This window comes from Coloeus monedula, assembly GCF_965178545.1.
Source record: "Coloeus monedula genome assembly, chromosome: 17".
Taxonomy (NCBI): domain Eukaryota; kingdom Metazoa; phylum Chordata; class Aves; order Passeriformes; family Corvidae; genus Coloeus; species Coloeus monedula.
Genome location: NC_138797.1, coordinates 1,500,629 through 1,614,785, shown reverse-complemented (window position 1 = coordinate 1,614,785; position 114,157 = coordinate 1,500,629). Strand labels below are relative to the sequence as shown.

The 114,157-nt window shown below is 44.5% G+C and overlaps 3 protein-coding genes across 5 annotated transcripts; all 3 read left to right on the top strand.

Moving 5' to 3' along the window:
• The first annotated feature begins 10,861 nt into the window (after positions 1-10,861).
• ITCH (itchy E3 ubiquitin protein ligase) lies at positions 10,862-70,566 on the top strand. 3 transcript variants are annotated; one of them, XM_082292785.1, is made up of 25 exons: positions 10,862-10,924; positions 37,516-37,606; positions 40,019-40,157; positions 42,058-42,182; positions 43,414-43,542; positions 45,651-45,693; positions 48,068-48,237; positions 49,362-49,596; positions 50,822-50,917; positions 52,173-52,347; positions 53,214-53,280; positions 54,787-54,871; positions 56,363-56,491; positions 57,134-57,206; positions 58,599-58,670; positions 59,344-59,432; positions 60,083-60,242; positions 60,527-60,660; positions 62,781-62,921; positions 64,625-64,745; positions 65,686-65,790; positions 66,022-66,118; positions 66,480-66,552; positions 67,214-67,352; positions 68,194-70,566. In XM_082292785.1, the coding sequence occupies exons 2-24, from the start codon at positions 37,537-37,539 to the stop codon at positions 67,311-67,313; spliced, it is 2,628 nt and encodes an 875-aa protein (XP_082148911.1). In that variant the 5' UTR covers positions 10,862-10,924; positions 37,516-37,536; the 3' UTR covers positions 67,314-67,352; positions 68,194-70,566. The 3 variants fall into 3 exon arrangements, with proteins under 3 accessions (XP_082148911.1, XP_082148910.1, XP_082148909.1); XM_082292784.1 differs by having other exon boundaries at positions 43,414-43,551; positions 68,198-70,566; XM_082292783.1 differs by having other exon boundaries at positions 43,414-43,551.
• A 2,539-nt stretch (positions 70,567-73,105) lies between these two features.
• Positions 73,106-78,817, top strand: DYNLRB1 (dynein light chain roadblock-type 1). The gene is made up of 4 exons (XM_082292955.1): positions 73,106-73,159; positions 75,700-75,775; positions 77,096-77,263; positions 78,327-78,817. Exons 1-4 carry the CDS (start codon positions 73,157-73,159, stop codon positions 78,368-78,370), a joined length of 291 nt encoding a protein of 96 aa, XP_082149081.1. The 5' UTR covers positions 73,106-73,156; the 3' UTR covers positions 78,371-78,817.
• A 4,702-nt stretch (positions 78,818-83,519) lies between these two features.
• Positions 83,520-101,603, top strand: MAP1LC3A (microtubule associated protein 1 light chain 3 alpha). Its single transcript, XM_082292790.1, has 4 exons — positions 83,520-83,627; positions 93,592-93,647; positions 99,756-99,862; positions 100,393-101,603. Exons 1-4 carry the CDS (start codon positions 83,588-83,590, stop codon positions 100,553-100,555), a joined length of 366 nt encoding a protein of 121 aa, XP_082148916.1. The 5' UTR covers positions 83,520-83,587; the 3' UTR covers positions 100,556-101,603.
• The last annotated feature ends 12,554 nt before the right edge of the window (positions 101,604-114,157 follow it).

Here is a 114,157-nt window from a genome sequence, read left to right as displayed (position 1 = left end):
AGAGCTTACCATCCTGCACTGGACTATTTTCTTTGAGGACATGGTGAAACCCCAGCTGAAGAATAATCACAGTTGCATGGCTTCTTCTCTTGCACACACCTGGATTCCTGAGTAATTTCTTTGTTACATGTAAATCCCTTTTCTAAGTTCATAAAGGTCAAAAATATTTGGGGGGAGAGGGAGTGTTGTCAAGTTAGCAGGACAAAAGGGATTTAGAGCAACTCTTCTGCTTTAAAGCTTTCCCCAAGGTACCTGTGAGCAGCTCTGTGGGTAGAAGTCAGTAATTCCAGAGTATTAAAGTTTGTTGTAGAGCCAACAGCACAGCAGGAGTTATTTCTCCTGGCTCTTGCTCATCAGCACAGTCTCCTCTTGTCTCCTTTGTGGCTCAGAGCACTGTTAGTTTTGCAGCTTCAGTACAAGCATGGAAGTATCTGGAACAGAGAAATGTTTGCAAGTATTTTCTGGGTATGTTAGAAAAACACAACAATAGTATTGGGCAGTCCAAGGTAGTCTGTGTTTTAAGGATGCTGCTGGAGCTCTGTGCCTGCCTGGCTGCACAGGTACCTGTGACTAGTGGGGTATGTGCTCTACAGTGTGAGCAGGGGATCTGGGGCCCTGCCAGCTCCACAGATCCCACTGGATGCATTACAGGCAGTGGAAAAACTTCTACAGCAAAGGATCGTTTTGCCAACAGTGGTGTTGGGTCCTGCTCTCCTTTGGCATTCACATATTCTTTCTCTTACCTTCACAATCACTTGTTTTATTAAATGAGGACAGATCAGCTCCACTTGGTGTGAAGGTGCTCCAGTGAAAAAACATTCTCAGTGGTTTCTGGGTGCATAAGGAGTGCTTAAGGAGAAGCCACTCTAGCTGCATGGTTCATCTTGACCCTCTGATTTAAAAGATTAATACGTCGCAGCACACAGTGTTTTACTACATTTTCATGTAAGTATTTCATGCCTTGACTGCTCCTATACACCCTGGTCCATTCATTGTTGCTGTCACTGGTGAATTTGGGACACCAGGTGGCACAAGACAGTCATGAAAGGGAGAGAATAGGATGTAGTGAAAAAGAAGAAGGAACAGGAAAAAGAGGAGTAGTATACCCTATTACCCAAAAGAGTCCATGACACAGTAACAGGATGTTTTTTATGTTATATATCACGTGACTGTTTCATTTACTGTAGGAGTTCAAGTAGGGAAGTTCTGGGATGTAAATTTACGTATTTCACAGTCACTGAAAAGCTGTGGAACTCAGGGCGAAAAGCCCCACTGCTTAAAAATTAAGAATATGACATTTCTTCAGAATTGTATTTTAAAAACCAACTGGGTTTACTGGCGTGGCTAGGAAGTGCTGTAGATGCCAAGACCAGGAGGAAAACATCAGTCTGAGCCTCTGTAATGCAGATGATATTGACACAAGTGCCCCATACAAAGCCAGTTAGTGGCTTGATTGGGATGATTTATATGTTATAAACATTATGAGAAGGATTTCCTGCAATCTGATTTTTTTATTATAAAAAGAATGATTTGTTCAACAAGATTTTCACTTGACAGGACACTGGGAGGATCTGTATGAGTTAGAATTAGAAACACACAGAAAATGAGGCTGTTGCTCACAGGACTTCATTTGTCACAGCCGGTGGAAGATGGGCACCAAAGAGTGGCAAGGATGGTCTGACAAATAATGCAGTGCTCTGTGAGCACGGAGAACAGAGTTCTATCCACCCACAGCACATCATCCCCTTTGGTGCTGCCTCAGCCCTTAGGACAGGCTTTGCAGTGATCCTTAATTTCATACCCATTTTCTAGATGTCCATGACAAGCGTTCTCTGCTCTTTCCTATTTTTTGATTGGTGTTCTGCCAGGCTGCAGGGACCAAAGTCCAGAGTACATCACTGACCTTTGTAAATGCAGCACGATGCCAAATACTCTGACAAAGCACTCCCTACATGTCTCAAAGTGGTACCCACTGAGGAAAAAAACCCCACTGCTGTCATATTCTGTACCTCAGGTTGCCCTTGCCATGCAAACTGCAATTATATCACCCTTCCACAAACTCAGATGCACATTTGCAAACACAAATTCAGTTCTGCCTTTTAGGCACTACAATATTGTGGTGGTGGCCTTCAGGAGACCCTGGTTAGGAAACCAGTGTTGTTCTACTCTGCATAGTGGTTTAGTGAGGTGTGAAGAAGAATCCCCATGGTGAATGATGCAGATGGAAGAGGTGTGTTGTAATGCTAGGTTTAGTTTAGCAAGCTGCAGCTTTCCCTGGGAGCTCAGCGGGGCTTCTTAGGGCAGGGCAGCCATTCTGTCCTCCTGTAGTCCTTTTCGGACGGCTCCTCAGTTTTGCTCAGGCCTGCTATCAGCTCTACAACACAGTGACGGCGAAGGAGGCAAGAAGGGTCCTCCACGAGGGCTTTAGAGGATCTTTAATCTTACATCCTGTCCCAGAAATCCCCAGAGGCAGAGAGACCTCATGAGGCGGGCGCAGGGGGGTTTTGTCAGATCGCAGGGGCGATGCATGGGCGGAGTTGGGATACAGGAACCGATAGGGAGAACCTGAGGGAGTGTCCAGGGCTAGGGCAAGGGAAAGTGTGGGGGGGAAGACACGGGATAGGAAAAGCAATGGGTAAAGAGATCACCACAGAGGTGTATAACTGCTGTTCCAGCCAGCACAGCCTTTCTGTGCAGAGGGACACATGGAGTGTTTGATGGTCCAGTTTGATCAGACCATGGTAAATGTCACAGAGTGCCTAATGAAGACACCAGTGATGCCATCATGGGTGTCTTCTAAGCAAAGTGCTTTGTTCTGTAGTCTCACACTTGTGAGGGCCCCAGCCAGCAGTACAGAATGGCTGGGATCCAGTTCAGTTAATACTGTCTCCATCCACAGAAATGTTTATATTACTGTAGCAAGCATTTCCATTATGAGGATTATACCATTTGCCCCAGTGACATTAATTTTAACACATTCCAGTTTTACTGCAGCTGATTTTCTCCTACTCTGTCCTCAGTAAAGGCTTCTACACTGTGCCAGGTGCTGATGCTCTAATGGTACCATCCCTTCCCACCACGAACTGCCCAACAGGGGGCAGAGAGAGCCTTTGTTTGGCTTCTCTGGGAACAAGGACCAACAACATTCAAGAGCTGGGTATGATCGAGCTGGTGCCTTTTGGGAGGAGCGCAGTCAGTTCAAGGGTTAAAAGATGGCTGTGTTTTTGTTTCAAGAACACTAGAAATTATTTACTCATGAAAATGCTGTTTGTACACCCAGTGCAGGCAGAAGCTGAAACAAGACCCAGAAGATAACAAATGAACTCGTGTGAAGGGAAGCTTGGACTAATTTTATTACCTCTTGCCTCTTATTTTTCTTATATCCTCAATGAGAGGAAAACTAGAACATTTTGTTCCTTATGGGAACATTTGTCCATGAGGCCAGCCTGTTACACAAGAGGCTGGTTCAGTCCCTGAGAGCCCCAGGCTCTGGGTTGGTGGTAAGTCAAGTGCATCATCTTCTCCTCCCTCTCCAGTCATAGCAAGCATGTGCAGAACATCAACTGAGGACCAAACCCTGGGCCTCGCAGAGCAAGTTTAACCGAGTAGATTCTCCCTTAATCCAGCCTGGGAAATCATGAGCACTGCACCTGGTATGTTAATGGCACATGATGGGACTGGTACAGCAACCTTCCTGCCCCTGCTGTTACTCACCCTCAGGTTGCAATTCAGTGCCCAGTTACCCACTGCACAGTGAGCCTAAGAAAGGCTGGATAAAAGAAATCGAGTGAATGAGCAAGATTTCTGCTCAGCCAGGGATCTTCTAAACCTGGATTGTCAGTCCAAGACAAGAGGCTTTGTTCAGAGTTCACAAGTGTAATGCTGCAGCTCCAAGGGACAGAGGGACATAGTGAAATACACAACTCCACCTCTCACTCTTCAGAATCGATAGCTTGTGTGCGGTTTTAATTTTTAGTGAAGGACATTCAGGTATCCTGTTACGAGGTGCTACATAAGGTAAGGAAGGTACAGACCCCTAAAGCTGATAAAGACTATTAAAGAGTTATTAATGGAAACCAGTTCATTAGCTTTATTTGGCTTTGGATCAAGCTCCAAGTATTTAAATCATACCTCCTCCCTCCATATTAGTTTTGACATTACATGGCTTTTTATCAGCACCTGTTTTGCTCTGAAACACAAGCTGATTTATACCAGAGCAATTTGCAAGGAGGCAAACCACTCAGGGGATCAGTCAACCTTTCAGATGTAGGTAATTCACAACTGTATAAATGAGGGAGGTGATCAGGGTGGAATGGGAATAAACCTGGGTCTAAACAAAAAGTTCTGTCTCTATTAACATCTGCATGTCAAAACCTCTTCTCAAAGAGCCTGGCAGAAGCAGGCATCCAACTCACACTGACACTGAGCATCTGCTCCCATCCTGAGTCCTCAATGTATCATCCAGAGGGCAAAGCTCTAACTGGGATCCAAGTGGTGCCTGTGGACACCCTGCAGACCTGCTGTGGTGCCTCACCACGGGCCCAGCTGATCCTGCTTGCATGGCCTGTGTGGACACAAGAGCTGGACAGAGCCATCAGTTAAGCACTGCCTGGTGTGTTTTACCTTTTCCACTGCCAATATCTCATGTCTGCTTCTGAAAACCCCCCAGCACATTTACATGTGCTGTTCACGACAATGTTCTTCACTCCCAGGGAAAAATAATCTTCAGCCTTTTGCGTCGGGAAGAGAGACACAATTTTCCCAGTAGCTTCTCCATCCTTTAAAACATCTACATATCTTGGTTGTGTCATTTCCGCTCTCAAGACACCTAATCACTCCCTCCCACTTCTCTGATTATGCACTGCAGAGCAGTTGAGTAATAAAACACCTAATTAAATAGCCGCATGCCTTTGTTATATCCTTTAATTAGATTACTTGGGAATAATAATAGTTTCTTGCCAACCTGAAGGGTTCATTAATTCTCTCTGCAGATAACAGGAAGTAATCTATTTTTTCCTACTGGTATTTTTCTAAATCCTAAATCAAATGAATCAATTCTGATTTTAAAGTCAATTAGAAATAGATGCACTCTGACACTACACCATTATCTTCATGAGTGAAATGATTTCAGACTCTCCTTACAAGGCAGCTCAACAAAATTTCTCCTTCTAGGGATGACAATTTCAAGACAAGTAGTCAGATTTTAAAATATAAAGCACTACCTGGAATAATTACCCAATGAACAAAATGCTCCAGAAGAATAAGAAGATTGATTTTATAGTACTTACAAAGTGCTTTAACACCACTAAAGAGAAATTATGTGAAAACAAAGTACTCGTGCATTTATAAATCAACTTTACACAGCCTTAAGTCAGACAGCAGCATTAAGCCACAGTTAAAGATAGACAATTGCTTAGGTGCTAATGGGTGCTGATTACACCCGATGACTATTCCATAGTCATTGTGTGATATTTGCTCGGGGCTGTGTCTATCCCAAACCAGATAAACATCCACACTACCAAAACTGCCTCCATGGAGAGATGGTCACTGTGGTCTCCCCGGTACCAGGACCAGCTTCACATTGTCGAGTTATATTGTGATAGGGACCGAGGTCCTGCAGGAAGGTGAACAAAACCCTCGGGAAACTCAGCAAAGACAAATGTGGGTGATCAAAGATAGTTCTGGGTCTGGGAGGGATGTCAGAGACTGAAATATTTTAGTCTGTGACTTAAACATTTTCATGAAGGACTTTTAAAACTGTGTTACAAAAGCTGCAGACGAGACTACCGCACCCGGAATGGGGCCCTGAGTGAGGCCTTACACCGCTCACTGATGAAGTAACAGCTCAGGGCTGGGGACATTCACAAAGCACAGGCTTAACACCTCCAAGGTGGAGACCACAGCCCCAGGGCTATCAGCTGCCAGGCTCGCCCAGACCCTCGCACCGAAGGGCGGGGGAGGAGAGGCTTTGGGTATCTCGGAAAAGCCTCTGGTCAGAGGCGCAGTGAGCGCCCGTCCTCCACTGTGCAGAGGGGCCCAGCCGAGGGGCCCTCACCGAGGGGGGGAAGCTCAGACACAGCAGAAGGGGTGGCACGGCCCGTCACAGCGGCCCCTCAAAGGGGTCCCCAGACCCTGCACAGAGCACCAGAGACGATGCAGCAGCCCCTCAGTGCTGCCAGGGACAGCGCCGAGCTGGCCCCTGCAAGGCAGACACGCGGGCGCTCCCGGCCGGCCCCGGCGGGCATTGACCCGCGGCCTTGTGGGCTCTGCGGCCACGGCGGCCACGGGGGACCCTCAGCACCAGCAGGGCAGATGGAGGGGAGCAACGAGACATCCCTGGGGCCCTCGGATGGGTGATGTGCTTCCACCCAACCCCTGTCACCGCTCCCTGTCCCCCCCCCCCCCCCACACACACCTTTCTTTCTTTTCTCTTTCCTTCTCTTTGCCTCTTTTACTATTAAATAAAATACATCAATTTTTTGGCAACAACATCTAATCTCGTTTTGGTTTTAATCTCGTTTCTGGGAATATTTTGAACCTTCTAAGTTCTTTCCGGTTTATGCACAGAGACTTAGCTTGCTTTGCTTTTCTGGGTTTAAACTGGATTGTAACAAGGGAGTAACCCAAATCCAGCAGGACGTGGGGTGCTGCCTCGAAAGCAATTTGGTGGAAGAGGTGCTGCCATCCTGATACGTTGAGTTGGACCCCAACCGAGTGTTCTGTGACTAAAAAGAACATTCAGGGCTGTGTCACTAAGAGTGCAGCCAGCGGGGTGAGGAACCTCACCCTTTACTCTGCAGTGATAAAAACCCACCTGTGAGTGCTGGGACCACTCTGAGCTCCCTGGTGCCTGTCCTATACAGGTACTGATGTACCAGGGTCCAGAGGAGGCCACCAAGTTATCAGGGATGGAGCACAGGACACAGGAGGAACTGCTGAGAGAGCTGGATCTGTTCAGCCTGGAGAACGTGAAGGGGCACCTTACTGCTGCCTGCAACTGCCTGATGGGAAGGTGCGAAGAGGATGAGCTGTACTCTTTGCAGAGCTGCACAGCCACAGGATGAGGGGTAAAAAGGAAAAGCTTCTGTAAGTGAAATTCCAAATATATATAAGGAAATAAAATGGACTATGTAGGTCATCAAACACTTGATCAGGGCACAGAGGGGCTGTGGGATCGCCGACCTTGAAGGTATTTACCTCTTACCTATCCAGCATTATCTAAGTTGGTTCTGGTTCAAGCATGGGGTGGACCTAGAGGCCTCCAGAGGTTCCTTCCTACCTGAATTATTTTGTATTTAAGTGATTCTGTCAGGATTTTTGTGTGCTTCACTAAAAAAAAAATACTAAAAAATCATTAAACACTTGTCAAGGAGCTAAGAAACCCAGCCTTGCTTCCAAGTCTGATAAGAGACTTGCTGTGCAACCTTTAGGAAATTATGTAGTATTAGAAAGAGGTGTGTCATGTATGAGGTCAATGGAGTTGGTTGAGAGTGGATAAAGGGAGGGAATGAAGGCAGGGTCTGTTTCAAGAGAGGGGATCCCATACTCTAGGGATAGCAGAATAATAAGTGTTCAGTGCTTCTGTTACACAGTCTTGTCCCAGCCCTTTAGCTGAGGGAGCCCAGGGCCCAGAGCTATCAGACAGCAATCTCCACTTGCAGACTTCTGCTCAAAAATCAAACAGAATCCCAGTATTTTAATGATCTTGCAGGATTTTTTTATTACCACACTAAAGATTCAACATGAAAATCATTTGCACCACTCTGCCACACGGACCCTAATCCTCAGTGGCTTCCCAGTCAGCTCCCAGCACCAACAGCACTCACTGTCTGACAGTTCTGGCTGTTACAACAGGATAAGATTTCATTAGGGATGTGAATATTATTACTTATCGTAGCCCAATCAAGAATAAATGCTACATATATTTTGCCACAAGCACCAATCTCTGTCCCACAGACCAGTCTGGATCGGACTGAGAAATAAAGGAAAAATATTACAAAAATTTTTAAATATTATCTGTCAGAAATTATCTCCAGAAGCACAGCTTCACCATATCAAACCCAGCAAATCCGGAAAGCTACAAAGCATTTGGTTTTCCTGAAAAATCTTTGCACAAGATCATCCTGCACTATAGTGGGAAACTTTCCTATCTGTTGGGGTTTGTACTCGTCAAAAGAAAGTTATGACAGGGAATAGCAAGAAAATTCCATCCTGCCTGAGTATCTTGTAGTTAGAAAAAGCACAGGGAAAAAAGACAATAATCAAGCATTCTCCTCCTTTCCCCAAAGGTAAAATCTTGGACACACAGTTTTTCTGCCACTCGATTACATTAATCTTTGCTTGCCATGTATTCTGTGTTAATTATTTATTTGCTTTTCCAGTTCACTGACAGGCCATGATTTTTACCAGGGAAAATGACATCTGAAAGAGCGTGAATGTGGGGATTGCTCTGCATTCCTCTTGTCCTGGCAAGCACAAACTAATCAGTACTCTGTGCACTTGGAATACATTCTTTTTCTCATGAATTTTACAGAGCATATGGAACCAGTCGAACTTGACTGGAGGCATCAGAAGCTGAAAAACAAAGAGATTAGGGCTGCTGAGGTTGAAAAACAAGCACTTTGTCTGAAATGCCAGTTGGAAAAAGGAGGGAAAAAACAGTAACACAGAGGACAAGTGATGTGATGTTCTTAGAAAGAGACATTGAGTGTTATTCACATCTGCTTTAGCAACCTTTACCTACCAAAAACCAGTAAGACAAAAAGAGACTGCAAATGGCCACACTGACCTAGGGATGGGTATATGCACATCTGCTGGATTCCAAGGAGCTACAGGGATGTGTCCTTGGGTAGCATCCGGCTTCTTCCTGCAAACACTCAGGTCTGCTAAAGGTAAAATTAATCCAGGCAGCTGGGGAGAAGGGTACAGTGCAATGTTCCTACCGTTGGGAATCAAACCACAGGTGATCTGCAAAACCAAACAGTGTTCTGTGCCAGCTGGGAGACAACAAATCCACTGCAAAGTCCTTTTCCTTCCACATCCAGCTGTGCAGATGTGGAACTCCAGCTGCAGGCCACCAGAGGTTCACTGGCCAGGACAGGAACTGGACAAGAGACAACTGTTTATGAAGGTGATGCATGAGACAGAAACCTCCGATAAGCAAGGCTTGTAGAACTCATTTTTATCATTATTACTTTGAATATACCATTAATTATGGAACTGTAAATGTATGTGTATGTGGTCAAATATCACTAAAGGAACATAAAGATTTAAAGGTGCATAGAAAAGGTTTAGAGAAAACAAAAAACCCTCCAGACCTTATTTCAGCTGATCAATTTGTTTGTCCTTATACTGGGCTGTAAACTTGGCTCCAAACTTGCTTCCCAGGGATTCCCACCTCTCTGACAAAGCTGCACACTCCTGACTTTTCCATACTCAGCCTCTGGCTGAGCAGCATGCATTGTTCTGTGCTGGGATTAAAGTGATTTCTGTGCCTGAAGTGATGTGCACGTGTACCTTGGTCAGTCGGAACCACAGATGGCTGATTGGCATCAAAACATGCATGTTGGTCTGTCGGGGAAACAGTTGGAGCAAACAGTTGGAGCTCTTCTCTTGCTTAGGCATTATCAATAGATATCACTTAATTGTGGCTGTGAGATCTTGTTGGAGTTTATGCGTGGAAGGCAAGATGGATTTTCACATCCCTACCAGCTGTAAGAAAATGCTAAACTTTGCACTTGCAACGTATGTAATTTTCCTGAAGAATTATTGAGGATATTCTCCTACTCTCTGAAAATTGGGGAGTCTTTCCTCTGATTTCAGAGTGTGGACTCTCTTGTTCCTCACTGTCAAAAGAGAAGGTATATTGTAATTTCTATGCATTTACTTATACAGTAGTACATTCAGGTTAAGAAAAAATACGCTTAAAACAAGAAAGGTTTTATTAAGGCTAAATAATATCAGTGGCCTAAGTACCTGCAGCAGATACTTCAAAATCACAAAACCTTTATTGTGCATCCCAAAGCCCACAGTGACAGCAGTGATGTCCCAGCTGCTTGACTGTTACAGACTCATCTTACCCAGGACGTCCTTTCGTGCTCCCAGAGATTTCCTGTTACTGATGTCACTGCAGTAGCCCAGGGATGGCCGTGGGCTCCTCAAGGTGTTCTTGTACCAGCCGAGCCCTCAGGGGTGCTTCGATGATCGAAGATTTTTACTGTAGTGTGTGTATACATACACACACACACATACATATATACTGTTTACAGAATCACAGATTCATGGAATGATTTGGGCTGGAAGGGACCTTAAAGATCATTCAGTTCCACCCCTGCCACGGGCAGGGACACCTTCCACTATCTCGGGTTGCTCCAAGCCCCATCCAAACTGGCATTGGACACTTCAGGGATGGGGCGGCCACAGCTTCTCTGGGCACCCTGTGCCAGGGCCTCCCCACCCTCCCAGGGAAGAATTCCATATTATCCCATCTAGCCCTGCCATCTGGCAGTGGGAAGCCATTGCCCCTTGTCCTGTCACTACAGGCCATTGTTCAAAGTCCTTCTCCAGCTCTCCTGGAGCCCCTTCAAGCACTGGAAATGGCTCTGAGGTGTCCCTGGAGCCTTCTCTTCTCCAGGTGAACAGCCCCAGCTCTCCCAGCCCGGCTCCGTAGGCTGTGCACAAGTAGGACTTCACGCGGACCGCACGGCCCCTCACGGCCCCTCACGGCCCCGCCCGGGCGCCCCCGTGACGCGCCCACGGGATGCGCAGTGCCTGGCGCGGGGCACGCCGGCAGCTGTAGTCCTTGCGCCGCAGCCGGGGGCACTCGGCGCCTGCGCACGTCGCACCCGACTTTGCCAAGTCGCTGCCGGAGGCCGGGCGGGCCGCGCTGCCATTTTGGACCTGAGGGACGGGGGAGTCGCGGCCGGTGAGCGGAGCGGGGCTGGGGGGCGAAGCGGGGGCACGGGGGTAGCGCTGGGGACCGGACCCTGCGGGCGGCAGGGAGACACGGGGGGCGTGGGAATCCCGCGGTCGGGCCCGGATCCGGAGGGGCCGCTCGCTCCGGGAGGGGCACGCTGAGGGCGGACCCGCCGCTGTGCCCCCTGGGGCCCCGCGGGGCAGCTCCGGGAGCGGGGCAGCGCCGCTCCTTCCCCGGGGCGCGGGCGGCGGTCCCGGGACCCCCGCGCTGCCCGGCCCCGCTGCCCCTCCGCGGCTGCCCGGGGGCACCTGCTCGCTCCCCGGTGCCTCCAGTTCCGAGTCCCTTCCCCTGCCGTCCCCAGCAGTGTCGCGTCCGTCCCCGGCCGGATCCCGCCAGCCTCTCTCGGCTCCTGGTCGCCAGGATCTGCCCCTAAACCTTCGCCCTCTCGGGGGCTCGCTCCCGTCAGGGCTGTGCTTTCCGCAGCCCTTCCAGCACAGCCTTCCTCCCCCATGTGTGTCCCCCCTGTCCCGGGGTTCATTCCAGGTGTAGAGGGTTCGGTGCCTTTGTCTCGGCCGGGTGCAGCCGGACCTTGTAGGAATGTTTCCTAGCGATAGAGTGACTACAGCTAGGTTTATCCCGAACTGTGTTCCCTCGTCTGTAAACACAGAAGAATGGCAACGCTGGTGCCACCGCTCTATTTTGGAAACACGGACAAGTTCTGGCTGTTAACTCTTCCGCTCCCATGCAGGTTGTCTTTGACCTTGTGTGCCAGTACTGTCGAGATAAAAGCAGACAAAGGCGTTCGAGGATAGGTTTCTCTAATTTGCTCTGATACTCGAGAATTCAGCTTGTTTTAATAGCTGTAATTGCTGATGTTAAATTGGCAGAAGACCTTCTGATCTGTGCGTGATGCAGAGAAAGGGGCAGGTGTAGTATTTGGGGTATCTGTGTTGTGGCATCCTTTACCCTTGATGCTTCAGGAAATATCCCCAGCGTAGTTAGAATTGAAGAAGTCAGGAACCAGGGTATTTTAGACTGTCTTTTCCCAGTGTATTGCTGCTTATTTTTGTGAATTTGTCATTGGTTTGCTTGGTCTCTGCTACCCTGCCAGTCAACCTTTTCAAAGAGAAATGGAGAGACATCTGGGCTGGTATTTGAAAGAAGGCATTCTGTGCTGAGAGAGTGACAGTAGATCCAGCAATTGCTTGTATTTACCTGAGAAAAGGCACAGGCATTTCAGAATGAAACATGAATCACAGGCTGTCTTTGGTTCTGAGGATTTTAATGCTTAAAAACGTATTGTTTGGAAAAACAATAAATTCTTTTCTGTATTCTTGAAGTGAAAGCCCAGAGCAGTTCTAATTGAATCACAGTTACATTGCTGTTCACTACAGCTGTTTAAATCTGAACTGTGTCTAGTGTGCGATCTTAGTTGTGATTTAGCTGACATTTAATCACCGCACTGAATGCATTCACCTCTAAGTGATCTTTGGAATAACATTAGCATTCAGACCCAAAGTGAGTTTTCTTGTTTTTAAAACAAGAACTTATACAGTAGATGTGAAAGATAATTTTGGAGTGGAAAATAACTGAGACTTCTGAGTGCTAACTTTGAAAGCTTCTTACAGATTAAAGTTATTTTGGGGCTTAAGAGAGATTGAGAGAAGATTATTTATATGAATTTATTAGTTAAGCAGCATCACCTCTTTTTCTTCCCTCAATTTTCTCTCCCTTCTTAAAGTTCTGCTTCTTCTGTTGTGAAGCAGACCTGAAACATGAGTTATCTTATTTCTTTGTTTCTAAGTTGCACAATGGTTCAGGGAAAACTACAGAATAAATAAGGTAATAAGAAGAAAGGCAGTAAAGTAGCATGGTGTGTGTCTTGAGGAGTTTAAATTAATCATTTTTTCTAAGAGAGCTTGTCATAGACTGCTTGAAAAATGTTTCATAAGAGATTTACAAAGTCATTTTCTATTTTACAACATGTGCAAGAGATAAGACGCTTCTCAGCAGCATTATCAATATCAGTCAATGATAGCATCTAAATAAACATCTTTTGTGAGTTTAAGCTGTTTAAACAAAGTGGTAAATGTATTCAGCCATAGTGAAGTACTTTTCATGCAGCAAAACCAATTTAATTTCTTCTTAAAAAGCAAGGAAAAGAGTCTGCAGGGTGAGAGCAGAAGAAAATCCCCTTGCACATGGTAATGGTGAAGCTTCTGGGAGTTTATTTTTAAGCTTTTCTTTTTGGGCGTCCAGTTATGTTCATGTAATGTTCTAGTTTTTGTCATTCTGCTGTACTTGCATGTAATTGCAGGAACTACTTTGTGCCCTCACAACTGAGGAAAGTGAAGGTGTGTGCCTAACCCAGAGGACTGCTGGCCACAGTTCCTTGCTGTAACTGTACTTTGCCCAGCTGCAGAAGCATTTTGAAGTGAGTGCTCGCCTCAGAAGAGGAAGTAGACAAGCTATGATTATAGTTTAGTTTGGGAGTATTCTAGATATTTACTTTTACTGTCTCATAACTTGAGTGTTTTTAAAGAGTTTAGGCATTCCTTCTTGGACTTGGTTGGACTGTTAGCTGAGCTAATTGTGTGCACATTTTGGTGAGAGAAAGGTAGTTGTTCTTCATCTTTCCCCTCTGAAGAATAAAGCAATAGAGACTTGGTCATTTTCTGTAAGTGACTGACACTCAGGTTTTACTGTGGTGCAGAGTTGCTGGAGCTGAAGGATTGATATTTTTCTTCATAAGAATTGCAAATTACACTTAATAGAAATGAAAGTATTGCAGCAAACTGGGAAAGAGTGTTTTGAAGAAGCCAAGGCCCTGTTTCATATGACCAGCTCTCAAGTTATGCTTGGAATTTCTGCTTTTACTATACCAAAGCACAGCAGGTTTTTTTCTCCCCTCTGAGGAAACGCGATACCAGATCTTGTTGTGCTGGTTATTCAAATAATTTTTCAAACTTGGCAGCAAGTTCTTTTTTGCTGTTCTTTTTTTTTTTTTTTTTTTTTTTTTTAAAGTTTTATTACACTCCTCCTGTTTAGGAACTGATAATTTCTTCCTTCCACCCACCTGCCCGAACTTTTCTCAGCTCTGCTGCTGGGAGAGGCCTATTGTTTCAGTCAGGCACAGAACTCCTGTCATGTTTGCGTTTACATCATTGATTCTGAAGCTCACACTCAAATGGTGGTGTTGCTCAGCAAGAAAAGGCCTATTCTCTTCAGGGGGATTGTTCAAATTTGATTGTGTGGAACCTTGTTTCTAATCAGGAAGTGAAAGTTAGGTGACTTACCTTTACCTGAAGTGTGCAGATCTCAGGTTCTGGATTTGTTAGCCCATGATACGGAAGCTGGAGCTTTCAAGAGGAGTGTGTTACTGTCAGCCGCTATAAAATCTTCGTGCTCTTAGTTTTCTATTCTTTATAGGTCTATTTTTCTTTCAAGGGTAGCCTTCACACATATTTTTTTCTTTCCAAGTATTAGCTGGGTACCTAGTAATCTTTTTGAAGTTTATTACTAAAGAAAAGAAAGATCGGGTAAAAGGTTAAGGTGATCTTGAAATAGAAAAAGACATGGTAAGACAGGTCTGTAATCTGCTTCTGATTTATTCATTAATTCATCAAATGAATAGCCATTTGCAGTGAAATATCCATCAGAAGTATAAAATTTGTGACTGGAAGCATATTCATTTACTGAAAAATAAAATAGGCTCTTTGATCCCTTCAGTTTCACGTGATTGGGGTGGAACTTTTGCCCGGGCAAGTCATTCATAACTTACTACCCTTTTTAGCTTTGCCTCATTCAGTGGAAAAATTGAAGGAAAGCTCAGTGCTGAGCAAGCTGAAGAGGTGGACTGAGACATGGAAGAGTGGGTTGTGTTAATTTTTAACGTGCTTTTGGTTAGTATCCATCCTTAGTGCCTCCCCAGTCCCCAGTGCTAGCTGACTTTTAATTACGTATTAATAATCACTACTCTTGCTTAACAGTTAGAATGCTCAGATACCCAGATTTTTATTTTATTTTATTCACTGCTGGCTTCATAAACACTTGAATCGATTAAGACTTGTTGCTCTGAATACTCCTTTTCTATTTTTCTGACTCCTTGAGGTTTTTGCTCTGTCAGTGCTGCCCTTTTCATGTATGTGCAGAGCAGCTAGATGGAGTGAGTTTGTTCTGTATAAGGATTCCTCATCTTTAAAGTTTTTTTTTTTACTTTGGCTAGTCAGAGTCTGAATTAACTTATCTGTGGATCACTCTGATTAATTTCTCTTAATAAGGCTTGTCTCTAAAAGTGTGTGTTCCTTGTATATGTACATGTGTATTTCCTACTGTTGTAAGTATATAATTTCAGAGACTAGATAAGAAGTGGGGTGACTAATACATAAAAATGTTCATAACGTATTTAGCCTAATCTTTAACCAGGCTTGCTAAGTTCTGTGAAAGTTGCGAGCTGCATATTTTCACCAGATTTTACCTCAACACCCTTTCCTATCTATTCGGTTAAGACTTCCTGGGCATGTGAAGAGCACTTTATAAAGGAAATGAGAGAAGAAAATTCGTGAGCTTAGAAGATAAAAAGTGAGGCTTGTGGCAGTGATTTGCTTTTTGTATCAGGATCATAGCATGGTTTGAGTTGGAAGGAACATTAAAGACACCAGTTCAAAGATCACAAAGCTGCTTTGGTTCTTAAATGTCTGTGATTGACCCAGTGCATGTGTTGTCTTCAGTGATGAAGTCTTCAGAGCGGTTTTATTCCAGCTTTTTGAAGGGGAATAATGTGTATAATGCGAACAGGAAAGAGGAGGGAAATGCTGGAGGAGGACACTTTTATTGCCTCACTCCACGTGAAAGAAGTTTCCCTAGCTGTCCAAACTTAGCAGTTGTCACCTGTGTTTTCAGGTGGGATACTCACCATGTGTAACATTTCTAATTCCATTTAAGTGCTCATCACCTAAAGATACAGAATAGAACCTAGGATCCACAGGCAGTAATCCCGCAGGTAATTGGCGTGTTCCACTTTGTGCATGTTAAATTGAGCGTACCAGTAAGATTTTAGAATATCTTTTTTTGCCTTATACCAGTGAGGCATTTGGTGAATATTAAAAAGACCAATTTCCAGAGCAACGCTGCATTTATTAAACATTTGCCTGAACCAAATCTAGTTCAGGTCAATGAATAAGCTATCATGAGGCAGCGGTGTTCTCACTGTTCTTCTGTGCACCCATTGAATCAGTGTATTTAATTCCTGTTCTGAAATCTAGTTTGGGCAGGTAGATTTGCTCTGTGTGGAGACCTGTTGACATTGCTGGTGGTTTATTTGATATTCTCCATGTTTTAAACATAGCCCTGTGAGGTGTGGCATGGCATATAATGACTTTTTTCTCCTTTCCCTTCTTTTCCACTCATCATCAGGCTCTCAGAACTACAAGACTTAAGGCACTAGTGGGAGCTTGAGTCACTAAAGCAAAAAATAACATTTAAGCAATATCTTGCTTTCACATCTGCAATGTGAACAAAATAATACTGTCCTGAGGGGGATATTAGAGGTGAAAATATTTTCAGACTAATGCCTGTTCATTTTGAGGCTGGGAGCTGCTCAATAAACTCTGTGTTTGAGTGGAGAAGACACCAAGAAAATGAAATTCATAGTTAAGCGTGGCTGATGTGGGAGGCGAGAGAGGAGGGGACTTACAGACAGTAATAATAGGGATGAGATCTATTCTGAGAAAGCCTGTGTCATAGCTGGGATTTCTTTGCTTTTTGGAATTTCACCTCCTGTTTTAAAAATAGTAAACTCTATACTTCATGTTCTGTATTTCTGCCTTCATGACTTCTAATCACACACAGTAATGTTCTAATGTATTGCAAGCTAAAGTGTCTGAACAGAATTTAGAAGAAAACTGTCAGAACTCCTCACATGGTTCAGACTCAGGGTTTGTATCTGTAAAGATGTTTTGCTGATTAAGGTGGTCATTATAACCCTATGGGCCTGTACTTTTGCTCCAGTATATCGGTTCCTTTTTGATTTTCCACATGATGCATGGCCAGGGAAGCCATGAAGGGGTGGATATATGGTGTAGTGTGTTCACAATGAATTACTCTCCCTGAATAGAATATTTTGCCAGGGCATGCAAAGTGTGCTATTTTTTTTTTTTTTTTTAAATACACAGTTTCACAGTTATCAGGGGCCCTAGGCTTTTTTTTCCTGAAGATTTCCTGGGTTAAACAGATCAGTGAATGTCAGTTTATGATTAGAATTGACACAAAGGTAGGGAAGGACTGTGAGACAGGGGAGTGTCAAAGGGAAGGGGGGCCCACTCCTTGGGCAGTATCCAGCTGCAGGAGGAGAACTCCCCAGCTGCACTGCTTGATAGCTGCAGCTGCTGCCCTGCTGACACGTGTGGGTGATGCAGTTACCTCCAGTTCACTTGCAAGTTTTGGTTTAGGAGCTAGTCCTAAGCTTCTTCACAGACCTGTGGGCTTCCAGTTGTATCCCAGCAGTAAGGTGAGTTCCTTGAAATTGAAGGATGCAGTCAGTGTTTGCTGTTAGCAGATGATCTTGGTTTTTTTTATTTAGTGTTCAATTGCCAGTTTTTCACACAGAAGATCTAGGATGTAAAGACTGAAACTTTTGTTTGAGGATTTTACTTACTACTTTAGTTGGAAGAATTAAGATTTCTTAAGAATTGAGATTTCTGACATCTGCTTTATCTTTTGATAAAGGTCAATGGAATTTTAGAGCAGCCCCAGAAGAACCAAGTTTAATAGAAGTCTTGAGAATATTGAAATAGTGGTACAGTTCTAGGCCACCTTTGTCCTCCAGTTTCTGTTTTATTTTACAGAGAGGCATGAGCTGGAATGTAGCAAGCAGTCAGATTTTGCAAGGTTGGGATGGTTGTGTTGTCCACCCATGGCTATACTTTCATGTTGCCATCTGGTCACTTGTAAAAAATTCCTAGGAAGCAGGTAATGGACTGCCACTGAAATTAGGAAACATGAAGACGACTTCTCTGGAACTCAAGGTTTTGCTTGCAGCAGTTTGCTGTTTTGGAAAAGACGGTGACCTGTGGCAGACTTTCAGATACCTCAGGGTTGACTTAAATAATCTCAATACTTCTTCCCTCCCCTGCAATTGTAATTTCCATTACATCTTTTGGATTTACTGTAGTAATAAATAATTTAGCTCAGAAAAATGCAAGCTTTATTTTCAGCTGACATTGAATTTTGCACACAGGAATATTCCTTCATTTTGTTGCAAGTACTGGCTTTCTGCTTCTAGTTTCTTTGATTCTACTGTTTAAGAATATTCAGAGAAGCAGCTTATTTTTCTTAGCAGTGTAAGTGTAGTCATACCGTGGTAACGAGTTACCTGTCAGAATTTCAGTGCGTTGTCTACAGCAGTTCTTGTTCCCACAGCTGAGTCAATCAACAGGAACTGTCTTATACCATCTACTTTGCTAAAGCAGGTACAAGCAGCAAGTGACAAAGAGCTTTCTTTTTCGAGAGATTTCAAGTCATCAGCACATTTCAGATGTGTGGTTGTCACTGGTAGTAGGGAATGATTCATCATTTCTTTGATGAGCCTTGCCAGGCTGAATTGCAGAGCTGTGCAGTCTGTTCCAGTTTCGTTTATTGCTCAGGTACCTACAGTGACAATCTGTTTAGCAAGTTTTTATAGGCAGTATCTCCTGAAAGCTCCACAGGCCTTTTTCTCAGTGTTCTTGGGAGCAAAGGAGTGAAGGTATATCTGGGGCTCTCCTCATTGCTATACTCACAGAGGGAGGCAGTTTTGTACTCATTAAACCTGCACCGCTGCTGTTGGACACTTAAAACAAGGTGCATTGTGTGCTGGACAGTCCTGCACAGAACATCCTGAAAAATCATGTTTAGGTTCATGTAGACACCAGCATTGTACTTTTGGAAATTGTACCTGCTCCATTTGAGGCTTCCAGGTGAGATGATCAGGGTTTATGTTTTGCTGGTAGGTCTTTCCAAAAGCTACTTTTAAAAACATTACAACTGTACAATTTTACAAACATATAAAAACATGTATGACAACAGTAACGGCAGCTGAAGTTGTCATTCTTAGTAATGACTGCAGGTAATTGGGTAATTTAATGGTCAAGCTTTCTGGTTTTTTTCATTCCCCAGAGTTAAAAGCTTTTTGCAGGTTTGTCTTAAGCGTGTGTACGAACCATTGATAGTAAAATGTAGCTCTGAGAAAGGAATGGGGAAATAATGTGAAGCAAGCACTGAGCTGTAAATAGGAAGTAAAACTAATGGCCAGAGATTATGAAATCCTCTGTAAATGCTGTCCTCTGTTAATAACTGAATGTGTAACTACTTCTGAAGGGACTTGTTCCGAAGCTGCAAGGTAGGTGGTGAAACAGAAGGTGGTGGCCTCATATTTTGTTTTACTGTGCTATTTTACAGTAGAGAAAGTGTTTCTTGTTGGCACTTTGATGTGCTTAGGCCAGAGCAGCAGGCCTCAGCCAGAGCTGACTTACAAGATGAACCCTGGGCATTATGTGACCAACACCATCAGTATTATTTAGCTAAAAATAAATGACACCGATGCTTATGCTAGCTCTGTATAACTTTGTGTAGTTATCTGCAGGAAATGTATCATTTCAAGAAACTTTCCCAACTGACATGAATAGAGGCTTGTTTGTTAGGTATTTTAGGGGAAAACCCTCCCAGCCAAGGCCTGGGCTCTGGCCAAGCCCTGGCCCCTGCTGGTCAGGACGTGTGCCATCAGATCCAGGTGTTTCTGCGTTAAAAATATCATCAGGTCACTTGGACTTGCTAATTTGGGCCTATAAAAGCTGGACCAACTTTCAGGGTGAATTTGTAGACCTCAGCTATGGGTGGACACACCGTGTAGGATTTCCCCAATTGCCAGGAAGGGTTCTCCAGGTCCTTGCTGCAAACGGGGCTCCGCAGTGACTGTGGATCTGGATGATGGTAAAGTATTCAGGCAATTGGTGATGTATCTTTCTCAATCACTATCCTCTCTCTCATGTAGAAATTATTAGGGGCATTACTCGGCTTACTTTTGCTTGTTGCTAAAGCCAAGCATGTAGTTTTATTGAATGTATCATTATACTTTTGTGTTACCTTAATATTCACAGTCAAATAAGACCATTCTTTCCATTGGTGTCTGTGTCCTTTAAATTGCCCCCGTCAATAAGCAGAACACGCTTCAAAAGTAATGCCTTTGAAGTACATTTAAAAATAGCTGTAATACAAAAACCATGGATTTTCTTCCAATGACAAGTCACAAAATAACCTGTCAAATTAGTTATAGTTCAAGTGGTTCTCTTAACATATCTAGTGATAAGTCTTTTATCTCTTCCCATAAGCATCAAATTAAGTTCTGCAGTTTCTGAAATTTGCTCATGAAAGTTGACTGTTTCCACCTTTTTAATTGGAAAATAACATAAGGCAGTAATGTAAGCTGTGATGCTGTGTGGGTATGTCTGTATAAATGAGATAGGAGAGATAAATGTAGGCACTGGGAAATGAGGGAAGGTCAGTAGATATGTGAAAATCATCAGGCTAAAGTGGTAGAAAAGCACATTGATGGGAAAGGCAGCTATGTTATGGTATACAACTATATTATACCTCCAAAATCAAGTTATCTGTATAGACATTGTGGGGATTTTTGCCAGCATAATTTTTGTTTGGTTTTAGTATCGTACGTGAAAGTTCAATGCAAATCTTTCCCACAGAGATTTGGATTAATTTATATAGACACCTAGGAGAAGCTTTTAGAAACTGGTAGAGGATCAGCATCTTTAGTGACACTCCAGCCTAAATTTGTCACACATGGGATATTTTTCATGTAAAAGAGAATAATTAGTTTGATTGAAAGTACCAGGACAGTGGTTTTAAAAAAGCATGGGAGAGATACAGAGCAACATACAGGTAACTGTCCAGATTTTCTTGGGTAAACAATAACCATATAAGTTTAAATGAAAAAAATATATTAAATTATCAACAAATTATGATATCTTTTTGAATAAACAGAGCATCAGCCATGATATTTAATGATGTTCTCATCTCTGGTGTTGTTTATATAATGACGGGATACCACAGGTTCCAAGGCAGTGATATGTGAATGTTTTATGAGGTTTCTTATTAGGACAAAAGAAAATGAAAATAAACCAAGAAACCAGTGTGCTTATTAACTGTCCAGTAGCATCTTTATGTTGGGACAGTTGATCCAGTTGACTTTTGCATGTTTTTCAGTTTCATGTTACCTGATTGTCATTAATTGGAGGTGGCTAACTCTTGGGTCTGTATAGTGCTGGACATGTAGGAGATTTACTGAAGCTGTATTGATTTACTCCTTATAATACACAGCAGCAATAAGGGAAGTGGAAGTAGGTTTTTAAAAGTGAGAAGGAATTCCTGGTGTACACTTGTGCGTTGAATGTTAGTATAGGACTTAGGAAAAGCTGTAGAAATGAAAGTAGGTGATGTTCAAGATGAACATTACTGAACCTGAAGAAAGTGCAATGCTGATTTAGGCAATCTGTGCCTTTCCATTCATACTAGTAAAACTTAAGCTGTATTGATAACCATGCAGTGAATGGGATCCTCTGGAAAAAAAGTAACCTATATGACCAGTTTGATAAATGTCTCTTTAGAGGAGGAATCTGCTAAAAGACAGAGACCCAAAGAGAACAAGAAGAGCAGGACAGGTACAACAGGAATTATTGAGGTTTTTTTAGGAAACTCGAAGAATCACTGAATACTTGAAGTTAGAGGAGACTTCTGGACATGGCCTGATCCAAATTCATCTGCTTAGAGCAAGGCCAGTTAGAGCAGTCAGTAACGTGTTTAGTCAGGTTTGGAATGACTCTGAGAGTGGTGATTTAACCTCTCTTGACAATTTCTCTGCTGTTCAACCACCTCACAGGAAAATAAATAACTCCATCCCCTGTTCTTAAGTTGAATTTCCTGTATTTTAATTTGTGCCCACTGCCTATTGTCCCATCCCTGAGTACTGCTAGGGAGAGTCTGCCTTCAGCCTTTTAACCCTTCAGGTATTTCTACACACTGATAATATCCTCCTGATCATTCTCTTTTCCAGGTTTAACAATCCCAGATTTCTCAGCCTCTTCCCAATCCCTTTCTTATCTCTATAGCCGTTTGCTGGTGTCACATCAGTTACATCTGTGTCACTCTTGATTTGGGGAGCCTAGAATTAGAGTGAAAGAGAAGGATCACCTTCCTCATCCTGCTAGTGATGCTTTTTCCTAATCCAGGATGCTGCCAACCCTTTATTTTGTTGTTATTGTGAGGAAATGTTGCTAGTTCATGTACAACAGCACCAGTGTTTTCTGCAGAGTTGTTTTCTGTCCAGCTGCCCCGCAGCTTTTACTGGTGCATGGGTTTATTCCTCCCCAGGTACAGAACTTTGCACTTCCCCGTGTGGAATTTTTGTTCCATCACCATATTTGCTGAGGGTGAGCTGGGTCCTGTTGTCCAGGTCATAAATGGAGAAGTTAAACAGTGCTGGTCAAGTTTGTACCACTGGGCTGCAGCATTAATGCCTGGACTCCAGCTGGGCAGTGCTCTTCTGATCCCAGCCCCAGGAACCTTGCCCTTCACCCAGGCTTGCAGTCTAACCCCCCCTAGTCCTGCCTGGCCCCTGCTTCATCCGCTTGTGTGTGATGATGTTGTAGGACATGGTGTTGTCCCACCTACCAAGTCGTCTTCTCAAAGAAAGCTGTCAGGTCAGTCAGACAATATTTCCCCTTTATAAATCCATGCTGACTGATACAAATCACTTTTCTTGTCCCCATTTTGTTTGGAAATGGCTCCTACGAGAATTTGCTCCCTGACCTCCCTGGGGTTGTGATGACACTGGTCAGCTTGTAGTTTCTTGGGTCATCCTTCTTGCTCCTTCAAAGAAAGGAGTGTCATTTGCTTTTTTCAGTACTAGGAATGTGGAGAGTCACTCACAGGAGTTGGACTTCTCACTTTAATGTGGCACAGAGCAGGCTTCACTGATTTTCTCTAATGCATAGAATGAATGAGAAAAGAAACTTCAGTTTTTCAGCATCTCTCTAGATGCTTAATACTTCTGGAAGTTTATCCTCCTTGTGAAGGAAAACCATTTGTGCTTACACAGGTAGTGGTACTCAGTTACTGCTCCTCCTTCCACACGAAACAAGCAGTTCTGTGGTCTGGCTCATCACTTAGGCCTCAGGGAGACAATCTGTTACCCTGTTTGATGACACAAACACATTGTGCTTTATGACAGACTTTTTTTTTACCTACAGCATTCATCATTTGTGTTAAATAGACATATACTCTAAATGTAATCTTAATCTATTTGACTAAAAATACTCCGATTTTTACTTAGACCAGAGCACAGCAGTTAAAACTTTCTAGTAGTTTTGTAGAAACAATTTTCTAGCCTTGTTTTTGCACAGAAAAAGGGAAAAAGCACACCTGTCCCACTGATGGAGAGTGAGAAACTTTGGGATTTCCTTTTTGTAATTTTAAAAGGAAAATGTTCTGAAAAGTAATATCCTCTGAAACTGTTGAAATTGAGTGAAAGGTGGCAGTCTTGAAACAAAGTGGCCAAGCAAGGTTACACATGAAAATCCTCATGTCCATACGCAGGAAATTAAAGCAGGAGAACACAAGTAATGCAAAAAGAGTGAACTTGAGTCAGTGGATGTGAGAGAGACCTGTGGAGGTTTTCCTCAGGGCCAGAATGCATAGCAGAGAGAACAGGAAAGGAAACAATCTTCATTAGTGGTTTAATTGTTTTAATTTGGACAAGGAGGGCACTTTGGAAATTAATCCACTGAATGTTCTCACAGACTGCACTTGATTTGACTTGTGAAATGAGCTTGGATCAAGGAAGCTGAGTTGCTTTTGGATGAAATTAAACTGGAAGCTGTGGTCCTGCTGGTGTGGGACTGTGGGATCCCATAGGGCTGTTCCAAACTTAAAATTCCAAGAACGTATCCCATGTAGATTTTGGGGTCTGCAGACCTTCCTTTGTGGCCCCACTCCTGTTGCACTGCCCTGCTTGTGTGGGTGTGGGCACAGCAAATCCGTACCGGGGGAGTTCAGAGTCTGACTGCGCTGGAAAAGGCTGTGCTGTCATGAAAGGTGCTGTAACAAAAAAGAGACAGGTTGACTGCGGTAATTCTGAAAGGTGTGGCACAGAGTTTTTAGGAAGATTCCAGTACAGGAGATGAAAATGGGTCTGTAAGAAAATAGGAATCTGATTTGTCAAGTAATTCCCTCAGTGAAGCTTAGAAGCCATATGACAGTGCAATTAGCTGGTACCAGCTGAAGGGTAATAGTCTTATTTTTAAATGCAGCTTTTATTGGTTTATTTTAATTTTCTCTGTACAATATGTGTACAATATGAGCAAGTTTTGAAAACGAAGAAGTGAAAGTCTTCAAGAATGTGAAAAACGAGGTTCACTCTCCTGTGAGAATTTAAAGGGTTTAATATAAAGACAATAAGAGACACATAAAATAAAGCAAAGGGATAACGGCCGGGTGCCTTGGCCCTCTGCCAAGAGCACACCTGATGCTGGAGGTGAGTCCTTTTTACACCATTTTTACTGTCTCTTCTCTATTCATATTAAAACTTTTCCAGGAGCTGTTCTGCATGGCCACTCCTTGGGTCCGCCTTTTTAGAGCATGCGTAGTCTTCGGCCTTGTGGTTTTATTTCTTTTGATTCTTGGGGTTGGGCCCGCTAGGTAAGAGTCGATGGTGGGGTGGATCTCTTAATTCTCCAGACAGTCAGGGCTGATTGCAGCTTTGGGCCTCTTTGCCCCCCTGGGCAGAGCGGTGATAGCGGCTCTCGGACCCTCCTGGCCGCCCGTTCTCCGGGCAGAGCAGCCTTTGGGCCCTTTTGTTCTCTGGACAAAGTGTTGATTAGCAGCTCCTTGGGCCTCATCCTCTGCTCGCTTGGAGGTTCTCTTACTTGCTCACACTTGCTAACATTCTTGCTAAAACGAGAGAAAACTACATCCACACAGCAAAAAGCATTTCTAACATTATATAATATCTACCTTAATACTTTGCAAGAAGCCAATATTATAATATATGTTTATAACAGTAAGATACAAACAAAAAAATCCACCGAAACTGAGAATAAGGGAAGCATTTATATGGACTGTTATTAATAAAAGGCACAGGGAAACACATCCTAAGGTGTTAAAGAAGTAGCTAAAAAACCTGAGCAGGAGAATGCTTCCAAAGGAGTTAGCTTGGAAACTCTTCTCAGTCTTTCAGTTGAAAGCCGTCTGAATTGAATGTACAAACATACACAGAAAAAATGATTGCACTTCTAAGAATTAAATAATGTAACAAAATAAATCTTGCTATATACAATGTTTGGTTTGTTTGTTTTAACTGTTAGATTTTTTCCAGTGGTTTTAGTGAAGCTGTTTGATTTATGGTACGAAGTTGTTGGACAGAAGTAAGCAATCTTGACTATGAGCAATCTCTTACCATATTATTGCCAATATCAAGAGGAATAAAATTTCTAAGGAATGCATCTTTTTGTAATTTCATATTACATATGTTTTCGTTTTCTTGTTAGGTTTCATCAGCAGTGTGGCAGTGAGATGTAAGGATGGAAGGCACTGTGCACATTTATGCCCTAGTAAAATAGGATATATTTGTGTAAAGCCTCAGAGCCACTCACTTTGTTGTCATTGTATCTTGAAACATGAATATCTACTAAGATGCCTTTATTATAACTTGTATTTTGCTCCTAGTTGAGTAAACATTTTTACAAGACATTGAACAGCTTGGTTTAACATTGATATTCCAAACTGTTTTGGAGGGTGTTGGACAGGATGACTCCCAGAGGCTCTTTCCAGTCCAAATTATGGTTTGTTTCCAATTAAAAAAAAAAAAAAATTAAAAGCAATTCCTAGAAGGGTGTTCGTGTTTTAAGATATCCTCATGTGCTCTTCCAGTAACACATTTTCATTTATGTGATTTTCAGATCATTCTTAGATTGTGTTTTGCTTAAATGCACAGCATAGGGAAGAGCAGAAATACATGGAAAGGGTGTGAGAGGTAAAGATATAAATGTAACTTGGCACTTGTTTAGACTGTCTTCAGAAATGTCTTGAGAGTTAAACCAAGCACGCTTTTCTCATCCTCAGTGAAAATTGTCACAAGATTATGTACCCTGACTTCAAAGTCAGTGCAAATTCTGTGTATTTTGTCTCCTTGTCCTTAATTTTCTGGGCACTTCGTAACAGGCAATATTTTGGGGGTTTTTTCTGGTGTATTTTCATCTTCTCAAGATTTGTCATGTGTTTTATATTTTTAATCCATGAATGCCTTTGTTTTAAATACATAAGTGTTAATTTGTGTTTTTCCTGGCTACTTCTACGAACTTCTTGCACTGCAGGAAAATTGTTAAAACTGCAAAAAGATGGCTAAAAGGAAGGTGATTTGAATTATTTCTTCCAGGCAGTCATCAGTTAATAGACTATAAGTAAGAAAATTGCCTAAAAGGGGGGGAAATAATGTAAAATTTTGACTTAGTATTTTTGCTCTGGGTGATCACATTATTTCATTGCCCTAATTAAAAATTAATTGAATAACTTGAATAAGTAGCTTATAGCTTGTGGTTTTATGTGACTGTCTCTTCTCACTACTGTGTCATGCAGCTGAAGCAGTGATAAGCAGAGGCCTCCAGATAAATTCTTTCCTTCCCCTTCCCATAGCAACAGGCAGGAAGGGACTTTGGGTAAACTTGTTCAGAAGATTCCTTTGCATACTATCATGGTAAGGTCTAAAATAACCTGTTGCTAACCACCACCTTGAATATTTGACTGAGATGCTCAAGATTGGGATTTTTGCTTTGTAGGAGCCTCTCTACCTTTGAGCCAACTGAAGCTAAACATGGCTAAAGGGCTAACTAAGCTTTTATAGGGCAGATGGAATAAAACATTATTGCTTTGGGTAATTGTTTTGTTAACTACCTTGTGCTACTTCTCTTCAGTTCTTCTTTGGGCTCAAAGTTGTCCTTTCTGATAAAATGTGAGTTGTGTTGGGAAACCTGATCTCCGAATTACAAAACGTGTGTTGCTTGTATTCCTACAGTCCGGGTGGGATGTTACTGGGGTGAGCCGAGGCTGCGTGCTGTAGGACGCTGTGTTTATCAAGCAGCTGCAGTTTACAGAAAGCACGAAATGTTTTCAGATACCTGGTCAGGTTAATATCAGAGCAGTTTAACAGTGACTGCTTGGAAGTGTCTGGCCACACCGTGTGCTTTTCCCTGGAGAAAATTATCTTCCAAGGTTGCCACTGAAAAAATGCTGTTTATACTTTCTAGGTACTTTATAAAAACCTGGAAACATAGCAATTGTTGTTTTTTGAAAATGAAATATAAAATGTTTAATTGCCTGTTAGGGAAATACATGCTGTCAATTACATTGCTTCAGTCTGTCGTCTTCCTCTCTCAGGAAGGATATTCTTGAAGTTACAGCACAGAATATTTCTTTAACCACTGTTTCCTCAAAGGTCCATATAGGACATGGTTCATAGTGCAAGGAAGTGGAAGAATTAAGAGGGGAAGCTGTAATTAATTTCTACAAGATGTGAGTATTCTGATTGCTAGAACTTGATGGTTTTTTTTGTTAGAGATCTGTATTAACAGTCTTAGTAACAGGAATATTTAAGGTCAGAGGAACTTTGGAGATGCTAAAAGGGTATTTCCCTATAGAAGAAGATAATTGCTCATTCTGAGAAGCTGGTTCACTATATAATCAAATCACTCCCAATTCTAGGAGTTTCACCTTTTAAGGGCATAAACTCTCTGCTCTGTATTGTTACCTGGTGGGTTTCAGATTGTGAGTTTGTGTTTTGAAAGCTAAATTTGCTTTAAACCATTCTGTAAGAAATATGATGGTCACAGCAGAGCAGTGGGGTGGGTTAGCCATGGCTGGCTGCCAGGTGCTCACTGCCTTCTCAACCAGATGTGTTTGATAAGTAGAACTTTTGTGTGCTCTCACTTTTAGGGGTCTCCATTGAAAAAAGGCAGCCAACAGTGAATTAAAACTCTTGACCTGCAAGTAGCTTCCAGAAAAGGGGACCTAGGAAAGAGTTTTGCCCATCATGAAGTAGATAAAAAAACACAGACCCCTATAAATGAGCTTTTACTTTGAGTGTTGCCAGCCCATGGTAACACCTGGGAACTCTCGGCTGTAAAGGAACAGTCTTGAATATCTGGTTTCTTGAATGAAAAGCAATTTGTCTTGCTTTGCAGGCAGCAAGGTAACTGCTTACCTTCCACTTCCCAGCTTGTAACTTTCTTCTGGTTGTAAACTCCCACTGGGAAATTTTCCTGAAACCTCATCACAGAAGCATTAGAATGAAACATAGTTCTGAGTCAGTGCAGTATTTTGTTGAAACTATGTGATTACCAAAGATTTTTTGCAAAGAATTTTAAAGGCCAAAATTAATTTCTAAAAGCAGTGGTTTGTAGAATGCAGGAGTTAATCCAGTTAATGTCCAGTTAATACAGGTAAATCCAGTAATTTAAAAATCTGTTTAAGGCTGTTGTAGTTACAACTATTCCCGTTTCACTGCCTTTTCCTGTCATCTTAATACTAGTTTAATTCTCTGTACTGGGGGTTACCATGCATGCCAAGTTTCATAGATGTTTTCCAATGGTGGTGTTTAAGAACCAGCCACTTTTTTATATTCCTCTATTTCGAAGATTACAGCAGTGAACCAGTTTTAGCTTAGTGGTTTGCATATATGAATTGTTGTCCTCTTTGAAATGATTGTACCATGAGAAGGAAATGGCTGAAATAAAAATAGACCATCTCTTTGTTTTCACAAATGGTTTTAATTATCCTGTGCAGCTCTCTGCAGTGGCTGCTCTTGCCAGGCTTTTGGAAATGAAGCAAAAGGCATATGATCATGTACAGTTTTCTTTTTTTCCCCTCTTTGAGCATTTCTTAAAAGTTAGTAATAGCTAACATCCTCCCAGTTAGGAAGGAAATCCATTGGGAAGTTTCCTGAGTTGGTGGCAATGCCAGTTTTATCACTTTGTCCTGCCTGCCTCTGTTTTAGTCTTAGAACAGCTTGTGGTTGGGAAATTTCTGATGTACTATTGAAAGTGTGAAAAACTGTCAAATTACATTTGTTTTTCTTTGAATTTTTTTTATTGCAGTTCTATTTCTTTACGTGTCTCTTCCCTATTTTATTCAGAATCAAACGCTACATGTATGTGGAAAAAAGAAAAAGCAGTTTCTGCTGAGGTGCAGGTTTAACAAGCAGGCTTCTCGTTGCAGAGAAATGCTAATGACTGAATTCTCTATAATTTTGTTGTAAGTCTCCTGTTTGGAAGGCCTGAAGACAGTTTAGTTCAGACTGCAAGCAGTGTTGGAAGCATTTTTCTCCTCAGGCTGAAGTTGATAGACCAGTTTTTCTAACCTGTGCCATTTGCACAAGGAACACTACTTGGTGATCCCAAGTATTCAGGGAGAAGTTAAAGTGAGTTTCACTGGGTATCTGGCTAGAACGTTTCCAGAGTTATTCTGCCTTTCATTGGGCAATGTCTTTGCTTTGGTTGGCAGGGTGAAGGTTTTTCAGCATTTCCAACGCAGAAACTTCAGATTCGGAGGAGTTTCCTATGCTCAGTTCTCTCTTGAAGTGGGAGATGTTTAGGAACAACAAGGAATCAGCACTGAGGATTACTGTTGCATAAATAATTGTTTCTAGAAAAGGTATTTAAGGCTGATAGTATGTAATTTCTTAGTCTTTGCTGCTGTAATTTAAAATCTGTTTGTGACAGTCATTTTTTGATGCCATTGTAGGATATCATTATAGTATCACAGTCATTATCATTCATGTTGCATTGCGGTCGTAGGAAACAGTGAAACAAAACTCAGTATGAGACTTCAGAGGGTAAAGAGTCTCACTCTTTATCACAGAGAATGTGGTATATTTATCTTTAAAATCTCACATTCCTTGTACCCTGTCACACATTTCATTAACTTGTCCTCTCGCTTGTGTACTCGCAGACACCAGGACATGTCCACGTGTTGAGGTGGGATAGCCAGTGTCTCTCTTGTGCTCTGTGGAGGATGGAACTAATGATATCTGTCATTGTTTATTGTGCTTCGAGTTCCTGTTGGTGACAACAAACTACTTTGTAGATGGATATTTTATATCCTCTAGGGGTCAAGAGTTGTTTTTTGCTAGTCCTTTGCTTCAGAGTCTGGCTTACTTCAGCTTCCATAAATCTTCGGTGAAGGCTGATGCTGCTTGGTTTTTTCCTTATTTGGAATATCCATGTCTTTAAAGCTACAGTATGTTTTCCTGTTGCGCTGACAGGAAATGGAATGACATATGTGATGTGACATAACCCTGTTGGCACTCTCCTCTTTGAAGCACAGGCTGTTTTGCTGGTTAGGCATCTGTGCTGGAGTCCTATCAGAGTGAAGGCATCCTGGCCTTGACACAAACACTCCTCAGTTTTATTCCTGCAAGAAGTGCTCTTTGTTATCAATCAAAGGCATTTTAACTCTTGTTTAGCTGATTTATACATGCACGTTTTCATCCCTACTTGGTTCATCTCAATTTAGCATCTCCATTACGTTCTCTACAAGGTATGTTTGCTCATAGCAATAAAAGATTCAACAGAAAAGTTCAGAATGGTGGGTCTAGAGAATAGATTCAGATAATCTCACTTGTAGAATTAGACCTGTTGATTTAGAGATGTGACTTCTGACTCTGATGTACCACTGTCCTTGGAAAGGGTACAAAAATGATCATCTGTAAGGAGATGTAACAAGAAAGTGATTCCTGTGTTGAGCCAGGAGTACAGTAGATCGTATATTTTGTATACATGGATCAGATATGAAAAAAAGTAAAATATGCAGTTTTAGGACAGTAGATGAAACTTCTACTTCAGCGTCAAGGATATATCATTAGAAAGTCTACTATAGGGCCAGGCCAGAAGCTGGGTACCTCTTCTCATTTGTTTTGTGGTTTATATGTCTTGCTTGTCCCTCTTTGCAGCCTCTGAAGGTCATACCACTTGGTTTGCTTCCCAAGCCGATTAAATTGTATTCCCCACAAATACATTTTTAGCCTGTGTTTTGAATTGGCTCCAGTCTTATCTTTCAGTCAGGATCTCTTTCGTTGCTCTCAGAGCAGCTGCCTGGATGTTGGCTGTGTACCTGGATAACCTGAGCGTGGAGGCTGCAGGGAACTGTGCCTGTGCTGGCTCTGATGGCAGGGGAGACAGGACCACACAGCTCAGTAATCCAACCCACAGCCTGTTTTCAGATCCAGCATGTATTTCACATTTGTTCAAAAAACAATTCGGGCATTTTAAATTCCAGTAGTTGTATTCTGGCACAGACTGCTTGGATTTTCCAGCCTTCGTGGTGAATGGATGTAGTGCTGCTCACAAAGTAATGGCCAAAGGGAGCCAAGCTGCATTCTGTGTTTAACCTCTCTGATCCGTTCCTTATATAAATATCCCTTGATGCAAACCTCATAATTGCTTCCCTTTCCAACGTGTACTCAACACTCTTATAATCTGTGTCTATTCTTTTCTCCCTGGTTGATTACTCAGCAGTTTCTTCCTTTCTGTCTTTCGACTTGTTTCAGCAAACCTGACCATGTCCTTAAAACTTACTTTAGGGGAAAAAAAAGTGTAAACCACTAAAACCAGCTTTGTCAAACCACATTTTACTTGAAAGATGAGACTTGAACAGTTAAAGTAACTGCAAATTTGCTAAGCAAGTAAGTTGCCAAACTGCCTGTGTCTGCCTGGGCTCACTGTGTAGTTATAGCTAACATTAAAGAGAAAAACCTTTTCCACAATATGCATGCCTTCAGTTAAAGAGAGGCCTCAGTGTTTTGGGGGAAGGAGAAGGAAGCATTTCTATAATTTCTCACATACAAAAGAAGTGCATGTATTTATCACATACCTGTTGATAAAAGGGACGTTACATTTTACATGCAGTTTTTTAAACAAAACTTTGTATATTTTATGCTTTTTCCAAAAGTCTGTATTCCTGTTACGTAGTGAGGTTCTCAAAACCATTGTTAAAATTACTAGGTATGTTAAAATTTTTTTTATTATGCAGGTTTTTTTCTCCATTATTGGAATTGCAAATGCACTTTGAATAGGATCACCTGCAAAGAGCAGGTTAGCCTATTCTTAAAATGAATTACTAAACATAAGACTTAGAGCAGCCAACAATGTGCAATTATTTCAGTATTTTTTAAATTATAAAGAGCATGTGCCAACATATTTCCAAAGCTATGCGTGTGTAATACACAGTCACAGGGTTTCATTCTCACCTAGGTGTCTTCTGTTCTTTGAAATAAACATGAAACAAAATTACCTTCTTCAGTAAGTTGGTTCTTTACCAGATAAATTCCAGCGCTGATTAAAGTCACCCAAGTTAAACTGGTGTGACACTGAATGTCGCTCGGTACGTTTATAGCATTTTCTTCTGTTTATGCTCCCTGATTTTGTGGGATGAGAAGCACTTCCCCAGCTCTTCCCTTTGCTTTAACCATGAAGCACTAAAAAGGGTGAGGAGAAAAGCAGCTTTCTCATGATTTCTTAGAAAAATAACTGAGGATCCTCCTTTGCTGCCTTCCTTTTTCCCAGCGTAGCATTTGGGCTGCACTCTCCTCCTTCCTTCACACCCCTCACACTCTAAACTGTGGTGGAAATTTGTTGTCTTGGATGAAAGTGCCCCAGCAGCACTGGGTCAGGCCAGAGGGGAAGTTGCTGGGAAAGCACTGCAGGTGGGATTCAGAGATCAGGACCAAAAGGATGTGTGGTCCAAGTTTCCTGCTGTGAGGCAGATTTATTTTAAGCAGTATTTGTTCAAACCTGCCTGAGTACCAACAATGGTGCATGCAATTATGAAGCTGAGTATAATTTATCTAATAATTTACATATTATGGTAGGATGTTACAGAAACAAACCTCCCTTGGAGTAGGTATGCAGCCACCAAAGAAAATCAGACAGCCATTTGAATGGTTTCTTTTTAATGGCAAGAAGATACTCTTTCTGTATTTTATCATTTTATATGCCACAAAATTCATCTTGTTCATTTCTGAGAAAAGCATACTTACCTGATCATGCTCTGAACATCCATTACACTGCCCCAGTCATTCTGTCACAGCTCTCAAACCTGTCAGCTAATGTTCCTAAATTTCAGATTCTGACAGGTTTCTTGGAAGTGAGTTAGCAGCATCTGGGAGAATAATGGCAATAGGAGTTTACTATAATTTAAAACAAAACCAGAAAAACAAAACAGAACACCAACCAAGCAAAAAAATCCTCAAAACCCAACCCAAACCACACCAAATCCCTAAATATCCATGAAGATGTGTTTAATTTTCTACTGCAGTAAAAAACCTGAACATGCATTCTCAGGTTTGGAATGAGAGTTTCAACTCGTGAAAGTGCTTGTAGCATTACATTAAATTTATAAAGACATTGGCTTTTCACATTCCTAAGTATCATTTCTATTATAATAAAACTGGATGGAAGTACTTTAACAACGATTAAGGAGTGTATGTTTTTTTATTTTGTGATTAGGCTTACAAGTAGCCCTAGGCTGGTTTTGAGTTTGAAATCATCTGCAGCTTTTAATAGAGTAGTTTTTTACACGCAAACAAAATCTGTTTGGTGTATTAATATCTTGGGGTGACTTTGTGATGTGTATCCCCTATCGCTGCCCCATGCCCAGAAATTAATTTTGTGCCTTTCTGTGCCTTTAAAGTGAGCCTGAGAGGCGGAGAGACAAGAGGGAACTTTCTAAGCAGTTTATTTTCTTGTTTTCAGGGACACAGAGATAGAAATGGCTCTGTGTTCAGCTGCGGCAGCAGAGCGAGAGTGGGGAAAGCACCCTGCTTGCTTTCGGCCAGTTTTTTCAGCTCCTTTTTCTTTCTCTGGAGAGAGACGGAGAGTTGAACTTCTGTTTCCTGGTACTTTGGTTTTTTCCCCTTTTTTCTCTGCTGGACTGTTTCAACGTCAGACTGTATCAGGAAGAATTTCCACCAAGGCCTTGGTCCCAGCTCCAAGGAGGGGGAGAGAGAGATCTACGGATGGACTCTGAAATTTTCCCAGGTTTCTCTCAGCAGAGCGAGAGGTTTTATTATTTAGCATTATTATCCTTTTCCCGTGTGTTTGTTAAATAAACAGTTTTTATCTCTTTCCTTTGAGAAAAAAGTTTCTTTTTTCCCGAACCTGGTGGGGGAACGGTGGTTGTAACCTACCTTCTCTCAGAGGATATATTTCTAAATTTGGCCAAACCGGCACAAATTTAGTGGTGCCCAACGTGAGGCCCCAACCCACGAAGGAAAGTGAAAAACCCGTGCTAATTACATTTTTGTTTGAATTTAACTACTTTGTGTTGGGGATAGAAGTGTCGCAGGTAGACTTAGACTGGAAACACAAGGGAGAGCTGTTCCTAGCTCGATGGGTCCATGATGCCTCAGGCCATCAGGGCAGAGATGCCACCTATAAGTGGGCATGAGATTGAGGGGTGCATCTGACCATGGACAGTATCTCCCAGGTGATCCATGATTGTGAGACATGCGCTGCGATCAAGCAGGCCAAGCGGGTGAAGCCTCTGTAGTATGGTGGGTGATGGTCCAAATCCAAGTATGGAGAGGCCTGACATAAATAAAAAGGAGTAAAATGTTAAAAATTAAGTTTAAATATAGAAATTAGCTGGATATGTGTGACTGACAGTGTTACCGCCTTTTGCACTCTCTTTTGCTTCTAAGTCTAGTTCATTAATCACCACGGATTCTTCTTTGGCTAATCAATATATTTTAGCTTTGTTTCCTAACAAAATGAGGTGCATATAATTCCACCTGCTCTCTTCCCGTTTTCCTGTGTGTTGCACTACAGACTTTGTTAATTACTGATCCATTCTGGCTAAAAACTGATGGAGATGGAGGTAGAGAAGTTGGTTAAATTTCTATGAGTTGTGAAAAATCCAGATAAAGTATATACATGCATGGTAGGGAAGGGACCTAAATTAGTACCCAGCTGAGAGAAAAGCTGCAGTGTGTTTTCCATGATTATTCCTTGCTGGAAGCTTGACGTGGAACCAGCGAGGGTTCCGCTTGTGGAGTCTTTTCTCAGCGGGCATTTAAGGGGAATAGAAGAGGCACTGGAGTCAAGGTATTGGAAAACATGGAAAGAGAGGTAGGGCTGTTGAAGTGCAGGGCAGAGGTAAATTGTTGCTTCCTGCTTCTTCCTCTGGTACTCTGCTTTTCCTGGTTAATTAATGGAGCTTGCCATAAGTGAACAGCCTCTAGGCTTTAGCAAGAGTACAATAAAATAAGACTTTTCAGTTTTATTGTTCAAAAATAATTAGAAACTTTCTGGCAGCTGAGAGAACTAAACAATGTGTAGTATAGTTTCTTTTTTTAGAAGTTTTGGCAGGCAGTATGTTCCCGGAATTTTCCTTAAGCTGGTTGTTGGTGAAGGCTGTGTCTCCCAACATACACATTTACACATCCGCATGTGTTAACTCAGCGGCTGTTTGCAGGACACTCATTTCAGATGTGGTTAAGCTGCTAGATTTTTTTCTCTGCATATTCTCAATGAAAATGATCAAATGTTACTAAAATCATTTCGGTGAGTGCATTTGCAGGGTTAGAAATGAAAGTTGGCTTTAACATGTGCTTCTGAATGAGTGTCGTATGGTGTAAATGCTTAGTGTGGGAGTTCAGTTGAGAGTGATGCCCTTCAGGGATCCCAGGTGTATTCTGTGCAGTGTTATTTCTCCAGGTGGGAACTGGCAGCTCCTCTGTAAATCCAAACTCCTTTAGACTACCCAATGTGTCTGTGTTGGTCTAGATGTAATCTGATTGCTTTCATATAATGTAAAGAATACCCAGGGAGTTTGGTACAACCAGTCACAGGAGCAGAATTAAGAATTGCCCTCTAAATCATTTAAATTTAGGCTACTTTTTAAATACTTACATTAAAATCTTTTTCACTCTAATGTGATATAAATTTGTGTGATTCACATTGAAATTTAGAAACAGCACTGAACTCTACTAATAACACCAAAAACTATTTGAGCAAGTAATTAGTACCTTTTTTGGTGGTGTCACATTTTGCAATAGGGAACACTGGCAAGCTGCAGGATGCAAGAACTTCCAATTTCACCACTTTCAAATACCTGTGGAATTACCAGTTTCCACAGTCACTGTCACAGACTTTTGCTTCAAATCACAGCCTCCAAAAAGAAAGTTGCCATATTGGGACCTGGTCCCCTTGTACAAATCCTGGTTTGCTTGGTGTGGCTGAACACATTTGGGGTTAGATAAACTGCTTGTGGTGTTATCAGCTGTAAATTCATAAATTGAGTCTTTTGACTCACGATACAGATAGCGGCAGCCTAAGCTAATACTTTCCTTGTTGGAAGTAATGTTGTGTGCAGAAAAGTGCTTGAGAGCTGGCACGTGATGTTTGCTCTGTGTTGGGATCCCATTTGGTGGCTGCCCAAAGCAGATCAGCAGTGTGGGCTCAGTGCTGATGAGCATCTCCTTGGCCACAGCAGCTGAGCCTCACGAGAGAGGGGTCACCCAGAGAGGTTCATGAATGGTTTGCAGTAGGTTCTGAGCAGGGAAGATGGTGTGGAAGTGACACAAAGGAGGGAACGTGGCATGACAGGGATGCAGGGAGTGGTCTGGAAGTTGTATCCAGCAGGCTGTTCATTTTGCAGTGTAGTTCAGTTGGTGAGAGATGCTGAGGTGAAATGTGTTCTAAAAATGAATAGGTGACAGGGGTATCTGGGTATTTCCAGAGGGATGTCTGTATATAATATAATAGTACACCATTTAATTTCTCTGGAAGCTCTCTGATGCACATTGTCCACTTTGCCTGCCCCCCAAAACCAAATACTGCAAGTAAGAACCTCTGCTGCTTTGGGCTGGGAGGATCAGACCATGCTTGATGTGAGGGTTGGGATGTGCCAAGAAGAAAAGTTGTGTAGTAACTGGAAGTTGTCTTACTCTCTTTCAAAAGTGATATATTTCCTTCTCTAATTAAGTGCTTTGTAGAGTTACAGCCCTTGTCTGTAGATTTGATCTGACCAGGTGAAAACAAAAAAGACACAAAAGCAGGTTTCGCTAAATTCGAAATTCACTTTTTAATTTAATAATTTATTTTCAGTCTTTTTGCTATGCTTGTGGATTGTGGTGTTTATTTTTTAAAACCAAGTAGTACTTGACACAGGAAGATAAACTTATCCAGAATTTAAGACACAAGACAAGCAGGTGTTTTAGACATAAGAGGTACAGCAAATTTTGGAATTAGGACATCATTCACTAATTAATTGGCATATTGAAGGGACAAAATCAAAAGACCTCTTTCCTAGAACCTGAATAGTTACAGGTCGTGTAATAGAGACAGCCCTTTGTAAAGGATTTTTGGTACTTTTGGGGGAATGGAAAGGAACTAGATAGAAAACAAGTGTGGTGGGTCTGTTTGCACTATAATGTGTTCAGATGTCAAAAACCAGATGAATTTTGGAGCTTCTGAGTATTGAAATGTTTGCATTCTCTCTTCATGCAGATTCAAGATCCAGCCAATATTATGGCTGGCAGTGGGTCCAGATCAGGACCAGCCAGTGGGTTGTCCATGAAATCACAGCTTCAGATCACTGGTGAGCCTTCTGAAATTATCTGTCTTTTCTGGTTAGAAATGTGACAGTGTTTTTCTGCAATTAAACAGAGTTTACTATGTTGCATTTCAGGAAGTTTTGCATTGTAGAAAGCCCAAGAGAGGTCAAAATTGATGTTAGGCCATAATCACTTGGCAACTGTTTTAATCTTCATTTTATCTAAAATGCATTGTGAAATGATACATTTTTGTGTAAGAAAAAAAAGGAAGGAATAATCCTTTTTGGGTGCTGTAAGTAAGTTGTACAGGCAGTCCTCCTGGAAATGTAATAGTGCATTATGATACTGCTTGCACTTACTGAAACTTGGCATAATATCAAATCTGACACTTTTTCCTGACACTGCTGTTTGTTAAATTTGCCTTACTGCTTCTCCCTTGTTACATGTTTTTATGGCCACCATTGCAATGGATAAAAAAAGGGATAAAAATTAATAAAAGTGTTGGTGAGACTATCACTGTAATTGAACACCTCTGGATTGTTTTGAAATGGATTTATATAACAGGCTTTGCTTTTTGTAGTGCCTCACCAACAGAGCAGCTGTTGAAACTTAATTTTCTCGCTTTTGCTCTCTGAAAATTCAACTGAGGCATCAAAACTGAATGGGAGAGCTGGGGATGCGTGCAGGTCTCTGTTTAGAAGCATCAAGAGTGAATTTTGCACCTGCAGTGTGAAGACCTGGGGGCATATGCAGAAGTTTCAGAAAAGGCATACTGAGGAGATGAAAAGAATTGTGAAAAGTAGATGGGAAAGCTTTAGGCCAGGAGGGAGGTTGGATCTCACTAAGTTACACAGGCTGTAGCTATCCCTCTGAGGTCACAAGCTTGTGTTTCCTCAGTAGGCTGTGAGGCTGTAGAGAAATCTTGTTCCTCCAGGTTGATATTGGAGAGAAATTGGAAGAGGGTTTCACAGAAGTACCCCCTCCACATAGGGATGGAGAGCAGAGCCAAGGATTGAAGTGGTGATTGCTGTCTAAGGCTATCCCTGGGACTCACACAAAGACAGTGAAGCTGAATAAATGCCTCAGTGTTTAGAAGTGAGACTACTGAGATGTTTGAATTTCAGGTCTGAATTTCTGTAGATGTTCAGCCATGATCTGCAGCAAACTGTTGCTGGTGTTACTTCCCACCTGCCCTACCCTCAGTGCCCCATTCTGCTGCCCTCATTAGTTTTAAATGAAATTTTAGGGTGTCTGGGTAAGAACAAACCTTGAAAGTAGGTACAAATCTGCTGATTTCTGCTGTTCCAAAGCAGGTCGTTGAGATAATGAGAGATGTTGAGGTATGAGGTGCTATAGCATAGAAGTCCTGGAGACAGGAGGGGAAGGATGGAGAGATGTTTGTGAAAATTAATGAGTTAATTTCTGTGAGATGTCTGTAATACACAGAAAAGGAGTTTTCCTTGGGAGCAGTTCAGAGCAGTTTATACTAAGCTACTTCTCTAAATCTCTGAAGGAGCATAGACTATAAAGGGAATCTGGGGAGATTAGCCAGATGGGCCTGAATTAGTCATCTCTTTTTTAAGGATGTAGTGAGGCTGTGGTGGGTGACAAACACACAGAAGAGCAAGTTGTTCTTTCTTAGAACAGTGAATTCAGGGGTCAACTGGGAATGATAATATCTTTGTCTTCAGTACTGTTTTGTGGGTTCAGTGTCACCAGTGAATCCAAGAACAGCTGGGATTCAAACATCGGGGTAGACACACATCTTAAAGGAGGCAGCAAAACAGTGGTGTTTGGAAACTTGGGAATGCTGCAGTCAGTAATGCTGAATGCTTAAAAAAACCCCAGACACCAAAATAACCCCCAGTCAACACCCAGCACACCCTCTCCCCACCCAAATTGAGCTGCAGCTCCTGTAGAGATTTGTTGTTGCTGGAACAGGAGGTAGTTACTGGAACTTAGGGTTTGGATTCAGCTTTTCTGTAAGCTTGCTTAGCTACAGAAAACTTTACACAAAATTAATTTTCTCAGTGATGTTCTGTTCCTGAGAAGTTGTGGCAATTTTCCATGGTGCCTTGAGAGGCAGATCATGCTTTGAGCTTTTTAACAAGCAATGTAATAAACTCTAGGAATTCTCTTGGCTGGCGATAGACAGGGGGATATTTTCTGCTTTCAGCATCTAAGCATTTCTGTAGATCTTGTACTGGTTGATTAATTAGAGTGTCTGATGTTGCAAAAGTATTGTTGCTTGTTTTAGGTATTTGTGTGAGTTATGGCATTGTATAAATGAGCTGGAATGCAAGATGGTTTTTATTCATCTAATGTGGTTCTTTTCTTGAGTGTTATTGTCAGGCATCAATGACCTGACACTTGGATACTGAAGCACACAACTGAAAAATACTCTTTGCAATTTACATCTTCCTGAGTAAATTACTGGTTTTTTTCTTTCTTAACAGTTATTTCAGCAAAACTAAAAGAAAAGAATAAATGGTTTGGACCTAGCCCTTATGTGGAAGTCTCAGTAGATGGACAGTCAAAGAAGACAGAAAAATGCAACAATACAAATAGTCCAAAGTGGAAACAGCATCTTACAGTGTAGGTTTGGTTTTATTTTCCAATTTATTTGAGCTAAATTAATGCAGTTGACAATGGGCTTGAAGGTTGTGTTTTTATTTTAAGCAAGGAGTGGAATGTTGCATGAGATGGTAACATTTGTGTAATTTCTGGAGTAATTACAGTACAGTCCAAAATAGGTATTTACAAACTATTACACTGCTTGTGCTTATATTTTGTATTAATGTGTGTGGCATATCAAAGGAGCTCTAATTCTGTGAGTAGTAAGGACAGTAAGGTAATTTAATATTAAAACTGATGGTCCCATGCACATTTTTGTTGTCATATTTAAAGTTAATAGTTTTCAGAAATTCTGTGGCTGAAAAGTGTAGCTGTTCTTTGTGTCCCACTGTGGTGTACCATGCCATAACACAGATAGTTGGCTCTGTCTTGTGCACCTCTAAATTTAGGCACAAATCCAAAATGCCCAATTGATTTGTGCAACTTGTTAGTATGAAACTAACATCAGATTCAAGATGAATACAGCTGTTGATGTTTGCTTGGCCCAGTATTTCTGCTGTGAAATGATAGGAAGTGTAAAGCATAAATAAAAAAGATACACAAGTTCTATAAAATTTAGTTTTCTCTTAATGTCACATGGAACTCTGGGATAAAGATCAGTCTTGCACACTGGACAGGGACTTTTCAGAAAGGCGTGTCAGATGGAATATTAGGAAGAAATTATTCCCTGTGAGGGTGGGCAGGCCCTGGCACAGGGTGCCCAGAGAAGCTGTGGCTGCCCCATCCCTGGAAGTGTCCAAGGCCAGGCTGGATGGGGCTCAGAGCAACCTGGGATAGTGGAAAGTGGGGTGGAATGAGATGGGCTTTAAGGTCCCTTCAATGCAAACCATTCAGTGATTCTCTGGTTTGCTTGTACTTAAATTGTAGATTATTCTTCTTGAAGCACCTGGAACATTGCCTGATGAAAACCTTTTTTGAATCTGTACTTTTATTGTAATTTAGGTTATTATGAAGTTTTAGTTACTACTATTTACTACCTCAGTTTGCACTGAGATATATTAAGAAAAAGGAAATCTTGCACTTTATATGCATAAAAGTCTAGAAGAGCAGAATTTTCTTTTACCTTTTAAAGCTTGCCTTTTTCTCTTTCTTTTTTTACTGGGAATGTTTGTGGTTTGTGCTGTGCTAGTCCACACAATAATACATGGGCCATTTTTCCTCTGTTGAATAAGAGCTAAGCAGAGACACCCCATGTATATCAACTTCATTGAAGGTTACACTACAGCTACATGGGGCTTAGTGAAGTGAATTGGTTTTTAGGAAATATTTTGGCACAGCTGCCTATATTCAGGTTCAGGATGAAAAGGAAAAATGTAATGGCTTCTGCAAATGAGGGTGGACCCTCTTGGGGTTCCTTTCCTTGGAGAGAGTTTGTTAGGTGGATCTTCTGAAGGGATTGCTGACTGTGAAAGTCTGGACTTACCAACCGTATACAGCTGAAATTTTCCACTGAGAAAACAAGCAGTCATTTGTACCTGTTTCTCAAAACGAAAATAGTTTAAAACTATAGAAATGTTAGAATGTTCCTTCTAGAAAAAGAATGTCAGTATTAAAAATTACTTTGAAGTTGCTGTTATGGAACTTACTGTGTATTACTATGGAGTTGCTGGTAGTTTTTCTATATTTCCCTTAAAATAGTAATAATAAAGAATGTACTCTGTCTATGAAGAGTCTTGCAGCAGTGTTGACTGACATGACATATATAGATGACATGAGAATGTGATAATTGGAAATGGTTTGATGTTACCACCATTATTTCTTTGTTTTTAAATAACTTAAAGTGACAATGGAAGCAGATGGCTCAGTTCATCCCCTTCCCCACCAACAAATGCCCTTACAGTGCTCAACTTTTTCTTTTCAGAATTGTCACTCCCGTAAGTAAATTAAACTTCCGAGTCTGGAGCCATCAAACACTGAAGTCTGATGTCCTTCTAGGAAGTGCTGCTCTGGATATTCATGAGACTTTGAAATCCAACAGTATGAAATGTAAGTCTGAGATGGAGGGCACCTCAGAATGCCATGGAGTTCCTCAGGAACTGTCTGTTAGTGAACATGAATGCTGTGTGCACCTCTGGAAATGGCCCTTAAGGGTTCCTTTTGGTGCTACAGGTTGCTTTTATGAGCTTCCTCCGACTTTTTCAGAGTAATTTTTTTGGTTATACACAGGCTGCCTTAGTGTTCCTGAAAACAAGATGTTTTTTCCTTTGCTAGTGTGTGCAAGAGGGAGTGAAAGGCTAATTAAAGAAAAGAGTTTCCTTTTACATAGCTTAAAAAATAAAACTATGGTTGGGATTCTGGTGCTAGACAGGAAATATGTAAAGTTATTTTTGTTCTAAGTAGTTCCACAGGGATATATTGTATTATTTCATTCATCTTAGAACTAGTTAGGCTTTGGGCAATATGTGCATCCTGGGAAGCTTGAAGGAGAAGAAATACAGAGTTCTACAGACCCATTACAGCACCCATGGGGCTGCAGCACAGGGCTCTGTGCTGTCCTGCTTTTGTTGTGTCCTTTAAAGAAGTGTTGGCTTCCCAGCTGTCCCACATGGGTGTTGCAGATGGAGAATGCTGGCAGCAGTGAGAGCTGCTCTCCTGGCAGTGCCTGTCCTGCTGAAGCTGGGTGAAAATCCTCTTGGGTCAGTGCATTTGCTGTCTGACACCAGGCACCTATTGGAGCTCACTGGGGTTTGTTTCAAACCTTTTCAGCAAGAATGTTTATTTACAGTTCTGTTTCACTGAAAACCCTGAATATACCATTGGTCTGGGGATATGATGGAAAATGTTCCCATTCTGAATGTGAATCTGGATGTCATTAGGTAAATGTGAAGCTTTTTAGTCGAAGACAGAAATTATATCTGCTCTTAATCAAGAATAAAGTGAATTACACTTCCTAACTCTATATTGAGGGCAGGTGCATTAATTGCTGCAGAAATATGAGACTCAATCTCTGCTGTAATGATAACCCTTTCTAGGCAGCAGCAAGATTATGGTCCAGTTTTTGCCCTTTTTGTAGAAACAATAACTTTCTAATGATACATGAAAACGCTCAGTTTTTACCACACAAAAAAATAATGGAGAGGCAGAGCTGTAGTTCTGGGGGGTGTTTGGGGCTTTTTTCCCCCCTTGATCACTGAGATCTGCAATTGGCTTCTTGAATAAAAGGCCCTTTTTTCTCATGTAGTAAGATAAGCTCCCTTTGTTCTGTGTTCTTTTCCAGTGGAGCAGGTAGTGGTGACGTTGCACCTCGTCGGTGACAGGGAGCCAGCAGAAGTGGTGGGAGATCTGTCGGTCTGTCTGGATGGGATGCAGGTCGACCCCGAGCTCCTGACCAATGGGGAAGCCTCAAGTACAAGAAGTAACTTTCAGTCCAAATCTAGATATATCTGCTATGCAAAGCCTTTTTTGGGGAAGCTTTAACACAATTTAAATAATCCCAATAACAGCAGTTTCTGTAACTTTCTGTTGATAGAGATCAGAAGTCTCGTGCATTTTTATTTGAGGTGGAGTCATAGTTCACAGGGCAGACCTTCAGCCTTATTGTAACAAAAACCAGATCAGCATCTTTATTTCCTGGACTTTGCAAACTTTTACCTAGAGAGCCCAAACACTAATGAAAGCCTCTAGCGTCTCTGAATTTTAATAACATCATAAACAGAAAAAAATATAAAGTTGGTTTGATCTCATCATCATCCTAGTAATAAGTATTCTGCTTACTAGGAGACATGGGTTTGTATTAATTTTTCTTAAAATAGCTCATTTAAATAAATGTATTCATAGGTTTAGTTCCCTGTGGAGAGCTGCAGAGAGGGATCCACTTTCTGTGTAGTTGTGTGTACAGTTTTTTAAACTGAAAACTTGAATACATGTAAAATATCTAATTACACTGAAATAAAAAAGTGATTTTAATTTCCTTGGAGCAGGACAGGCAGTGGAGCATTTCTGACATATTGTACTTTGAGAAGTAGAACTAGATAAGAGTTACTGTTCTACAAAGCAGCATGAGAGAGTGTCTGGTGTAGTGACCAGCTGGGCACTTAATTGGCAAGTTCTAGGCTTCTGGGTTTTTTAAAGTCCTAGAAGACGTTGCTTTGAAATTTCATGTGAGTATCACAGAAAAATTTAATCAATACACAAATTCTGTAACCATTATTTCTTAGAGCTTTTAGTCCATTTCCTTTCCATTTTATTAAGAGGATCAATTGCACAGACTGATTGTATGGAATTTTATTTGTAAGTAAAAGCCAAGTGCTGGGATTTTGGGGGACTTACAGAGCAGGGCTGAGGTGTAGGGATAGAAATATCAAGTGAAAGCACCAAGTTTACCTCTTATGCAATACTTGATTTTCACCCGTGCTTTCTTCAATTTCCCAAAGTTCACCTACTGAGAAAAAGGTGGGAAAAGTCATGCAGGTAGTGGAATTGAGTACTGTTTACAGGGTTGGGCTCGACATAGCAAGCCCCAAGTTCAGCAGAAGGTTCCCAGATAATCAGGGGACTGGAGCACGTAAGGAAGGATTTAAATGTTAAAGTAGTCTAGCACATTGTGCAGACTAAAGGCACTTCAGACAAACACATTGTTCACAGAGTTGCTTTTAAGTTAAGATTTCTCGTGCTGGGATTAAATTCCTTCCATGCACAGTCCACTAATAGCACATTATCCTAAGCCTTTCTGTGACTACATCCTTGTCTTTGCCTAGATCTGTCCACAGTTCCCATCAGAACTGAGAACTGATTTCTTTTTTAATGACATTTGTTTAACTCTATGGAAATAAAGTATTGGTGCTATGTACATAAATGAGCAGTTCTGTGCTGCATATCCAAGGTTTGCAAATGCTGGCACAAAAGGCAAATATTTCCAAGCTGGCTGAATAAGTAGTTGCAAAACATTTGCAAATCTAGGCTGAGCTGCTGTAATGCTTTTGGAGTGCAGCCATATTTTGTACCTGCTTCAATGCCTTTATGTTAAATAATTTACTGAGAAGGGGAAGGGTCTGGGCTAGAGAGCCGCAGAAAACAAAGCCCCCAGCCAACCAGAGTGGAGATTTTAGTGAAGTTTTTGTCTTTTCTGCTCTGCCTGTCATCAGTGAAAGGGAGAGAATATGAAAAGCCAGCTCCACGTAAAAGAATGAACACTGCTTTCTACTGCTAGAAAGACAGTGTTACTAAACTCTGTGTGTGTGGGTTTGGGAATATTTGTACAGTCAAATGAGATCCTGTTGTATCTTCCGTAAGGTGGAAGTATTACAGTGGCAGTGGTTAAAAAAAAATTGTATTTACACACACAAATAGAGACATGCAAAACATGTACAGCTTTGAAACACAGTAGATAAGCAGCACATAGTGTCTCACCTCCACACTTGAAAGAAGTGTGAGCATTAAAGGCTGCTGTTTTACTTGGAAATGATTCAGAGTGTTGCTTTTAATTCTGTTGTCTTTTTCTTCCTGGTATTTAAGGTCCTACACAGAGTGAAAGCTCCAGAGTAAGGAGTGATACACGGTAAGACTTTTTTCCTCTTTTGTTTTTTTTTATTCTGCCTTTTAGTATTCACAGTTTTGAAAGAGGAATTATGTGTTTTGGAAAGAAGACAATGAAAAATTTATGAATATGCCCTGCAGCAATACCTGTCAAGATCTGAGCATGCCCTAAACAAAAATACTGAACTGTTGCTCAGCTCCATTGTCTGGCCTCAGTTTTGCCTCCAAACCTGATTGATCTTTTCGTTTTTTCCCTTTGTGTTCCTCATCCTTCTCCCAGTGATTACCCAAAGTAAAATTTATTGTTAAAAAACCCCAAACCAATGGCACTGGTTATTTTTACACTGGTTGGCTTTGTAGCATGGAGGTATCAGAATTATGTTTAGCTTTGTTAAGAAGATCCCAAAAGCTGTCTGGCTCTTACAGTGCGTTAAGGCTGATACCGGATTATGAACCTTGCTGCCTGGTAGGATAAGAGTGTGCTCAGCACCATGTTACTTTAATTAGTTCCCAGTACTAAGATATTTTAGGGATCTGTACAGGGCACAACACTCTGCATGACATCTGGAGTAGCCAAGCTAAATTTCACTTTTTTTTAATAGTTCGTATTCTTGGCTGTGTTGTCTGAAGTCTTCCCATGAAAGTTTGTTTTTGTTCTGCTTCCTTTTTGTGTTTGAAAGAATGTTTAGATCCCTGGATAGTCAGAATACCTGAGTGTGTATTAGGATAATAACAACAACAATAGTAATGATTTAGTTTTGTTATCAGCCAGGTGGCTTTTGGTTGTCATTGTGAGGATCATGTAAATGCTCAGGAAAGTGACTTTCTACAAGGGTGTGTAGTGAAAGAACAAGGGGGAGTGGCTGAAAAACTGGGGCTAAATCTCCTACAGACTTGAGGTCACTAATGATTTGGATCCACTTTCAGAGTCATTTACTTTAGGGTTGGTGTAGTATGAATTACATGCACCACACCTGGTAGAGAGCAAACGTGTGTTTGACAATGATATTGAGGTTAAGTGAACATGTTTGTACTTGGGCCTTTATGACTTATGATTTACTTAGCCTTACCTACTGGGTTTCTGTACATTTAAAGGAATGTCATTTTAGAGGTACTGGATTGAAACTGTAACCTTTTGTTTCTGATGGCTTATGTGCTTGACCTGTAAATCCACTAGAATTTTAGTTGACAACCTTTTTATTTTGCCCAACATATTCTGAAAATAAAATGCTTTAGAATAAAGATGTAGACACCTCTAACTTTGCTTAAGGAGCTACAAATATATCAGAATAATACTGTGCTAGGTGTAAGTGAACAGCACAGCATGGGTCAGTACTGCTATGTAGTTTCTTAAGTCTAGTAAGGTTGAGCAGTTTATATTCATAGCTATTGGTCAAAACTTCCATCCTAAATTCTTCAGCCTGTTCCAGAATTGAGTTTACAGGGAAAATCTATGTATGCATTTGTGGATACAGATATGCTCCTAGCAAGAATTTTTCTTGCTTCTTTCCAGTCCCATGAGATATTTTTCTCTCTCATGGAAGATATTAGCAGAATTCTATAAGCTATGAACACCTGTGACCTTGCAAAGCTTTGATTTATAGTACAGTAGGAAAATAATTTGACAGTGGATGTTTTAGGATTTTAGCCAATCACCCCCAAGGGGTGGCTGATCCTTTGACCAATTAGACTATGAAGAAAAAAGTCTATAAAAGAGTTTGTAAAATAATTAAAGAAATTAATCTTGCTGCACAATTCCTGCCTGCTGGATCTCTCTTCTCCCTACCACGGTGGGATACTGCGACATGCATAAGTAAGATTTCTAAAACTTGTAGCATTTTGTGTGTTCTGAGCATATGCCAGCCCTGTGGAGTAAAGGCACACAGGTTGTTCTCAGGCCTTAGTCAGCTTCTCATCTCATTAGAGACAAGTGGGACTCACGGGCAGAAATAGCTGAGCAGCAAAATCCAGAGCCTGGACCTAAGGGCAAGGGTATTGAATTGGGAAATGAAAGAGGAGATTTTGGTGACAGATGTTACATACATCTATTTCACCACCTTTCCATCTGTTGAGGTTTCAAGTACCTCAGGAGATAAACTCTTGAGTATGTTTTTACAGATGTAAACATGCTTGGAATTATTGTGAGTGTTAAGAATCTCACCTAGTTCTAACTATTGCATTCTAGTGTCTTTCATGTGTATTTTCAACCCCCCTGAAAGTGTCCCAGGCCAGTCTGGATGGGGCTTGGAGCAACCTGGTCTAGTGGAAGGGGGCTGGAACGAGATGAGCTTTAAGGCTTGTCCCAACCCAAACTCTTCCATGATTCTGTGATTTGCAAAGTTTCGTGTCGCCCATGCGCTACTAGAACAGTTCTCTGTGTTTTTTTCCTGCAAAAGGACTAACTCAAATGGCCTTGAAAGCTGTGAGGATGCTGCTTCCAGTGAAAACAAGACCGTTAATGGCAGTGACTCTCCGTTACTCACAAATGGAAACTGCAAACCTGCCAGACCTCCCAGGCCTGCCAGGCCCCCGCCCCCCACTCCCCGCAGACCCCCGTCGGTAGCCGGTACGTCCGTGGGGTGGGCGCTCCTTGAGTGAACGTAACTGTTTCTGCTCCTGATGTTTAACTGCACTTTTTGATGGTAAACTCTTTGGCAGGTCATTTCTGAAGGAGTGGTTTTTAGCTTGCATTCAGCACGTGTTGTTTAGTCATTGTTGCTGTTACTGGAAATTTCTTGCTTCCATGTCTGCTCAGAGGTGGTGGCAGTCAGTGATGGTGCTACAGAGAGTGGAGCTGGGACCAGGAGAACACAAGTGAATGCTGCTGCTGCTGCACTAAGGCACCCACTGAGGGTGACATGAAATCCATTGAAGGACTCACAGAACTGTCTCAAGTTGATAGTATTGAGTTCTGAGATACAAGTTGCTGGTTTCTACAATTCCAGTTAGATTCTGTGAAGTTGCAGCACTTAAAACATTTACTATCCTTCTCTGCTGAAATGGATAGATTTTTTTTATCTAGTTATTTAAAAACTACTTGAAGGCCACTAATTTTGAAAAGTTACTTGATGTTTTTTGGGTAATTCCTTTACCCCCATACAGTGCAATGTTTCGGTAGTCTCATTATTACAATTGATAAATACTGGGTCTGGATGGGCCCTGCAATACAGTAATTACTTTAAAAGATTAATCCAGTGCAGTTAGTTAATAAGATTTGACTTGTGTTCAATTTCTAACCCCACCCACCAAATGACATTACGATAAAACTGAAAACATTTAAAGAATGTCTGTGTTCCCCTCCCATTGTATTTGTTACTTTCCATGCAATATCAAATCTTCTCTTGAAAATTTTATGCTTATCATCACTTAAACTATTATTCCAAATAATAAATGGAAAAGAATTAATTCATTAGTACAAGGAAGTAGTTTTTTTATCATCATTTAATGTTTACAGAATGCAGACAGGGTAAATATTTATCAGAAATACCAAATTGTGCTGTTGATGGCAGTCCTTGGATTAAAGCATTTTTACAGTGAGACAGAATTGCTGTTTAGCTTCTGTTTGAGAGCAAAACGTGGCTGTGGAAACAGCAGTTCTTGCAGGTTTGCTTTTGTAATGTATAACTTCTACAATAGATTGGTGATAAATGTCAGTTCAAGGCTTTTTCTCTTCTCTCTCTGACATCATAGCAAATGCAAATGGTCCTTCATCCACGTCCACAGAAAGCGATGGGGCCAGTGCAGGATCACTGGCAGGTACAGCCTCAAATACACCTTCAGAGCAGAGCCCTGAGGGGGCAACAGCCGCAACCACAGCTCCTGCCACTCCTGCACTCACCACTCCTCCAGTGTCGAGACAAGTCCAGCCAGTAAATCCTCCACCTCAGGCCCTGACTACAGCCAGCCAAGGTCCTCTTCCACCTGGGTATGGGTTTAATGACTTCTTTCTCCCTGTGTGTGCTGACTTTTCTGGTTTTACTTTATTTTACTTACAGTAGGTGTAACAAACCATTGATAACATCTGCCCTTTGCTGCCTGACAAAAATCTCCCAGTATGAATTTGGAGAGTTTTATAACTGTTTTGCATGATCAGTCTTCAAGCATTCAAGGAAAGAACTACTTTTGATACTTATCATATATTCCCATGTCAGTGAAAAGCAAGTTTAAAATAGTGTGACAACCTGTTGTCTTCAAATTAGAATAAAATCAGGTAGGAAAATACTGGTACAGATAAGTAGAAGAAAAGCTGCTGTTGCAGTTCGTAATCTGCAGCGTGTCCTGAAGATTTGGATTTCATACTGCAGCTCCTGGGAGTAGCAGGGACATGCTGCTGTGCTTTGGGTACACGTAGAATTTGTGAGATAGCTGGCCTGTTGCCTCAAAGCTCTCAACTTTAAAAAAACAACAGTGAAAAAGTTTTTGGACTCTCTAAATGAGGGAAAACAAAAACTTCCCAATGTGAGTGGTGTAATTGATGAAATAGCTGCCTTAAATTGCAGGTAGTTGAACCAAAAGGTAGGAGAGGTCTGAATTACCTCACAGGATAATGGAAATAAAAAAGTGGTCTTGAAAACATCAGTTGTTGCTTTATCATTTTGATTTCAACAGAAATAGCAAATAGCATCTTTTTTTCCCCGTGTGATGTTGCATTTAGTGCAAATACAGGGGTAAGTCATTATCCCAAATGCTGCATATGCAGAAAATGTGAGCAATGCCCTTATGGTGATCTCTGCATAGACTTGATCACTGAAAAACGTACATGTATTAATTTAATGCTCTAAATACTCTAAAAGGGGATTATGGTCTGTAGTTGGTTCTGTTCAACAGGTTATTGATACACTTGATATTGAGTACAAAATTTTGCTAAATTTGTTACACATAAGCATGAATTTGAGCTTCAGTTTCCCAGAAAGGTGGTCATGTACAATGTTTTTTTACATTTTAGTTGACATAGAATCACTGTTAGAGGAATGGTACCACTGTGTGTTGCACACCGTTCTGGTGCATCTCATGAGCCAAGGGTTAGTTTTAAGCATTTTGTTTAGAAATAAGCATTTTATGAAAACAAATGTTTCTCATCTTTATGCTGTAGATGCATGGTTGGATTAGTTTGATCTGGAGGAAGATTAAACTCTTTGATCTATTTTCAGTTGGGAGCAAAGAGTAGACCAGCATGGTCGAGTGTACTATGTGGATCATGTTGAAAAAAGAACAACGTGGGATCGGCCAGAGCCTCTTCCTCCAAGGTGAGCCAGGATCAGCCATATGATCATCTCAGGTGTCTGGGTTTTTCAGGAATTAGTTGCCTGACAGTTTGCTAAAGCTGGAAAGGATATTTGTAAATAGAAATGTGAACCCAGTGCAAATAGTTGCTCCAGGTTGTCTCTAAGGATTACATATGGAAAAGAGTTGAATGTCAAAACCAACCAAATCTCAATTTACTGTCAAAGATTAAGCAAGTGCATCTTTACTGACTGTCAGTTAAAGACAGTAGACACCCCCAAGAGTAAGAGAACCAAAACCACAGAAAAGTATTTAGGGAGTGAGGTAACTATCAGCTTGAGCAGGAATGCTCTTGGTTACTTCTTATCCCAAGGTTACTGTTCACAGGCCTTTGATCTTGTCTCAGGGTTCCCAGCTGCCAATTTACTATGCACAAAGAAACCAGCTTTGGTTATTAAACTTCTCCAGCTCTTGGCATCAGAACAGCCAGTGATGTTAGTTCACAGTTTTTCTATGTTTCTTATTTTTTAACAATATAAGAAAAATACAAGAGTTGTTCTGTTGCACTTTTTCATCTTTAAATAGTTCACACACAAGAAAGAATTACAAAGTGAAAATATGGGATAGTAAAGAGAACTTTGTATTAAAAGAACAAAAACTGGCAGACAGACTCCTAAATGGAGCCCACCTGTCATGTTTCAAGTTATTTTGAACTCTTTGAACAGATCAACTTGTATATTGCTTAAGCTTACTTAGAATAGGAATGTTTTCTTTCAAGTTTTGTAAGTAGTACTGATCAGATATGAACTGAAAATTAAAAAAAAAACCCAAAACAAAATCAAAACAAAACAAAACACCAAACCCAATGCCCAAACCTTCCTTTTCTGCCAAATCAATGTGAGGAAGTCTTGCATTGAATAGCTTGAAATGTCAGGGGGGTTGATGAGTTTTAGGAGAAACCAGCAGATTTGTGGTACAGGCTGGGTGAGATAACTGCAGTGATGCCAGCACAGTATGGACAGTGGTTTAGTTGAAAACTATTTCAAAAAACCCTAAAAATACAGTAAATGGAATGAGTCTGACTTTGTATAGCATGCAACAAAAAAAAGTGATTCTCCTAAAACAATTCTAGCTCTTGCATAATTTTACCAAAGGGTGCAAGGAGAAGAAACTGCTGATGAGCCCATGCTTTCTGTTCCCTTCCACCACACTGGCCTCCAAGCACCTCTGAGCCCTTAAATTGCCTGCTATAACTGTGACTTGTCTTTTTTCCCCAAGCTGGGAGCGCCGAGTTGACAACATGGGGAGGATTTATTACGTTGACCACTTCACCAGAACGACGACGTGGCAGAGACCAACGCTGGAGTCCGTCCGCAATTACGAGCAGTGGCAGCTCCAGCGCAGCCAGCTCCAAGGAGCCATGCAGCAGTTCAACCAGAGGTTTATCTATGGGGTAAGGAATACATGGGTGACTGTGAGGATTGAGGTGGTTTTGGGGTTTGGGCATGCTTGTGGGTGACCTTTCCCTATGAACTCTGTTATGTTCTATGATATAGCTTTGTGTGTAGCATGGCAGGGAGGGCTCATTGTAACATTAGTTCATGTCCTTGCAGGCAGCACATGGGGTTTATCTGTCACCTCAGTATATCTTGGATAAAATTTATGTACAATATTGATAAAGCCTTTGGTTCAAAACAAACTACAACTTAGTAATAAACTGGTTTATTTGTATTGTATCTTGTGTTACCCTGGCCAAACACCTGGGAGGTAGGCAAGCTCACAGGCTTTTACCCATTTCTGCTCTGGGTAAAATGAATTATGTGCAGGGAATGTTAGAGCAGGGAAATTGAAAATAATCCTTCCAGCATTTTAAATCCATTGTCTGCCTGTGATGAGTAGCTGACGTTCAATCACTCCAGCTCATGATACTCATGCTCATCAAGAATGATGTGAGTTCTGATTTGGTGTATGTGTGAGAATAAAATGGAGCCCGTAAGAGGTGGTAGGGAGAACTGTACTGAGTGCAGGAATGAAGTGGTTTGCTTTCTGATTGTTTTGGGTGCTACTGTACTAATTTCCTCCTGCGTAGGCAGGGGCACTAAACAAAGAGTAATTATTTCTTGGCACTGTAGTTAATTAAGCATGCCAAGGTCAGTAAAACAGGCCTTCTCTGTGAAGAAAAAGAAATAGTTGGCATCTTTGCTTATGTGCAACATTAACAAAAATGCATTTACTTCAATAATCTGGGATGGCTATGGTAGAACATCTGGATAGCAAATGACTAGTCATTAATGCCTCATTTGTTTGTGTAACTTGCAGAACCAGGATTTTTCATCCACACAGAACAAAGAGTTTGATCCTCTTGGCCCTCTGCCACATGGATGGGGTAGGACTAACTTGAATGTGTTTTGTAATGCAGTGTAATTAAACATTAAAGCATACTTCTGCCAAATTATTTGTCAGCTGTTCTAGGCTAGTTTTTAAAAATTAAAATCTGGATTAAAAATATTTTAAAATTAGATCTAATCAAATGTGCTATTAAAACAGAATCCTGACTAGGATATTCCATTTCAAAGTGGTTTAGAAACTATAAAGTGTTCTGGTTTACTGGTAACAAGTGTAATAGCTGCTTTAACACTCTCATCCTTTTGAGAGTTTTTCATTCCCCCCTACCATCCTGTTCCTGCTAAATCAGCCTCCAAATCCTGTCTAAATCAAACTGCCAAATTCTCTCTCCAAGACAACTCTTGAACAGTTTTGTTGGTCTGAAAATGTTTTTTATAGTGACAACTAAGCACTTTTTGACTTGGCCCTCCCCCTGGAATAAATTTGTTCTTGTACTTTACAGGGTTGAGAATTTACAATTAATACAAATTTTGTCGGGGTGTAATAAAAATATAGAAGTGTAAAACTGCTTTCTGGTGTGACTATCAAGCAGATACAAAAATTCAAGTTTTGTGATACGTAGGCGAAGCTCTCAGAATTGTGGAATTTGGAGCAAGTAATTACTTGGCAGAGTTGGACCTCGGTATTTGGGCTCATCTGCTTTTCAAACAGAACTATTGGATTTTTTGTATCATGGTATTGATGCAACTTCATGCCATAAAGCTGTTGTTCCCCACACTTGTGCTTAGTACATTACATATATAGCATTTCAAAGAAAAGTCTTTAGGCTGGCATTGTCCAGGAAATGGCAAACTGAGTCTCCACATTGTGTGGAATTCTGCTGTCAGGCTCTTAGGCAAATGCCTACTTACAGACTTCTCTTGGAAACTGAACCTTTTGACTTGTGGTAGTCAGATTTTGGCCCATTTTTGTAATTTCTCTTGCAACACTGAGTAAAATTGTTATGAAGAGCTGCAGAATGGTACAGAAGAGCAAGCCAGGGCATTTCTTATAAGCTGTGTTAGGTTGGTATATGCCCATGGTTCATCTGAGAGAAAATATAAATTGGTTTTCTTGGAAACTGCATTGACCATTTTTTATTCCCTGCTATAATTTGAACATGAAGCCCCCTGGTACCTTCTGTATACTTCTGTGTACATCTGTTCCCTCCTCTGTGTTTGCTTTCTGTGTTGCTTGTCAGGCACATCACAATATTTGACACAGTTGAAATTTCCTATGGACAAAACAGCTCACAGTTTTCCCTTTTTCAATTAATTTTTCCTACAATTGAAAAATAAATGACATAGTAAGGAATAATGTCAATGATTATTTGATTGTTATTATTATTTAATTATTATTAAAATATGTTGGGTCAGAGGAGGTACAGAGAAACCTGAGGACAGGAGAGGCTGTGGCAGGGTCTGGTGATTGGTATTATTTATTTGATGTAGTCTCGGCAATACATTAAAGGGGGAATTGAATTTTTTCTCCTTTTACATCTTTTCAGAAAAGAGAACTGACAGCAATGGCAGAGTGTATTTTGTCAATCACAACACACGAATCACTCAGTGGGAAGACCCCAGGAGTCAGGGGTAAGAAATCAGTTGCAGCTTCATGTATGATGAAAATGTAAATGAAACAGAAATGTAGCCAAGCAGTGAGAGCAGAGTGAGCCAGGAATTGCTGTGTACAGGTGACACATGGATTGTGCTATGCAAACATCAGAGAGCTCATAAAAAATTAAGAGATATTGGCCAAAAAGGAAACTGTCACAGTATTACTTTGTTATACTGCAGTTACCAGGAAAGCCTTGGTCAACAGTAAGCAATAAGCTCAATCCCCAGGACAGCTTCTGCTTTTCATAAGTAATCAATGACATTTGTTTAAACACCTGTATCATTGGAGGAAGGAGAGATTTCTTTTGTATGATGATGGGATAGTGCAGAGAGTCTTGAATAAGACTTTGGTTGTTTCCTAGACAGTCATAGAATCACAGAATGGTTTGGGTTGGAAGGGACCTTAAAGCCCATCTCATTCCACCCTCCTGCCATGGGCAGGGACACCTTCCACTATGCCTGGTTGCTCCAAGCCTCATCCAACCTGGCCTTGGGGACACTTCCAGGGATAGGCAGGAGACAGAAAGAAGACAGACCTGAAAAACTGTAGCACCTTTTCCTCACACCTTTAAAAAAAGGAGGAACAAAGGAGACAGAGAGCTTGAGGCACTACTAGAAACACTGGAGTTCTGTGTCACTGCGAGTCTTTGAGGTAAGGAACGGAGGCAGGAAGTTGAGGGTGAAGGATGTTCAGTCCCAGCTGCTGTTTGAGCTGAAAATCTCTGTTTGGTGAAGCAACTTCACCTGTCCTCCATGGAGAAGGAGGGGAAGGGGGACAGCCAAGGCTGTGTGAGAGGGCTAACAGCTGTAGCCACTCACCTCTGCAGCAGCCAGCTGTGCAGAACAGTTACTCTTGGAGCAGCCCAACAACAGGAGGTTTGGGCTGCACAGTCAGGACAGGGTGTTTATGGAGGGAAGTCACTGGGGAGCACGTCACAGTGATACTGCTCGGGGCTTCCAAATATACTGAGATCTACTGTTGTGTATAGCAAAACTGAGTTTGGAGTTGTCAAAAAATTATACATGATCAGTATTTGCATTTTCTTTTATTTTTGTCATTCTGAAATGTTTTTGGCTGCTGTGATTATATATGAGGTACCAAAAGCTACCTGTTAAAATTATGTCAGTTTATGAGTAAAAGCTTTGTAGTTAGAAGATAAAATTCTGTTGTTTGTGAAGGAAACAATAAACCTTGCTTACATTTTTTCCCTGAAGGGTTTGGTTTTTTTTCTTTTATTTAAGGTAGTGCAAGCAAATGAGCTAATGTTTACTTAACCAGTCATTTTGGTCTAATGGAGAGCTGACTGCAAATTCAGGAGCAGGGGAAAAGCCAAAATAAATCCAAATGAAAACCTTCTCAATCCATAGATTTTCTAGATGTTCCAAAATGCTTAATGTCTCAGGTATTACTCGATTGACTTAATAGAGTAAGTTGATCAGTTACCATGTATTTTATTGTATCCACAGTCAGTTAAATGAGAAGCCCTTGCCAGAGGGCTGGGAAATGCGATTTACTGTGGATGGAATTCCCTACTTTGTGGATCACAATAGAAGAACCACTACATACATAGATCCCCGCACGGGCAAGTCAGCTTTGTAAGTGTTCTTAACATTTTACTAAGTTTTCAAAAGTCAAGTTTAGCACACATCATTTTTGAAATCTTTTTTTTTTTCCTCTAACTACGTTATTAGGCAGAAAGTTTTACATGGAGCAATGCTGCTTAATTACCTGGGATTTTTCATTCACTGCTAAGTCCCTGAAGAAGGCAGAGTTCTGAACACTGCAGAATCCTTCTTGCCACATAGTGAATGATATTTGAGAGTAATGGAGAAGCTGCATCTGTCCTGTTGATGACCAGATCCCTTCCTGAGAGTTACTAGTCTCTCTTTTTTAAAGAGACCCAACCCTTTCTTTTTTTGATTTTCTTAGGAACCAGAATGAAGTCAAAACCAGAATTTACCTCCCAAGTTAACTGAATGTCATCACATCCTTATTGTTAGAATCTTTTTTTACAGTTAATGATCAGGTAGTGTTTTAAATGTACTGATAAGCATTCCACAGTTTACAAACGAAGATTTTTTTCTTTTAGTTTAAAAACAAGAAATTACACCCCAAAATCAAAAAATGTGACTAGATAGCCAACTAAACCATACAGCTGTATAACTAAACATTCACAGACTTTTACTTCAGTTACAAAAACACTTGGAAATTCATTCTTTTCCTCGTTTTGGTTGCAGAGACAATGGACCCCAGATAGCTTATGTGCGTGATTTCAAGGCCAAGGTCCATTATTTCAGATTCTGGTGTCAGGTACGGATTCATTTCTTGGCAATATTTGCTTGCATTTTTGGTTTTGCTTAGATGGTTTCAATGCCTTCTTCAGTGCCTTCCAATAAAGGGAATCAAACTACTTTAAGGTTAAAGGTGAGGTAAATTAGGAAGGAGGAAATACATTGTATTGTATTGAATTGTATCATCTCAGGTAAGCTTTAAAGCGACGTAACTTATGGCTTTAAAATGTTTTAGAATAAAGGAAGATATGGATTTACCTACTTTTCTTGAAGTGGTGGGTTTCTGAATAGCATTTTCTTGCTGCTGTTCATACAGGAATATATGGAGGCAGTATTTTTAGAGCTAATACATGATCTACTTTCTGTATAAATACCCACTTCTGGCAGAAAATGCAGGGCATTTGCCACACAACAGACATGTCTAAGCACTGAAGGATATACTGTGGTGCATGTTAGGGTGCTCTAACATAATACCAAATTCCAGTGTGTCAGTCTTGGTCCTCTAAGCTCTTTATATCAAAAGATGAAGGAAATTCGTGTTTAGGAAAAAGTCTTAGGTTTAAATGTTCCAGTTTTCAAGAGTCACTGAATTATCCTTTGAAAATAGTGGAGAGCCTCATTTTTCACTTGGAATTTTGTGCAGTATAGCCTGAATGTTTTAATTTTTTATTAAATTAATAGAAACACAGAATGGTTTGAGTTGGAAGGGACCTTAAAGATATCTCATTCCAACCCCCTGCCATGGGCAGGGACACCTTCCACTGTCCCAGGCTGCTCCAAGCCCCAGTGTCCAGCCTGCCTTGGACACTGCCAGGGATCCAGGGGCAGCCACAGCTGCTCTGGGCACCCTGTGCCAGGGCCTCCCCACCCTCATAGGGAACAATTCCTTCCCAGTATCCCATCTACCCCTGCCTTCTGGCAGTGGAAATCCATTCCCTTTGTCCTGTTGCTCCAGGCCCTTCTCAGTAGTCTCTCTTCATCTTTCTTGTTGGTCCCTTCCAACCACAATTAGGTCACCCTGAAGCTTCCCCAGGCTGAACAATCCCAGTTCTTTCAGCCTTTTTTCATAGGAGAGGTACTTCATGTCTCTCATAAATTCTGGGGTAGAAACCCTTTCTCAGGTAGAATATGTTACTGATCTTCATGTTTTCCAGTATCTTGTAGGAGTGCAATATTTAACCTGTTCTGAGCAACATCTGGAGGTGTGTGCATGTCACTGTAGATAGTAATGTTGGAAGCAGTCTGTTCTTGGATTAAATTCCAATTCAGATACCTTGATTACTGGGTTTGTTTTATATAAATTAACGAAATTCAACTGTACCTTTTAATATATACAACAAATACCGGTCCAAACTCAGTAGTGGAAACTTTAAGTGATTGTACCCTTCACCTCTAAAAAATTTCCTTTCAGCAACTGGCAATGCCACAGCACATAAAGATCACAGTGAGCAGGAAGACATTATTTGAGGACTCATTTCAGCAGGTATTGTATTAAAACATGAGAGTAATGGGCATGAAAACTGGAGTATTAAATTTCTTGTCACATGTAATTTTTGAGCCTTTGATAGCTTGCTAATGTTACTTTAAGTCAGGCTAACAAAAAATACTAGTTTAATAGTCAGGCTGCGTTCACACTTAGAAGATCATGTTAAAATATGAAGTTCTGGCACTGATTTATCTGGCAAAGGTGATTTTTTTTTTTTTTTTTTTTTTTAAGTTAGTTTTTTTTAAGTTTTTCCCCAGGGTGATTTAAAATCTGAGTTAATTTTGAGGAGCGTGCCGGGGCAGAGCAGCACCCCATTCTCAGGATGTTTTCAAGTTGTGCTGATGTTTGGTAGTGCATTTTTCCTCACAGTGTGTTGTACTCTAGTGTGGGCTATGTACGGAAATATATTAAGTTGATCTTAGTCTGGTTGTCTTGAAATGAGTAATTAATTTTTTTAAAAACAAAAATTATTAATTCTATTTGCATTATAAGTAGTGAAATTCTTGTTAATCTCTGTAGACCTAAGGTTAAAATGTTAAGCTCCGTAGACCATGGTTAAAATTTTTCCAAATTATTAAAAGCTCGAGTTCTTGTTAGAAAATAGTAATAATTCTAGCCAGTGCTTATAGCTGTTTTCTTAAAAAGAATTGATTGTTTTTCTTTCACTAAGATAATGAGCTTCAGCCCTCAGGATCTCCGGAGACGTTTATGGGTTATTTTCCCTGGTGAAGAAGGTTTAGATTATGGAGGTGTGGCAAGGTAAACTACATTGAAATGGCAGATAATAACTTGTTCTGTAAGTGATGTGAAGGCTTCCCCAAAGCAGATACTTAAACTGCAGTGCTTTCACAATAGGAGTGAAGTTTATTCCTTGTCTTGGAACATCTGAGGAAGGCAGTTCTGCAAGATGTTTGCATCTCTTAAAACTGTAAAAAGTGATTTTCAGTTTGCATTAGAAATTACTTTAATCATCTCCACGATTAAAGAGATGCAGTTTACTCATCTAAAGTGAGCCTTTGACCCAACTGTTAATCTCAAAGTAGAGTTTATTGAAAAAATGAACAGAAATCTACATTTAAATCCAAAATCTTGACTGGAATGTAACTGAGAAGTGCATATGTTAATTGGCATTCCCCAACCCCGGATGTTTAGATCAGTGGTAGACTTGTAATGTGCTCATTTAGATAAGAGTGGGTTTTATCCAAACCACTGACAGTTGTGTATCACTGCAGCTTTGCATTTTAATTTGTAATTTGCTCTAGTTTCCCTCTGGTGTCAGTGTGGGCCAGCTGCTCTCTGGGGAAGGAGGCAGACTGTGCCAACAAGGGCCTGAGTCAACATGAGTTAGCTGCAGTCATTTCTGCTGTGATTTATTTTGAATTGTGTTTTTATTGTTTGTGTGATTTCAGGGAGTGGTTCTTTCTATTGTCACACGAAGTCTTGAACCCCATGTATTGCCTGTTTGAATATGCAGGGAAAGATAACTACTGCTTACAGATAAACCCAGCCTCTTACATCAACCCCGACCACCTGAAATACTTCAGATTCATCGGGAGGTTCATTGCCATGGTAAGTCCTAAAGCAGGAAGAGGGTCTGCCCTGTAATTTTCCTATAAATAAATAAATATTTTGCCATCAGATGGATAATTAAAAATCCACTTTTGAGTTGAAATTATCAGGTGTTTGGCTGTAACTCCTGTTGGAATTAACTAATTCAGCGTATTGGTAGTCATGATATTCAGGTTGGTTGAATTCTTTGGCTGTCAGATTTCATGGGCACAGAGAACAGAATATTGTCATCTTAAGTCCTGAATCATCATCTGCATTATTTTCTCTGTTTTTGTGCTCCTCAGGCTTTGTTCCATGGGAAGTTCATTGACACTGGTTTCTCTCTGCCATTCTATAAACGTATCCTAAACAAGGCAGTAGGACTCAAGGATTTAGAATCTGTTGACCCAGAGTTTTACAACTCTCTCATCTGGGTAAAGTGAGTTTGACTTCATTTTGTTCTTGAAATAGCAATACAATGTTTTTGGTTTCCACTTCTGCCAGGAAGTAGGTGTAAATCTAACAACCCCACTGAAAAGTATAATCTAACATTGCAGAGCAGTATGGAATTTTTACTGTGACTTAAGATAGACAAAGAATGATTTGTTAATGCAGAGCCTTTCTAGTTCACTGAATATTTCATGCAGTATCTTGTGTTCATGTTTTTGTTGGCTTTTATTAATTCTAGTTAGACATACAGTCTTGAACATGGTTACAAATAAAATGGCTTGAGTAAATTTGACTGAGACTTCTCAGATAACTGATTAAAAGAAATCAGCAAAAATCCATTTAATGTTTCTCTAGTACCTGGTTTAGTTAGAAAACAAAATGTGTAGTGCTACAATAACACAAAGTTAACAAATGTAGTTTATTATTTACTACCACATAATTCTTCTGTTAGTCACACTTGCAATTTGACTTCAAGGTTAGTATTGAAGATTTAATGCTTTAAAGAAATTCTAGCTGTCCTGGTATTTTTGCTCCAAGCTTAATGATTCCAGATCATTCCTACCTGCAGCCTTCCATATCTCCATGGTTGGGCACCTCTGTGTCCATGCTCTTGTGGAGTCCTCCTCTTCCACTCCTTTGCAAATTCCCCACCAGACATGAGCAAGTAAAAAGGATGTGGAGTTTCTAAACCACAGTTATTTTGGAATTATGTATTACAGATATTTTAAGAAGTAATTTTTAAAACCCCTTTGATTGTAATTCTATACTGATTTTGCCATAGGAGGATGCCAGGAGGTAACAAATACATTAGAAGAAAAAGAAAGAAAGACAAATTGAGTAAATTTCTTTTCTTCAGTTATAGTAAAAACAATTTCACAGAAAAATTAGTCTTTCTTGTGACTAGAGACAAAACATTTTACTTAAGAATCACACTAAGACAGACTAGTTTTAAACTTGTTTTGAAAGCTCCATAGAAGGTGTGAGAATAGATTGGTTTTTGAAATGCAAAACTAAATATAAAAGCCAGGATTTTCATCTCCTGTAGTGGTGATTCTTGGAAGGTTTATCTTAAATATTGCTAAATATTTATAAATATGAGGAGCAGAGAAAGCAGCATATGAGATGCTTAAGAATTGAGATAGGAATTTTATTTGGTTTTCAGAGTAGAATGTTCTGCACCCCATGGATGTGCTGCTAATGTGCCGTCATTTTAATTCAAAGCAATTTCTGCAGTGATAGAAATCTTCTAGGCTGAAGTCCAGGAAAGGCTTTGCCCCTTTGAAAAAATACTTAAGGATGTGAGAATTGGACAAAAGCCTTTGGACCTCCAAGGGCTGCAGAGTCCTCCCAGTCCAGACCCAAACTTCAGGGTAGCTGAGCCTGCTTGTCTGTAGTGCTGCTGGAGGTACCCCTGAGGAAAGGACTGCACATTTCCAGGGGAGAAGAGCCATGTCTGTCAGGACAGACATAAATTTGTTCCTTGCAGAAAAACCAAGTCTTACAACTTTGCAGGGAGCATTCCTTGGCACTTGTATCAGGGAGCTCTTCGTCTCATTCCCACAATTTTGAAGATGTCACAGGTTGACTGAGTTTGGAAGGGGACTTTTCGAGGTCATCTGCCAAACCTCTGTGCTCAAACTGAGCTGGAGCATGTAGCTTTCTTTTTAAAAGGGGTGGATGATGAAATAAAATCAGCCCTTCATCTGAAGCCTTCCCTCCTCACCCAAGGTTTCATGCAATACCATGTATTTCAGAAAGATGAAGTTCAGAAGTGCAGTTGCATCATGGGGCTTGATAAACCACAGCCATGTTTCCAAGAGTGGCATTTCTGTGTTCTGGGCCAGGATAAATGCCTTGATTTTGCACTTTATTGTAGAGGAAAATGGTCATGAAAACCTCTGTATATGCAGGCAGTTCTTCACTTTGCAAAAGCATAAATCAACATATAAACTCCAGGACTTCTTGCAAGGCCGTAATTATTGTGTAAGGAGCATTTCCTTATCTTGACCATTTAGCTCCAAACCTTCTGCCTTAAGGTTCTTTATATTCATGTCCTCTACTGTGTGCAAGTTCTCAACACAGTTATTTAAAACTATTTTTTCCTTCCAGAGAGAATGATATTGAAGAATGTGGCTTGGAAATGTTTTTTTCTGTTGATAAAGAAATACTAGGTGAAATCAAAAGCCATGATTTGAAGCCAAATGGTAGCAACATTCTGGTCACAGAAGAAAATAAAGAAGACTACATCAGGTAAGAAGAATAAGTGAAGACCTTAAAATACTTGGTCATTTTCTTTCTTGAGTTCTAGCAACAAAAGACTGTGTCATCTAAAGCATTGCTGAATAATTGCTGATGCTGGCAACAAGTGGCAAGTGTTTGGATCTCATATTTGAAAGAGGAATATTGATAGAAGTAAGTTTCTAAAATGCACTTTTCCTAAAGATAGGAAGAAAGTTAGAAAAAGTCCACTTTTTTCTAATGTTATCTCAGTTTAGCAGAACACCATGACAAGAATTGTGAATGTCAGGTATTTCATGAAATGTTACATGTGTTTATTATTATATTGTTTCATAGCCTGCTGATGTTCTAGCCAGCCATTTCTGGTTCATTTGGAGTTTTGAGGGGTTGGTTTTTGTTGGGTTTTTTTGGAGAACATTTTTGGTTGCTTTTGTGAAGATTCTTATTTTTCAAAGATACTTAGAATTGCTATTAGTTTTATCTGAACTGGTCTTGTAGTTGTAACAGTGGTATGAATGATGTCATACGTTGTATTGTCATAAAGTAAGGATCATATTTGCAGCACCAAAATGTTTTAAAGCAGTAGATTAAGAGTGAAGGAGCCTAAGAGTGATTAAGGAATAAAAATGTGAACAGTGACCTGCTTTGTCCTGAAATAGCCCCTCCTTCCTCAGTGTACAGCAGTACAGCAGCTCTGATTTAAGGTGTGAATGTCAACATAAAAGCTTGGAGGATGTGCTTGCAAAAACAAAAATATGTCATCACACATTGCAGGCACAAACTAAACTGAATCACTTTCCTCTTTGTTAGGATGTGTTCTGTGAAGGTTTTTTCCGTGGGCAGGGGGAGGGAGTCGGGAGTGGGCTCTATTTTCATCGCATGAGAAATCTGCAGACGTTTCAGCAATTCACAAAGAAGTTGGTGTTTGCACAAGAAACATACTGGCATTTGGCAGGAGGGAGGATCTGCAGGAAATCATTCTTCTTTAGTTCCTAGGAACCCAGGGAGAGCTCGGATTCCAGCTTCATTCAGATTCTTTTGTCTTACTCCAAGTCCTGCTTTAAGTCCCCAAAGTTTCTAGGACTGAAATGAGAAATAGCCACCTCTCCTTTAGACTCCAGTGCTCCTGACAGGTTAGGCTTGAATTCAGCATAATATCTGCTTCTCCCTGGGTTCAGGTTCTCCGGGTCTCCTGCCTGCTTTTCACCCTTTTATTAATGGAGAGTGGAGTTTCTGCCACAGAGCAAAGTTTCATGATTAACAGAAACAAATATGGAACTTTCCAAATGGACATAGTCACTGCTTGGTAAGCTGGCAGTCCTGCTGCTCTTCACCAGTACAGCTTGACTTGTTTTTTACCTTGTCATGGATAACAACTGAGATTTCTGGGGAGAATATCAGACAAAGTCTTCAAATACCTTGGGACTGCTGTGCTCTCATTAATGTAATCAGTGAAGAGATGCTGCCTCCTCTTTGAGTCCAAAACACTTCTGTAGCAGAATGGTTGAACACTTAGGGTTTAATTTAGAGAAAAAATGAAATCATTTGCACAGAGTAAAGGCTGCTGATAAAATTATATAGAGCTCTATCCCCAGAACTTTCCAGACTTTCCATGTATTTTTAAATTGGCTTACAGTTCATCTCAAAATAGGCAAAGATGTGGACTTGGGTTAGCATAAGCCCTTTAAAATGTCTTGGTGTGTCTTCTTTTCCAGGCTAGTAGCAGAATGGAGACTGTCCCGAGGTGTTGAGGAGCAGACACAGGCTTTTTTTGAAGGCTTCAATGAAATTCTGCCACAACAGTATTTGCAGTATTTTGATGCAAAGGAACTGGAGGTAAAGGATTGCTTGGCTGTTGCTGGATCCAGGCCATTACACATAAAATACTTAAACTCCAGTCAGTACATCTGAAGAGCAGAACTCACTTAGGCTGACAACTCTGTTTTATAGGGAATATGTGGGAAACTTCATGGAATAGTATTAGATTAATGTGGTTTCCTTAACTTTCCTCTTTGCAGCCAACTTAGATGTTTCTAGAGGCCAAGATTCTGTCAGGAGAAATTTCTTACTTTGTTTTTGTGATTCTTTGATTCGCCTGTGTCCAAAGAAGGAGTAACTTGACAGAATGGGAGATAAAACCAGATATGCAGTGGATGGTGCATATAGATTGGGCCAAGTTCTCAGTTTGATCTCTCAAAATTACAACTTCTGAAGCATCTGTTTGGTTTGAAAAGTAGAACCATCAAAACAAAACATCCCATCCCTAGTGAAGAATTGTGTGGCAAAGATAAACTGTTCTGGTTCGAATGTCTCCATAGAATCCCAGAATGGTTTGGGTTGGGATCTTAAATAATCTTGTTCCAGCCCCCTTCCATGTGCAGGGACACCTTCCACTATCCCAAGTTGCTCCAACCCCCCTTTAAGCTGGCCTTGGACACTTCCAGGGATGGGGCAGCCACAGCTTCTCTGGGCAACCTGTACTCAAGCCTCCCCACCCTCAGAGGGAAGAATTCATTCCTAAAATTGCAAGCGATTACTCCATTTTTCACAACAGAGATGCTCTCTAATTTGTGGCCTCTCCAAATACACTTCATGAGCCATCACCAGTCTTTGTTTATAGAAGTTCTGGATGAAGTTTAAAATTAAAACCAAGTGCACGGTTATTGCAGGTGCTGCTAAGTGAGGGTCCAGTTGTTCTCTTTTGCTGTGTGGGAAGTCACAGAAGGAAAGTGGAAATTTGTACTCCTCTGCTTATTTCCCTTTTTCTGCCCCAAAGGTGCTTCTCTGTGGAATGCAAGAAATTGACCTGAATGACTGGCAGAGACACACCATCTACAGGCACTACACCAGGACCAGCAGGCAGATCATGTGGTTCTGGCAGGTTTGCAGACTTTGCTTTATTCTCAGACCAGCAGAAGTTGCAGAGCACAGCTACAGCTCAGTGAACAGTAGTCAGAACACTGAGCACACCTGCAGAGTGCAGATAGAAACTGTTACTGCTAATCCAGCTGTTCCTAACAGCCACGTTACTGTTCATCTGTGGTTGGTGATCATGTGAAAATCTGAAGATTGAATCTATCCCTAAATGTTTATTTCAATTACTGTTTTTCAGTTTGTGAAAGAAATAGATAATGAGAAGAGAATGAGACTCTTGCAGTTTGTGACTGGAACATGCAGATTGCCAGTGGGAGGATTTGCTGACCTCATGGGTATGTATTAATAACCCTTCTAATGCAGGAGATACTTTTTAAAAGAACCAAATTATATATTTATGGCATTTTTAATGACTCTTATATTGAATGCTGTTTGGTAAGCCCTGCATCTACTTGAGCTATGATGGAAAAAGGGAAGGAATGTTTACACCTATTTATTGCGCTTTAAAATTGCTTCATGGTGCATTTCTCCACGTGCGTACTTTGATCCAGGCAGAGCTGTACAGTGAGACAAATGTCCCTTCTCTGTGCAAATAATGGTAATCCTGCTTTCTTTAAGCCTTGCATGCTTCAGGTGTGTGCTATAGTGATACAAAGGTAGCTGGACCTATGCCTTGTCTATTGGAATTTGTTGCAGGGAGCAATGGACCCCAAAAATTTTGTATCGAAAAAGTTGGAAAGGAAAACTGGTTACCCAGAAGTCATACCTGGTGAGTACATAACAAACCAGAATATTGCTATTGCTCTGGTTTTGCTGAGCACAGTCTGCTTTGACATTTTAGTAAATGGGTAATATGCTGAAATAGTTGAGACTCTGTGAAAGCAAACACAAATTACACCAATGAACTATTTCGTTGAATAATAGCTGAACTTCTGAAAAGCTCATGTGGCTTGGAGTAGATTTCATTGTGCATTCCATGGATTTGTGTATTATGTTACAGAACAATTAAAGTAATTAACAGTACTGTCTAGCAAGGTTGGGACTATCCGTTGTTATGACTGCACACCTTAGTGAAATAGCCACAGTCACACACTTCCCAGAGAAAAGGTCACTTTACTCATTTCTTCGGGTGATAGTGGTAGATAAAACCACACAAATTGAAAATTTCCAATCTGAGTGAGGACTCTAATTAACCAGCTAGAGGTTGGTTTTCCTCCAAGGAAAAGTTAGCCAAAACTATCATTATATGAGCACTTGAATCCTAACCTCTGCCCTCAGAAATACATACATTTATATCAGTAGTCAGCGTTTCTCAGGGTATAAATACCTGTATCCATCTCCACAGCAAAAATTCCAATCACCCCTATTCATAATGGATTTTTTGTTACTTTTGAATTCTTCACTAGTACTTAACTTTTTTTATTTTTCAGTTTCAATCGCTTAGACCTTCCACCATATAAGAATTATGAGCAGTTGAAGGAAAAGCTGTTATTTGCAATTGAAGAAACAGAAGGATTTGGGCAAGAGTAGCTGAAATTTGCACCTTGAAGAATGTGAACTCAACACGATGTATGTTCTTCACTTCTTCTGCTTGTTGCACACTTCATTGTAAAGTAGAAATGACTTGGATTTATTTAACAGTACTAATGTGTAAATAAATGGATGTTATCCTGAGGTTATCCACATTAACTCTGGAATTCTGCTGAGCACTTTCAGAAATCAAATGCGGAATCAGATATGGCTACAAGTGACTAATGACCGAAGTAGAGGTTTAATACAGCTTTGGGCTCTGCTTTGTTTTACCATTCATTAATTAGAATGTGTCCTTAATGACTGACAGATTTTTAACAATAGTTTTGTCTTTCCTTTTTAGTAGCATTTTTGCTACTGATGCACTGGGAAGTTCATTGGTAGCTGCAATGCTGCAGCAGCATCCTGAGCCTCTTCACAGCAGTGTCAGAGCCAGCTTGGATCCACCTCTGTGCCGTGAGCAGCTCCATTCCTTAAGCTCCTTTTTCTAACTCAAGTGTGGCCAGACTGTTTTTCCCTGCCTGGAGTCTGCTCATGTGCCAGCTGGACTCAAGCTGCTGCTAAGGGGATGTCAAACTGTGGCACAAATCCAGGGCATAGCTTCGCTTTGGTTTATCCCAATCCTGCTCCTGTCAGCAAAACAGGCACCTGCCCAAAGTTGTTGGAACACTGCTCTGTGCCCTCTTAAGGATTCTGAGCTTTTGCTGTGTAACACATTTTAACTTTGAAATCGATATTAACACTGTGGTACTTCACTTGTTTTGCAAAAGACAAGCCCAGCTGGGATTGCACTGATTCCATTGAGGTTCCTGTTTGCAGGCTGATGTTTGTCAGCAGCATTAATGGACATTACCCTCAGTGTTTTTCCTACATGTTGCAGTCAGTTTGCTCCGAAGAGTTCGCTGGGCTCTCAGGAAGAGACACAAAACAACTGGATTCAGAAAATGATCCTGCTCATCATTTCTGCGGCTGAACTGATGTGTGAGACTGGCTGAGGCCAAGAGGATTAGAAAGTTCAGACATGGATTTCAGGTTTTCGGAAAGCCGGAGCATCAGTAAATAGTTCTATAAAGTTTGAAACTAAAGTTTTGGGGAGGTTTCTAAGCTAATTCACCCTAAGCTACTTACAGCCTGTAACTTTTGTAGCGAGTTCCTGTTGGATTAACATCTTTTATTTCCTTTTAGAATCTGTTAATTCTTTTCTGGTTTACAAGAACATTTTGCATTTTACTGCTCCTTTAGACTGAATGCACTTTTTGGGTCTGGTCAGCCCTTTCCCTTCCCCTGAAGGGAGGAAGGCAGACACCAGTGACATGAGCTGTAGCCACAGTGAGAGACGTGACACTTGAAATAACATGTAGCACACATTAAAGCAAACCTGCAGCTCAGAGCACTGGGGCAGGAGCTGCATTTAAGACTCTTTGACATGACAGAGCTGAAACAGGACAGTGGGAAAGTGTAAAACTGAATGTTCAGTCTGGAAAAGAGTATTTCTTTCTTGCTGTCTCATCCATCTAAACCACAAGACGGAAAATCTGATTGAGGCTTGAGAAGAACCAAGACACTACAGGTTTTAACTGAGTTCACAAGTGTGTCAGGTCTCAGTGATAAAAGCTTTGGGGAAGGCAGGAGGGTGGGACTTGTCAGGCTTAATAGAAGGAAGGCCCGGGGAGAGGTGATGATGATACAGAAATGCCCCTTGTTTAAAATTTCATTGATGGTGAGAATTCACCTTCAGGTGTGACTGGGAGGAGAATTGCCAACTTCCACAACATTTGGATCTATCACAGTATACAGCTCATGAGGAAAACAGAAAAAAGCCTTATATATATTTTCTGTTTATATTAATTCTTACATTGAAATGTAGTTATCTAACATATTTACAAGAGAGATTAAATTAAGCAAGATAATGCAAGATTAAGCTATGAAAAATAGTCTATGTTCTGCATATTGCTTTACGATTCGTGTAGGGAACCTAGAACTGTTGTTCATGTATAAATATCACCCAAAAGGCTGTCAGCCCTATATTTTTAAAATAAAGAATAGTTATAATTGAAATAGCCTTAGCCCTAGTTCTATAGGGTTTGGCTGTTGAATATTTTTATGGTTGAAATGTTTAGTTCAGGAAAAACATACCTGCTTGTATATATTTTTGATGTCCAGGATTCCACTTATTCCATTGTTTCTTTAATTTAAATGGCATGTTTATATGTCTTTTCTGCTGTACCAGGATGGGAGAAAGGGGGCTGGATATCCCAAGCACCAGATATGATTTAAAAATATTGCAAATAAAGAGCTCATTGAGATGGAAAAATAATCAGTGACGTATTGGATTTGGCCAAATATAAAAAGTTTAAAGCAACTTTACCATGTTACACTGACAATATTTCTGAAGGCACAGGTTCAGATTCCTTAGGCATTTGGCATACGAACAAATCTGTTAAATTTTTACAGCATGTTGTGTAGAAATTAAAAGGAATTCATACAAGCCACTGGTGCACTTTTCAGTTCTTTCTGGGGATCTGGTGAAGCAATACAGGGATGAGCCCAGAGCAGCTGCTATCCCAGATAACAGGTTTTTGTGGATTGGATTTTCAGCAGAGATTAATGAGTTTGTCTCCCACTGCTTCAACTGTTTTAGCAACCTGAGCTGCATAAATTCATAGTATGTCACAAATGTACATTCATATGCAACTGTCAATTGATCCTAATTACCAAGTATTAAAAGAAATTTTATTTAGAATTTTTCCTCATGAGAATGAAGTGAGAAAATTAAATGCTGAGAATTAACAAAGCCTTATTTTTACAAGTAGCTCAGGTACTGTTCATATACTAATGACATGCACAGTAAATACATCATGTCTTTATCTGATCTAGAATGGAAGTTTGGGGTTTTTAATCCAGTTGCTTGTGTTTAAAAAAAAAAACTCCTTTTTTTTTATTATTCTGAGAACAGTAAAAAAAAATGTTTGGGGGTGTTTTGTTGTTTTTTTTGTTTTGTTTTAATTTTATTACATGCTGCACTGGATTTGTAATCTCAACTCTGTTATATTGGTATCTCCAGCCCCCTTTTTTGTGGTGTCTTTTAATTTTCTCCAAGAATCACTGTTTGTGTATATGTGCTCTAGTGAACTCGTGTAGAAACTGGGATCAGCAGCACTGGATTGTAAAATACTGTACTGAAATTCATTGTCGATATTTCCTTGCATTGTAATTTCAAATACTCAGGTAACTGTAACAGTATCTCAGTAAGTCAAATACTTTTATAAAACTACTTAAAGAGCTGGTGGTCTGGTCCTTATTCCTTATGTGTGACAGAATATCCAGGTGGAAATGAATTGTCTGTGTGCTCCTGGGGGCAAGGGTCAGGCTGCCTGGACTTGTCCTTCCACTAGGATCCTTTAGGAATAGTTCTTTCCCAAGACCTCATCCACCCTTGTTGATTGCATTGGATATTGAACAGATTTCGGACACAATTCCTGGATTTTTAGTGCTTGTGGATGGTGCCCTGAGGAGCCAGTGAGGGCTGTGAGGCTGCTGAGGCTGAAGGGAGACAGGCTGGAGGGAGGTTCTGCAGGAGCCACAGCTGTAACACCTTGTGGCACTGCTGTAGGGATATCTGCAATGAGGAATGACACTGCAAGTGGGTAGGATTGACAGAATGCCACCAAGGAGGGGGGAAAGCTCCAATGAGGCCAACCAGCCTTGTAGTGTCCCTGATCCTCCTTGAAGGGGGAGGTGGCATTTAGATTCCTCCTGTCATCAGAACCTCTCCTGATGGCCACAAGCTTTCCCAGATAATTGAGATGGGCTTTGCAGTGACATTCCAGCTCCCTCAGTGCTCACGGGATGTCCCGTCAGGTCTTAGGTCAGACTTGATGATCTCCAAGGTCTTTTCCAACCTTGTTAATTTTGTGATTCTGTGTCAGGGACCTGGTCCTGTCCATGGTCATGTCCAGTTTGGTCAAATGGTCCCTAAAGTGGTCATCCTTCCCTGAGGGTGACATTCCCTGCTGCAGACCTTCCCACTGGATTCTCCCTCTGCTGACTTTCCCAAGTGTTCCCCACAGGCTCAGTTAACACAATTTTATCAGTGGCAGCAAATCCCAAGTATGATTTTCTGTGCCAGGCAAATACATGCAATAATGACTGCCTTTTTGGTGTGGAGTTGCTTCCTCCAAGCTTTGAATGGAACCACTTAAGAGCATCCTAATAAATTGTGTAAACCCAGAATTTGACACTGCTTTGGGCAGCTTTATGTGAGTACAGCTATAGGGGTATTTCACATACATCTGAAGCTTATTTTAAAAAGGCAAAAATTAATCACAATATGTACAATATAGCATGTATGATAAATGTATATCTCAGTTGCAGCATTTTCTTTTCTGTTTGCTTTGATGATGATGGTGCTAATGTCAGCACCAGCCCTGGGCAGGGGTGTTGGTTTTGTTCATGGCAAAATGGGAATGGTTGTTTAAACAAACCCATGTTTGGTTTGGGTGTCTGATGGCAGCTGTGCACTGCTTACTATTGCCCAAATTATCAACCACAGCTTTACTATTGCCCAAATCTTACCATCACAGCTGGGACTGGAAGTTAAATCAATCCATGGCAAAATGAGGTCTTGTAGCCAAGCTGTGAAACTTGCTGCTGGACTGGTAAGAGAGATTAGAATTGAACTGAATTAGGTTGCAGAGTTGCAAACAGCCACTAGAAGAGGAAATAGCCATATCTCTTGGATCCTAAAGAAGGATTTTTTCCTGATCTCTGGCAATGCCTGTTCCCATGTTCATTCTCAGCCTGTCAGCCGAGCAGTGCACAGATGACAGGGCTCAGTGCAGGAATCTTGTTTTCTCTAAGGAGAAAGTAGGCTCTGACATATTGGAAGGGCCAGCGAGCTTACCTGCTGTGTCAAATCCTGGCTTTCAGAGGGGGAAAAAAATCTAAAAACACATTGTGAGGACATGTTTTACATTTCACCCAACTACCACCTCACTGTGACTGCTGTGGGAGCTCAGTGGGAGCCCAGTGTCTGCTGATGCTGGAGTTGTGGTCCTGAAAGATGGAGCATTCAAACTGATAGGAAGTAGGTTTAGATTGGATATTGGGAAGAAATTCTCCCCTGGGAGGGTGCTGAGGCCTTGGCACAGGGTGCCCAGAGAAGCTGTGGCTGCCCCTGGATCCCTGGCAGTGTCCAAGGCCAGCTTGCACAGGGCTTGGAGCAGCCTGGGACAGTGGGAGGTGTCCCTGCCCATGACAGGGGGTGGCATGAGATGAGCTTTAAGGTCCCTTCCCACCCACACCATTCTGGGACCGTTTGACTTCTAGCAGAGCCTGAGGATGGGGAAAGTCCCAGATGCTGCTGTTGTGTGTGTAGAACAGAGCTGAGGTTATGCGGGCTGCAGTTCTTCAGTGCGTTATTTTGTTTTGCCATCAGACTGTGGGTCATCCCCAGTCCTTCCCCCAAGGAAGCTGATCCTTCCTCAAGGATCCTTTCTCAAGGGCAGGGCGGCAGACACCTTTACCCTCAGGACACGGATCCCTGGGGCTGTGGCAGGGAGGTCCCAGGGTTTTAGGGTGCACCATGCCTTGCTCTGCCCGTGTCCCAGGGGGGCTCCGGCAGCAGCTGAGGGGACACGGCAATTTGGGGGGAGAAAACTCCCCACACGTGGCTGACGTCCCTAAAGCGGGATCCCGATCCGCTGCAGCCCCGGGAGGCTGGCGGAGATTCGTGGGGGCTCCGAGGGACTCAGGGAGGTGTTCCCGGCGCGGTCCCGCCCCGAGCTCGAAGCGCTTCCGGGGCAGCGCCGGGGCCGAGACGGGGCGGAGGCGGCGGCTCGATCATGGTGGGTGAGGCTTGTCCGGAGTGCGGGCGGGGCCCCTGTGCCGCCCTCGGGGGTCTCTGGGCCCCCCCCGGCCCTTGGGGGCTCCTGCGGCCGGTGCAGGGCTGGGCGGTCCCGGTGCCGGTCCCGGCTCCCCTCAGGCTCAGGCGCTGCCCCGCGGGCGGGGCCCGGGTCAAGGCGAGACCCCGCTGCGGGCGGTGGGGGCTCTGCGGGGTCTGGGAGCCCCGGCCCGGCCCGGCCCGGTTCGGTTCGCGTCGGGTTCTGTGTCGGGTTCTGTGTCAGGCCCCGGGTGGGTCCTGTTTGTGCAGGGCGGGCCCGGCCCGGGGGTCCCGGCGCTGCCTCCCAGGGGCTTCCCTGGCCCTGCCCGGCCCTGAGTCACTGTGGGGAGAGGCCGAACCTTCACCCGATCCAGCCCAGCCTTGTGCCGGGGAAACGCTTACAGCGAAACCTGCATTTCCTACGGCTGCCAGGGCACATCCCTAAAGCTGGAAGCAGTCAGGGAAAAGAGACTGGGTTTGGCTGTTTAATAACCCGGGCTGTGTTCGTTCTATTGTGATTGTATTGGAGGTTTCTCCCTGCTCAGGTGCGTTGCTGGCTATTGCATGTTGATGAAATTTGGGGATCAAAATGTATGTCAACATTTGTAAAGAAATAAATGCTGACCGAAGTTGCAGAGGGAAAATTGAAATTGCCTAATAAGATGTACTTTTTAGGCAAACCTAGGAGTTCAGGTATTCCAGATGGAAGCAGGAAGATAAAGGCTGCTGTTGTACATATAGCAAAAGGTGTTTAGCAGCAAAATGGTGATGAGGGAGTGTTTATTCTCCTTTCCTAGAGTGCATCTCTCCTTCTCTGTGTGCTATCTCTTGTCGTTATTCAGCCCTTCATTAAAATGGGGTTTGTTTGTTCCATGAATTAAATATGTAATTTTTTTCTCAGTACTATTTTTGTTGGTCTGGTGAGCTGCACTGGCTTGTGGAAGTGCTGGACAAGCCTCAGAGTGGGAATAGGAGGAGCAGGACCTTCCCACGTAAGCAGCAGTGAACTGTCAGAGCAGATCACCCACCTGTGAGTTAGATCAGCTGAAGGTGTTAGAGGAAATTGAAAACTGGTTTCCTTTATGGATGCTGCTTTGCATCTGAAAAGGTTTGTTAAGGTCCTGTGAAGGAAAGTATTTAATCAGGACTTAAACAGTTCTAGTAAGAAGGCAGGAAGTCATATCCTAATTTCTCAATAGATTTAACGTTTTGCCACTATATTTTCTCAGCACTTGTACACCCTGTAGTTTGTTCTTTGTTTCACTTCCCTTGTCTTCCATTTGAGAATAGTCCAGCATTCAGAAATAATCCGGAGTTTTGTTGAAAATACTTGAATTTTTCTGTGCTGGATCACACAGAAAAACTTCTGCTTCATAAAGACCTGCTCAGGGGGTCCTATTTCTTCTGAGCCACAGGTCGTGTTACCAACAGCACCCTGAGGAAAGTGCTGGTGGTACTGGGGCTGAGCTGGTGTTGTGTTGTGTTGTGTTGTGTTGTGTTGTGTTGTGTTGTGTTGTGTTGTGTTGTGTTGTTGGACAAGGTCTCTTCCCAGGGAACAGGGCTTGTGATGTCTTTGTGCCTGTTTGCTGTGGGAGGAAGTGGAGAGGGTTGTTCAAGGTGCCCAGGGAACACAGCCTTGGCCAAAAGCTCTTTGTAGGTCTCACCTGTCCTGGTTCAGGGGATTCCTGTCTCCCTTCCTAAACCACATCTGTGGGACTCTGCCTTGCAGGATCTGAATGATGCTGCTTGTTTCTCTTTTAATGGGAATAAAAAATGCCAAATACTCACCCAGCTATGGAAATCAGCTCAGGTGTGAAGGTTTCCCCCTGCTACAGATCCCATATGATGGGTGTCTTGTAGCAGGAAGGTTGTGCAGAAGGTACTGAAACCTCCTTTGATGGTTTATATAGAGAAGAGGAAGGACTATTGCCTTGGCTTGCATTTGCATTTTTCCTTTTTTAAGTTGTAAATTATTGGCAGTGGTTACAGCCTTGTGGCCATCCCAGCACGAATCAGAGTTATAAACAAATAGTGTTCATTCATTGTTTTTCCCCTCACTTATCATATTTGTAATTGCTTTTGGCATTCATTTGGTAAAAGGGAAGGTCATCTTGCACCCACAGTGTATCCTTTCCCTACATTTTTCATAAATTCCATGTAATTTTTCAAAGATTATTTTTGTTTGACACCTAAATTGTAGCAGTCTGACTGCAGCTTCTAGCTGCAAGCCTTCAGCAGGAGGCTTGGGGAGGAGGAGAGAGGGGAGTTTCCAGGATGATAATCACAAATGAATGAAGAAGAAAGGCAGATGGAAGATAACTGGAAAGCTCTTGCAGAGAAGGTGGCACCAAAGTACGGACAGTTGGCTGCATAAACCAGTGTAGGCAGTGTTTGTTTGATCATCCCTGTGCAGCTTTGTTCTGTTTTCAGCCACGTTATCCCAAAGCTTTGGTGGGAGGCAAAGAGCAGCTGTAACCCTGTATTGATTTGTGCTTTCTCTTGCAGGCTGAGGTGGAGGAAACACTGAAGCGAATCCAGAGCCAGAAGGGAGTGCAGGGAATCATCGTGGTTAATTCGGAAGGTGCTGTGTCAGCCTCACTTTTCTGACCTATCACTTACTCCAGTCACACACTTTGAGGGCTGCTGCTTGTACCACTTGCACTTAGCTTAGAGTCTGGCTTTGGGAGAGGTTTTCCTGGAGCCCAAGGAGGCAGACAGTAGTCAGGCTACAAGAGAAAATTGGTTTCCCATTTCTGCAAGCTCACTTTATTATTTTAGGAAATAAAATAATTTGCAAAAGCATCAAAATATTTGAGTTATGCCAGTGTTTGAAACTGGGTCTGTGAAAACTTTAATCAGGAGCACTGAGGCTCTCATGAGGTGTAAATCTTGCTGCTGGGCCTCTCCAGAATGCTGCTGGCCTGGCAGACTTGAGTTCTTTAGCACTGCCTAGTGCTTGTGGCCTCATGGAATTCATCAGCAAGTTGTCTCTTTTTGGAGTCTCTGAAGGGTCCAACAGAGCAACTTCTTCAGAGCACTCTGAATACACTGTGAACAGCCCAAAATGTTGAAATTGTGTGATTGTCAATTAAAATTGAATGTTTCCTACAAATAATCCTTAGAAAAGATGACAGTAGCTACATGTGAATATACTGAGGATCAGATCGTGCAGTTTGGCTCCTGCTCACTGCTTTTCCACGATGGTTGAGTGGGCTGTGCTCTCTGTGCTGCAGCTGCAGTTACTGGCACACACACCTGGTTCTGCCCTGCAGGATTTGGTACTTGGCTGCTGTGTTCTGGCACATGAGCTGGGGTTTGACTGGCTTTTGGTGGGAAAACACATCTAATGGGTGGCTGAAGTGTAAGGGAGGGAAAGCTCTGGCTGAACAGCGTGTCTGCCCTCCTGGCTGGTTATCACTGAACCAGGGACCTCCCAGGACTGCAGCACCTCTTAGGGCTGAATGTTGGAGCCTCAGCCTTGGAACTGTGTGACACAGCAACTGATGTCCTCCATAGTCACTGATCCCAACCTGGCCTACCTCAGTATCATTTAACTGGTGTAGGGGAGCCTTTCTGAAAGGAAAAGATGCCCCCAGTCAGGAGAAAAAACTGCAACATTGCTATTCCCTCTCTCCTCTACAGATAATTATTTTTGTTTAATTTATTTCTATTTCCAACACTAAAAATGCAAAAGTAAAGCACTGATGCTACTAGAGGTAAATGGCTGTGGTCCCACATCTCAGCTTTTTCATATCTTGTTTTTCTTCACGTTTTCCTCTTGCCTTCAGAGAGAACACTCCTAACCCCTGGGGCAGTGACAACCGAGGTTGGACCTGGTGATGCCCAGTGCAGGGTTGGTCCTGCAGGTTTGTCACTGAGCCTTGCTGTCCCTCTCCTGCAGGTATTCCCATCAAGAGCACCATAGACAACTCCACCACCATTCAGTACGCCGGCCTCATGCACAGCTTCATCATGAAGGCCAGGAGCACCGTGCGGGACATCGATCCCCAGAACGACCTCACGTTCCTGCGGATCCGCTCCAAGAAGAACGAAATCATGGTTGCTCCAGGTAGGAGAGAGCAGGGTGCAAGCTGGAATCTGGGAATCCAGCAGGATTGTTTTCTCTTGAGACTGACACTGTCAGCCTGGAAGGAGTGCCGGCTGCTTGTGTTCATGTTGGATAATCCCTTCTTTCCAAGAAGCTGTTCTGCTTCCTGGAGAGTTGAAAGCTTTATCATTGACCTAAGTTTCCTTTGTCATGTTTGAATGTGGCAAATCCCTTCCCTCATTTTGTGTTAATCAAAGTTGAAAATATTAGATAATGCTGGAGAGTGTGCTGCACCCTCTCATGCTTTGTTTTTCAGTATAAAACCTCAGGATTTGGAAAGAAATACGTTCTGAGAGCAATTTCCATTCAGAACTGTGGACTGAGTGATAAAACAAAGACAGTCCTGATTTTCCAATTCTGGGAAAAGTATTAGAGCACATTGTGGCTGTAATCACAAATCGTGGAATACAGCAGCAGCAGCAGCCTTCTTTTCAGGAAACATCCTCAGTATTTTGCTGAATTCCAAACTGGGAAGCAGCGAGATGAGTGTAGGTCCTTCAGGTGGCAGGAATTCATCTTTGTGCCTGCATGCTCCCTGCTGGGATGGGGCTGGTGGAGAGGCCAAGCAGGGAATGGCAGTTCCCCTAGGCAGGGATGGGTCGGGGCAGACTTAACATGGGCTCTGGCTCATGCTGAGGCAGCCTGGGATTTCCACAGGAAGGATGGAAAGAGAGGAGTAAGTGGTGTTCCAGAAAAAACAGCTGCAGCCCCCAGTGTGCCTGTGAGAGAAGGGCAGTGACCACCTTGCACCACTGTGGCATGTGCCAGTTGTTTCCTGGCACAAACAAGGTTAAATTTGGCTGCCTTGGGAACGTGCAGCTTCTAAAGCTGAGAGTTTTTCTCAGTAAAACCCATAAAATAAATTATCTGCCACTTGGAGGCTGTTTTGCTCATTGAGAATGAATGTCAGGGTTCTGGAGTTCCCACAGCGCATCAGAGAGATGTGAAAAATGTTGGAATTTACTGTTTCTGTGAATAAATACCAGGAATGAAAGAATAATTTTTTTTTTTTTCTCCTCTCCAGATAAAGACTATTTCCTGATTGTCATCCAGAATCCAACTGAATGATTACACTGACTCAGTCTGGTTTTTTCCCTTTGCCCAACTGTTTTATTTTTTATTTAATGGTAAAGAATAGAGCATTAGTGTTAACTGTGCTGTGTGTCTTCAGCAAGGTTTGGAAAAATAAAAGCAGGTGGTTTTGTTGTCTTCAAACAGAAAAAACGGCGCTTTTTGTATCACAAGTTTTGAGAGGGAGTTGGTGAGTTGGAATTGGGCAGTAAAAATGCAACAGATTCTTTTAATAGCTAAGAAGATAATAAAATTCTAATAATAACCAAAAAAATACTATTCTCTGTATGCTTCTATGCTTCTTTCACCACTGAGCTCTGCTTTTACACTCTTAGTTTTGAATGGCTGTAAATATGACCCTGCCTGTCCGCTAGTTCTGTCTTACTCTGTTGGTTTTACTTCAGAAAAGTCTGTCCATAACAAATTAAAAAGTGTCACCAGTGACTGGTTTTGTCTTACGTGTTTTTCTTCTGAAGATTTTAAGTATTCTCATGATTGACTGAGTTTTTCTTCAAAAACTAGAACCTTCCTAGGACTGTTTTTGTTTGTCTCTTGCTTTCTCTGAACAAGGATTTGGCCCAAGGGCATGTGCAGTGCACTCACAATTGGCCCTTGTGTTGTAGCATTTTCCTATCACTTTCCCTCTGTTCCAGACAGAATTTCATGGCTCAGGAAGGCCATTGAGGCCACCCATGGGAAATCTCACGCTCTCACAGCTCAGTAGCCTGTTTGATCTGCTATCTTCCTTTAGTATTTTTTTATTGATGCCATTAAGGACAAAGAAAGCTCACATGGTTACTCCAAAATACTCAAGGGGTTATTCTGATGGAGTTTTTCTTCAAAAACAAAAAAAAAAAAAAAAAAAAAAACAGGGCTGGGGGGTGCTCCAGAAAGTGCAGCTTTGGAGATTTTGGTAAAAACATTGGTGTTGACCTGGGCACTTGTGGCTTTCAGAGCCCAGCAAAGGGTGGGTGTGTGTGTGGGGACTCAAATAGACAAGGTAACCTGCATGTTCAGGGCTTTTTCTGTGAATTTTCACACCTGGACATTAATTTTTGGACTTTGTCTAATTTTCCAGGGGGTGGCCATGACCCTGAAGGTCAGAAATGCCTTTTGAGCTCTGTAGCCCTGCAGCATCAGTGTGTTGGGTGTCTCAGCTGCCACTGTGACTCAGTGTTGGTTTTCCCTTCACATTCTGTCTCGTTTAAACCATTCCATCAAAACAGAGAATAGGGTCTGGAATCCTGCTTTGTCTTTGGAGCAGCTCCTGATACCCAGCAGTTCATATAATGCTTGGGATCTCCAATAATTGAATGCTGCCTCCCAAAACAATTACCTCCAGCAGGCTGAAGTCTGGATAACTGAACCGTGAGGCAAGGCAGAAGAAAAATGTGACCTCAGTGATCTCTCTCTGTTGTTGTTTGTAACCCAGAGAAATGTTTCCTTGGAGGTGGTGACCTGCTTATGGATTTTGGCTTTCCCAAGTAGGTGGCAGTGCTACTTCTCTGAACAGTGAAAAATCTGCATCTCCTGCATTCTTTTGGACACTTCCTTAAGGATAGCTGTCCTACCAGTGGCTTTGTGTCACAGGAGCTTGGGACAGAGAGTACTGCGTGTTGGTTTTATTTAAAACAAGCAGTAATAAATAATCTGTTGCAAAACAAAGATCATGGCCCTTTTCTGTTGTGTTGAGATCATAAACTTGCAGTGAAATGACTTGAGTTCCTGCTCTGTGCTGGTTGGTTGGAGGGTCGGGGGTTGGTTTGGGGGTTTTTTTCTCAGGGATTGAAAGCAGCCTGGCATGAAATGTACTTGGGAATTTGAATGAAAGGCTCTTGAGAAGCTGGGTTTGGATTCTGGAGGAGCTTGTCAGATCCATCTGGGCAGAGCCTTGCTTAGGCCATGTAGTGCCACCTCTACACCAGCATCCAAAGTTAATTCAGATTTTTTTTTTTAAACTGGCAAGGAGTGAAGGAAGCTGAAGAACAACAACTTCCATTTAGTTACTATGGAACATGACTGTTTTATTTGGATCAGGAGCATCAGAGGGTCACAGAGCTGGCAGTAATTTCCCTGGATGTAAGTTAGGGGAGGGTTTCACTTTCCCTAAGTTATCATAAACAGGGTCAAAAAATGATGGATGGAGCTCAGTTTCTGGTCCTGTGCTTTGTGAGTCTGGGCCTGATCATTTGTATGGTGAAACTACTGCCAAACTGAGGAAGAGCAGAAAAATGAGCATTATGGTTCCCATCCTTTTTCATAGACAGGATCACAGGAGGCCTGAACAGGCTGTGCCACCTGCACCTTGGAGCTGCTCTGTGCTGGGGCTGGTTTGCTGTCTTGGAAAAGTCTGTTTTGGTTTTGGTGGATCCCTCACTGAAGGCTGAGGAAGCATCTGCTGCTGGGAAAACAAACCCTGATGGATTAAGGTAAAGAAAGGGAGTTTGGGGGATGGCCCTGGGCTGGGAGCAGCAGCACTTGGGCCCAAGGATGTGTTCTCTTGTGCTGCCTCTGTGCCGAGATAAGGCTCTGGCAGAGGACTGGAGGTGACACTGTAGAAGCTGAGCTTGTAGACACCTTCTGTGGATTTTGTGTTGGCTCCAGTGCCCTCCCAAGTAACTCTTCCCCTGCCTAAGGTGGCTGATGACAGTGTCCCTCACATAGAGGACACGGAGGAGCTGTGGCTACCCCATCCCTGAAGTGTCTGAGGAGGAACCTGGAATAGTGGAAGGTGTCCCTGCCCATAGCAGGGAGTGGATGCGGATGAGTTTTAAGGTCCCTTCCAACCCAAACCAGTCCGAGATTTATGTTTGATCTTGTCTTAGCTACTTCTCTAGGGCACAAAGGCAAAGATCTCTCATCAAGAGAGGCTGGGCTGAAGTGAGCAGAGCTACAGCAGCTCCCTGGGACTCACCAGCTGCAGGAGAAGCAGAAGCAGCCAGGGGGTGCAGGGGCAGGAGCTCGGACACTGCCCTGGCCAGCAGGAGCCTGAGCATCAACGCAGGTCTGTTAACAAAAATACACTTCCTTTACCAGCACTACAGGATCTCCTTCAGGGAGATTTCCCTCCCTGGGTGGTGTCACAAGATCCCGGAGTGCTGCTCATTGTCAGTGGTGGTACCCTGAGGACTGATGGCATGCGGGAAGCTCATTGCTGATTCCAGGTCATGTTAGGAGCTCACTGGCGCCTTAAACCTTTGACTGATCCAGGGGGGGTTGGATCTGAAATGCATCTCCTTAACTAAGGAGTTTTGCCAATGACATGAGTGAGACCAGGCAAGAGAGGCATTAATGTGTGCGGGATTGTTCGAGAAGCTGAGGGCTGAAGGAAGAACTGTATAAATCATGCTCTGCTGTATTAGAAGTAAAACTTCTTTGATCCATATCCCATTTCTGTAAGTACATTAACATGCTGAGAAGCCCCAGAGCTCCTATGAAATGAGGTCTTTCTCTCCAGATGTCTGAATAATATTCTGTGGAATTATGGCCCCAGTCCTGCAATGAGGTCTGCATGGATAAAAACAGGGGCCACATCACTAAATTGGAAAGACTTCCACATTCCTCTCATCAAAAAGAGGTTCACACTTTATAGCAACAATAATAAACCCCTTTGCCTGAGGATGAAGTCTGTAAGGTTCATCACTTGTCATGTCTGATTCAACATTCCTGCTTTCCCTTAGGTATTCTCTGATTAACAGGACCTCTATCAGAGATTAATGTCTCTACTTGTATCTTAATTATGAAAGTGAATCTGAAGAGTTTATACTTCCTTACCAGTATGTGCTTGTTTAACTACTGCTTGGTCAAGGAAAATCCATTATATTGGCCATGAAAGTGTTTTCTTTCTTGGGTAAACTCAACAAGGAAACAAGAATTTCTTCAATTCTTGTTAAACATATTTTTCTTTTAATTGGTGACACAATCATCGGAGTAGTTCTTTCATAGATGCATTTTTCATTTGTTTTCTTTTTTTACCAAGGTTATACTTAATCCTCTAACATTTTGTGTTCCCTCCTGTTTTGTGCCAATTCACTGTAACAATGAGACATTGCTCCAACATGATACAGCTCCTGTCGTGGCATGCAGTGAGGAGGGATATTTATTAAACCTGGTGAAACACTGATGCTCTGTTTGCAGTTGTTTTTGATTCATTTACCAGCTCCAGAAATAGCTGCCCTATTTGTAGTCGTGCTGCGGGCTTTAAAATATTCAGCATAGCCGTGGCTGTGAATGCAGCAGGGAAAACAACAGGCTCGTTAGCGAGGAGATGATTGGGGTAGACATGGGAATTGCAAATGTTTGAGTATCTGTGTGAGGATAGTTTATGTCCAGGTTTGTTGGCTGGAATCTGTGGTCTGAGCTGGTGTGGCTTCATCCCCACAGAGTCCTTCCTTCTCCACCCTCCTCACAACAGCCACGTTTGCTGCCCGAAGCTGGCAGACACTTGAAAGACGTTTGATCTGAGATGTCCAGAAGATGCCACAGCAGGCTGGAGTCATGGACACCTCTGTCCCTTGAGCACCTCTGGAAATCCCAGCCCAGATGTACTTCTGCTGCCTTAAGTGAGGCCCTCAGGTGCTCTGCTCTAACAGGACTGGAAAAAGTGCTTGTTTGGGGTCATCTCTGAATAAACCATTATGTCCCATCGGGAAATGGGATGCTGTGCCATGGTGTTCCTACTGACCGGGCACAGCCATCCTCATGACACCAGCTGCTCTCTCTCATGTTGGGCCTTATAAAAAACAGAGGGGCAGATAGTAATAGGACAAGAGGGAATGGTTTTAGACTAGAAAAGGTGAGATTTCGATTGGACATGGGGAAGAAATTGTTCCCTGTGGGGGTGGTGAGGCCCTGGCACAGGGTGCCCAGAGAAGCTGTGGCTGCCCCATCCCTGGCAGTGCCCAAGGCCAGGCTGGACGGGGCTTGGAGGAACCTGGGACAGTGGAAGGTGTCCCTGCCATGGCAGGGGGTGGCACGGGCTGGGCTGCACGGCCCCTTCCAGCCCAAGCCAGTGTGCGGCTCGATGGCTTTGATGGCACCCGGGTCACCGCGGGCCCACCCAGAGCGAGCTCCGGGGTCGCGGGGGTGGGCGGGGCCCCGGCCGGGCCAAGCCCCGCCCCCGGAGGGCGTGTCCGGGTGACGTCACCGCCGCTCCGCCGCAGCCCCAGCGCAGACGGAGCCGCCCGGTCCCGGTGCCGTCCCGGTCCCGCCGCGATGCCCTCGGACCGGCCCTTCAAGCAGCGCCGCACCTTCGGTGAGCCGGGACCGGCCGGGAGGGAGGGAGGGAAGGAGGGACGGGGGGATCTGCCCCGCGCCGCCCCCGCCGTGCTGCCCTGCGGGGCGGCCCCGCCCGGGCCGGGGCTCGGCCGCCGCGGGTCCCCGCCGGGCGCGGCCGCGGGAGCAGCGGGGCCCGCGCCGGGCCGGGGGCGGCGGTGCCGCAGCCGCCGCGCGGTGATGTCATCCCGGCCGGCCCCGCACCGGGGGGGCAGCACCGCGCCCGGCCCGAGCGCAGCGACGTCCCCGGGCCATCCTCGCCGTGTCGCCGCTTCTCCAGGGCATCGGGGTCACTGGGGCGCGGTGGCGGCCGCAAGGAGCCCTGGAATGCCCAGGAGGAGGGTGGTGGCCGGGTTTCACTCTTGACTGTCAGAGCACAAAGAGCTCCCAAAAAATCGCCTTCCCCGCTCCCCATCTCGTCAGCGTTAGGGCGGTTGTTGTTCCTCTATGATGGTTGTGGAGACCCAGAGGAGTTAATGCTCACATCTTCCCCACCCATTTGTCAATGGTGCGCGGTGGGGAGGCTCAAAAGGTGAGGAGGTGACTGTAGGGAGTCCCAGGTTTTGTCTCTAGACCCTATTGTGGAATCAGAGGAAACATCAACTGCTGTTTCTCTTGCCCTTTGCCCGCTGGCGCAGGGAGAGGTGTGTGTTTCTGGCAGGTTAAATCCCTGGAGAAGGGGTATCAGTTGAGCTTTACTGCCTGTATAATGCTGAAATCGGTGTTTTTCTGCCATTAAAAGCCTCATATTGAGCCAGAGACTGTCCAAACGCAGGTGAGGGCGTGTTTCCTACGTGAGTTTTAAAACTGGAGCTTTTGCCTGCTGAAAACTGCTGATCCAGCCCCTTGCTGCTCTCTTGGAAACTGTAAATATTTGGTATTTTATTGGCACAACCCTTCCAGCCTTGAATGCTTACCCAGCGCTCCCCTGCCACAGGACCGAGCCAAGGGAACACGCACAAACAAGAACCAGCCGAAGCCTGGGAGCTTGGGATACTTGCTGGGACCCTGCTGTGTTCTCCTAAGCTACGTATTAAAAGCAGTAAAGTCCTAAATCGGCCCCTTAGTAACTGCCTACTGTTAAACTCGTGAGAATCAGCTTATTATGGTCAAGAGGAGTCTGGTTTGCCTTTGTGGATCGCTCAGACTTCGTGTGAGCCAGAAGGAAAACAAAATCTGAGGCTCAGAGTAGTTGAAAGAAAGCAGGATTAAAATAGCCCAGGAGGGACAGAGGGGGTGAGGGAGTTTGGTGCCGGCAACTGCAAGTGCTCCTTGTTTCTCTGTACTTTCCTCTGCCCTTTTGCTCTCTCAGCTGACTGGGCTGCGGAGCTGAGCCAGGAGGAGGGGACGAGGAGGAGGAGGCCTGGCAGCCCCCACAGTTGCTTTGGGTCAGGGCTGGAATTGCTCTGTTGGAGAAAGTAAATACGGCTTGTTTTTGTCTTTGAATCATTACACAACAGGAGCAGGAAGCGATTGTTTACAATGCAGTTGGAGAGGGCTGGTGGAAAACATCACCAGCGATTCTGTACCCTCAGAATGGCTTAATTTTTAAGGCTTCAAAACTTTACAGAAATGGAACGGTTCCAAAAAAGCAGTGAAAAGGCAGAGTCAGGGCTATGGCTGTTTACAAAAGGCACCCAGGCTCCAGTTTCATGGCAAGTCACTGCCTTGTGTCTTGGTCTGCTGCTCCTCAGTGAAGATTCAGCTTTCCTCAATGCTTGTTTTCCCCCTTCTTGTATTTTTGAAATATTTCTGTGAATTTCTTGGGCTTGTTCATCTGCTTGGTCTTGGGTCTCTCCTGAGCATAATTTCCTGATTTCTCTTCATCTTTGTTGAGGACTGGGGAAGGACTGTTGAGGGCTGGGAAACACCAGGGGTTTGATCCAAGGTGTGTGGAGGGCATGGAGCAGTGACTCCTTCCATGATCTGAGGTGCTATCCCTGGTGGGAAGGTGAGCTCTGTGAGCTGGTCCTTGGCAACAGAATGTCCTTGATGTGGGTGCAGGCGATAAAATGTGGCAGCCCCCTCTGCATCCATGTGCTGAACCCAGACACTGAGGCGTGTTCAGATCTGTTGCAGGAGTCCAAAACAATTCCCAGAACAAAGCTGTGGTCTGTGTCAGAGGAACAGGCTGTCCTGGCAGTAGTGAGAGCATGCAGCAGCCTGACGACACCGTTGCACTTCCCGAAAGGAACACGAGTCCTTGGGAGCATTGTCCCACTCCTGCTCCTGAAGCAGGGGTTTGGATTGGGCTGGCAGCAGCTGCCAGCTGTGTTTTCAATGCAGCACATAACCAGCATGGTATGGACACGGGCCTGGATCCTGGACCAGCTGGATAACCCAGAGTACCTTGGTCCTGTGCCCCAGTGTCCGGCTGAAACGGAGGCAGGAACACACCTGCGTGTGTCCGGTGGCCCAGCTGGAGCCCCTGGCTTGCTGACAAACATAGAGGCATGACCTTAGCTTCTGTGGGACAGAGTGTTCCCATCCCAGGTTCCATCCTCTGGGAGATCTGCCTTTAGTTGTGGGAAGCCACTCCTTCTTCAGAGGAAAGGCAGTAGTGGGTGTGGAGCTGAATCCCCTGTTGCCTCTGGAGAATGGCAAATGTGTCTGTCCCTGGGGACTCATCCAGGTGGCTCAGCCATGCCTGTACCCACTGAGAGACCAGCAGTGGCTGAACTGTCTGCTTCACACACCATCCTGTGCTTGTCACAACAGTTTTGCTTGTTGGCAGCTTGGAAAAACATCTGGGTATTGATGTGAGCCCTCGCTGGTGCTTGACTGGTTCTCAGGGTGTCTGTGCTCTGGCAGTTGTGCCTTGAGAGCTGGGATTCCTTGAGAGGAGGATGCTGCTCCAAGCTGCTGCTTAGCTGCCTGTGTCTTGGATTAATTACCAAGGACATTCTGTGACTTGACTGGATATGGGGGTAATTATCAGCGTTGAAGAACTGAACAGGCCAGAACAAATGCCAGTCTGACATGTAGACCACAAATTTTGACTTTTTTATTATTATTCTTTTATATAACACAAGGTCCTGAGTGGCAGCCAGGAATAATAAAACCTGTGTGTTTTGTTCATTGCTTAATTTTTTTTTCACTATAAAAACTTCAGATCTTCCTTTGAGCCAGAAGGGTGGAGATTGGTGAATCCAGGGGCTGTCAGGCTGGTAGGCCCTTGTTGCCTCTGTCATCGAGTAGCCATGAGCCATGGATAAGTCATGCCCCTTGGCTTTGCTGTTCCTTCTGTGGTCAGTCCCAGCAGGGATCACAGTCAGGAGAGTCACTTGGGAGGTCTCACAGTGCGTCACCTGCCCCTGTGACATTCTGTGGTTGACTGGCAGTGTGTAAATGCTACCAGGTCTGTCATGCTGTTGTTCGCTGCCTTTTGTCCTCAGAAGATGGTTTGAGGCTGTGAGAGAAAATGCAGGAATGTGAGAAAAAATGCAGGAATGAATTCAAGACTCTCGTGTCTGGCACGTGTCCCCAAACCATCTGTGCATGTCCAGGCCTGTTTGCACAAATAGCAGTGACCCATGCTGGGCAAAGGCTCTTGGTGCAGGCAGGTACACGGTGGGCTGCACCAAAACACAGTCCTGCCAGGAGTGCCAGGTCTTTCTTTGAGCAATCTGAAGTGTCCTGAGTAGTTCTGAGAAATCTGAGTGTGTTTCTGCTGTCTTGGAGGCTTATGGATGGGAAGGTTGTCCAGGTGGAAGGTCACACAGCAGAAAACCCTGGCACAGCAGCCTCCTGAGGGCTTGTACAGAGGGAACTTGCTGTTCCCCTACCAAGGATAGTGAAACTGATTAAATGTTGAGCAAAAAAACCAGTTCCTTATCTGGAACTGTGATGTAAATGCTCCGTTTGCCGTCCTCATGTGACGCAGGTGTTGCCCGTTTGCCCCTCGTGCTCAGGGGGTGCAGTGAGCTTTAAGCTGTTTGGATGATGGAGGTCCTGTGCTCATCCTGCATAGCCCATGGCAGGGGTGACGTGGAATCCCAGAATGGTTTTGTTTGGAAGGTGCCTTAAAGCCCATCTCATTCCACCCCCTGCCATGGGCAGGGACACCTTCCACTGTCCCAGGCTGCTCCAAGCCCTGTCCAACCTGGCCTTGGACACTTCCAGGGATGGGGCAGCCACAGCTTCTCTGGGCACCCTGTGCCAGGGCCTCAGCACGCTCACAGGGAACAATTCCTTCCCAATATTCCATCTAACCCTGCCCTCTGTCGGTTTAATGCCATTCCCCCTTGTCCTGTCACTCCAGTGGTACTGTACAACCAGAGGACAAGTGTCTTAACATGAATTTAGAATTCACAGTTGTGTGGCTCTGCTTGATCACGAGCTGAGCCCTTATCATGATTTGCCAGATGCAAATGCTCATTCCTGGAGCCAGGCTCAAAATCATATTCCTGTTACATTTTTAAACTGCTAAGAAAAATGAAGGTGTTTCCTCTTTCTGTTTTAAAATTCTTTTTCAAGCTCTATTCTGGAGCCAGGAAGATTGGAAACTTCTGCAAGTGAATAAGACTGCTCAGATCCTTCTGCAGTCACAGGGCCCCAGGAGCCTGGCATTCAGAAATCCTCCCAGACACTGCACATCTGGTATGCACTGCTGTAGTGATGGGATGGAGAGTCATGGAGACAGAGCATCCACTGCTCCATGTTTATGTTGGTAGTACCTTCCAGGGACAGTGAAGCTTCAGGCTCATGATGCAGAGACACATTTTCTATCAGTTCAAAGCCTTTAGGTTCAAAGCAGTGTAGGTTTGGTCCTGAGTCACTTGTCCTGTCCGGAGCACCCAGACGAATGAAATAAACCTGACGATCAGAAGCACTGTCAGGTCTCTGCAGTGCTGCTGTCCTATGTAGCCTGGAACAAGCACCCTTTCTTGGTGCTGAGGACACCTGCCCTGGGCATCACCTCCTTCCTTCCTGGATGTGGGAGTCTCCTCTCGCTCCTCCCACAGCACCACTGGCCTGAGAAGAAGCACTGGGCAAGGACAGGTCAGGTCAGGTGCTGGGTGAGCCATGATACATTCATGGGGGTGTTTCCTGGTGGTTAGAGGTGTCTGGCCTTAGGGTGGTGTGATATTACAGAAATAGTCATTGATGTTTGTCTGGAATGACCTGCATAACTGGCCTGTGTCTTCAGCACTTGCCAGCTCATCCCACACATATCCTGGTTTCAAACCATCCAATTCCTTCTCTCCTTGCAGAAAATCTCTTGGAGAGAAGTCCATGCTCTAGTAGCACTCTGCCCTGGGACTGACCACAGCAGCTTCTTGAAGAAACAGGTTCATTTTTGCATCTGCTTCAAATCTGAGGCAGATCCCTCCCCAGGCTGGCTGGCAGGGTGTTGTGTGGATGGCAGGGAGAAGCCACAGGGCCAGCAGCCTGCTGGAGCTGCCAGAGATGTCTGTCCCCCAGAGCTGTGGGATGCAGGGAGAGGCAGTAGCTCATGGCTGCATTTCTGGTCTCTGCTTTGCTCTCCACACACAGCCCTCGCTCAGCTCAGGAGCTGTTTATCTGGTAGCACACCAATGACGTTTCCAGGTGGTATTTGTTCTTACTGGTGTTTTCCTACCAGCATTCCTGCTGGTCATAGGCAGCAGAGCCTCTCCCTGTAGTCCCATCTGCTGCCCTGGGGCAGCACCAGTGCCTGAGCAGTGCTTGTCTAGTGTCTCCTGAAGAATGGTGCCCCTTATGCAACAACGCTGTTGGAGGACTTGCCATGTGTTTTCCTTCTGTCCCACCATCTGTATCTTTTGACTGCTGAAGCTGTTTTGCATCCAGGACTGTCCTTTCATCCCGTGTCTGCACAGCGCCCAGCACAGCAGGGACCTGGCTCCCGTGGCCAGGGTTCCTGGGCACTGCTGATAAAAAAGGTTAATGTTTGCAAAGTGTGGCTTAAAATTTTCCACTGTTCTTCTCAGCTGCCATAATGATCTCATCCTGCATTGCCATGGGATACACTGTGTGCTCGCATCTTTTGGAGCTCAGCTTGGGAAGGGCCTCAGTCAAGAAAACAGCCAAGATTCTGGTGTTTTGGGCAATTTGCAAGCTTTGCTGTTGGTACTTAACAGTTGAAACAGCAGTTGGAGGAGAAATAGGCAATTTCCTGGCATATGCAATGCTACAAAAATACTCCTATCTTTCAATAGGCCCTAGCAGAGAAGTTTCCCTGGGAATAACCAATAAAATTGTGTGGTTTTTATCTTGCTGCCATCTTGAGCTCTGACATCCTGGCACAGGGGAGAAGTCTGGCTTCCCTCATGGCAGAGATGTGGTGCCCACAGCTGGAGCAGGGATCGGGCTCTTCCCTCTGATGCAGGTCATCACTCTTTGCTCAGCTCCTTGGAACAGCAGGTGGTTGGAGCCCCTCCAGCCCCTCTTGCATGGAGCCCCTGAGCTGCTGCAGTCAGGTGTGGTGTTCTGCTCCCCTGGCAGCGAGGAGGGACCAGAGGAGGAGGAGACAGGGCTCTGCAAACAGCTCTGGTTTGCTCTGCACATTGGCTAAGGATTAACTGTAGCCAGGTGCTGCAGGAAAGGGGAAAGTCTCAACTTCAGCACAGCTGTAGTTTGGGAGAGCTGCAGGAGGAGAGCAAAGTTTGTAAGATCAGGCCTGTTGTGTATGAAATGTGAGTGTGCAAACACTGCTGGGGTGGAGTGGGGGGGATCCTGCCTGTCCTCAGCACTGTGTGAGTGGGGGCTCGGGTGCTGGCCTGGCACCTCCAGCCAGGTTTCTCTGAAGTGCCCTTTAACCATTTTCTCTGTATTCCTGTGACCTACATTAGACTATATAGACACTAAATTAAGGCTGGTATTTATAACTGTTCCTGCTGTGTGATGTTGATGCTTTCATGAGTCACAGGCTCAACCTCTCAGTCTCACCCCAGGCTGAAGAGGGTGTGGGTGACCATCACTATCTCTTGCTGGAGATCTCTTGTGCCTGAACTCCTGTGTGCATGGAAATCTTCCAGGGATTGGTGCAGCTTCTCCTGATTGCCAAGCCTGCTTCCTTGACTCTCCAAGGCTAGGATGGGACAGAGTGTGCTCTTTAGCAGAGCTTCAGGTGTCCTGGAAACTTCTGCCTGTATATTCAGGAACCTGAGCACCCTAGGTGGGATTGCTCCTAACTGCCTTCCTGAATGAAATTTCTGAAATGGGCGTTTCCAGGGCATAGGAAGAAGCGCAGTGCTTGAGGTGTTTGTAGTTGCAATCACACGGACCTGCTGGAGGGATCCAGCAGCCCTGGAGCAAAGCAGCACCTGTGGTAACCTGCAGATCAGCTCCCTGCCACAGAGTCCCCTGGGCTCAGGAAGGCTGCAAATGCCCTGGGTCCTGCTGGCCAGAGGGAGCAGGTCTTGGGCATGTGGCAGGTTTTAAAGGGTGGGACAGGGGAGCCTCCACTGTGGCCCAGCAGACTTGAGGGTAGCTGAGAGCTCTGTCACTGGTGTCTCATGCCCTTGATTGCACCTGAGCATGGAGTCAGCAAGACCTGAAAAGTACAGCACTGGTCTCTGTCCAGGGCACCCTGTCTGCTCCCCTTGGGAGACACAGGACAGTGGTCCCAGGAGTGGGATCCTGAGGCACTGATGTGCAGCTGGAGTGATGATGGACCCTCTTCCTCTCTGTGTGGCACCTTTTTCAGTGTGCTGAGCAGGAGGCACCTCTGTTTCCTCTCTGGAAATGGAGGTGGTGATGCCTTGTGTCATCTCTTTGTGCTGTAGCTGGTGATGCTTCCAGGGAGCAGGAAGGGGTGTCTGGCATATGGCTGCCCTTTGGCACATGCAGCCTGGGCTAGTTGGATGCTCCAAGATTATCTTCATTTACTAGCCATGATAACATGCCCTCAGCAAATTCCTTCTCAGACCCTTCTCACAGTTACCTGTGTTGTTGGGGCTTCCTGTGCAAACAATCCTGTGACCCTGCAGGGCAGTGCATGGTGTTTAAGAAGCTCATCCACATGGCCATCTGATAGTGTGGAGAGAGAAGCAGGCTAGGGTGGACACTGAAGCCAGGATGACTGGCCAGACATGAGGACACAGCTCTGCAGACTGTTAACACCGAGAAGTCTGAGCTGGCTGCAGTCAAGCTGCTGGAATTTCCTTGGTGATAAGCGTTGTCCAGTCAAGCTCTGGATCTCCAGCCTTTTGGATGCTCCATCCTGGACACAGCGAACACATGGGAACGGGGCTCTGTGGGAGGGGGCAGGTGCTTCTGCTTCAGCTGGGTGCTGTGGGCTGGGTGCTGCTGTCACTGTGTCCTTCAGCATTCCTGGGGAGGTGTCTCTGTACCAGTGTCACATGTGGTGCTGATGTCTGTGTGACTCCCTGGCTGATTGGTATCTCAGGGGAAAACTGTCTGTATCACAAGGATGACTCTGGATCCCTTAACACTGGATTGGGAGGAAAGGAAACAAGAGGAGCTGCATCTTCAGTCATAAAACCCAAAACAAATATGCCTGAATTTTTCATGAAATCCACATAATCTTGCTCTGTGTTGCTCGCCCATGGAGTCCTACCAAATAAAAGGTCTAACAATTCCTAGCAGAGTGATACTTTCCTCTCAGAGGAGGCAGAAATGGTGCTCAAAACCTTCTACGATGTGGTGATTTTGTAGTCTTGTGGCCTTTAAAGAAACTCCAGTTTCTTCCCAAAGTCATATCTAGCTAAATTCAACATATAAACTGTAAGGTTTTATTGAGTGCTCAGGGGAGAAATTCTCAACATTTGTGGGGAGAAAACACTCAAACACATGCACTTATCCTGCCTTCCATTATCCCAGTGGGCCATGAGAAACTGGGGCTGGCTGTGTAAGCTGGTGACGGGAGTCGGGCTGGAGCTGGTGCCATGCTGGGTGTGGCAGGATGATCCCGTGACAGATCCTGCAATACCCAGGTCTCACTTTTCTAGGCAGTGCTTAGTCACTGACCTTCACCCCCTGACTTAGTTTCTGGGCATTTCAGATGGGCCATTGTAGGCTGTGAAGCACTTCCCAGAGTAATGGCAGTTCCTGGAGGAGTGCAGGTCTGTAGTGTCCCAGGAGGAGCATGCACAGAGCTGTACCTGGCTCTGGTACTGCTTCTTCCTCTCCTTTCTGCTGCTTTGCGTTGTGGAAAGCGGAGAGCTGACTGGTAAAGCAGTGAAGGGTATGGGAATTCTCCTGTAAACTGGAGGAGTGCACAAGCTTTGTGTGCTGCCTGTTGTGTGTGTCAGTAAACATAAACTCTAGAGGAAAATGTGTTAGAAAGTGTGAGAACAACTGCAAGAAAAGTCTTTTTGTACGTGGGTCATCTCCTTGCTTAAGGTTTTCTTCCTGTATCCAGGCTTAGAAATACTTTGTGTCAGGCCAAAAGGTGTTGTAGCTATCCTGTAGATCTGTGCTAGGGAAGGAGTCCTCCTTGACAAGGTGCATCTCTTGTGGAACCAGGCACTGTGTCAGATAGTGCTTGGATGTGCCCAACAGGCAGAAGGAAATGGCTAAAACCCAGCCCCAGCTGGAGAGTTGTCTCCTTGGGGGAACATCCAGGAGACACAAAGAACCTGAACTTGCAGAGCTCAGCCCCCAAAGCTGTGCTGCTGCCCTGCACCCATGGCCAGGAGCTGCATTTGCTTAGGGTGGATTTAGGTTAGTTTTGTTATCTTTATGGTCTCCTTTCACTCTCCTGATTTCCAGGTGTGTGCTGCCTGGTTTTACCAGGCAGAGTGGTGTGCCCCAGCCTGGGGGGGTGGTTGGGGCAGTAGGAAGCCATGAAAGGTTGGTCACTGAAGCTGACATCTGGCAGACCATGATCAGAAAAGGCCTGGTGAGCAGAAGGTGCATTCCTTGGGAAATGTCCCTCTCTCTGGGTCAGGGCTGTGGCTTGCAGGGTGGGTACCTCAGTTCTGCCTGCCCTACCACACACAGGTGTTTCTAACTTCATGTCTTTACTTCTTTCTCTCCAGCGGATCGTTGTAAAGAAGTTCAGCAGATCCGAGAGCAGCATCCAAACAAAATCCCGGTAAGTGATTGTTCTTGCTCTTCTGTGTTAGACTTTGTTCTCAGGACCCCTCTGTGCTCCTGGGTGGCCTCCATGGAGCTTGCAAAACTCTGCTCCCTGGAATCAACACAGGATGGTCCCCATAAGCCTCCAGTGCCTTGTGTGTGCCAGCTGCTCAATAGCAGACACGTTCTCTGCCATGCAAAGGACAATCTGGTTCTAAAGTTCCATGCTGCCCTAGAGGCAGGGGACTGATATGATCTCAAATCTATTTCCAAGCTAGTGCAGCAGGAGAAAACTCTGAAATGGCTTTTTTGGCTGTACTAGCTACTTGATTTTTCGTGGATAACCTGGTAAGGATTTCTCTCTGCCCAGAGAAATACGTGCGCCATGATCTTTGCTGCATCGAAAGCGCAGAGGCTCTGTTAGGATCATTCATACCCGTTCTGTGCTTTCCCAGCACCTGTGGTTGACAGGCACAGGTGAGACACCATGAACTTGCAGTTCTTCCTGCCCATGTTACACCTAATATGCTGAGTTGCTCTTTGGCTGTGAGTGTGCTTTTGAGTTCCTGCCTAAGTATTTGCTTCTCTTCCCGAGAAGATGGAGAACTTAGAGGAACATCCCACCCCTGGAAGCATTCAAGACCAGGCTGGATGAGGCTTGGAGCAGCCTGGTCTAGTTGAAGGTGGTCCTGCTCACCTTTAAGGTTCCTTCCAACCCAAACCATTCCATGATTCTATGAAATTATGTACTTGGGGCTTGCTCGATTTACTATTTGCAATATCATAGCATCTGTGACCAAAAAGACAGGATTCCTAGTTCAGCTCCTTCTCAGTGTTGGATGAACATCAACCTTGTCTTAAAATTGCAGACTATCTGTATTTGGCCTTCAAGACTGAATGTCTCAAACTGCTCTTGGCCCATCTTAGTCCACTCCTGCCTCACTCTTGTTTTGGTTTTAGCACAATGTCTTCTAGCCAGAAGAATTCTTTCACTTTCTCTTCTCCCACCACTGTGGTGTTCACGTGTTGCCAGCTCAGCAGAGCAGGGCCTGCCCCTCACAGCACCCTGGGTACCAGTACTCCAGGTCATCAACACATTGATTGACCTCTGCTTTTAACGTGGCTTTAATGGCATTAGACTGGTTCTGCATTTCTCCAGAGCTGTGGCAGAGCTAATTGCAGTGCATTCAGGCTCTGGCTAGAAATCAGTTGTACATGAAACACACGCATGTGCATAAATCAAGTGCCTGTACACAGATGTGTGTTGCTTGGGGAAAGGACAGAAGGAGCCAGAGCTGTGTATCCACAGGCAGAGTTTTACAGCATTACTGAGACATGGTGGGGGAGCTCCCATGGCTGTAGTGCTCTTTGTGTTGGGGTCAACACCACAATGCAAGTTTTGCTGGAAGGGTAAAAAGAACCAAGAGGTGAGAAGGGTCATGAAGGCCTTGTGGGGTCCAGCCGTGTTTGTGTCACTGGTGTCTCTAAAGGCATGGTCCTGATTAGACCTCAGCACCACTTTGGTGCTGTCTCTCCTCTCTCCCAGGGCAGAGCTCCTGCAGGTTTCAGTGCTGGGCAGTGATCAGAGCCTTGTGCAGGAGAAGTGTGGTGTGGGCACTGTCATAGGTCCAAGCACTGCAGGCTCATCGGCTGTAGGAAGGTCTTGGTCATCTGTGAAAGGCAGGAGCTGTGTTTTCCAAGGGACTGGCTTCCCTGGAGAGGCGCTTGGAATTAGCAGAGGGGTTTGAGCCCCCAGCCCAGGGGAGTTAGGGAGATGCAAGGTTGCACCCTTACTGCTGGCAGAAACCACGGCAAAGCTGCGCGGCACCTGCTGCCCTCCTGCATCTCCAGTTTCCAGCCAGAGTCCTTGGGCGAGTCCCTTTTACTTTGAGAGGGGGCCAGGAGGATTTGCAGAGGGCACGGCCTGGCTGTGTGCCCAGGGAAGGGCATGTCTCTCCTGTTTCCATGAGTGTGCTTGCAGGGAAGGCTGAGGAGGGGACTGAGCCACATGTACATGTGTGTCTGCGTGGAGAGAGGGCCATGATGGCTGTCTGAGCTCACCAGAGACAACACAGGAGGTAACCTGAACCCTGCCTGAGGCATGGAGTTCTCTGCTTGTGTTTGAAGGGAAGTCACATCCCAGGATGCCACACTGGCACATGTAATAAGGACATAGGCATGAGCCAGGTTCCCTGTCCACCTCATGCCAGGGGCTCCTTTGCTGTCTCTGCATTTCCCAGAGCTGCCTGCTCTTCCCTGGTAGAAAGTGCTGACCGCAGGCACATGCAGCTCTTGCTGAGAAGGTGAGATGGTTGTGTTGGCAGTAGGTGCTGCTCACACTCACCTCTGTTGGGAAGAAACCTTCAGCTGCTCCTCGCAGGGCGGTGCCTCCTTGGGCAGTCAGAACAAGCAGAGAACTTCCAGCCTTTTCACTGGAACCTCCATCCACAGCCTCAATAGATGTTTTAAAAATCATCTTCTGTCCCGTAAGAGGACAGGGAGTCTGTGCCCCCCTGCACTGTCCCTGCCTGCTCTCAGCCTCAGGAATCTTTCTGGAGATGACTGAACTCTGAGAGAGCCTGAAATTGCTGGGGAACAGCTTGTGCTGGGCAGCAACAGTAGCAAACCATTTCCCAAAGCCCTGCAGTGCTAAATTCAGGCAGGCATGGTGAGCCATGGGCTTAGAGGGAGGTGAAGGCAGGGCCACCCCTTGTGCTGATAGGGAGGGCTGAGGGGGCATTTGGGCCATGCAGAGAGGGCTCTGTTGGGTTCATCTGAGAACCCACAGAGGAGCATGGAGAGGCAATGGCAGGTGGGAGATCCCACATGATGGCACAGGGGTGGATGGAAACCCAAATTGTGGACTCAGAGGAAGGGACAACCTTCTCTGGGTTCCTGGGAGGGCTGTTCTGGGGAGTTACAGATCCAGTGTCCAGGGCTGACACCACTCTGGATGGATCAACACCAGAGCAGGGATCAACACCTTTTTGACTGAGGGCTACAGTGTCTGTTCTGCACCCTGCTCTGCCAGAGGCTGGTGCAGACTGTGCTCATGTGAGTCCTGTGTGTGTCTGTGTCAGTCTCTGTTCCTGGCCATGGATGTCAGGGAGGTGTTACATATACACATTTGAGCCTCTGTGCCTACTGGGAATACATTCTTAGCCTCACTCCTGGTTGGACCTTGCCTCTGTTGACCGCCACATCCAGCCATATTCCCTACCAAACTCCCTTTCCACCTCTCCAGACTGGCCCCAGAACAAAGGTTGTGTTTATGAACACTGTCCAAGCCCCCCTTGCAGCGGGACCAGGACTCCAGGTTCTGCCCTAAGCATTTCCCCTCCCCACCTGTGCCTACTCATGTGATTTCTGCAGGTGGGTTCCCTCTGTAAGAGCAGGTGTCCCATGCTGAGGAACCCCCTGGCTCAAGGCAGCAGCTTGGAAGAGGATATGGGATGGGAGGTGGCTGTGTACACCCGCCCTGTGGCCACAGGGATGTAACTTTAGCATTTGATCATGCTTTTCTCTCCAGAGCTAGACAAGAACGTTTTGTCCATTGGCCACCTGTTCTCATAGCTGGGTTACCCAAATAGCAGCTTGTGTTCTGGGAACAGAAACTCTTGGACTTGTTCTACATGAGAGGCTCTGTGTCTGCTCAGGGCACAAGGCAGCTGCTGCTCTAAGAGCCAGGACAGCCGTCACATCCCATTCTTGGATTAATCGAAAGGTTTTTTTTTTGGGCATGGAACTGGCTGGTAGTGAGAGACACGGGCCTCTGGTCCTGCTCTTGTGAGAAATGAGGCATTGCCCAGGTGTGCAGGGCCCTCTCTGCAGGTAAAGGTGGATGCACAAACAGCTGCTGTGTAGCTGCTCCTTCGTGCAATCCAAAAAGCTGAAGAGCCCACTGTTGCCCGTGTGTTTCCCAGTGGCCACAGCAGCATCCCTGTATGTGGCTGTTGTGAGTGTTCAGCTCCTCAAGACTATTCCTCTCCCCACAGCCAAAATATTCACTGTAGAGGGATTCCTTATGGAACAAGGGCATATGATAGCCCTGGAAAGATTGGACAACCCAGGGTTGCTGAGGAAAAGCCCCTGAACAGGCCCCTGGCTGCAGGCAGGCCTGGAAAGCACCTGGCTGCAGGCAGCCCTGAGAGTCCTTGGCATGGTATACACTGGTCGGCTCCCCCACTGATTAGAGGCTGTCTAGAGGGACTGGGGGTGAATCTTTGCAGAAGTAGATATAAGTTGGCATAGTTGAACAATAAAGGGAGAATGATGCTTAATCGTATCGGTGTATGTGTCGTTTATCTGGCCAGCTCTCCGGACTCGGTCCCTAACAACTCACCTGTCCATGTAAGACTCAAGTTAAATGCAGTAGGATGGTTCTGCTCATCTTGTCCTCCCTGTGCCCTCCTTGGAGGGATGAAGGGCCATTAACAGGTTGGTGGGGGATGTCCCAATGCATAGTTCAGTCTGTTGCAGAAAACGGTTCTTTAATCAGATCCTCATCTTGCAAAAGAGGCCGAAGGGACAATACCTGGTGTTCACATGCTGCTTGCCCAGGCGTTGGGTTCCCCTTGGGTGAGATTTGTCCAGGGTGGGCTCTGCAGAGGCCGTTTTGGTGCAGAGCTCCCAGCAAGGCACTTCACACCCCTCCCTCCTCTGGGAACTGCCTGCAGCCCTGTCACATCAGCCCCACGGCCTCAGGGGCTCCTCAGACATTCCCAGCTCACTGGTGACTCCGCAGTGTCCCAGCCAGGGTGTCTGATCTGCCTTTGGGGGAGGCTGGCTGGATTTCCATCGCTGCTGCTTCCAGAGGCTGATGTGTCAACAAGGGATCAAAGGAAAGGGAAATCCGTGTTCCCAGAGGTTCCTTAGTCCTTCTGGCTCCACAGAGCCATCTCCTGGGGATCCTCCTCTCTGCACGCTGCTCCGTCCCTCTGCTGCCAAAAGCCATTTTACAGTCTCTTGAGTATTTTTGGAAAGGACCTGGGAAAATAAATTATGGCAATTCCTTGCCTTACAGTGAAAAATAATGTTTAATCTCAGGTGGGAGAGGATGATGGGCTGATGAGTATCCAAGAGTCTCTCTGTGGAGAAAACAAGGTGCTGGAAAGATGTGAGAGAGCATCATTGTAATGGGAACATATTAAGCTGTATATTCTTCACTTATTTTCATTTTACTTAAAAGTATATTCCCTATTTTAACTGCCTGCCACCCTGTTTCTCAGAATACAAAAGGTACCTTTCCAGGCTGGTTTAGAACAGCAATTGCAGCTGTCGGCAAACAGTTTCACAGAAGAAAATTGTTAATTCTAATGCCAGGAAAATGGATCAGAAATCATCATTCAGCCATTTCAGAATGTAGGGATGGTAAGAGCTTTTCCAAGCAAGATGTCTGGCAGAGGAGAACAGGCTGGGCTGTCCCCGTGGTGACACCATGCATGAGTGCCTGGGAAGCTCAGTGCACAGCTGGGCTGGCACATGGGAGGAGTGGCCCTGGGTTTCTGATCCTTCTTGGAGTCAGTGTGTCTGACTGTTAACATAAGGAGCAGGACTGGTGCAATCCAAACGCCCCCTTTCTGAAGGAATGCCTGAGTGGCTTCGCTGGGACTTCTAAAAGCCGCTTGCCTGGAAGTATCCACAGCTGTTCCTGAGCAGGCAGAGGGATGCTGAATGGCAGCAGGGAGGAAAGGGGAAGGAAACTGCACCATGAGCTCAGTCTGTAGCTCAAGCCAGCAAAACCCGTGGGTTTGGTCAGTCTGAACGTGATGTTAAAATACTTCACTCCTCTTCAGATCTCCTGCATGCCAGAGGACAAGAATCTACATCAGTCCAGTGGTACCCACTGTTTGTCAGCCAGCCAGAGCACTTGGTGCTTTAGTTCATTGTTTTGGATGCTCTTCACTGCCTGGCTCGGGCACAGGTGACTGATGAAGAGCCACCTGCAGCCAGCCTGGTAGTCACTGCTCATGTCCTGCTTTGTTTTGTTTCCTGTGAGGGTGAAACACGGTAGGGCCTTACCTCAGCTTTTCTACCCATTGCTAGTTGGATTTATATGTGACCTTGGGACCACCTTGTGGGGCACTATGAACACGACTAATCCTACCCTTGACTTTCTCCCCAGGTCATCATCGAACGCTACAAAGGGGAGAAACAGCTGCCAGTGCTGGACAAGACCAAGTTCCTTGTCCCAGACCATGTCAACATGAGTGAATTGGTCAAAATAATCCGGTGAGTGGGATGGCCTCAGCTGGCATGTTGTGAGCCTGTCCTCACCCACAGGCCACTCACTGCAGGGTGGTGGGGTGAGAGTGAGGCAGAGGCAGCTGCTGAGGGCAGGGATGGGGACGTGGCAGCCATAGCATCCTTGTGTGTGGTACAGACTGTTGTGGGGGGCCAAGGGAGGGCAGGTTCTTAGCACCTTGTGAAGGTCTGGGGTCTCTCCCTCAAAGGGACACTCATGAGCAATGAAGGGGTCCTGTCCCCTCTTTTTAGTCTTCAGCTCAGAGGGAAGAGGCCCCCCTGCTTTGCCCTTGCCAGCAGCACTTGGAGAAGGGGGCTTTGCCCTCCTGACTCAGGAGGCCTTGGGGCCTCAAGCAGCTCAGCTGGACTCACAGATACCATGTCCTGAGCTGTGGGAGGAGGTCCTGGCTGTGCAGGCCTGGCCCCAAGGGAATAGCATTGCTGGGGAGCTGGAACTGGCTTTCAGGGCACCCACCCCAGGTGGGCTGACCCTGCCTCTCCTGCTCTTGCCCCCACAGGCGCCGCTTGCAGCTGAATCCCACCCAGGCGTTCTTCCTGCTGGTGAACCAGCACAGCATGGTCAGCGTGTCTACTCCGATCTCGGAGATCTACGAGCAGGAGAAGGATGAGGATGGCTTCCTCTACATGGTCTATGCTTCCCAGGAGACCTTTGGCTTCTGAGGGCTGCTGAGAGGTGGCATGTGGAGACAGATGAACTGTGGCACAGAGGCCCCTGGCCTCAGAAGACAACACAGCCAGAGGCTCACAAGAGGGGGGCTGTGCTGACCCCCTTCCTCTTCCTCCCTCCCTCCCTCCCTCCCCTTCCCATCACCCTGTCACCAAAGAGGCTCGTGGCGCGCGTTGGACTCGCACAACCCTTTCCCTCTGTGTAGGTCAGTCCCGCTCCCCCAGGCGCCCGCCCAGGTGTGTGACACCCCCACCCAGCCGTGCAGCCCCCGCGCAGGGCCTCGGCCCCCTGTCCCCATGTCCCTGCGCTGCTCTCGCTGTGCTGTGTGTGCTGTGCTGCTGCCAGACCTGCTGGGCCACCGTCACCCCAGCACAGGGAGAGCTGCCTCTCCCCCGGGCACTCATAAAGGGCAGGAGGTCTGCAGAAGCAGCAAACAGATGTTACCATTGCTCCCGAGTTTTAATTGATTTTAATTACACCCATATCAGATTCTTGGTGCTACTGAGTAGATGTAGGCGTCTCTGTAGGACTGTGGATAATGTATATCCTTTAGATTTATTTTATTGGTTTGTTTGTTTGGGTTTGTTTGTTTTCTTTTTTTTAGGGATAGATTGGAATGGGGAGAGGGGGGGAAACTTTCCTGTATTCTGTAGGTAAATAAATCAGGCTTCGTTGCACTTTAAAGCATAGTAGATGTCAGAGTGGAATTTTCTTTTAATTTATACAGGTTTGCTATCTATAGTGCTGCTCCTCTGTTGACAGTTGTACCTAGGTTATCTTGTTTCTTTTTTTTTTTCTAATAAAATTGATTTCCCTTCTCTCTGTCTCCCCATTGCATGCAATTTTTCAGTCTCAGTGTGTCAAGGAGTTCACTGAAGGAATGTACTGATTTATATTTGCTATGTTCCTGTCCCTGTTTCTCATGTATTATACCAAAAAAATGTATATGATAAAATCCCCCCCAGTTTAATCTATACAAAGGTATATATATATATATAAATATATATATAAAATAAACATAAATTCAAGGTGTGTCTTGTAGGAATGTTCTGTTCCCATCTCATTTGTCTGTGTTAATGTCTCTGCTGTATCAAGTGTGATGTGTGTTCCCCATGTTCACTGGTGTGTGTGTGCCTGCCCAGGCTTCTGAGCTGGTTAGTACAAGTTGTGGAAAAGCAGCTGGTTGGGATTGAGGGGCTGGGACAAAGGGGAAAGATTGGTTTAGAGAACAGAGCACTAGATAGTGACACAGGAAACATGGTTGTCCTTGCCCGACCTGTGTAGAGTCTCTTGTCCTTTGACTAAGCTTCCTCATATGGGAACAAAAACTTGAGGTGGAGGCATTTGCTTTTAAGGGAAGCTTTGAACAGTGCAGGAAATCGTGGCTCATCCTGGGCACTGTGTCAGACTTGTTCCGCCCCCAAAGGCAGGGCCTGATGGTCATTTGGCTGGTCAGTGTCTCCCTGCTTCTCGGCTCACTCTTACTTCCTTTGCATGGCCCAGCAGAGAAGGGTTTAGGCACTGAAAAAACTCAGGGCTTGCCTGAGTGGCAGCTGACTGTTTATGTCCTACACCTGCAGGGAATCCTCTGTCCAGGAAAGGAGCTGGTGTGAGGGACAGATCCAACAGAGCGCTGCAGGAAAATGTTGGAAGCCAGCTGGAGCACAGCTCCCAGCAAAGTGTAGGTGAGAACAGCTGCCCTGCTGGACCTGGCAGCTGGAGCAGCCATGGATGTTGCCCCTTGCACCAGCCTCATGCTATTTAAACTCCAGTCCCTGAGGGAAGGTCCTCTTCCATCCACCTCCCTGTGGGATGGGTGCTGCAGGTGATGGGGCTGTGCATCAGTGGCCGCAGGTCAGCCCAGCTGAGGCTGCTCCCTGTGGGAGGTGGTAAAGGAATAGCAGATGTGCTCCGACAGCTCCACGTCTGTCCTGTGCTGGGACCCCAGGGCTGGAGGCAGCTCTCCAGGTGGGGTCTCCCCTGAGTGGGGCAGAGGGGCAGAATTCCCCCCTCTCCTGCTGCCCACGCTGGGGGATCAGCCCAGGACACAAGGCCAGGACATGTCCATCTTCTCATCCACCAGCATCCCCAAGTCCTTCACCGGGCTGCACTTTAGCTTCCCATGTGATATTGTCTTCAAGGTTTGACCACTTCCAGCATCTCTCCTCTTACTCTTTTTTAGACAGTTCTTTGCTGTTCTCTGTTCCTCCACTCTGCCCTTAGCTCCCAGTTGTATATAAAGGTAAGTAACAACTGGAGTCTCTCCCCAGGGGCACCCAGCAGCCCTGCTCATTCTTAGAGTTGTGTTTATCCATTCAGCTGGGATCTGCATGGCCTGCTTTCTAATACCTGCAGCTTCTCAAAGGTCTCTGAAGGGAAATGCTGCTGTCTTGTTCCCTCCTCTTCACGTGGGAGATGAAACTGGGCCTTTGCTTTGTCCCCCCCATTCTGCTGTCCTTTCACTTGCGACCTTCAGAAGTGCTGTGTGTTTTGACACAACCAACTGCTTGGGCACCCCGGCCTGCTTGGGCTGTCTGTGGGCTGATGCCTCTGGGCTTTGCTTTAGGCATTGCTTGACTAGTGGATGATGTTACATGAACCAGACTGGCTTCAAGGACTGACTGAAACTGATGGAGCCAGCCAGCCTGACCCAGAGCTGAGCCATGCAGCTTTTGTGGCACAGCTGTATGACTGATGCCAAATGATGGAACCACCAGGGTAGGGGGAAGCTGAGGTTTCTCTGGGTACAGTGGAACACAGATGAGCCTGGGACAATGGTAGGTAAGGCAGAGCACTAGTAAGCAAAGATAAAAATGCAATGCTGATCATTTTCCTCATGACAGAGGAGAGGGTGAAGGCCTGAGGGATGAGCATGACAGCTTCAGAGGGCACTTTCAGTCCCCCATCTGCATCAGCACAGAGCTGCTGGTCCTGATGCTGGTCTGTTCATCTTTAAGCTACCCACAGCGATGCTGTGCAAGAGCCTGGGGTGAATCTGCACTGCACTGGGGCTTATGCCTCACAGCATCACTCACTCACCTCAGCAAAGCCTCTACACATTACACTGCACCCATCAGCAACCAGAGCCATGAGATCACAACATGTCACCTGCTGACTGCACACAGGCTGTGACTGATGCAGGCCAGCGTGGTCCCCTCTTGACAACCACCCACACAATGCTGCTGCCAGAGCCACCTGAGTCCCCTTGTCTCCAGGATGGGCAAGCCAAGCTCCCATAGCCCCATCTTACCAGCCATGTGCACCAGACCCTTTCCACCTTGGGGGTCCCTGGGACTTGCTTCAGTTCAGCACCATATTTCTTGTCATGAGGGAGCTACAATTGCAGACACAGTTGGAAATGTGGTGGGCAAGAGCTGAGCAGGAACCAACACTGCCCTCCATCCACTGGCCATGCCGTGTGGTCAGTTGCCACCATCCTCACTACCAGGGTACATTGCTCCTGTGGCCCTAAGGAAGGCATCTGGGATGGCTGTGGCTGTTAGTGGGAAGGTCCAGGATGAGGAGCCACCAAAGACCGAGCCTGCAGCAAAGCAGGGCAGTGAGTTCCTGTAGGAAAAGGGGTTGCTCCCACTACCCTCCTTTGGGTAAGCCCTGTGCTGGCATTTGGGGTTTTTCCTTTTGTTTCTTCCTCTCATGGAATTTTGTCCCATCTCTCGCTAAGAAAGCAGTAATGACCAATACTTAGGAGAGATAAAAGAAGTTTCCATGGGAAGGGTGCGGCTGGCTACTCTCTTACCTGAGGGTTTCTCTTGGAGGGGCAGAGATACCGCAAGAATTGAGCTGGGAAAAGGGAGCTGGGTGCAGCTCCTCGCTCTCTTGGTCCCTCGGCTTCGGAGGACGGACGAGCTGTGGCTTGGGGGGGAATTCACTGCTGCCGCTGCTGGAGCCCAGCCCTGCCCTGTTTCTCCTGCCATGGGTGAGCCTTTGCTTGTGAGAGCAGCCATTGAACTGGGACCTTATTGGCACCCTGCCTCGCTGGAAAGGACCCTTGCCATCTGTTCAGGTGCCCCAGGGGAAAAGACCCTGACACCCCACCCTTCCCAGAGGGTGCATTTCCCTGGCTGCGTGCGGCAGCTGGGGAGGAGGAGCCCGGCTGCGTCTGCCCAGCTCTGCTGCTTTCTGCCGCTGCTCTGGGCTTTTTTGCTGCACTGTAAACCCCACCCCCTGCCTGCCGGCACACCCCGTGCCCCCTGCTACAGCTGCGGAGTTTCTGCTACCTCTTGCTTCCTACCCAGGGTGAGCCCGCCCTGCCGTTCCAGCCGCTGCTCAGAGGTTCCTGCTCAGCCCATGGTCGCCCTTCAGCCCGGCCGCCATTGCCGTGTGGTCTCCGAGCTGGCGGCACAGCGCCCCCTGCAGGCGCGGGAATCCCCGCAGCCGCCCTGCCCGGCCGGGAGCCACCAGCGCCCCTGGCGGCCGCGAGCGGAGCTGCAGCGAGGGGAAAGGGCTGCGGCCGGGAGAGGCCGGCCCTGGGCTCTGCTGCTGCTCCTTGGTGCTGCCGGCGCTGCTCTTTGTGTGCCTTGGCACCCACACACACAGCAGCAAAGAGCTGCTGCTCCTTCTCCCGCAGCTCTGCCTGAAAGCCCCTTCATTTCAAACTGATCAGAATCCGGAGGGAAGGGGGTCACATTTTCCATTCCAAAACAGGTTCCCACCTTCCTTGGCAGACACCTGTCTTTCAAACCAAGAGACCGTGGCATGGGCTGCTCAAACAGTTTGTGTGCACAATTCTGGGTCTCCACCATTGTGGTTTAACGCCAGCTGGCAACTAAACACCACACAGCCACTTGCTCATCCCCTGCCTCTTCCTCCTTTCTCCCCTGGGGAAGAGAAGATTGGGAAAAATAAAAGTAAACTTTACAGGCTGAGATAAGAACAAAACAAAATATAAAGGCATCTCTCAAGTCCCTGAACTTCTAGGTGGAGGCTGGGAGAGCAGAGTCCCTCCCACTGCCAGAGTTCAGGATCATCTGAGGGAAGTGACTGGGCACAAGTCTGTGGGACCTGATGAGAGGTCCCCCCGGATCCTGAGGGAACAGGCTGATGGCATTGCCAAGCCCCTCCCAACACTATTTTAAAACCCACACAAAGTCCCTGGGGGCTTTTCCTTTTTTTAAAAAGGTGAGAAAGGAAGACCCAGGGAACTACAGACCAGAGAGCCTCACTCTCTGTGCCTGGGAAGATCATCGAGCAGATCCTCATGGAAGCAGTATTAAGGCACATGACAGACAAGGAGGTGACCTGAAACAGTGTCTTGGTTTAAAAGACAGGTGTCTGCCAAGGAAGGCAGGAACCTTCCTGGGATGGAAAGTATGACCTCCTTCCCTCCAATTGCAGACTCTGTGTGGTGCTAAAGTATTTAGGCAGTTGATGATGTATCTTTATAAATCACTATCCTTTCTCTCGTGTGCTAATGATTACATATTTTGAGCCTATTTTTGCTCAGTGTGAGCTTATTGTTTTATGCCGTGTATTGTTTTACTTTTGTGTTGCTTTCATGTTCATACTTAGAGAAGCGCATGTTATTAACAACAAAAAAGGGGAATATAGCCCCTCAATAACATTTAGATAATGCAATATATACACTACAATTTTTGAAAGCAGATCATCAATTTTCACCCCCAGCAGAGCGATACTGCTCTGAAGGTTTGCATGCACAGGTTTTGTGTGGGGATCCACAGTTGGGTGTGCAGTGGCAAGGCCCAGGTGATTTACTAACCTAGGGGAGAGGGTATACATGTGTTCTATTGTCAGCATGCCACAGAGGTTACGTGTTTGTCTGGTGAAACCATACCATGAGTCAGAAAGACCAGCCCAACAACGTGATACCCCAGCTAAAGAAACTCTCAATAGTTACAAAGAGGCACCACAGGACACCAGCCATCAGCATGTGGGTGAACCCAGAGATAACATGAAGGATGTTGAAGCAGCTACAACAAAGAACTGAAATCCTGATGCAGACTGTAGGAGCGGCAGCAGCCCCAGAGAACACCTTCTTGGCCTACCTAGCAATAGTAGCTGGCAGGAGTACCGTTTTTATTGATTGTGATCTGTATTCCATGTATTTTATCCTGTGTCCAGCAGATGACCAGTAATAGTCTTAATAAGATAATGGCTTTACAGGTGCAGACTGGTTTGGCATTAGGGTACATGAACCCTTTCACAAAAAAGTGGGAGATGTTGCGAATAAGTAAAACTTTACAAAATGAGGGCCTTGGTTCCCTTGTAAAATCATGGCTTACTCCTGTTACTTTGGCTAAGTAGAAAAGGACTCTGGGAATGACTCTGCTGAATTAGAGGTAGAAAACAGTTACATAACCATAGAAAAACAAGTTATATAACCATTGCATGTTCACATAGTGGTTTAGGGTGGTTGGTAAAATTATGTTTATTGTGCTTCACAAGAATGTAATTGATAACGGCCTAATTGCTTTAAAAGGCCTGGTTTTTTTGCAATGAGCCAATTCCCTTTTGCACCTGCCGGGGGGATGTGTGTAATTTTGCATTGTTACACCAGATGCTGTGTTTTATTTTGTAGATATTGCTAAGTTTTAGCATTTTGATATAAGAACTAACACCTTTTAAGTCATGTGAGTTAAGATAAATGACAAAACATAAGAGACTGATGTTTCTCAACACATTTGCCCATACTCTTTACATACACCATGGACACTTCCACAGCAGAGAGGGAAAAGGTACCTGCATGACCATTCCAGGAGGCAAAGACTGTCTACACTCACAGGGTGGATGTAGCAGGATGCTCTGCTTGAGCTGGGCTAGAGCAGCTTGAACTCACCTGCTCATCTTTCCCACATTTGAAGAGAACATTTGAACAATTGCTCCCCCCTCTGGCATAAAATTCAAATTAGAGAGGTTCCCATATCTACTAGGAAACTTGAAAGGAATAAGAGGGATTTGTCTTTACAAACAAATTGTGGGTCTGCTAATAGATAAAGCTAGATACTGAGAAATCAAAGAAGCAATGGGAAGAACCATAAATTCCATAGGAAAAGAAAAAGGGTGGCGGGTATACATTGGAAGGAGGTCTCTATTAGGTGATGTGGGAAGTCCGTACCTCTCAAGTACCTCAGCAAAGGGGAAAGAGAAAGGGAAATGTGGCTGGGAAATTAGGATAAAAAGGAGGCTGCATCCTCTAACAATTTGAGAGACCCCATGGGAAATGCCCATGACTTCTCCCTTTATTTGCATAAAGTAACAAGACTCCTCTGTCTCCTTTTTGGACATAAACCTCTGGTGTTTGTGGGTTAATTTTCCTGACAGAAACGCAAGGGCTCCAGTGTGGTGAGCCCCCGGTACAATAGCAGATCCTGACACCCTTAACAACCACATACCTGAGGTGCCTTTCTAACCAATTCCTGCAAGGGCCTACTTGGCCACCTCTCCAGTGGTGGGCTCTCACCCTCCCACAGCCGCCGAATCTCTGCAAAATCACCCACCTCCCCAGCAACCCAAACAAAATCCCTTCTGTTTTCAGGCCGAGCTTTGGTGACGGATTGTCTCTTACACTGTACACCAAAGCCGGTCGCTGTACCTTACACTGCACACCTGAGCCGCTTCCCCCCCGTCCTGCCGCAGTGCCCAGACACCCCCCAGCACACCTGTCCAGACCCCCGGGCTGCTCTCCCAGCACCACAAGCTCTGTAAAGCACCAGGTGCCGGCACAGCTCGGCGGGCGGGCACAGCTGATGGTGCCACAAGGACGGGCAGGTGGCCAGGGTGTCCTGCAACTCCTGGGGCCGGGGGGCCACTGCAGCCCCTGCCCGCAGGGGTGGCGGCACTGGGCACTGCCTGGCGCTGCCCCACAGCCACGGCTCGGCCCTGCACCTCCCCACACGTCCCCAGCCCGTGCTGCTGGTCCTGCACTCTGGCACCTGGCCTTGGCACTCCTCACCACAGAGGAACCCCCTTCAGTCCTGAGTAGTATTCACTGCCTTTAAGCAGACAAACCCAAATCCTCCAGCCTGGCTCAGTAATGGCTTGGGGAGGGGTGGGGGTGTAGGAACAATACCTCCCTGTTGTCTCTCTCCTGGAAGCCGGGAATACAAAAGACTTGCAGGTGGCCCCTGTATTAGACTGCAGATTTTGAAGATAAGGCAGAGAACTTCCGAGTCCACACTGTTCTTTCCTTATCACATAGCCTCCTGCTGCTATTTGCCCTAACTGATGTCTGTATAACTTAGGTCAAAGTGCTTATATAGCTTGGGTTATAAGATATCTATGTAACCTAATATCAGTATAACTTAAATCATGACTTTTTATCAATATAACCTGAAGAATATCAATATAACCTGAAGCATAGCCTTCTATACTTATATAGCCTGAATCGTAGCTTTTACTTATGTAGCCCGAATCATAACTTCTATACCTATATAACCTGATGCTTATATAACCTGAATCATAACTTTTGATACCCATATGACCTGATACGAATAACTTTTTATACAATGTAATGCATGGTATATAGTTAACTAGTTGCTTAAATCCAGAATAGACAAAAAGAGAGAGAAAAAAAAAAAAAAAACAAAACCAACAAACTTACCAGGTGTACAGTTTTAGAAGTAGATAAGTGTAGTACTAATGAGAAATTGGCAAGTCAAAGCCAATTAGCCACAAAACAAAGAATTTAGGCGGGTTAAGACCGAATAGACCAAGGAGCACCGTAACTATGCATGCCCCGAAGACAAAGTTGAAAAGTTTAAGTGTGAAAAACACTTTAGAAGCCTTCAACAAAGACCCCAGAAGACCCCTGAAGTGCATGCGCAGTGCAAAGAATTATCTAATAACCATGAGATCATGCTATGTAAATTAGTTCTGGCATGTATGCCTGTACTAGTTTGAAAACAAACTAGTGGGAGACACCAAGTCAGAATAACAATTTAATAGGGAAATAAAAGGAGGGGGAAAGAAAAACAAAAAAAAAACCAATAGAGGCGGATAACACTGGGTTAAACTGACAGAGTTAAGATACAACCTGGCACCCTGTTAGTCAGGGTGGTGGTGGTGGTCTGGTGGAATGGTGGCTGCAGTCCTCCCGAAGTGGCAATCCTGCAGGAAAAGGAAGGGTCTGCTCCTCCTCAGAAGGTCCAATGGTGACTGTGTAGCTCCTGTCCTCTGGAAATCCAGTGGAAAGGTTTCCTCTCTGGTTTTCAACCTCAGCTTATATCCACGCTGGGATGCTTGGTTCCTCCCTCTGGGTGGAGCATCTCCCAATGGGGTAATGAGTCATAAGGCCAGGTGTTGATTGGGCTCATTAACAGATGATAGTCCAGAGGGAGTTATCTCTGAGTCAGGCGGCAGGACAATGATGGGCCATTAACAGCAAGATAGTCTGGGGGGAGGAGGCAAGGAAACACTGCCCCACCTGATTTCAACGGCTGATGGGGATGGTAGTAGAATACACTGCAACCCAGGACAATGCCATGATCCTGTAATGACATAGCAACATCGAAGCAAAATTTACTGTATAAATATACCACAGCACTTGACAAAGGCAGGTGAGTTAGGAGGAAAAATCCCCCTTACCACCAACGCTGCAATAAACAAATATCTGTTCTATAAACACCAGTCGATGGGGATTTATTTCCAGCCTATCAGGTTTATGATGCCTGTCGGGCATCATAAACTGTATTTCTCCACACTCCCCTTCAACCAATCCTTTCCCAAACTAACACCATATTGCCCGCTCTGGGTGTGGGTTGCTGAGACCCTTTCTCGGTGCCTCTTACTGCTCCCTCTGGGTGTCCATGTCCTTAAGTACCTCTGGGAGAATGTGCAAACCATCTCAACATTCTCTGAAAGGACTCTTCCGAGGTATTTTGGGATCCTCATCCCTATAGTCACTACCCTTTTTAGACTTTTCTTTGTTGCCCAGCCTGGGCATCCTGCCACGTTTTACTCCCCGAAATTGTACTCAGCAGTGAGATTTGCTGACACCCTTTCTCAACTTTCCCTTACTGCCCCTTCTGGGTGTCAATATCCTGTGGACTCTTCATGGACCCCTCTGGTCCACCTCTCGTCTGCCTCCTAGACAGTCTCAGGTACCCAATCAATTGCCTGGTGCTGGCCAGCGCTGAAGGGAGCTGGTCACCTAAAAACTGGTTGAGGCACGCCTCCAGCTCCTCTTGCCGTGTGCCAGACCCAGACACTGGAAGGATCCTGGACAAGGCCGCAATTGTCAGGAAAACCACAAACGCCAGAGGTTTATGTTATAAACGAGGCGGGCAACCTTTTGGCAGGTTAACTCGTTTATTAATTAGCAACTGAGAACGAGGACCCAAGATAAGCTCAGGCCCTACACGACAAGCCAGAAAAATGAGCAATGTGACATATCAGGTACTCCCTTGGACCACAAGTTTCCACCAGAGAACCTGGTACCGAGCACTTGGTCAGTTTTTATAGTCTCTGTGACCTCCAGGACTGGTGCGCTTTCAGTCTCACTGATTGGCCACTTTCCAGTGTTCTGATTGCCTTTTAACATGGTGCATCCTTGACCAATCATTTCTAGTTGGATCCATTCCATTGGTCGGCTCGTTTTCCAGTCAGGGTCTTGGGTACTGATATCGTCTCATGGGGTAATGGTTCTAGAAGGTTCCTTCTATAAAGTCCATCAGGTTCCTGTTGTACCTGCCTCTAATGGTTATACCCATGCATTGCTTCCTGTACACCCGTGCGCTTAACTCATTAGCTTATAACTATTTAAATTCATAGTACATTAATTAGGCACTTTATTTAACAATTCATCAACTAATTATCGATACATAGGTAACCAACCTGTGAAAGCCAACCATCTATAACAGTTTATGTCCAAAAAGGAGACAGAGGAGGCCTTCAACTTTATTCAAATAAAGGGAGAGGGTCCACCAGGGCACACGCCCACAAGGTTTTCTCTCTCTCTTAGGAGGGTGCAGCCTCCTTTAATCCTAACTCCAGGCCGCATGTTGCCCTCTAACTTTCCCCATTGGCTGAGGTAGTAGGAAGGTACAGCCTTCCCAATCCACCTACTACATATTTCCCCCTTGAACCTATTATGTTATCTCAAAATTCAGAAGTTCAGGCTTGTGCAGACCCTTGTCCGTTTCAGGAGCCAAGCTGTTTGGGCTCTGTAACAAACCTGCTGCCCAAAGTTAGTAAAGACATTAAGACCCATTTCAAAGATAGTAACACCCATAATTTCACCTATCAAATTGTTTACAAAGACATTAGCTTTCCTCTCATCCTTTTGACCTTTTCCCTGTAAATGTTTTGAGCCTGTCGTTAGTGGGAGTCCCTGCACTAGCCAAAGGTGCCAACCTCCAACTGACACAGGTGGCCTGTACACTCCAAAACCTCTGACTGCCACCCCCATAGGTGGTCTCCACACAGAAAATAATTTCTTCCTCATGTTCAGGCAGAACTTCGGGCTTAAGGGTTTTTGCCCATTGCCTCTTGTCCCATTGCTGGGCACCACCGAGCAGGGCCAGGCTGCAGCCTCTTGGCACCCCCTCTTTAGATATTCACACACACCGATGAGGTAAATGCAGGACACGCATGCCCAGAGGGACCCTGGGCCGCAGCCACAGACGAGGCGAGGCAGCCTCAGCAGGAGCAGGACCTGTGTGAGGCCCTGCCCAGCCCCAGTGGCGAGCAGCCCCAACAGAGGCACCTTGGCCCCTCTGCTCTGGGGCTGCGGCAGGGCTGGGGCTGCTGCGACTCCCCCCAGGGCTGCCGCCCACAGCGGAAGATGGAACGAGCCCTGCCGGGCCCAGCCCGAGTGATGGGGGAAACAGCGGGAGCCGCTGCCTTCCTTAGGTCCCCAGCTGCTCCTTATCTCATCACCTGGGGAAAGGACAGGCCCTTGATGGCAGCTGTGCTCTGGCATCCCGGCTTCCAGCCCGTTTAACCCTCCTGCAGTGGCACCGTTCCACCCACCGTGCCAGACCGGCCCTCGCTCACAGACCACCACTGCTGAGCAGCTGCATTACCCTGCCCCACGGGGATGTGGGCTGTCCCGGAATCCAGGACAGGGTGGGAAAAAAAGGAGAAAACTCAGAACAGCATTTGGGCCTCCACCTTTTCCCTGCCTCCCTCCTCCAGGCAGGCAAGACCCGAAGGCCACGTGGCAGAGCAGTGCCCAGGTGGAGACGCCGCTGTCCATCCCCAGCACAGCGACAGCGAGTGCTCATGCAGAGCTTGTGCAGAGCTTCTGGGGCAGCTCGGTCTGAGGAGAAAGGGCCCTGCAAAAAGGATCACAAGGCAAAGACATCATTGTCCTTCACACAAGGTGAAAGCCAGGCTGCCTCAAATGCTGTCCCTGACAGCAGAGCTTGCTGTACAAGACAAAAAATGCTGGTTACTCCTTATCTCCCTAGCTGATATTCCCTGTAAAATTGGGTCGTAGTGTGGCTGAGGCTGTAGAAGGGCAGAGCACAGGACAGGTTACAGCAGGGAAAATGCACAGGTGCAGTTTGGCCTGGATTGGAGGAAGCACAAGCAAGGCCTTAGGAGTAAACTTTTTATTGATAGAACAAGGGTGTGAGGTCTGTGTTTGCTGTCTAGGGGCCCTTCAGCTCTCCTGCCACACGCCTTGCTCGCCTCAGACCAGCTTTGGGTGCACTGATCTGCGCCGTGCTTTGGCCTGGGCAGGGGGCTTCGGACCCACTGGAGGGATGGAGTGTTGGGAAAACTGTGGGTCCAGGGAGGGGAGAGTGTCCTCAGCAGCACAGCTCTCCTCTCCACCTTGGCTGGGTTTGGGACAGGTCATTGAAAATTGTCTTCAGGGGGTGGTGCAGGTATACACTTACAAATCTTCCTGAATACAGACTGAACGGCCTGTTTTGTTGTGCTTGTATCACTTATATCCGAAGTGTTGACTGAGATTGCTGGACTCCCTTCTCTCACCAAACCCTCCTCCACCTCTTCCTCCTCCACCTCTTCCTCCTCCACCTTTTTCTCCACCACCTCTTCCTCTACCTTTTTCTCCTCCACCTCTTTGTCCTCCACCTCTTTCTCTTCCACTGCAGGATCCTCAGGCTCCAAAGTTTCAGTACAGCCAGTCCCTTCTGCAGGGAGCTCTGGCCCTAAGGGAGACAACTTTAGTCCCATGCTCACTTCCTGGCTTTGCTGTTTGGATGCTACAGGGAATCCTGGCTGCATCTGTCTGTTGGAGACCTTACCCTTGGGAAGCTCGGCGTACTCGCAGCTGGAGTCTTCTTCAAACTGAGAAGCTACCATGGATTTCAAGAGGCAGTGAACACTCTCAATAACTTGTCTGGTGAGATTGTCAAGCAAAGCCTGCACACGAGCTCTGTCTGAGGAGGCTGTTTCAGCTTTCTTGGATTTGTCTGCTCTGGTGGCTCCTCCATCAACAGGTTGCTCCTTCCGCCTGAGTGCCCCCCCTTGCTCTGAAGCTTTGGACTCCAGACGGTTCCCCAAGTTCTCCAACACCATTGCTAGAAGCTCCTTGGCCACCATTTCCATTTCCTGATGGTGGTCTAGAGGTGTTTCTACAGGCTCTGATCTCACGCAGCTGCTGAAAACTGTTCCTCTGATCCCCTGGGCAGCATTCCTTAAAAAGTTGA

Coding starts and splice junctions, on each gene's coding strand:
- ITCH (XM_082292784.1), top strand. CDS start 37,537: ATGGCTGGCAGTGGGTCCAGATCAGGACCAGCCAGTGGGTTGTCCATG. Junction 40,158..42,057: donor TGGAAACAGCATCTTACAGT/GTAGGTTTGGTT, acceptor TTTTCTTTTCAG/AATTGTCACTCCCGTAAGTA. Junction 50,918..52,172: donor CCAGAGCCTCTTCCTCCAAG/GTGAGCCAGGAT, acceptor TTTTTCCCCAAG/CTGGGAGCGCCGAGTTGACA.
- DYNLRB1 (XM_082292955.1), top strand. Junction 75,776..77,095: donor CATCGTGGTTAATTCGGAAG/GTGCTGTGTCAG, acceptor CCTCTCCTGCAG/GTATTCCCATCAAGAGCACC. Junction 77,264..78,326: donor CGAAATCATGGTTGCTCCAG/GTAGGAGAGAGC, acceptor TCTCCTCTCCAG/ATAAAGACTATTTCCTGATT.
- MAP1LC3A (XM_082292790.1), top strand. CDS start 83,588: ATGCCCTCGGACCGGCCCTTCAAGCAGCGCCGCACCTTCG. Junction 83,628..93,591: donor CAAGCAGCGCCGCACCTTCG/GTGAGCCGGGAC, acceptor CTTTCTCTCCAG/CGGATCGTTGTAAAGAAGTT. Junction 99,863..100,392: donor GAATTGGTCAAAATAATCCG/GTGAGTGGGATG, acceptor TTGCCCCCACAG/GCGCCGCTTGCAGCTGAATC.